The sequence below is a fragment of the Urtica dioica genome, chromosome 9 (genome assembly GCF_054948205.1).
Source record: "Urtica dioica subsp. dioica isolate 48M chromosome 9, U.dioica_male_clone48M_v1_H2, whole genome shotgun sequence".
NCBI lineage: Eukaryota > Viridiplantae > Streptophyta > Magnoliopsida > Rosales > Urticaceae > Urtica > Urtica dioica.
In genome coordinates, this window is record NC_142764.1 from 8,152,581 (window position 1) to 8,296,759 (window position 144,179).

At 37.3% G+C, this 144,179-nt stretch overlaps 6 protein-coding genes, 1 long non-coding RNA gene, 2 other non-coding genes and 2 pseudogenes across 11 annotated transcripts; 9 read left to right on the forward strand and 2 right to left on the reverse strand.

Moving 5' to 3' along the window:
- Positions 1 to 22,524: 22,524 nt before the first annotated feature.
- Positions 22,525 to 22,606, forward strand: TRNAS-CGA (transfer RNA serine (anticodon CGA)). Its single transcript has one exon. It is a non-coding gene; the product is annotated as a tRNA-Ser (tRNA).
- Positions 22,607 to 22,681: 75 nt separating this feature from the next.
- On the forward strand, positions 22,682 to 22,763 carry TRNAS-CGA (transfer RNA serine (anticodon CGA)). Its single transcript has one exon. It is a non-coding gene; the product is annotated as a tRNA-Ser (tRNA).
- Positions 22,764 to 22,831: 68 nt separating this feature from the next.
- Positions 22,832 to 23,715, forward strand: EMB3123 (PPR containing protein). The gene has a single exon (XM_089625115.1). The coding sequence runs from the start codon at positions 22,888 to 22,890 to the stop codon at positions 23,557 to 23,559; it is 672 nt and encodes a 223-aa protein (XP_089481241.1). The 5' UTR covers positions 22,832 to 22,887; the 3' UTR covers positions 23,560 to 23,715.
- A 13,803-nt stretch (positions 23,716 to 37,518) lies between these two features.
- TED3 (Pex2/Pex12 N-terminal domain-containing protein / zinc finger (C3HC4-type RING finger) family protein) lies at positions 37,519 to 41,049 on the forward strand. The gene is made up of 8 exons (XM_089624987.1): positions 37,519 to 37,854; positions 37,964 to 38,077; positions 38,185 to 38,338; positions 38,420 to 38,556; positions 38,674 to 38,774; positions 39,269 to 39,386; positions 39,836 to 40,002; positions 40,562 to 41,049. Exons 1-8 carry the CDS (start codon positions 37,729 to 37,731, stop codon positions 40,671 to 40,673), a joined length of 1,029 nt encoding a protein of 342 aa, XP_089481113.1. The 5' UTR covers positions 37,519 to 37,728; the 3' UTR covers positions 40,674 to 41,049.
- Positions 41,050 to 48,602: 7,553 nt separating this feature from the next.
- On the forward strand, positions 48,603 to 56,596 carry ATCS (Citrate synthase family protein). Of its 3 annotated transcripts, none has more exons than XM_089624981.1 (20): positions 48,603 to 48,722; positions 50,064 to 50,137; positions 50,216 to 50,278; positions 50,583 to 50,624; positions 51,583 to 51,648; positions 51,799 to 51,864; positions 52,023 to 52,136; positions 52,369 to 52,432; positions 52,929 to 53,011; positions 53,381 to 53,430; positions 53,511 to 53,588; positions 53,953 to 54,081; positions 54,203 to 54,245; positions 54,380 to 54,466; positions 55,125 to 55,226; positions 55,579 to 55,686; positions 55,766 to 55,816; positions 55,962 to 56,035; positions 56,118 to 56,169; positions 56,253 to 56,596. In XM_089624981.1, the coding sequence occupies exons 2-20, from the start codon at positions 50,087 to 50,089 to the stop codon at positions 56,349 to 56,351; spliced, it is 1,422 nt and encodes a 473-aa protein (XP_089481107.1). In that variant the 5' UTR covers positions 48,603 to 48,722; positions 50,064 to 50,086; the 3' UTR covers positions 56,352 to 56,596. The 3 variants fall into 3 exon arrangements, with proteins under 3 accessions (XP_089481107.1, XP_089481106.1, XP_089481108.1); XM_089624980.1 differs by lacking the exon at positions 48,603 to 48,722 and adding an exon at positions 49,440 to 49,575; XM_089624982.1 differs by lacking the exon at positions 48,603 to 48,722 and having other exon boundaries at positions 50,061 to 50,137.
- A 13,297-nt stretch (positions 56,597 to 69,893) lies between these two features.
- Positions 69,894 to 72,874, forward strand: LOC149384806 (dihydroceramide fatty acyl 2-hydroxylase FAH1-like). The gene is made up of 7 exons (XM_089627254.1): positions 69,894 to 70,082; positions 70,796 to 70,864; positions 71,477 to 71,569; positions 71,695 to 71,891; positions 71,980 to 72,085; positions 72,200 to 72,346; positions 72,432 to 72,874. The coding sequence occupies exons 2-7, from the start codon at positions 70,814 to 70,816 to the stop codon at positions 72,549 to 72,551; spliced, it is 714 nt and encodes a 237-aa protein (XP_089483380.1). The 5' UTR covers positions 69,894 to 70,082; positions 70,796 to 70,813; the 3' UTR covers positions 72,552 to 72,874.
- A 590-nt stretch (positions 72,875 to 73,464) lies between these two features.
- MEE22 (maternal effect embryo arrest 22) lies at positions 73,465 to 79,918 on the forward strand. The gene is made up of 8 exons (XM_089625400.1): positions 73,465 to 73,901; positions 74,016 to 74,121; positions 74,421 to 75,532; positions 76,121 to 77,583; positions 77,804 to 77,934; positions 78,047 to 78,750; positions 78,922 to 79,034; positions 79,444 to 79,918. Exons 1-8 carry the CDS (start codon positions 73,848 to 73,850, stop codon positions 79,724 to 79,726), a joined length of 3,966 nt encoding a protein of 1,321 aa, XP_089481526.1. The 5' UTR covers positions 73,465 to 73,847; the 3' UTR covers positions 79,727 to 79,918.
- A 951-nt stretch (positions 79,919 to 80,869) lies between these two features.
- Positions 80,870 to 81,259, reverse strand: LOC149384808 (uncharacterized). The gene is made up of 2 exons (XR_016301203.1): positions 81,124 to 81,259; positions 80,870 to 81,015 (listed from the first exon to the last, which is right to left on the reverse strand). It is a non-coding gene; the product is annotated as an uncharacterized LOC149384808 (long non-coding RNA).
- A 4,970-nt stretch (positions 81,260 to 86,229) lies between these two features.
- On the forward strand, positions 86,230 to 87,567 carry LOC149384809 (uncharacterized). Its single transcript, XM_089626164.1, has one exon. The coding sequence runs from the start codon at positions 86,230 to 86,232 to the stop codon at positions 87,565 to 87,567; it is 1,338 nt and encodes a 445-aa protein (XP_089482290.1).
- A 3,421-nt stretch (positions 87,568 to 90,988) lies between these two features.
- On the reverse strand, positions 90,989 to 92,894 carry LOC149384810 (monolignol oxidoreductase AtBBE-like 15 pseudogene; annotated as a pseudogene).
- A 960-nt stretch (positions 92,895 to 93,854) lies between these two features.
- Positions 93,855 to 94,917, forward strand: LOC149384811 (uncharacterized; annotated as a pseudogene).
- Positions 94,918 to 144,179: the final 49,262 nt, after the last annotated feature.

Below are 144,179 nucleotides of genomic sequence, written 5' to 3' on the forward strand. Positions count from 1 at the left end.
TTTACTATTTAGTACTACTGTTCTAGTACCAAACTTCAAGAAATTAATAATAAAGGAAAATTTTAAAGACAGCTCTATAAGTACCTAACTTGTTGAACAATGAACACTGTAAAATGTCGTATTACATTTTCAGTGTCGTGGGTATTGCATAATAGGGGCACTATAATTGTTTCTGATATTTGTTTCAAGATATTGTCTGGAATGTGATTCCACCACCAACAACGCAATAAGACGTAACGAAATTACAAATTGTTATTCAACAAAAAAAAAAAAAAAAAAGAGGTTAATATAGCTAAATAGCCTACTATATTTAGACAGTTTTGGATTTAGCCAATATTTGGTTAATTTCGTGTTAATAGCCAGCCCAATTTATTTACATAGATAAAAATACCAAAATAACCTCACAACCGTTCCCGCCCATTAACATGCTGAAAATAAAACATTAAATACAAAATATACTGATATAACCGACCATTAATGTCATTAAGATCATTAATTAAGATCATTAAGAAAGAAGAAAGAAAAAAGAAGAATGAAAACACTGTTGTGGCAGGTCGTGCTTTTTGGTTTCTTATCCTCGCTCGCGACAACCTGTGTGCAGTTCCATGGCCGACCTTGTCTGGCTTCTTCGTGCGGAAGCATCGCCAACATATCTCATCCTCTCCGACTCAAAAGCGACCCCAAACCCTGTGGCGATCCACGCTACGAGCTTTCTTGTGACAATAACTCAACTGTGTTGTACTTTGGAAGTATTATAACACTATGTGCAGGCAATTAATTACAACAATTATACGATCAGAATTGTGGACGCTAATTATCAGAAATATAGCAATTGTTTCTCTTTTCCTCAAAACGAACCTCTTTTTCGATGAGCTTAGTGAAGAACCGCTCGGCCTGAACCGCCGTGACATCGCCGCGATAATCGCGCCAGATCAGGACTCGGCCTTTGATGTCGAGAAGGAACAGCCGCAGGCCTTGACGAGGTTCAGGTCGGGATCGACCTCGTCGGCGTCGTCGATGGCGAGGTCGAGGCGGGGATGGTCGTCGAGGACGGAGAGCGGGAGCGCAGGCTAAGGCGGAGCGACGGCGGCGAGAGGAGTGAGATTGAACTGGACGCCATTTTCCCTGTTTTGTGTCCCTGTGAGGAGGAGTTGAGTTTTTTTTTTTTAATACAGTATGTCGTGTAAATTGATAGCCTATTTACAGTATGTTCGTGTAAATAGAAATCATATTTACAGTATATTCGTGTAAATACGAAGCTTATTTACAGTATATTCACTGTAAATAAAAAGCCTATTTACAGTGTATTCGTGTAAATAAACTGAAAAATTCTGGAAATATTTTGAGCACGAAAATTCTGGAAATTATGAATATATGGAAGACAAAATAATATCAATGAATGAAGAATTAATTCGAAATTCGTTACCTAATGAATTGCAACGAAAATAGAAACTAATTACCTAAAGTCAACGTTGAAAATTTCCAAATACATAACAATTAATGGCTAATATCTTTCAAAATCTACTCAAAATTCAAATTTCAAATTTGAAAACTTCCCTATTCGGTTTCAATATTTAATTCGATTTTTTTTTTAAAAATGCCTAATTAAAATAGCGTAAGGACAAAAAGGTAAAACTAAATCAATTAATAAGCTGTCACGTAAGCAAGATGGCTATTTACGGAAAATTAACGAAAGGTTAGCTAAAACCAAATAGTGTTTCAGATGGCTAAATAGCTAATTATTTGAAAAAAAAACTATTTATCAAATTAAACTGATTTTATTTAGTCATCTTATCACTACTAATGTTTATTGATAAAATTCAATATAATTTAACCTAAATTTATGAAATTTAATTATTTCTTTTCTATAAAAATTGATTATATTAATTTACTAACTAATTTAAATAAGTTAAAAGCATAAGAGAATGTTTGCAGCGAGTCAATGACTACCTCACTTAAGATTATAACTCAAATATTATAAATATGGTCGAGTCATGTGACATACCCATTTCTTCAAGATAAACGAGACGTATTCGATCATACCTCGTTCCTGCCAAGAAAAAAAAAAAGCACAGTGCCAATAAATCCATGAAAAATTATTTATAAAATGACTTCGGTGAGTCCGGTATCGCTTATCAAACCAAGTCCTATAATTATGAAACCCATGTGAGATACAGAGGAATAAGCGATTCTTTTTTTAAAAAAAAATCATTGACCGGGAGATGTTGAAGCTGCATAGATGATTTGAATTGTGCCGACTAGCATCAACCAAGGAGAAATTAGAGAATGGACGCGGGGCAATAATTCCTTGTTTATCCAAACTAATACATATGCGCCCATTTTAGCATTGTCTTAGTTGAGCTATTTTCTTAATCATTTGATAGTTAAACAATAATTTTAGTATAGAGGTCTAAATGAACCATTTGTCTAGCTCTCGTTTAAAACTAAACATATTAAGTTTTAAATTATATTCAAACAAACATAATAAAATAAAAATAATTCAATTAATTTCGATTAACCTAATAAAATACTTCAGCTGTTAACCTAATAAAAAAAAAACTTCGTTTACGGTTAACCTTTAACCTAAATTATCGAGTTGAAGGTTAACCGAAGTTAGTTGAAAGTTAATCTTTATTTGTCGCATGTTTATAAGTGGAAGTAAACATGGTCCGAAGTATCCAAGTTAGGATTCTTCGGCCCCAAGAGCATGACCGCCTTATTAATCCCCACCGTGAAGAGATCGTCGCGCATATTGCAATACTCCTCGGAAGCTTTGTCTTCCTCCATAACACAGGCACGAGCAGATAGGATGTCGGCCTGATACTTCGCCTCAAGATCCGAGCGAACCCTTCGCCACCTTAGCCCGAGAAGCATTACGCTCCTTGAGGTAGCGATCGTTCCTGCTCCTCAGCGAGTTGAACTCGGAAACCACTACAAGAAATATGACATTTAGCTACGAAACTATTAGCGACGACTTTAACGTCGCTAATATATCGTCGATAATCATGCTTTTAGCGACGAAATTATCGTCGCTAATTATTTGGTGCCAAAACTTTTAAAGTTTGGCGGCAAAGATAATTAGCGACGATAATATCGTCGCTAATTCTTTCTTGTCATCTCTAAGTTCACGGGAAAATATTTAGCGACGATATTATCGTCGCTAAATTGTTTTGAATTTATTTAGCGACGATAATATTGTCGCTAATAATTTCGAATTAATTTCGAATTTTAAAGAGGAAAAAATACCTCCAATTTAATTAAAACGAAATCATTTAGCGACGATATTATCATCACTAATTATTTTGTGTCGTCGCTATAGCGACGATATTATCGTCGCTAAATTATTTCGAATTAATTTCGAATTTTAACGAATTTTAAAGAGGGAAAAATCCCTCCAATTTAATTAAAACGAAATGATTTAGCGATAAAATCGTCGCTAAATGTATGGGAAAACTATTAGCGACGATAATATCGTCGCTAAATGCCTGGTTATGAACTGAAAAGCTAAGTTCATTTAGCTACGAAAGTTAAACATTTAGCGATGAGAAAATCGTTGGTAAATGTCTTTAAATACCAGATCGCGCGTTCAGTTTCCCCCATTTCAGTTCGACCTAAAATCCCCAAAAACCGATTTTATCCCCTCCGATCCTCGCCGCTGTCCTCCGCCGTCCCGAAGCTCCGTCGTCTTCCGCCGTCCCGAAGCTCCGTCGTCACGTCTCTCTGTCTCTCTCTCCTCACGACTTTCTCTCTCCGGTCGTCTGAAGCTTCGTCGTCTTCCGCCGTCCTCCGCCGCTCCTCCGCCATTTTCTGTAAGTTCCTCTCCCTATCCCTCTCTCTCTCACTGATCTCTTTCTCTCCCTTTCACTGCTCTCTCTCCTCCTCACGTCTCTCTCTCCCCATTTGCAGGTCAGCCGAGTCACGCCGCCGTCCTCCGTCGTTCCGCCGACGACGCCGAAGTCTGCCGCTGCTGCCACCTCGTCCTCCGCCGCTGCTGTAGGTCACGGTATGTATATATGTATATATATATATATAAATATTTATATTTACATAAATATTTAAATTATGTATAAATATTTACATATATTAAATATTAGAGGTATAATTATTTATATATATATATATATAAATTAGGATTATATAGAGATATAAATATAAATTAGGATTAGAGATATAAATATCTATATTATGAAATGAAATTTTGTTTGGATTAGTAAATTAGAGATTACTAAATTAAGAAATGTAATTTTGTTAGGATTAATTGAAATTGTATTTAATTTATGTTACAAATGAATAAATTAATTAGTTGGTTATGGATTTAAAAATGAATAAAAATGTGAAATTAATTAGTTGGTTATGGATTTAAAAATGAATAAAAATGTGAAATTAATTAGTTGGTTACGGATTTAAAAATGAATAAAAATGTGAAATTAATTAGTTGGTTATGGATTATGTATTTTAATAATCGAACCACTGAGGTTCGATTTATTGTTAGTTTTAGGATGTTTCTATGCAGGTTTTAAAGTTAAAGGCTTGATACCGGGTTGTTAAGTTTATAGGGGAGGTTCTGCCGAAATTTCGGTAGGATCGTTAAATTATAAAATAAAATCCGAAAACTACTAAATTTTGAAATGTTTAATCTATAGGTAAAATGAGTTATCCAAATAAAAATTGGATAATCGAGGACCAACCTTTAAGCGTTGAGTTTGCGGCTGGCATGACAGAGTTCATGGCAATGGCCCGACAACACGTAAACATCGAAGGACGAGTTAAGTGCCCATGCAAGAGGTGTAACAACATGTTGATGCAAAAAATTTCTGATATAGAGAATCATCTCTTTATCAGAGGATTTAAGAGGAATTACACGAGGTGGATCTTACACGGGGAGGAAGAAGATGACGTAATGCAGTATCAGACGGATTACAGAAGAGGAGGTGGGATGTTTGATGCTGTACACGATATCTTACAGGCGCTTTCGAGAGTTTGTTTGCGAACTGCAAGCGCCAACATCAGTCCGACAAGTCCGAATGGCTGACTCCTGAAGCCTCTGCACGTTATGAAAGTTTACATTTATTTTGTCTTATATTTCGATTAATATATACTAACTAGTTAATTATATCAGGATCGACTGGTCGATAGGTTCAACACGTTGCGAGCGGAGGCTGAGCAACAAGGAGCGAACGTTGATATTTCCATCCTAGAGCAGCAGGCGATCCGCGATATTATGGGTTCGCGGACTGATCACTTGACCGGCGTCGGACGTTTGGTGCAACAGGGAACACGGATGGCGGCTGAAATCGCCGAAGTCTACGGTTCAGAGGCTGGGACGTCGCAACCAGGATATATCTCGCAGGAGGTGTTCACGTCGACCCTCGCCTCGTTCGCCGAGGCAATACAGAATCAGGTGCTCGGCCTCAACCTGAGCTTGTTTGTGCCCCAATTTCCGCAGAGTTCGCAGCAGGCTCCGTCGACCCACAGTCAGCAGGCTCCGACGGCCGGCGACCACACTCCGACAGGCGGCCAGCAGAGGACTCCCGACACTAGCCAGCAGACGACGCCCGGCAGTCCAAGTCAGTCTACTGATGAGCACATTGTTCCGCCGCAGCTTGCAGAGTTTCAGCGCCAGCAGAAGAGCGTTTCACGTCGAGGAGGGGGAAAACGAGCGGCGGGACGACGAAGCAAAGGTCGCGACTAGTGTTTTATTAGATATTTTGTATATAATAGATTATTATTTACATATTTCTCGATAATCGAAATCGTAACCGAATTTTATATATAAGTTGATTTCGATAATATAATTTGGTTTTTATTTGATTTTTCATTTTAGAATTTCATAAACGAAAAAAAAAAAATTAAAAAATTAATAATTCATGACGAAAAAAATTAATAATTTCAAAAACGAAAAAAAAATTATTAATTAGCGACGACAACGTCTTCGCTAATTATTAAACAAAGTGAGGTTATTAGCGACGACTTTATCGTCGCTAATTCGCCCGCGAATCGTCGCTAATTCGCCGCGAAATTTTCCCACGCGAATTAGCGACGATAAAATCGTCCATAAATATATTTCGCAAAATTAAAAAAAAAACTCTTCGTTTAAACATTTAGGGACGACATTATCGTCGCTAATCTCGTCGGTAAATATTTAGCGACGACTATTTCGTCGATAAATATATTTAGGCACGGACATTTAGCAACGATAATAATCGTCGCTAAATAGAATTAGCGACGATTATGGGGTTATTACCGACGACAAAAATCGTCGGTAATGGTTCTATTTGTTGTGGTGAACAAGGGTACTAGTCAAGCTCACTAAGTAGGCCAAAACCTATAAACTAAAATCAGGTCAGAGACAATAAGATAAAAGCGAAATACAATGAAAATGAGAAACAAGAATTACCAAAGCCAAAGTCTCGGCAGCAACGACCAGGCGATCGACGAGCGCCTTCGAATGAATCACATCAATTTCTTCTGCGGATAGGTTATCATTCAGAAACGCCCAGGTCGGCACCAAGTGCTCCTTGACCCCGAAGGCTTGGAAACCTCTTTTCTGCGAGAAGACTTGGAAGGCTCTGCCATTTTGGTCGGAGTCTGAGCCACGGACTTAGACGGGTAGTGGCGCTTGGGATTTGCTCAAAACCACAGCAAGAGCGGATCTATTCTTCGTCATCTCTGCAAAAGTCAAGGAAAACCACATTAGGGCTAAAGATCAACAAGCATAAGTGAAAAATTACGATAGTATAACACTCACTTGAGTAATGGTATCGGTAATACTCATCGAGGAAGTCAAGGTCTGACAATGTAAAGGTAGAACGCTCTTCTTCAGACAAATCAAGGATCTAAGAGAGATCTGGGATGTCTTGCGTGACGTAGTGAGGCAGATGACCTGAAATAAAAAAAGACTAAGTATAAGTAAGTACCGAGAATAAAAAAATCCAAGACAAAAGAAAGCCCCGGACCGCACCAAGTTCGGAAAAATCAGAGGCAATTGGGCGTTGGTCGAAACCATAAGCCCGCTCAACCCAGAAGAAATAATCCTTCCAATTCTTCTAACTACTTGGAAGGCGACCCACAATCTTCTCGGACTCGTGATGAGCACGAGCATAGTACCAGCCGTGCTGATCAAGACTTGACTTCAGACTATAGAAAATAGATAAATCTTCAAATCTCGGAGGCGTATCATAAAACTTCGCCCACAAAGCCGTCATCCCGAAAAAGATCTTATAGACACTAGGCACGAGCTGGGTTGGAGCACATTCAAGCTCACCCAGGAACTTAGAAATCAGCGGATGCACAGGCAGCCCGCCCCATCACCTTTAAAATTTCCTTGTTAAAAGCAACCTTGCTTGGAGGAGTATTGCATGCCCTCTCATGCTCCTCAAGGATCGACAAAATAATATCGCCAGGAATATCGAATTATCGGCAGATACATTTGATGTATTTCTCATTGACCCTCGAAGTCTAGGTCGTGGCTGACCACTGGCCTTTTTTTCGTTCTATATACTCTTCTTTCTAGCTAGCAGCGAGGGTGTCTACGCCAAAAGTAAGAGCACTAGTCTTGACTTGATCCATTTCCGGACATGTTTCCAGAGTATGTTCCGCCCCAGTGATCAAAACAATTTCATTCCTTAGCTCGGAACGTGGAGGACTCTCAGATCTCGTCGCGGCAGCAGAAGCACTGGATTTGGCAAACATTTCTTCCCTGCAATACAACGAGGAAGGATCAAAACTCATGTCTTGGAGCTCTTTATTCATGAGCTCAGGATGAACCTCGAGTTCGATGATATACTTCAGGCATGGCAACCGCATAGACAGGTTGGTCCTAGCCAACTCTAGGAACGTGATTCCACTCGAAATCTTGAATAAAAGGAATCACACTCCCTGAGGGGAGAATAACGTCCTCGAGATCAGGTTCCCCCGAACTACTCAAGGATAAAATTTTAGGTCCGAGCGTGAAAACCCTTCATTCCCTAACAAATACCAATCAAAATTACGACACCTAAGAATTCGGAAACACATAGGATCCGAGAATCAAATTTGAAACATTTTGATCCACACAAATTCCCTAAGAAAATCCAAGCAAAAAACTAACATCTGATAGATATAACAATCAACCACGAGAGATACGACCTTACCCATGCCAAATGCAGGAAAAACAAGATCGCATAATCGAGGATTCGCCATAAAATTGTGACCGAGAAGTTCAAAAGACGAGCACACACTCAAAAACTTGGAAAAAATGAGAAATGTTTTCAAAATCCGAAAATAGCTTTATATATATTCGAGATAAACGGCCAAGATAAAACATGTCTAAGAAGCTTCGTTGATCCAACGGTATGGAGGAAAGGTCGCGGCGATTTGAAAGCGAAGATGAATAACACTATGCCGTGCCATTCTCTCGACCTTAATAAGTCTGATCAAACCATTCTCAGAATATACCAGGAAGAAAATAGTAAAAGTGTTCGAGGTATAATTGAATTGAAGATGTTACCATATAGTTCCTTACCATTTTTACTAAAACACTAAGAAACTGGAAAGCTGTTGTTACTCATATAAATTGCATGAATCCAAGCAAGGTTCGCCTTACCATTACCGTTACCATACTGGGACTTCAATTTTGGGGGTAAATCACTTACCGGAGGGGAAACCGAGGAGTATTCAAACAGAAAAAAGGAAATCGGTACCGGCAAAAAATCGCTTACCGTAGAGGAAACCGACAAAAAATGTAGGAAACCGAGGGATATTCAGACAAATACTTTGCAAAAATAAACATAATTTTCATGGTTCAAACTTTATAGTTCATACAACGAATACATGATATCAATTCATCATCACAAATCATCATATTCATCATCAAATCATCATATTCAACTCAAGAACATCATTCATCAGCATTAAACATCATAAGTATCATATTCATCTCAAGAACATCCACTCAAGAACATCATAATCGTCATATTCATCATCATCTACAACATAAAAAAAACTCGGATTCGTATTTAAAATCAACATTTTAATTCGGATTAAACCTAAAAATACATAGAAAACCATACAAATTTCACTACCAGAAATTTGGCCTCTAAATACTGCAGAATGCCGTAGTCATTTTAAGTCGACTACAGTTTACCGACTGTCATCTATTGCACTGGAGTCTTATCTATTTGATTATGACTCCAGTTTTTGGCCATAGTGTATCTGTTTTATAAGACTGTAGTTAAAATATATTACTACATTTTATAGATGTATTGTTACTAGTCTCATCTACAAATACTACAGTGTTATGGTGTAGTTATATAGAACTCAATTGCATAAGAAAAAAACACTACAGTTTTAACAAGTAATCTTAATTGATTCAATTTGACAGACTGTGGTGTTTTTGTGGCATCTATTGCACTGGAGTCTTATCTTTTTGTTTATGACTTCAGTCTTTTCTGTCGAAGACTACATCTTTTAAGTGTAGTTTGTATTCATGAAATTTTATTTTAACAGTACAGACTACTTCTTATTTATGTAGAGTAATTTTTTAAATAAAAAATATATATTTATATAAATATAAAATAAAATACATTTATAATAAATGAATATCTAAAAAACACATAATAATAATATCCAAAATATCTCATATTTCATTAAATCAATAATAAATATCATTGTGGCATACACACACATACTCACTTATAACATAATCCTGCAAATCACTTGGCACATTCACTAACTAAAACAGACACATTCACACACACACAGACCACACATAAATGTAGCCAACGAGTAAATCTAACAAGCCTTTATTTATATAACCACAGCTGAACATATTTCTCATGACCAAAACATAGAAAAGTTTATGAAAGTTCATATTTCACTACTTGATTTAGATCTGCAACAAAATAAACTACTCGTCACTTGTGAATTTCTTTTTCACGAAAAGACTTAAGTTGGTCATTTTATTTGCAAAGCTTCTTGTTCCCCTTGCTTGTATCTAACTTGGATTAAGCTCCCGAGAGTTTTCTGCGATTGGAAATATGTTATTCGGGAACAAAACGCACCAAGACAACACTCCATCCACAATTTCTTTTTCATAAAAATAAATACACTCCAGCCACAATGATCAAACACAGCAAATGGGTACACAATACACTGCTACTTATACACACACTCACCCCTACATACACACACATACACTAATTCATTTACACACAGACAGACACTCAAATACACTGCACACATACACACAAACAATCACAGACCACATTTGGAGAGATTACTTACACAGGGCTGAGAAAAATCTCGGGGACGAGGTGGAACTCCATTAATGCTTGCACTGAAACCCAATTTTCATATCAATAATGCTCATACAAAAACGAATAAAATTAATGGCTCTTATATTATACCTTTATAGTTGACTCTTTTGGGAGAGAGTATTCCACTTGCACAATCACAAAACAAGGTAAAATCTAAGAAGCTAAGAAGAACAAAGTGGTCATAGTGACACATCGAGGCCTCGCAACTCGCGCTCGCACCGTTGCTGCGCCTCTCGCAGCGTTAAAGTTCCTTGACGCGTCACGAAACAGGACGCCAAAACTTGGGCAGCCTTTTTTGCCGCGTCGCTGAACCTGAGCAAATCCTCGATGCTCGTCTGCGACTCGCCGGAATCTTCTTTGATGTCTCCTCGCACCTATGGTACACAATGCAAATGGTTTACACTTACTGTGACATCATAAATCCAGTCGTAGTCATTCAACCAAGGCTCTCTAAACACATTATTGAAGACAAAAACATTATATTACTTTTGAGTACTCGGAACATGTTGATGCAGTCTGTTTGAAACCTCATTCTCACGTGATGCACTGACTTAAAAAAAATTGTTTTCAGCAATTTAAGGGTGTGAGGTAGAGGGTGGTGAAGAGTCATAGAAAAATTACCGATGGGCTCGTGCAGCGTTAGACAGTGGTCGTAGCTCTCTAGTAGCAGACAACGGCTCGGGACAACTAGGAAAGCCTGAAACCTTTAATAGAGCACGAGAAGGAAAAACTCAACAATCAATACATCGTATATAATTCCAAAATCAGAGACTACGACATCATAGAAGAGATATATCAATTCAGCTCCAACAAACAATAGTCGTCACAAAATAAGGAAGACAAGTTTTATATCTTCAGATTTCAAATCCCAATTTCCAACTCTGAAATTCGAGACAGAAAAAAGAAATCAGAGGTCCTTGCCTTGCTGTGAGATCCGGCGAGCTGCCTTAATGCCTCGGGTCACCTTCTCTTCTTCTTCAACTCTGATTCACGACGCCAAACTCTTCGAGTACGAACCCGCACCAAATCACCGTGAGATCTCTTGGAGAGGCATCTAAATTCTGAACATTACATAAGCAAAAAAACAGATTTTGACAATGCAATACATCACTACTATCAATTCAACAACTACACGAAATTGCAATACAACGAATCATTAATTGCGAGTTATTCCAAAACCTTAGGATTGAATGGTTCAGCTCCCCCAGATCCACAACGCACCCTTTTATCCTCTCCATCATGTCTTGGCTTCTCAGCAAAAATATTTCAAGAATCAAACCATATCTGCAAAAAAGAAATAAAAATAACATCTTATGGCTTTCACTTCGCATATCTCAGTTTCAGTCAATTGGATCCACAAAACCCCCAATTTAAACATTAAAATTCGAATCAAAATTTTCTCAACTACAAAACAAAGTCATAAATAAAACCCCAAATCTTACAAAAGCATTTTATCAAACACCTACTGAGCAATATGCATTAAATCATATTAATAAGAAAAACCTGGACTCATTCCACCAAATTTATCAATTGATTCCTTGCCTATCTCTTCACTATGCAAAACAGTCACAATAAAAATAAAAAAATAAAAAAGAGAAATGTAGACCAAGATTGAGCGCTCAGAGACACTTACGGTAATTGGTATTCCAGTTTTGTGGAGGAGCAGAGAAGAGGATGCATAACTGAGCTCAGTTTGTGATTCGAAGCCCTAAATCAAAGATTTTGATTCATGGTACGAAACCATCAACAAAAACTGATTTAGGTCAAATGGGCTTTTTTTAGAGAGCTTACAAAGATAAAGAGAATGTTGAAATGAGATATATATATATATATATATATATATATATATATATATATATATATAGAGTAATGAGAACGAGGGACTTACCTTCGTGGCGCCAAACTAAGACGAAGAGTCGACGACCGGAGACAAGGAGCGCCGAGAAAAAACAGATCTGAAGAGAAGTTAGTTTGGTGGTGGTAGCGGCAAGGGACGAATAGATTTCAGAGAGAGATACAATGTCGATGATGAAGAAAATAACAGAGGGTTGCAAAAAAGCGCGGAGATGTTGAAAATGATTTGGTGTTGTAAGGCATTTGTTGCGAAATTGGAGGCTTTTGGTTTAACGATGGCGGTGTTGCGTGGTGGTTTACGTGGTGGTTGTTGCAATTTAAGAGCAAGGCACATATAGAGAAATGGAGAGATGGAATCTGAGATAGAAAGAAAAGATACACGAAGATGAAAGAAAGAGTCTATTTTCAATACTTGGTAGATTTTAGTTTATTTTCATCTACCGCCCAAATCAATTTGTCAGTGGGAAATTTCCCTCCAATATGAAATGTTGGAAATTTTTAATTTTTGGAATCTTTTTTTTAGTGTTATTACTACTTCTTTAGATTAGACTGTAGTGAATATATGTCATATTTTAGTGGGAAATTTCCCTCCATTCTAAAATGGTGAAATTTTGGTAATTTTTAATTTTTTGAGTATTACCACTACTTCATTATATTGGCTGTAGTGTAAATTACTCCATTAACTACAGCTTTATATTCGACTAGAGTCTAATAACGGCAAAAAAAGGGTGACCGTAGTCTATCTTAAAAGACTCCATTAAAACGATAAACTAGAGTTAAAAAAATTAAAAAACGTAGTTGTATCCCATATTTCTGGTAGTGAAAACAACCAATAAACTCATAGTCATTGTTCAAACCTTTGAAATCATGGATTAAAGTAAAAAATTTATCAAAAAAAATGAAAAAACCTCAAAAATTGAGAACCCCCAAAATTTACCTACCGAAAATCAAGGAAAGTTGACAAAAAAAGGCTGCGATGAATAATGAAAACCACCGGAAAGCTCCGGAAACCATCGGAAACTACCGGAAACTACCAGAAACTACCGGTAAATTGTAACGAAAATGGTAAGTAGCGAAATGCTACCGGTCCTCTCTGGTAAGGCGGTTTCTGGCCGGTTTCCGCGGTAAGTCAATCCTTGAATCCGAGCACCTTCTCGGAGGTATCGAGAACAAAAGGAATCCAGCACCGAGCTCGAGTGAAATAGGCCAGAGAGCTCATGAAGGTTAAGGAACGACCCGTTCATAAGGCAAGAACGAACCCTACCGAGGAGAATTTCGAAGAGAAGAGAGCATGTAGGTCAAAGACTAGTCAAAACAAAACAAACACATATGAACAATGAAAACCAAAACAAAACGCACACCTCGACAGTTACATGCCGAGAAAAAGAAGAATAACCGTCAATTACGCACGTCATGAGAACGGTTAGTCAAGAAACCATCAAGAACGAGAGACTGATCACCCCACGTATTCTACCCAAAAGTCCTATAAATAGAGAAGGAGCCCGCTGAAAAAGAGATGACACTTTTTTACACACACAAGCACTCGCCTCATACTTCACCTGTGATTCAACAACCTCATCAATTTCTCTATTTTACTAGATTCGTCTGTATTTAAAGATAATATAACTTAGACACTTGTAGTTCTCAGGACTGCGCTCTCAAAACCAAATGTTGTTCGTGAGATATTTGTTGTACTAATTTTATCTGTCAATAGATTATATCCTTCAGCTCTACATATATATATATATATATATATATATATATATATTACATATATAGCAAATTCTTCTTTTTATCTTACTTCTCGTATATTGTTGGCAACACATGAGGAGGTAGTCGTTTTGAATGCGCGTACTCTAGCTCCTCCTCTATCATGTCATCTAGCTTATTAAACGATAGTTAGAGGTGGATGTAGTTAGTAGGAGGGCTGATTGTCTCTGGCCCACCTTTTTCTGTTTTTTATAAATTAATCACCTTTCAATTTGCCTTATTTTATTTATTTATTTTCAAATTTTTGTTTACTAATTATTACAATAAATTTATTCATTGATGACGGTCATCTTAAATTTCTCTATATCCGTATATTTTGGTATAGTTTTTAAACAAATTAAGTTATTCTCTTCTCAAATTGAAAATTTACCATCGTGACTTTATTTCACGATACTTTAATCTTTATTAAACTCTGTTTAGAGATTTAACCCTTTCCTAAATTTGATATATAACTTTGTCCTTGACTGAAGCACAGCACAACCACACACTCGTGTAACTACGAGTAAGGATATCGTGTGCCGGTGTCAGAGCTTGGACCGGTTTCGCGTTAGACATCACCGATTTTCGGGAAGTATGGACAAACACCATTGTAGGGTTCTTTACCTTTTACAAATTAAATACTCGTCTTTTTGAATTTCGATATATGCTCACCAATATATATCGTAGTGCTCTAAAGTCTTAGCAGGCACGTGAACTAAAAACCTATATGGATTGGCCATCCGTAAAACACATATATATGGTATTCACCCAAAAATGACTAGTTATGAGTGTGATCATTTTATACAATGGATTGGAATTAGGTCGATATATCCCGATCAAATAATAGAATGTCTTGTAGAAAAAATTCTTACAAATTATGCATAAATCACTACGGAATTGGAACAATAAGAGTTTTTATGGGAGTTTTCCAAAACTATGAGTAAAAAATGCAAATGACTTTTTTGGACTTTTTTTTAAAAGGTCACAAATAAGACCTCTGACACTTTTTTCATTTATGTAATTACAATTATATCCTTATTTATTTACCTTTTGTGAATATCAATGTCTCATTGACCCCACTCTCACATACCCCCTCTCTCTCTATTATTTGTTCTTATATGTTATAATAAAGTACACATAAATAATTAATAAAATAAACACATTTTTTATCACGAAATTCTGAGAATTCTGAGAATTCGTGACGTATTTATCACGAAAAATGGGAATTCGTGACCTTTATATCACGAAAAAATTAGAATTTCGTGACACTTTGATGAAATTTAATGATAAAACTCTTATTTATTTCATTAAATACGGCGTAGAGGACCAATAGTTATTATAAATATAAAAATAAAAATTTGAAAATAATAAAGTACACACATAAATAATTAATAAAATAGATACATTTTTTTTTATATAAAATTAGTTTTTAATAAATAATTAATAAAATAGACACATTTTTTATTTTTAAAATAATTTTGTGTTAATATTCATGAAAATAATAAAGTACACACATAAATAATTAATAAAATAGACACATTTTTTATTTTTATGAAATTAGTTAGATTTAATTTCAATGAAAATAATAAAGTGCACATATAAATGATTAATAAAACAGACAAATTTTTTTATTTTTATGAAATTAGTTCGATTTAATTTCCATGAAAATAATAAAGTGCACAAATAAATGATTAATAAAACAGACAAATTTTTTTATTTATTTATATGAAATAATAACACGAAACAATAAGATTTCGTGACTTTCATGTAACGAAACACATGGATTCGTGACTTTTCTGTCACGGAAAATGGGGATTTCGTGACTTTTCTATCACGAAAAATTGGGATTTCATGACTTTCCTCTCATGAAACATTGAGATTTCGTGACGTAGATGTCACGAAAAAAACTATTCAAGACACAAAACAGTACGTTTTCGTGACATACCAGTCACGAAATGGGATACTTTGATGGAATTTAATGACAAATCTCTCTTTTATTTTATTAAATACGTCTTAGGTGACCAATATTTGTTATAAATATAAAAATAAAAAATTTGAAAAAATACATAGTTAGTCAAGCTCTACTTACCTAGAAGATATTGAGGAACTAATGTGTCTTGTATTGTGAAGTGTGGTTGACATACATTTATTTGTCCCATTTCATCATTTCAAATTAATGGGACAAAGTGTCAAGTAGTCTAAAACAAATGAACATAGGTAAATGAGATTTACTGTCATGTCGTCTGACATGTTGTTTTCCCCTCCAACTTCTCCTTAATGTGGGGATTTATTGATAATATATGTATTAGCGTTGTTAGTCATCCAAATCAACTCATTTAACAGTCTAGAAGCAAGTTTATGAGGAACAAACGAGATCAAAAGAGCAAAAGAGAGCATGTTTCACGTAATTGACTGAGAATTCGTGACGTCTTTGTCACGAAAAAAAGGAAATTATGTCACGAAAAATAGGAATTTTGTGACTTCTACGTCACAAAATATTGGGATTTCGTGACTTATTTGTCATGAAAAATAAGGATTTCGTGACTTATCTGTCACGAAACAAAGCTCTTTAAGTCACGAAACAGTACGTTTTCGTGACATACCAGTCACGAAATGGGATATTTCGATGGAATTTAATGACAAATCTCTCTTTTATTTTATTAAATACGTCTTAGGTGACCAATATTTGTTATAAATATAAAAATAAAAAATTTGAAAAAAATACATAGTTAGTCAAGTTCTACTTACCTAGAAGATATTGAGGAACTAATGTGTCTTGTATTGTGAAGTGTGGTTGACATACATTTATTTTTCCCATTTCATCATTTCAAATTAATGGGACAAAGACGTCACGAATTCTCGGAATTTTGTGACAAAGAAGTCACGAATTCCCGGAATTTCGTGACAAAGACGTCACAAATTTCCGGAATTTTGTGACAAATAAATCACGAAGTCCGAGCCAATTACGTAAAACATGCTCTCTTTCACTCATTTTATGTCGTTTGGTCCTCATAAACTTGCTTCTAGAATGTTAAAAGAGTAGATTTGGGAGGACTAGCAACTTAATACATGAGTTATCAATAAATTCCCACATTAAGGAGAAGTTAGAAGGGAAAACGACATGCCGGACGACATGACATTAAATCTCATTCACATATGTTCATTTGTTTTAGACTACGTGACACTTTTTCTCATTAAATTAAAATGATGAAATGAGACAAATGAGTATGTTAACAACACTTCATAATACAAGACACATTAGTTCCTCAAGATCCTAGATAAGTAGAGCTTGACTTACCATGTATTTTTTCAAACAATTTTTTTTTTATATTTATAATAATCATTGATCCCCCTACGGCGTATTTAATGAAATAAACAAGATATTTATCGTTAAATTCCATCAAAGATCCGTTTCGTGATTGGTATGTCACGAAAACGTACTGTTTCGTGACTTGAAGAGTTTTGTTTCGTGATAGATAAGTCACAAATCCCCATTTTTCGTGACAGAAAAATCACGAAAGCCCCATTTTTCGTGACATAGAAGTCACGAAATCCCCATTTTTCGTAACAACGAAGTCACGAAATCCCCATTTTTCGTGACAGAAAAATCACGAAATCTCCATAGAAGTAACATAGAAGTCACGAATTCATAGATATCCGTGTCAATTACATGAAACATGCTCTCTTTCGTTCTTTTGATCTCGTTTGGTCCTCATAAACTTGCTTCTAGACTCTTAAATGAGTTGTTTTGGAAGATTAACAACGCTACTACATGAGTTATCAATAAATTTCCACATTAAGTACAAGTTAGAGGGGTAAACGACCTACTGGACGACATGACGTTAAACCTCATTAACCTATGTTCATATGTTTAGACTACTTAACATTCTTTTTCCATTTGAAATGATGAAATTGTACAAATTAATGTATATCAACAACACTTCAATATACAAAAACACATTCTTTCCTTGTGATCTTCCAAGTAAGTAGAAATTGACTTACCATGTATTTTTTCAATTTTTTTATTTTTATATTTATAATAACCATTGGTCTCCTACGACGTATTTGATGAAATAAACAAGAGATTTATCATTAAATTCCATAAAAGTATCCAATTTCGTGACTAAAATGTCATGAAAACGTATGGTTTCGTGACTTGAAGAGTTTTTTTTTTCGTGACAGTTACGTCACGAAATCCCAATTTTTCGTGACAGGAAAGTCACGAAATCCCTATTTTTCGTGACAGAAAAGTCACGAAATCCTCATTTTTCGAGACAGGAAAGTCACGAATCCATTTGTTTCGTGACAGGAAAGTCACGAAATCTTATTGTTTCGTTTATTATTTATTAAAAACTAATTTCATAAAAATAAAAAAATGTGTCTATTTTATTAATTATTTATGTATGTACTTTATTATTTTCATGGAAATTAAATCAAATGAATTTCATAAAAATAAAAAATGTGCCTATTTTTATTAATTGCTTAAGCGTTTACTTTATAATTTTCATGGAAATTAAATCAAACTAATTTCATAAAAATAAAAAAATGTGTCTATTTATTAATTATATATTTGTGTACTTTATTATTTCCACGGAAATTAAATCAAACTAATTTCATAAAATTAAAAATAAAAATGTGTCCATTTTATTAATTATTTGTGTGCGTACTTCATTATTTTCATGGAAATTAAATCAAACTAATTTCATAAAAATAAAAAATGTTTCAATTTTATTAATTATTTATGTGTATACTTTATTAATTTCATGGAAATTAAGTCAAACTAATTTCATAAAAATAAAAAAAAACTTGTCTATTTCATTAATTATTCATGTGTGTACTTTATGATTTTCATGGAAATTAAATCAAACTAATTTCATAAAAAAAATGTGTCTATTTTATTAATTATTTATTTGTGTAGTTTATTATGTAATAAAAAAAACATATGTCATATATTTATGTATATGTAAATATAATATTTATAATAGCTACAATATAAACTACCAGCCTATATATATATATATATATATATATATATATATATATATTATATATAACTAATATAAGCTACAATGTACGTAAGAGAGAAATGACAAAGAATAAAGAGAGAGAGAGAGAGAGAGAGAGAGAGAGAGAGAGAGAAGTGTACTTAGTGGGGTAATGAGTCACATGAGAGAGGTGTACAAGACATTGATATTTAAAATAAATAAATAAATAAGGATATAATTATAAATACATAAATGAAAAAAGTGTCAGAGGTCCTATTTGTGACCTTTTGAAAAAAAAAGGTAAAAAAAAGTCAAAACATTTTTTTTTACTCCTATTTAGAGCAATTTCCCGAGTTTTTAATCATTTTTCTTTCTTTCTAGAGTACTATGACGGAAACCTAATAACTAAAGAGCATTATGGCAATATCTATCGTAGAACAGACTAACTGAGCCCACTAAACAATTTATTGTTTAGTTGGTTGTTGTTTTCAACTCCTTGTGTCGCATTAAAATGTTTAGACATGCAACGAATATTTTAATGACCAGTGAATATTAGGTAGATTTGAATAATTTTTTTGAATAAGAGCACCATCAATTGTTTATAATACACGCAAAAGTTTTTTTCTTCTTGAATGAAAAAGAAAAGGAATACAGGGCGTTGATTAGAAAAGTGTTTACACCCCCAATTGTTTAATAAAAGATTCATAAAGCTAAACTACATAGTTAATCTTTGAAGATTGTCGACCATGCATTCTCCAATGTAGATGCTGATGTGAGAATTCTAACAAGTTTTATGAAGATAAGATTGTCCCATCATGTGTGGAATTTTTTCCTTTATAATCTAATTTTTACTTCATTCTGAGTTGATTAATTCCACGTTTTGTCAGTTATTTTGGTGATTGTTAGCAATATTACGGAAAATATTGTGCGGGAATATAAAGATAATTTGTGAAAATTATAAAAAAAATATGTGAATAAGAAAACTAGTAATAGTATGAAAACACAATACAAGAAGAAATAAAATTAATGAAAACCGGTGTAAACACCAACCGGTAAAAACAAGCAAGGAGAGAAACAAAAGTATGCGTCGAGGCCCATTGTACGTTTTTCCTAAAGCTTGTTATCGCCCTCCACAAGTGCTGGATTACTTTAGCGAAAGCCTCCCAAAATACAAAAAACTAAACGAGCTTAGGACCTCTCGACTCGGTCACGGCGAACTAGAACCATGGTCTGAATATCACCACCAGACTATAAAAAGAAAACAAACTACAATTTCTAGAGGAGGAGATGAGAGTAAGAACACTTGATTTCGGATTGTGTGTGGTGTGTGAAATGAGAAGCGAAAGGTCTCCTTTTATAGAAGAATGAAGCATCGATTACAACCTCTGCCATTGATGCTCGAATATAGCATTAGGTGCACGTTAAAGGCTATGGTTACAAACGTTCAAAGGAACGTTTAATACCCATTAAACCACATTAATGATTGGTTACCAAAATTTAAACGGAAGCACTAAGTGTACGATTATAAACCATAAAATCGTAGCCTCTATAACACCAAATAAAATATATATATTTTTTTAACAAAATAAAATAAAATCTAGAATGAAAAATATGAGGGAAGGCCCAAGCGCAACTCAACCCAACTAGACGGACGGACGGTGGCGCGCACGTGGTGGATTTTGATCTTGCTTAAGCCTTTGGCCCTCTACAAAACTGGGTCACCCTTGAGAACCCAAATCCTCGAGCACAAATTGCATATATATGCAAAATGAAGTCTACATATTGTTGGAATTGATCTAGGGTTTATGAAAAAGTTTAACGCTTCGGGTAAGCGACGGAATTTTAAAATTTTTCTTTTGACAAGTAAAACGATTTTACTAACCTAGACAAAGAGCAAGTACACGTAAATAAAAGGGTAAACTAGCAACGTAGCCATTTTCAAACATGGTTTTTGGAATCTAGCCAACGTTTGGTAAATTTTGCAATCTAGCCATTTACAGATATAAAATACCTAATTTACCAGTTTTTCTTATACTTACTTGATCAAAGCACTAGCCCACGTTTGACCGGTTTGAATTGTATACAGCTAATTAATTTCAGATTTTATCGCAATTTAATTGGATATTTAGCTAATTTAATAGGAGATTCGGTGATGTAATTAAAAGAGAAAGCTAATATTTATTTATTGAATAAGTCAAAGTCAAGCACATCAATGAATACACGAGATTAGTCATGAATCGTTCAAAGTTTGAAAATAAATTTGGGGAAAAAAAAGAAGAAATTTGTTTATTTGATATTATGCGTGTGAATCCAGTAATGCAATAAATGCACAAAAAATTTACCATTATTAACAGAAATTAACAAATCAGCGGAGATTAACAAAAATTTACAAACATTTACACTGTATTTGCTTACACGGCTATAATGTTCATTAAAGAAATAAACGCTCAATAACCAACTTTGCCAAATATAGATTTTTTTTTAAAATTCGAAATATATACACGTATTTATATTGTATACATCAATTTAATTTCAAGTTTTTGAATTCATAATAGGAGATTCGGTGATGTAATTAAAAGGGAAATGAAATATTTATTGATTGAATAAGTCAAACAAGATAATGAATACACGTAATGACTCATGACCTGTTCAAAATTAGAAAATAAATTTGGAAAACAAAAATACCGTATTAAATGCGTATTAAAGGAAATGAAAGAAATCGGCTCTACCTACACATATGTAAATTTACCATAATTAACATAAATTAACAAAGCAATGGAGATTAACAAAAAATTACAAACATTTACACTGTATTTGCTTACACGGCTATAATGTTCATTAAAGAAATAAACGCTCAATAACCAACTTTGCCAAATATAGAATTTTTTTTAAAATTCGAAATATAAAACGAATATAACAAATTCGGCTACAAACCCAAGTTTCAAAACGTGGGCTAGTATTTTTGAAACCAAACCAATGCTAATATAGTAAATACCATCTTACATAAATATGACATGTCATCAAGTTTGGCTAGATTCGGAAATTAAACGAAACGTTGGCTAGATTACAATTGCAACGTTTGATGTGGCTTAAATCGACTAATTTTTCTAAATAAAACTATTATGAGCATTATAAATTTACTAACCTTTTTAGAAGCTTGAACGTTGAGAAACTTATGGAAAGTTGCCACGTCCGCATTAACATATATGTTTAATAATTCGTTTCAATTCCTTGGGGCAGCTTCGCGGGATAATGAAGTGTCCATAGAGTTGAATCACAAATTATTTAGGTGAGCGATCATTACATGGGGAATCATAATCTTGATTTTCAGAGATAAAATAAAATTATTTTCAAATACATTGTGTTTTTTATTAATTTTATGTCATACAGACGTAAGTGATGATAAATGTATCTTTTAAGCCAATTTTCCTGTTTCTATACAATTTTGTGACAATGTTGTTATAAAAGTGATGATAAATGTATCTTTTTAAGCCAAATTTACTCATAGATATGTCTGCTGAAAATCTCAATTTTGAGGTCCAATTCCATTGTGATAACTTGTTAAAAACAAATAACTTGTCGGCCCAATATGATACTTTAATTAGAAAAATAACTAATAAATTAAAGTCAAAATTATATAAGTCGATATGTCCGAGTGGTTAAGGAGATAGACTCGAAATCTATTGGGCTTTGCCTGCGCAGGTTCGAATCCTGCTGTCGACGATTTCCGTCGTCACCTTTTTTCTTGATAATTATGAAAAAATATATTTTAACGTTATTTCTTCAAGAAGCATGCAAGTCGATATGTCCGAGTGGTTAAGGAGATAGACTCGAAATCTATTGGGCTTTGCCTGCGCAGGTTCGAATCCTGCTGTCGACGCTCTTGCGTCATCCCCTTTTTTGCTTCCCGAATCAAAAGGGCAAAATCGTCACAAAAATATCCTCAAAACGTCTTTTGTATTTGAACCACAGTAACATGGTCTTGAGAAGAAAAAAAAGACTCAATGGCTCTCTCTCTATACCCGAACCAATCACCTCTCCTCAAACCCCAGCCTCCAAACCCCAAACCTATACCCACCTCCGCTCTCATACGGTGCGGTCCACGGGACAACCGTGGACCCCTCGTCAAAGGCCGTGTCCTGAGCATCGAGGCAATCCAGGCCGTCCAAGCCCTCAAGCGTGGGACCCACCGCTCCGACCCGGATTCGGAGTCCCGGACCCTCTCTCGGCTGCTAAAAGCCGACCTCGTCGCCGTCCTGAGAGAGCTCCTCCGTCAGGACCGCTGTGACGTGGCGCTCCGAGTCCTCTCCGCCGTCCGATCCGAGCACCCACCGGACGTCGCTCTGTACGCCGACGTGGTCGCCTCTCTCGCGCGCAACGGCATGGCGGAGGATATCGACCGTCTGATCTCCGATCTGGCCGCGGCGGAGGGAAGGGTCGGATGGGACGACAAAGGTACGAAGAGGCTGGTGAGGGCGGTGATCGCCTCGGGAAGCAGGGATTCGACGGTCAGGATTTATCGGATGTTGAAGGAGAGTGGGTCCAAGGGTGATGATTATCTGGCTGGGGCTTTGAGCAGAGGACTCAGGAGGCTCGGTGAGCCTGATTTGGCTGACGAGGTTGTTTCGTTATTTGGGAGCTCTCCCAAGGGCACCATCGACAGATCACGTGTATAAATATCACAGCCTCGCTCACATTCACAAAGATGGATGTGCTGTGTTTTGCTGAATTTCTTTTTCTTGTACTAGACGACTATCCAATTCTTAGGAACCAATAGAAGATTATGGGACTTTCTTATAAAAGAAATGGATGCTCACAAACATTGCTCAACACACATGTTTGTTGTCCCTCAATCTTTTTTTTTTTTTTTTTTTAAATCAAATCACTTGCGTTCAACATAAAAGCTACTACCGAGCAACTTACAAAGAAATGGAAGACAATAGAAACTAAACTGACTACAGCAACCGAACAACGTGCCACTTGAGAACCATCGAAACATAAGCGTACAATTGAATCTGCTCAGAGTTTGTCGAAGCGTGTCCTTATCTTGCAAACGGAGATAAACTCCCAACAAACCCAGAGACACAACCAATTCATTCACCCTAGCATCCCATCAATAAAATACTTTGACCCTCTATATGGAGGACTACCTCTCCAAGTCCAACACTCTTTGATTAAGTAGTAAATCGTGGTGGGCGTCGAGGACATGAAGTTGGCAAACTACCCATTATCTCATTCTCGGAAGTTGCGCGCCTGAAATTCGAAAACAATTTCGGTGGAAGAGCGCACACCATTGAAAGGAAACTTAACTCACTAACTATAATCATAATACACAAATCTGAACTACGACAAATAAGTATTTCTAAGAAACACAACATATAAAGAGACTACAACTTCTTTCAACCACTAAGCTCTCTCCAACGTTGTCCCTTACTTCTCTCGCTAAACCGATCAAAACTAATTTTCCAAATATGAGAGTCGATCTGAGAGAAAGAAACTCAATCACAATTGCAAATAACTCATTGGAACGAATCATGGATCCGAGATCGCCCGGGGGACATCGATTTGAAATAATATCAATCAGCGAGGGACATAACCACGACTGAGAAAAGTAGCCGTTAAAGCATCCCACCCTGAAAAAAAATGAGGGCACAACATATTTCGGAGTCAAAACACAACAAAGAAGCAGATTCCCGTAGTTCATCCTAAAGAAAGTGTCTGGTAGAAACTTTAGTGAAAGAATGGTGGGCCTAAGACAAAAAAATTATAATGAAAGAAGAAATAAAAAAAATATAAAGGACCATACCTGGGGGATAATGGATGACAGATTTGAGTTTCGAAACCCTGAATCTGAATGGAAGTAGGAGAAGAGGTTTTTGAGAGAGAAAATTCTTTATTGATTTTTTTCCCTTAATCTTAAATTAGAATTACGTCAATCTCTAAAAATGTGATATAACTCAGATGGAACGTTACAGATCCTGATAATTTTTATCTAGCACAACTTGCATTTCGGATTAATCGACCACCTTTTCCTAACTCAAACCCTTTAAAGTATGATCTTTCATGAGGTGATGGCTACTAAGCCATAGCCATGAGAGTCTTGATGACCTCTTTTTGACATAATCGATTTGTTTGATTTCTCACATTGATAACTTGTGTTGTTGGTCGTTTTTTAAAATATTAAATTCCTTATGACTCGCAAAGAATTTCATGTCAAATCCCAAATAAGGCCCACTAGAAGTCCAATCCAAGCCCACGAAGGCTAAAGAGTCCATCAATGACATGCCCACAAAGAAAGGCGAGAAAAAACGAATAAAGAAGCGAAAAGCACCATGGCTCGCTGCGCCAAAGCAAAAATGAGACGCGCGCGTCTTTAATTGCCAAGAGCGCGCCCAACATTCCGCGCGCACCCTGCCTTAGCCCAATCTGACTATTACTAAAATACATTCCTAGGCTAGAGATAGCTAGGTTGTTTTAGATTTGTGTGTGTACTCTTGTTGTGAATGCTTGCCATGCTTTTTAGGAGTTGAGATCGAGAGATAAAACTCCGGCATTGGGTTTAGGTTGCTAGATGCTCGAGAGAGATTTAGTGATACGATTAGCGTGAGTACGAGTAGTAATATATGAACAACAATAATCGTGCGTAATTTCCGTGAATCCGAACCGTAGATTGAACTCGTGAAACCATAGTCCTCCGTCTTCATAATCGTAAAACCGTTCTTTAGTTTTGTTATTTATTTTATTTACTTGTTAGATAATTTTGTGACAAACATTCTATCATTATTTTTGGGTTCTCATTCAAACTTGTGAATCTTGAATCTTCAATTTAGCTAGTCCTCGTGGGATCGACTCGCACTTGCGAATTATTACTATTGCGACCACGTGTACTTGCGTGTGCGAGAAAATTTGCAACACCTTGCGATACCAATTGTTGGGAAATAAGGTGCTATTAGACATGAACAATCGCTCTGACACCAATTGTTTGGAAGTCACAAGTTGGTGTTGGACACGAACGATCGCTCATCTACCAATTGTTGAGAAAAATAAAGTTTGTTAGTATCGGATACGAACGATCGCTACGTTGCCATGTGATAGGTAAATAACTACCCTAGGGTTAACTTCGATTCCCTATTGAACACGAACAATCGTTTCTATACTTCTTATTGGGTAACCAATCTCTTAACCCTTACAATATGTTTTTTTAGTGCGGAATAGAATAATACACGAACAATCGCTAATCTTTAACGTAAACAATAATTATCAGGATACTCAAAATTGTTCGATAATAATAGATCTAATATTTAAGACAAGCACAAGCAACATACACCATAAGAGGATTTAGTAATACATATCATTCGGCTCAGCTACAGATCTTCCACGCTCCTAGCTTCTCAGATTCCTCAGCGGTTCTTCGTTGTTTGGATCTTCAGATCTCCAAGCTCTCGGACTCCTCGACGGTTCTTTGCTCTTTGGATCGTCAGATCTCCAAGCTCTTGGACTCCTCGGTGACTTCTTGCTCTTTGGATCTTCGAATCTCCAAGCTATCGGACTCATCGGTTGCTTCTCGGTTGATCGATACCACAATCTTCCAAGGTGTAATCTCCGGAAGGAAAAAGGCCAAAGTGTGGGCCAACTCTTTTCTCACTAATTACTCCAACAAGGTGTTTGAATAATTCGTTCTTTCTTTGGAAGATGGTTTGAACGAACTTTCCAACTCCGGGAGAGAGGAAAAAACATCCAAGAACAGAGGGAGGGAGATGCACGAATTCGAAGAGTGGACTTAAAATATAATATACACTTACTTGATTTCCTTTGATATTATTCTAATTAATGTGAGATATTTATTTTATGAATAGAACAAATCAAATATCTTCAAGATGTTGTCAATGGTGCCCACAAGAAGAGTTGTAGTCTTTATTTTGTACATTTGATGTAATAAAGTCTCATGAAGACTCTTGCTTGTAATTGCTTATTCACTAATAAAAAAGTTGAAACGTTCATTCATTCCTCCTTGTCTGTTTGAAGCTTTATGATAGAACATTAGTCTTTAGTCCATAAACAAACCTAACAACTTACGAAGAGACAAATGTAGATTTACATGAACAAACTCTTCGTAGTTTGCTTAAAACGATATATTCGCAATCTAAAGGTCAAAGGACTATTGACCTCAGTATGATTGTTAGGAGAATCTATGATGTCTGGTTATGGGGCATTGAGAGTTGGAGACTCTATAGTTCTTCTAGGTATCTTCCGAATGTACTGAATTGACCAGTGCACTTCTAGAGACAAAATAAGAACAAACCATTTAACCTCTTATGTCTCGAAGTCACTATGTATGAATTGCATCGTGCTTACCTTAATCCTGAAATGAGACATGCCATTTCACAGCTTACGTATTCTCATTTGAGAAAGTCAGAGTTCGGACTCACTATGTGATTCTGAACATGGCCTATTGTTGAAGTACTAAGTTGTGAGAATGTCATGAGTAACTTTGTGAAGTTCTCATAGATATCGAATTCATGTACAAGATTGTTGAAATGCAATGTATATCACATCATGCTTTGTTCCTTAGAATGTGAATAAATGAACTGGCCAGTGTCCAAATTGAGTCTTGACTCTTTTGGATGAAACAATGTGACTTGTTAGCTCCTCTTCAATACATTGTTTCTAACTTATTCACAAGCAACAAATGAGTTGAGGAAATAACAGCTAGAAGGGTAAAATGGTGATTTTGTAAATCTCGACTAGCTGATGATATTCATGAAGGGTAAACACTGATAATATTCTGTGGATCCACTCATTACAATTAGGTTGAATTCTTGAGTAGAAAATAAATTCATTTGAATTGAGAGATTTTCAGTGTCAACTCTTTAGTGGAGTCAGGTGACATTAAGCTAAACTTGGAAAAGGTTTGTGAACTTTTGAGTCCAAGTATTTAGTGTTGTCAATGGTGCCCACAAGAAGAGTTGTAGTGTGTATTTATGTACATATGATGTCATATAGTCTTATGAAGACTCTTGCTTGTAATTGCTTATTCATTAATAAAAAGTTGAAACGTTCATTCATTCTTTCTTTGTTTGAAGCTTTATGATAAAACCTTAGTCTTTTAGTCCATAAACAAACTTAACAACTTACGAAGAGACAAATGTAGATTTGCATGAACAAACTCTTCGTAGTTTGCTTAAACGATATATTCGCAATCTAAGGGTCAAAGGACTATTGACCTCAGTATGATTGTTAGAAGAATCTATGATGTCTGGTTATAAGACATTGAGAGTTGGAGACTCTATAGTTCTTCTAGCTATCTTCCGAAGGTACTGAATTGACCAGTGCACTTCTAGAGACAAGATAAGAATAAACCATTTAACCTCTTATGTCTCGAAGTCACTATGTATGAATTGCATCATGCTTACCTTAATCCTGAAATGAGACATGCCATTTCACAGCTTACGTATTCTCATTTGAGAAAGTCAGAGTTCGGACTCACTATGTGATTCCGAACAGGGCCTATTGGTGAAGTACTAAGTTGTGAGAATGTCATGAGTAACTTTGTGAAGTTCTCATAGATATGGAATTCATGTACAAGATTGCTGAAATGCAATGTTTGTCACCTCATGCTTTGTTCCTTGGAGTGTGAATAAATGAACTGGCCAGTGTCCAAATTGAGTCCTGACTCTTTTGGATGAAACAATGTGACTTGTTAGCTCCTCGTCAATACATTGTTTCTAACTTATTCACAAGCGACAAAGGAGTTGAGAAAATAACAGCTAGAAGGGTAAAATGGTAATTTAGTAAATCCCGACTAGCTGATGACATTCATGAAGGGTAAACATAGATAATATTCAGTGGATCCGCTCATCATAATTAGGTTGAATTCTTGAGTAGAAAATAAATTCATTTGAACCGAGAGATTTTCAGTGTCAACTCTTTAGTGGAGTCAGTTGGCATTAAGCTAAACTTGGAAAAGGTTTGTGAACTTTTGAGTCCAAGTGTTTAGCTCAAGCTTTGTTCATTTGGGTCCATGAGGTCACTGTTACGAATCACATCGAGTAGGAATAGTTAAACTGGAAGATAAGTCAAAACAAGAACGAAAATTGTCAAAAGGGTATTTTTGTCTTTTGAGACATATGATGAAATTAATGTCAATAAATTTTTTGACAAGGTCATTTGATGGCAAGTAACACTCGGCCATAATATGATTAATTGGGCCTTGTGGATTAATTTCATTTCATAAGAATTTTATTGAAAATTCTTAATGGGCCTTTTCCATGTTGTCATGAACAAATGGAAAAGCTTCTAGAAGCCCATTCTAGAAGGTGATAGGCGCCCACACCCAAAGAGAAAGAGAGATTATTTTGTGCATAAATGTATGTAGATACTTGCAAAAAGAAAAAGAGGAAACAAATTTCCTCTATGAGGAAAGTAGAATTTCGGCCAAGAGAGAGTCAAAGGCAAGGCATGGAATAAAAGAGGAAACTAATCCCTTGGGGATGTGTTTGATGTAGGCGCCCATTTAGGAGATTTGGGCAATAAAAGATTGCTAAAAAAGGCTTGGAAAATAAGAGGAAACTACTTCTTTCCAAGGCCAACCCTTCTCCTATAAATAGGACCCTCATCCTCTCATTCTATTCATCCCAAAGTTTTAGAGATTGAGAGCTTCTCTCTCTAGACTTGGCCGATCCTCTCTCTCCCTCTCTCTTCAATTTCGTTTTATTGTTTTGGCACCTAGGTCCTCATTTGACCTAGTGTTTAGCTCTGCGACTTCAAGACTCGTTCTTAAGTCGTAGTGTTTAAAAGTGCCCACTCACTAATTCCTTTTCTCTCGAGTGATTTAGTGATAGAAACTTTCGTGGTTGCTCGAGGTGCCGAGGAAAGAAAGAGGGACGTGCTGCGAGGGGAGACGAGCGTTGCAACTTTCTAAGAGCTTCTCAAAGATCAAGCTTCAAGAAAGGTTAGTAAACTTTTTAGCTCATAATAGTTTTTTATTACGTGTACTTGCTCTTTTGTCTAGGTTAGTAAAAAACCGTTTTTACTTGTAAAAGAAAATTTTTAAAATTCCGCCGCTTACCGAAGCGTTAATTATTTTCTTAAACCCTAGATCGATTCCAACATTTAGCTCAAGCTTTGTTCATTTGGATCCATGAGGTCACTGTCACAAATCACATCGAGTAGGAATAGTTAAACTAGAAGCTAAGTCAAAACAAGAACGAGACAAGTTTTACGAAAATTGTCAAAAGGGTATTTTTGTCTTTTGAGACATAGGATGAAATGAATGTCAATAAATTTTGACATGGTCATTTAATGACATGCATCACTCGGCCAATATTAGTTTTATTGAGCCTTGTGGATTAATTTCATTTCATAAGAATTTTATTGAAAATTCTTAATAGGCATTTTTCATGTTGTCATGAACAAATGAAGGAGCTTCTAGAAGCCCCTTCTAGAGAGCATATGGGCGCCTACTACCCAAGGGAAAAGAGAGAATATTTTGTGCATAAATGTATCAAAATACTTGCCAAAAGAAAAAGAGGAAACAAATTTCCCATGCATGCATAAGGGAATTCGGCCAAGTGAGTCAAAGGCAAGGCAAGGAACAAAAAAAAGAAACAAATCCAAGCCTTCTAGAAGGCTGCCTTGGCCGTGTGACATAAGTGGGAAGGAGGTAATATTTGCTCATGAATATGTGATATTCTATAGAAGAGGAAACTACCTTATTGAAGGTGAGACCTCTCCTATAAATAGGAGCCTCATTCTTCACATTTCATTCATCCAAGTTTTAGAGATTTGAGAGCTTCTCTCTCTAGCTTGGCCGACTCCTCTCTCTCTCTCTCTAGTCAATTTTGTTTTTGGTTTTGACACTTAGGTCCTCATTTGACCTAGTGTTTTAGCTCTTCGACTTCAAGACTTGTTCTTAAGTCGTAGTGTTTAAAAGTGCCCACACACTAATTCCTTTTTCTCTCGAGTGATTTAGTGATGGAAACGTTCGTGGTTGCTCGAGTTAGCGAGGAAAGAAAGAGAGACGTGCTTCGAGGGAGACAAACGTTGCAACTTTCCAAAAGCTTCTCAACGTTCAAGCTTCTAAAAAGGTTAGTAATCTTTAATGCTCATATTAGTTTTTATTTACATGTGATTGCTCTTTGTCTAGGTTAGTAAAAACGTTTTACTTGTCAAAAGAAATTTTTTAAAATTCCGGCCCTTACCGAAGCGTTAAACTTTTTCTTAAACCCTAGATCAATTCCAATACAAGATACTTTAATAAATAAAATATCCAATTCATATCTTATATTTATTTACTTTTCAATTTGGAATATATTAATCATGTAACTGATTAATGTGGAATATCTCCATGATATTCTCAATAAATAACATCATTAATATATTATTTATTTCTCACAATAAGAGATACTAATTATAAATAAGATAGTAAAGAATATCTCCATGATACTCTCAATAAATAACATAATTAATATATTATTTGTTTATCACAATATGATATATTATTCCGTAAAAGGAAAAGCAGAGAATATCTCCATGATACTCTCCTAAATAATTACTACATATATACTCCCCAAATCGGATCATATTTAATACATAATATTTATTTTCGATTTGAGAAAAACTCCATTCCTATTGGGCTTTGATCAAACAAGTACAAGACCCATGTACCTCTATGTACACGCATACCACAAACCTTATTGGGCTTTGTGGGCTGATTTATATTGCTCTTTCACAAGCTCATTTAGATCTAAGTAATATTCGTAAAATACTTTTTACGAATGCGAAAGAAATTGCAACCAAGTTGCAGTAGTGAGAATGTAATCAATTATCTAATTATTACTAGCATTTCTATCCATCTTATCAGAGCCACCTTGGGACTATGGATCTAGTAACTGAAGCTCCAACGAAACCGAACAAAATAGACGAAATCTATGTTTTCTCTTATTCATTCGATTTGTCAATCTCGCCGCCAATCCACAAGATGAACCGAGACTGCACTCTTTTTGTTACTAGAATTATATTTTACTCGATGTATATGAGCGTCCATTGATATAGTCAGTACATAAAGCTATATCCTCCAGGTTCAACTCATATCGAGAAATGTCAATTATTTTGTTTTACCTTTCTTGATACATATGAGCCCTAAGCATCGTTACTTCCCCAACAAAAAATTCTTTCTACGCACTTACTACGAAAGTGCGCGCAATCAATCGGACCTTCCACACTTGCTTTCACTCTGATCGAGCTCGATTATCTCAAATATTCTCAAAGAATAATGGCCCCTCCACATTACTCATAGAAAATCATAATAATGTTGAGCGTCGGAGCGCGTGCCAGAGGCACTGCCTCTGTGCCCTTCTAAGCTTATTTTCTTTTTCATCTTCTTACTCTCAGGTCTCCGTGACGAACGAAAAACGTTCTTAAACTAGGGGAGGGTGTTGTCAATGGTGCCCACAAGAAGAGTTGTAATCTTTATTTTGTACATTTGATGAAATAAAGTCTCATGAAGACTCTTGCTTGTAATTGCCTATTCATTTAATAATAAAGTTGAAACGTTCATTCATTCTTTCTTTGTTTGAAGCTTTATGATAAAACCTTAGTCTTTTAGTCCATAAACAAACTTAACAACTTACGAAGAGACAAATGTAGATTTGCATTAACAAACTCTTCGTAGTTTGCTTAAAACGATATATTCGCAATCTAAGGGTCAAAGGACTATTGACCTCAGTATGATTGTTAGGAGAATCTATGATGTCTGGTTATGGGGCATTGAGAGTTGGAGACTCTATAGTTCTTCTAGGTATCTTCCGAAGGTACTGAATTGACCAGTGCACTTCTAGAGACAAGATAAGAACAAACCATTTAACCTCTTATGTCTCGAAGTCACTATGTATGAATTGCATCATGCTTACCTTAATCCTGAAATGAGACATGTCATTTCACACCTTAGTATTCTCATTTAAGAAAGTCAGAGTTCGGACTCACTATGTGATTCCGAACAGGGCCTATTGGTGAAGTACTAAGTTGTGAGAATGTCATGAGTAACTTTGTGAAGTTCTCATAGATATGGAATTCATGAACAAGATTGCTGAAATGCAATGTATGTCACCTCATGCTTTGTTCCTTGGAGTGTGAATAAATGAACTGGCCAGTGTCCAAATTGAGTCCTGACTCTTTTGGATGAAACAATGTGACTTGTTAGCTCCTCGTCAATACATTGTTTCTAACTTATTCACAAGCGACAAAGGAGTTGAGGAAATAACAGCTAGAAGGGTAAAATGGTAATTCAGTAAATCCCGACTAGCTGATGACATTCATGAAGGGTAAACATAGATAATATTCAGTGGATCCGCTCATCATAATTAGGTCGAATTCTTGAGTAGAAAATAAATTCATTTGAACCGAGAGATTTTCAGTGTCAACTCTTTAGTGGAGTCAGTTGGCATTAAGCTAAACTTGGAAAAGGTTTGTGAACTTTTGAGTCCAAGTGTTTAGCTCAAGCTTTGTTCATTTGGGTCCATGAGGTCACTGTCACGAATCACATCGATGAGAATAGTTAAACTGGAAGCTAAGTCAAAACAAGAACGAAAATAGTCAAAAGGGTATTTTTGTCTTTTGAGACAAAAGGTGAAGTGAATGTCAATAAATTTTTTTGACAAGTTCATTTGATGACTTAATGTCACTCGGCCATGACTTGATCATTGGGCCTGGTGAATTAATTTCATTTCATAAGAATTTTATTGAAAATTCTAAATGGGCATTTTCTATGTTGTCATGAACAAGTGAAGAAAATTCTAGAAGCCTTTTCTAGACAAATATGGGCGCCTACCCTATAGAGAAATAGGAGAGATTATTTTGTGCATAAATGTATCAAGATACTTGCCAAAAGAAAAAGAGGAAACAAAAACAAATTTCCCACACATGCTTGTAGGGAATCGGCCAAGTAGACAAAAGGCAAGGCAAGGAACAAAAATGGAAACAAATCCAAGCCTTCTAGAAGGCATCCTTGGCCGAGCATCTCACGTGGGAAAAGAGGTAATTGGCTCATGAATATGTGATATTCTATAGAAGAGGAAACTACCTTATAGAAGGTGAGACCTCCCCTATAAATAGGAGCCCCTTTTCTTCACATTTCATTCATCCAAGTTTAAGAGATTTGAGAGACTCTCTCTCTAGAACTTGGCCGAACTCCTCTCTCTCTCTCTCTTTCTAGTTTATTTTCGATTTTTCTTGTTTTGGCATCTAGGTCCTCACTCGACCTAGTGTTTAGCTCTGCGACTTCAAGACTCGTTCTTAAGTCGTAGTGTTTAAAAGTGCCCACTCACTAATTCCTTTATTTCGAGTGATTTAGTGATAGAAACTTTCGTGGTTGCTCGAGGTGCCGAGGAAAGAAAGAGGGACGTGCTGCGAGGGGAGATGAGCGTTGCAACTTTCCAAAAGCTTCTCAAAGTTCAAGCTTCAAGAAAGGTTAGTAAACTTCTTAGCTCATATTAGTTTTTAATTACATGTACTTGCACTTGTCTAGGTTAGTAAAAACCGTTTTTACTTGTAAAAGAAAATTTTTAAAATTTCGCCGCTTCCCGAAGCGTTAATTATTTTCTTAAACCCTAGATCGATTCCAACAGATGGAACTCTTGACTTTTGATTTTCTACATATCCGGCTCGAGCGCGACCACTTGGTATGGCCTTGGGTCCAACTACCCGAAGTCTTCGACGTTGTCCGATTTTCAGTGACAATAACTCGCATTTCAACAAAAACCCTATGACATATATTATATAGACCAACTCGACAAGCAATTACATTACATACCGGTCATATCTAAATATTTATTTTCATTATAAATGAAACCGTAAAATGTAGCAATAAACAAAGATAAATATAGTCAAAACCGATATAAAAAAAGTTAAGAACATGTAAAGATATTAAAAATGACTACTTAAGTTGAAAGACACTATTTTCATTATAAAACTTTAGACATGTTATTCATGAGATCAATTTTGGAAAAGCACTAACACAAGCAAATTCCATTAGGATTGTACAAAATCGATAACCGAACCGATACAAAATCGAAAATTTGTGCTCGTCAGATAACCAATCCAGTTAAAAACTAGACCGGATATCGGTTTTGAATTTTGGAAAAATCAAATATCGGATAAATAGCATAGTAAAATAAAAATTAATTATGATTATATGACTCATTTTTACTCGGATTTTGATCATTGAAATAATTTTATAACCGGGTATGGATTTAAAAACTAGTTTAAAAAAATTATGGATTTAAAAAACTGGAGAACGGGTCTCTTTAAACCAGTTTTAAAACTGGATCCGGATTTTGAAGAACCGAATAACCAAATTTTAAAAATCGGATATAAAAACTGGATATTGGATTTAAGAAATCGGATAACCGAATTTCGGTTTTGGACAAAACTGGACCGGTTATTGGAAGAAATTTTTTTAAAACCGAGAATGCGGATTCGGATATGAGAAATGGCCAAACCGAACCGAACCGGTCTAGTTTCAGCCCTAAATTCCACTATATAAAATACCCTAATGTTCTTACGAATATTTTTTATGCTAGGTTACAGTGGCGGTGATTGTGACAAGTCCCCGTTTGATGACTTTTTAAACAAACACCAAAAATAAGATTTTCTTTGTTAAACCTGGGGCCATGTTTGGTATTCATCTAAAAAACAGTTTTTGAGTGGAAAAAATTGAAAACAAAAATTGAAAGTTATGTTTGGTTTAAGTTTTTGGAAAAAAATTTCAAAATTTTTTGAAGTTGTTTTGTAAAATAGTAAAGAAAACTGAAAACAAATAAAATGTGTTTTTGGAAAAAAAAAATTATTCTCTTCTCTCCTCCTCATCCTCATCTTCTCTTTTCATTTTTTCAAAAACAAAAATGAAAACTGTACCAAACACTTTTTTTCAGTTTTTTCAATTTCTCAAAAACAAAAATGAAAACTGTACCAAACAGCTTTTTGAAAACAACTGCAAAATAATTTTTCAGTACAACTACAAAAATTAGAAAATAGAAAACAAAAACTTTTTACTACCTTACTCCCCAAAAACCTTGGTCTACTTTTCATTTTGTTTTTGAAAATATTTTATTGTCAAAGTGAAATCATTAATGAGAACGCTAAACCTAACATTGGTTTTATATTTTAAAAGGCAGTATCAAATTTTGACATTCATCTTTTATTAGAAAATTTGTCTCTCCGCGGAAGGCCTAATGTTCGGCTAGACGGTCAGCCTCGATGTTGATGTCGTGGAAGCTTTATGTGGAGGCGGCCTTCCTCGACCATGGTAGTGTTTATTGGCTCGATAGTGTCTTCACAACGCTAGTGGGGATTTAACAACAGCTTTTATCCAAGTAACAACTCGTGTGGGTTATGTTTTTGCAACTGAACTGTCGGTCAAAGAAAGTTCAATAACAAGATAAAATTCCAAATTTTTAAACTCTAAATCTAACCCTAAATACTAATAGAAATCATATTCTAATCTAAATTATTTCAATATAAATATACGAAAAAAAATTACCCATACCCTCCAACTTTAGTCAACTAAATTCAAATTCTTAGAGAAAAAAAAAATGGCGTTAGAGAGAGAGAGAGAGGTGGAAAAATGGTAGAATTGAGAGAATACGAGGTTTTAAAAGATTTCAAGGGCATATTTGTGGAAAAAAAAATGTGACAAAAGTTCCTTTTGAAGTATTTAAATAAAAATTTAATTTACAATTTTTAATAGTTTTTGTCAATATAAACGCATTCTTAATTCTATGAATCTTTTTTTTTTATTTCCGCACATCAAAGAACTTTTATTTCATTTTGGGATTTCTTACACAAATATCATTACATTCATGTCACTTTACCAAAACTAATCAAAACTTGAAATTTGGTAGTTCTATTGCTATAATTAGGAGAGAATTATTTTGTACATAAATATTCTTTCGTAAGCAATCTCTCTCGAAATTTTTTTAAATTGTTTACAAAATACAAAATTTCGGTCTAAGTCACGAAATTTTATATCTCATCTTCGATATGTCACAAAATTGTGAACAGTATTACAATTTTTGAATAACTTATTTAATAATATAATATTTAAATTTTAAATTTTGGTTGATTTTGATAAAATAATATGAGTTTAATAATATTTGAGTAAAAATCTATTGAGAAATTACCTCAACTACCATCATTTGATAAGTTTTTTTCAATTTTCTACAAAAAAACTTAATTTGACCAAAAATACTAGTAAGTCACTTATACAAATACAATTTTACCCTCGACATGACGTCAACAGTTGACATCTATTGTTGACATAGATGTCAACAATTGATATCTATCGTTGACATATGTGAGCTTTGAGTTCTCTATTTGTTGACATAAATGTCAACAATCGATATTTATTATTGATATTTATGCCAATAATTGACATAAATTATTGATATCAATTGTTGAGGATAAAATTGTATTTGTACAAGTGTTTTAGTAGTATTTTTGATTAAATTAAACTTTTGGTAAAAAATTAGAAAAAAAAAAAAAAAAAAAAAACTTATATAGTTCAAGCAATTTCTCAAATCTATTTCATTTTTGTGTTTGTTTAGAAGAAAAAAAAACAAATGCAAATAAATCATAACCAAGCGTGAGGAAATGGAGGCAGAATAAATGAGGTCTCACACATGACACATTTTATGAAGGCAATGAAATTACACCGAGGCCACTAAGTACAGAAAACCTCCTCTCAAGGCAGGCACTGAGCCCGGAGCGTTTTCCATTTCATCCAAATCCACGACGAACCGAGAACCCCTTTCAACAAACCCAAATCGAGCTCAAAGTCAAAACTCAAAACCATGATCGTCGACGGCGAGAGCAATCCCATCTCGACAGCCCCACCGGAAGACGCGTGGGTTCGCTCTCACCAGAATTCCCTTCCTCAATGGCAATCCGATTCCTCTTCTCTTCATCGCTCTCACCAGGTTCCACTTCACTTTAACCCTAAATGGCTTTTGTCTATTATCACCGTTTGGTATATGGAAAATTGTGTTATCATCCCTTGCCTTTATTTTTTGGATTCAACTTTTACAGTCAATAATACCAATCACAATATCGAGAGTGAACCAAGTTGACGCGGCAAGACTGGACGTTGAAATGTCTGCTATGTTGAAAGAACAAATGGTTAAGGTTTTCTCTCTCATGAAGGTATGACTGAATTCAACAGACCAATTGACTAAGTGTCTAAGTGTAAGCTTCAAATATCCGAGCTCGATGTTTCCTTAAGGGTGTTTTTTCTTCTTCTTGGGGATTAGCCGGGAATGCTGTTTCACTACGAAGCGGAGCTCGATGCCTTCCTCGAGTTTCTTATTTGGAGGTTTTCGATCTGGGTCGATAAGCCCACACCGGGGATTGCTTTGATGAATCTGAGGTACAGAGACGAACGGGCAGCGGAAACTGCTGGGAAAGGTGTGAAGCTTGTTTGATTTAGCTTTAAACTTTATCTGAGAATTTGTGATGTGTTCTTCGTAATTATGGTATGTTCAACAGTTAGAACTGGGCTTGAAGGACCCGGACTTACAGTCGCGCAGAAGGTTTGGTATTGTTTAGCAACTGTTGGTGGTCAGTATATATGGGCTCGCTTGCAAACTTTCTCTGCTTTCCGTCGATGGGGTGATTCCGAGCAGGTAATTTTTTTTATGATTTTCCATTCTTGTTTTCATTCTCCACGCACCGATCGTGGATATTTTAATAAACCAGAGATTAGTTTGAAGCTGATCCAAGCTTGGTCTTTTTTCCATCAGCGGCCATTGGCGCGCCGGGCGTGGATTTTGATACAGCGGATAGAAGGATTTTATAAAGCGGCCTCGTTTGGAAACTTGCTCATATTTCTATACACGGGAAAGTATGTCATCGAATGCTTTTAACATGGATTCTTAATATGACCTGTAATAAATCAGAGGGCTGTTTGGAAGGGGTTACAAGTGATTGATGAATATTCATGCACTACGATTTTGGATGCTCGAAGTACTTATAAATTTGTGTGTCTTATATTTTGTTACTGATTTTGTGTTTTATGATCTCATTTGTTTTCATTAGACCATTTTAGAGTGTATTAAAAGTTAGTTATTTATTTTTAAGAGATAAACTATGAACATATGTAGGTGAAAAACTTTGAAATTGCCAAGACCTGGGATTACAAGCTAGTTTGCTGCAAATAACAAAATCTCAAGTTGATTTTAGCTGTCTCATTCACCTAAAAGGGGCTAAGATATCTTCATGTTTTGATTCTGTTCTGCATTATAAGATCCATTAATGATAAGGGGGCAAAGATATCTTCTTATTTAGTTGACGAGGTTACAAATTTAATAAGTATTTTAAATCATGCTCTTGTTGCAGGTTTAGGAATCTTATTGAACGAGCTTTAAGAGCTAGGCTTGTATATGGAAGCCCAAATATGAATAGAGCTGTGAGCTTTGAGTACATGAACCGCCAGTTGGTGTGGAATGAGTTCTCGGTACTCCTTCGCTATTCCATTTCCTTTTCTTAACTATGGAAAACTGCCTAGGACGAGTTCCTTGATTACGTACCTAATTTGCCAAAAACTTGGGGCATCAAATTAATTTAAAAGCACTTTCTAAGAGTTGTTTATGAAGCTCTGTCTTGTCCACTGCCAGTAAATATTTGTATTTTATGATGTCTGAAGCACGAAGATTCTAATGCTTTTATCTTTCTTTCCTTGCTTTGCTTAATGATTTCCTTTATATATCATTATGTTTTCACTGGCAGTCCCGTAATATGTTTTACAGGCTTTGATCTTTGTATTAAAACAGAAACTAATAAAACAAAACCCTGTACTTTCGATCTCTTTGCTTGGTGGAAGCAATACTTTGCAAAAGAACCCTCATTTCAATGTAGAGAAACTTCGTATGTAAATTAAATACCAAATGCCATTCTCGATTGCAGGAAATGTTGCTGCTGCTTCTTCCTCTTCTTAACTCGGCATCGGTGAAAAACTTTCTTCGCCCATTCTCCAAAGATAAATCATCAAGTTCTGCAAAAGATGATTCTGCTTGTCCAATTTGCCAGGCTAATCCAACCACACCATTTCTAGCCCTCCCCTGTGAGCACAGGTAAACCGAATCACTTCTACCACACACTCAAACACATACCATAATTTGTTTTCTTTTCCTTATATCGGCTAAAACATTGATTTGGTAAACCAATTACATTCAATATAAATGTTGGAACATGTCATTCGAATGATATTTAAATATGCCATTCGAATAGAGTATGTCAATGGGTGTAGTTTAAGAGGGGCATGACTTTCAATAACCTTATATTGTGAGGATTAGCCTTTAGTGACCTTTTAATTTAATAGAGGGTTTTGATGCATATTGGAATTTCTACATTAATTTTGATAATATTTTAAGGAATAGTGATGTAAATTCAGATACGAAAGTCTAATGAAAATAGATTTATTCCAGAATAAATGTTTTAGGAATGATAATGCCCTTCAAATAATTTAAAAGTGGTTTCACATTGTAAAGATATATATATTGAAATGAAAATAAGGTCTAGGATTTAAGAACAAAAAGAAAATACTGCATCATCACTTGTATTGATCAAATGAATATTCTCTGCGAAAAAAAAACACAAAAAACTGGAGTTTAAAGCAGTTGGATTTGGCAGATACTGTTACTACTGCCTTAGAACAAGGTGCGCGGCGGTTCCTTCGTTCCGATGCTCGAGATGCAACGAGCCAGTTGTCGCTATGCAGCGCCACGGTGGGTCCACCGAGTAGCGGTAGATACATAGTGCTGAGAGAGGGTCAACGATTCTACTGAGAAGCCATATATACAAAGGTAGCACAGAAACTTAGAAAAAAAGTAATGATTGGACACAGTTCTGTTTCCTTCATATTGTAAACACTACAGCTTTTATTTATTCAATACAGTAGTGGTATTTGAGTCGATCAATTAAATACCTTGTAATATCATATGGTCATTGAGGGTTCATTCTTTGTCAAATTTAAAGTGCTTTCAACTCTCTGCATGTAGGTTATTTCTCTTTGGCATTTTACTGCAAAATATAGACCCTGCAATGACATTTTTGTCCTAAACCTAATGTAAGGAATGTAGCAGTTTAGTCTTACTATAACAATGTTAACGTTTTTCTTTATTTTTATTTTTATTTTTATTTTTATTTTTTATGAATCCAACACCTAAAAACGGATTTTTGAAAATATTACAAACTGAAATGACCTTTTTATAATGTTCAAATGTGTGGTTAAACATGAAATCTTACAATAGAGATTAACAAAATTATTGCAATTGTTTTAAGTTTCTTTGATGATGGATTTCGACTATTTTGTTAGTCTTGCATGCCTGGCCTGGAGTTTCAGACAGAACTTTTAGTCTAATGCTCAAACCATGACCACCAATTTTAAGTAACAAGATTTAAGTTTGTATAACATGAAATCTATGCTTGTTTATATACGAGTCATGGATACTAAACTACAGGGGCTTGGCCGGATTTGGCTTCCGCAATAATGTAGATATCGAAACGGCCTTTTAGCTGAAACTTAAATGGAACTTTATGGCAGAAAAGCAATTCGCTTGTTATCATATTATGAAGAAATACCCATAGTCATAGACTTTACGGATGGAAAATCATATAATTAGCAAAGTGCATATATGTTCTCGATCTTGAGTATCTGTAAACCATATCCTCGTTCAGTGCAAATTCGCAAAAGAAATTTGGAGGAGCCCCAGTTTACTCTTCGATCTTAGTTTCGCTAATATCTTACAATCAGTTTACTCTTCATTCCAGAAAGATGATTTCTCTTTGTATAAAAATAGAGAAACGATTTTGAACTGGTGTGTTTATTTGTATTGAATTTGTGCCATGTATATAGGCAATAACATTATATATATATATATATATATATATATATATATATATATATATATATATATATAATTACATTCCTAATATGAGCCCAATAACTACATTAATTTCAATCAAATCTAAATGGGTACAGAATAAAATACAAACTACATTGTTGTCAATAAAATATAAATGAGTAGTGATATCAGAAGAGAATAAAAATATTAATATGAAATAATATCTAAATATCAACGCATCTGTCAAATTGGAGCAGGGCTTGAAATGTCAATAATACCCAACTTGCAAAGAAATCTTTGATATGCATCACCTCCAAAGGGTTTGGTAAACATGTTTGCCAATTGTTCACAAGATTGGATGTAAGATGGATTAAGAACAAGGTTTGAAATGCCGTTTTTGATACCGTTTCGAGCCTCCTGATTTACGAAAAATCGACACATCGACGGAAAACCGAATGGAAAAAATGTGGAAAAAGGAAAATGAAATTCCGTTTTCAAATGCCGTTTTCGATGGAAAACCGAACGTAAATAATGTTGTAAAATAAACGAATACATATATATTTGTAAATATAGTCCAAATTTAAAACAAATATATTTGCACAATTTGATTTTCTATTGTTTCCCATAAATTTGCTTCGGTGCGGAAACCTTCCGCTTCTTCATCACCACCATTTTCTTCGTTGGTCGCTCAACATTATTGACTAGTGCATAGGCATCAGAACCCACACGTGGACTCCGGCTCAGGGATGCATGCGTCACTGGCAGATTTTTTGTGGGTGTTTGAGGATGAGTCCTCTTTCTAGGATTAGGGTTTGGCTTTGGATGACGTTTGGACAGTGAACTAGAGCTAGTCTTCATCTAGAATCGGCGAAGAAAGGAGAGTAAAGAAGATGAAACAGAACAGTGGGTCAACGAAGCCAAATGGATCGGCGGATAAGGGAAGTTGTTAAGGAAGTTGATGGTTTTTTTTAGTTTGGGTTTCTCTCTTTTGCCGAATGAAGAAGAAAGGTCGGGGCAAAAGAAGAAATGAAAGAGGAATACATAAATGACGTGGCGGATGGAGGGATAATGGAAAAGAGAGTGGAGGAAATGGGTTCAATAAGATTTTGTGGGCCAGACTAACAAATTCTAAACTAATTCTTTTATTTTCTTTTATATTTAAATTTAAATGTTATCAAGGTTAAATTGGTAATTGCATAAATCAACTTTAATTCAGAAGTCATATTACTGACTTTTTAGGAAAAATGTCCAAAAAGTTTAAATTTTTTTATTTTTGCTCTTATCAAGAGCGATTTTCCAATCCATTTCATTGGCCATGATACCATATATTAAACAGAAAATTAGGAAAATAGCAAACTTAAACATTTGACATTGCTAAATAACCAACGTTTGGCTAAACGTAAATAAACAGCCGTAAATAATGACGTGATCTAATATATGAAGTTAGCTATTTATCTAAGATTTACATATGTAAATACATGAAAATTGCTATTTATCTAAAATTTACGAAACGTTAGCTATTTAGTAATATCAAGCGTTTAAATTTGTTATTTTCCTAATGGACACTATATTAAAATAGAGAAATGATTTTGATCTAGTATGTTTGTTTGTATTGAATTGATGCCATACATATAGGCAATAAAATTACATACATATGTTCAGAATAAAAAGTAATAAACTACAATAATTATCAATGAGTGATATCAGTACACTATGTGTAGAATAAAATGCAGTAGATACATTAATATCCATCAAATATAAATGAGTAGTGATATTAGGAGAGGATAAAAACATTGATATATATATATATATATATATATATATATATATATATATATTTTAGACAGATAAAAACATTGATATATGAAAGGGAATAATAGCTAAATATCAACACCTTGTCCCTTTGCATTTACGGGCTTGGAATGATAAAAATAAAAGTATAATTTTTTTTTTTTTGAATAAACGGATTTTCTATTAAAATTGGGTAAAAAACCCATCAATACAGGAGAAAAACACCTTAATACAAGGAACACCAAGACCTAAGTCGAAGTGAATCTAACACTAAGAACCGGTATAAGTACGTTATGTGCAAACTTCCGACAACGAGAAGAATTACAGGCACCAATAGAGCACGCAATAGGCTCGTTCAAAAACCCAAAGATTGGCGGTGGAAAAATCCAACCAACCTCGGTCCGATGACCACGAAGAAGGTGACTCTTCCACCTGCATAGATCAAAACCTAACAGAAAATCCACTACGGATAAGGAGACTACGGCTAATCCGGCTCCTAAACAAGTCAAAAAAACCAAAGCACAACAACAAAGATAACGATTCACTACAGAACCAGCAAGAGCTAAAACCAAGAAATCAAAACACAAAACTAAATTAAAATTGTCTTCCAAGAAAAAGCTCTCAAACCCCACAAGGACCGCGACGAGGCCGGCGCCGAACTGAGCCATGGACCCCCGGTGGACCGCGACTGCCTTCGCCGGTGAAGCACGGAGAAGAACTGCTGCAAGAACCACCGGCGGCAGCGCTGCACCAGCCCCGGTCGGAGAAGAAGGCAGAGCCGACCACTCGCGAGGTAAATAGCCGTTTGTTTTTTTCTTCTCCGAAAGACCAGGCTCACCACCACGACGAGACAGCCCCAGCCGGAAGCCCGAAACCAGCGGCGGGGCGGAGCTTCCGTCGTCGGAGAACGACGAACGGCCACCCGAAACCCACATCCCGGGAAGAGCAGCGGAGGGGGGCTGCGAAACAGCGAGGAGCGGGCCCAGACGATGAAGAACGGCGGAGATGCGCACCATGGAGAGGCCGCCGGACGTCAAGGCTGGATCTGAAGAAAACACCAGATCTGGGAAAAAACAAAGAAAAGGAAAAGAAACAAAGCTTGCAAGGAGAGAGGGCTCGAAGGGCTCCCCCCCAGGTCGGAACTTGCCGCTGCAGCGGCGTCCGGGCCCCGGAGGGGACGGCGGCGGCGCAACCTCGCCTGAGAGCTTTCTGAGGGAGAGGGTTCTGAGAGAGGGTTCTCGGGAGAGAGAGAGGGTTTTGCTTATTTCCGAAATATAAGTTAGATGTCACAGAAGAGCCTTATTTACGTGCGGAATTATCCGAGCACAACCATGCAAAAAAAGAGATTTTAGAACGTAATAAAAGTATAATTGATAAAGTAATAAGGAGACTTGCCAAAACACTTTGTGTGCTTTGAATTATTCAAATATAAAAAATTTCCCCTATGCTCAAATCAAATGGATATCTACTTTTAATTCAGCGGAGCTACTGGCCCGTGACCATTCCCAAAGAAAGATAAAATTTAAGTTGCGATCTCTTCAAGCTAAACATCGATGCATTAAAAGCATAATCTTCCAACTGCATAGGTGTTGGAATCATCGTTCGCAACTCAAACCAATTTGATCACTGTTGTTTCAGTTTAAAATCTACCAAACAAGCTCACAATAAAAAAAAAAAAAAAAAAAAAAAAGCTGGAACTTTTACTCTTCGCCATCAACTTTGTGGAATGATCTAAGTTCTAGAGAAATATTTTTTTTTAAAATGAGTTGGTTTTATTTTATCATATTTATCTAATTTATTGTCTATTTTCTTATGAATAAAAAGAAACGATTACCACGACTTAGGGTTTAGTAATTTATACTATTTTCACATGGGTGCGTTTGGTTGGAGGTGATGGAATGTAATCACATTATTGAGAATCTCGTAATCACATTTCCAAAAATATAAGATTACATTGTTTGGTTGTAAAATAAAAGATTTAAATAAATTTATGAAAATGTTACGTTTATATAATTAGATAAAAAAAAATAAACAAACATAAATACAAAAAAATTAAGAAAATCATTTGGATTGAAATATATAAATGAAATTTAAACAAAAAATAAAAATATGTGAAAAACACAGTTTAAAACAAGGAATTTAACCCCACCATATTTTTCTACTTTATCACATGATAACTTGAAAGACATAATTGATAAAAAAAAAAAAAAAAGAGCAAAGATTTATAAATTTAATTTATAGTTTTAATATAAAGTTTATATTTTCTATTTATTTATTGACATATAAAACTTAAAAGTATAAAGATATATGCATAATGGGGGAGGATTAACTTCCTAAATTAAGATTGGGATTCGAACGGCCCAATTATGTTTTCACAAAAGGCCCATTCGGGATGGGCCAGCAAGTAGAGGAAGCCCGCGAAGAAAAAAAGATAGAGACACATCCAAATGATAAGAAAGAATAAAAATGCTAGACATGTAAAGTCAAGTGAGTGATGACTCAACCCATGAGAAGAGAAAGACGCAGGAGACGAGTGGATGAGCTGAAGAAATAACGGTTATCTATACGTCATCTATATTTTTGTGAAATTTGTTGTAACTAGCCAAGTTTGTCATTCTTATTGGGAGAATAGCCCAAGTTTCATTTTATTAAGCAAATAACCCATATTTTCGGCTCAGACCATAATGTCTTTGGTAAATTCGCGAATAGATTAATTTAATTAACCTACTGGAGTGAGTTAGGTTAATTAATTAACTTATTGGTTGAATATTAGTTTGGGTTCTGATTTTTTTGTGGGTAAAGTTAATTTACTAAATGATTGAATTCATAATTAGGTTAATTAATTGAATGCTTTGAATATCAATTGACTTAAGTTATGATTTTTGTAAATTTTTTGTGAATTCCAAATCCTTCACGAATCAGTTAATTAATTAACCTAACTCACTCCAGTATTAATTAACCGATTCGCGAATTTACAAAGTGCCTCTCTTCAATCCCCTCCATCGCCGCCGATTTCCTCTCCGTCGCCGATTCCTCTCCCCCCGTCGATTTTGGAGTCAATCTGAGCCGTCGATTCTCCGAGCATCGCCGCCGCCGGAGCTCGACAGAATCGACGCCGTCTATGGCAGATCTTGATGGCGTCTATGCCGGATCTCGCCGGCAACGTGAGGGATCAACAACGAGGATGGACAACGATTGGCGACGACGCGGCGGCGTGAAATGGATCGGCGACGATCAGCGGCGTGAAGTGGATCGGCGGCGATCAGCGACGTGAAGTGGATCGGTGGCGTGAAATGGACGAAGATGAGAACGAGTTTAGGTTTAGGTTTTGAGAAAATTGAGTTTTGCTCTTATATATGAGGGTAATTTAGGTAGTGAAATATTAATTGGGCTATTCACTTAATTTATTCAAACTTGGGCTATTCTCCTAATATTGGTGGGTTGATTGGGCTAGTATGTTCACTCTCCCCAAAATAATTATTAGATATATACGTGTTACAAAATAAGTAAAAATATATTGATAATAAATATATGTAAAGAAATTATTTACATTTTTTTTGTTAATTATAACATGGTTAATATAAGGAAGTTTGAATAAAATATAATTATCATTGGCTATTTTTCTAAATATTTATAAATATTAGTTAAATCTCAATTTTATAGTTTAGTTTTGTCTGTAAATTATAATGCCCTTATTTATTTTATTATACTTGTACTTTTTATTTTACGTACATGTTGTTTTTAAAGCCATATATAATATTATTTATATAAGCATATATGCATGCGTATATGTATTAAAATTACTAAATATATATCTAATAATTTTTTTACTGTATTTATATCTTTTACTTATTAATTTTACTTAGTATAATGATATTATCAATATTTCCTTATTTATATATATATATTATAATATATATAAATATATATGACAAATAACGTATTATATATATAATATCTATACTATTAGAATAAATAATTAAATATATAATACTATTCTTTTTTATTATTTTAAAGAATATTTGTAATGTTGTAGAAAAATATTACAATTTTTTTGAAAAAATTATTTTATTACATTTATTCTTTTTAATATTGAGAAAGTAATGTAAATATTAATAATGTATATATATAAGAAAAAAGTTATAAGTATATTTTAAATTTGATTGTTTTATTAGAAATTTAAAAATATAAATTGTGGTACATATTTTATTATATTTTGTTATAAGATTTTTGTTGATATATCCATCGGTAGTCGATATATCATCGATATATAACCGATATAATTGATAGTCGGTATTAAAATTATTATAAAATATCCGTTGATATTTGATATATTCGTAAAATCAGAACTTCGATATGAATATCGGTATCGATCTTTCGAATTCCCAAGTGTGTAACTGAACTTGAAATGCCCCCGACTACTAATAGATTTTTATTTCAGAAAAAATAAAATTGAGATACGATTAATTCTGCTCGTGAAAATAAATAAATTCGAGATATGAAATCATATTTATGTGTTATTTATTTATGGCCGGCTAAGAACTAGCTAAAATGACACTTCTATTTTAAAATTATAACCAAACTATTAACATATTTAAGAAAATAACAAATTTATCATGACAACATTCCAATATTCCAATTATACCCTTAAGTTAATATTATTAACTATCATAGTAAATAATATCATCCATAACAAAAAAATTTAGTAAATCTAATTAACAATAACAAAAGCTACAATAAATCTTATTTGTCGTAACAAGAATAAAAGTAAATCTTATTTACCGTAACAAGAACAATAATAAATCTTATTTACCGTAACAAGAAAAACAATAAATCTTATTTACCGTAATAAGAACAGTAATAAATCTTATTTATCGTAACAAGAACAAAAATAAATTTTATTTATAGTAATATTTTGTAGTTAATCTAACAGTAAATACGATTTACCAAATATTTCATATTAACAATTAAGTAAATCATTAACCCCCAAAACTAAAAAAAATCCAGAACACAATAAAAAAACAAGGATATATAAAATAAACTGACTTCAATTTTACATTAAACCACGTGCCATCGTCGATCTTCATCTACCTTGGTTCGCCCCAGTTGGCTGGCTTCACCCCCGGCGCGCGTTAGCCCACCCGGCGTCGCTTCTGGTAACCTCTGCTGACTCTTCTTCTTCACTCTTGTCTGTTTTCCCCTTCATCATCTCTCTCCGCCGCCGATTCCGATCCCCTCCTCGCGCCGCCACCGCCGCAGACGGCCGACGGATCGTACCTCGACCCTCCGTCGTACGCCGACGTAGTCTTCTCCCCCTTCGATTCCTCCTCCGCCGCAGATATCAACGGCTCCGAAAGCCCCGGCCGAGTCTCTTCCGGGAGATCGATCACCTCGGCGGAGAGCTTCTCGAGATCCAGAGACTCGTCTCTCGCGGAGGCCTCCATCGCCGCCGCTTCGTCCACGATCGAGTTCCACAGCGCAGCCTCCTCGGCCTCCAGATCCGTCGCCTCCGACGACGTCATCCGCGACGCGCCGTCGTGAGACGCCGCGCCGTCGCCGTCGGTCCTGCTGGCGACCAGCGGAGAGCCTCCGCCGCCAATCGACGTCGTCTTTTTCCCGCCGGAGCTCGAAGAAAGCGAGAAGGTCTTCACCGCGGAGGAGTCGAAGCTGGTCTCCTCCCAGGAATCGGCGACGATCGCGGTCGGCGTCGCGGCGGCGGCGAAGTCTGGGCTGTGACAAAATATTGAAGAAGTAATCAGTTCCTTTTTCCAAAAGGGCAAACTAGGAACAAGATATATTTATTGGCTATTAAGAATCGATAGTTTGGTCAAAGTTTAATTTTCCTCTTATTAAAATGGTTAATTCGTTACAATTCTCTTTATTTATTTATATACGCACAACCCACTATTTCTGACTGGTCTTCACCTACTTCTCTCTGACTTCCCTCTCTAGCCGACTCTCCCCCGTCTCCTCCGTTTTTCCTCTCGTCGCTTCGTTTCCCGCCCACAGGTCAACTCTCTCTCTCTCGGTATGGTTTCACTTTTCATCGGACAGCTATCAATTTCTTGATCGCTCCCCAATCGCCATCTCAGACGATCGCCTCGCTCGTTGCTTCGTTTTTGTTAAAATTTGATATTTATAGCTTTTAATTCAGGCGAAACCATTGAAGTTTTAGGTCTTTGAAAAGTAGTGAGTACTCATCCATTTCTGGCTGATTTTTCTCCAAAAAGAAAAAATATAGTATTTCTTTCTCTCAGACAAGTCAATAGTAAAGCGTGCTAATATTTAGGATCCGGCTTTGGAATAGTTTGTTTGATTCTATTCTTGTTTGTGCGCTTCGTGTGGATTTATTCTTCTTCTCTACCTTTATTATATATATTTCCGAAAATTCAGGTCTTCAAAAGAGCCCTAGATTTTTTTGCTTAAATCTTATAATACTGTTTTGGATTATTCTTATGTGTCTAATATTCGATTTTATATTTTCGGTGTTGAAGCAGAGTTGTAGTTGTACTTCGCATCGATGGGACTCTTCAGGAGCGTATCTGCGCTTTCCAAGCTTCGATCCCGTGTTGTAAGTGTTATTAATATTATGACCATAATGCAATCGCTATAGTTATGTGTATTGAGAGAGTTTGATGTACTTTTTCAGTGTGAGCAGTCTCATTTCAAGAACTCAGTAAGATGGCTTCAAATTCAGACTTCCTCAGATCTTGTAAGTTCTTCACTTTTCAAGTATACTTATCAGTTTTTTTGTTGGACTGAAGGATGCAATTACACTCTTTCACAGTGTAAGTATATTAGTATGTTGTTGCTGTAATAATACATCAGTATGTTAACTATATTGAACTGATCGATCTGTACCATTTTGAGTATTATTTATTTTTCTTAGCTAACAAATAGTTTTATTACATGATAAACGATAGCCTGTAAATTTTTTAATCATCAGCACACAAAAATTACCCAGGCAAGGTCATAAGAAAAATGATTCTCATCTCCATGATTGGTTTTCCATGCAGGATCTTCATTCTCAGCTTAAGGAATTAATTCCTGAACAACAGGTTTGAGCACTGAATTTGGCTTCATTCTTACTGACCAACACACATATTTTTCTTTCTTGAAAAGAGACTATTTTTTTTTTTAAACGAGAACATCATTCTATTAAAAACATGCGAAAACCGATTACATGAGTGGCTACGGGAACTTGAAAAGAGACTATTATGGACCCAGGGTTTAAAAATGCGTTGTATGAGGTGCGCAATATTGCACAGTTGACAAGTTACGGCCTTAAACAGCCTCATAATATATGCATTTGGGAAAATCAAAACTACTAAGCAATTATAATTGACTGAATTGGGGAATGAAATTATTTTTTTCTCTTCTGATGACCCCACCCCATTACTATCTTTTTAATGGGACCTTCAACCTGAGGTATAAGATAACGGATCGAAGATACTCTAAACCGTAGGTATTGAGGTATCGAACGGTGTGAGATGAATGTGAGATAATCTCGAAAGATACTCCCCAGGCGGAGTGTTTCACGCGTTAGCTGGGCCCCTGATTAATATCAACTTTCTCTATTTCAACTAAACATCTTGATGGTTAAGATTTACTAATATTCATCATCCGCTTTTGAATTATATGCATATGTTTAACTTGTTTTGGAGTATTTATAAGTTTATTTGACGATTCCTGTATGCTATTGTTAGTGGGTATCATGTATTGTATTTTTTGAAAAATGTTTATTATGGTTATGGATTGAGGCTTATGCCTCTTTACCACAATGATACTTGCATCTCAAAACGAAATGGGAAAATGTAATGATGTTCAATTGTGCAGTTTTAAATCTTGAATTGACCAACTGCATTTTATTACTGTGAATTATTTTATTTTTATTTTTTTTATATCTGAGCTGTCTGAGCTAATGTACAATCAAGTACTGATAGTTATTTTGAGAAACTTCAGTTAAGTTTTGTTATACATAACTTCAGTATATTTTATGTCACTATTTAATTGCAGGAGCGTTTGAAGAAATTGAAGTCAGAACATGGGAAGGTTCAACTGGGCAATATTACTGTCGATATGGTAACTACAATCTTCTTTTTCCATTGTTAATATATTCAGTTCTGCAAATAAAACTAGTGCCGCTACATATCCTTTGAAGAAGGTAATTACTGTAGGTTTATCTAGTTATAGCCTTGAGCTAACGTGTGGTACGCTATTTGCATTTGCAAGGTAATTGGTGGAATGAGAGGAATGACTGGGCTGTTATGGGAAACCTCATTGCTCGACCCAGATGAGGTATACATACGATACTGCTTCTCTGTAAATTAGTGTTTAGATGGAAGTTTTAAAAATCATAATTATTTCTTCAACAGAACGAAGGCTTAATCTGTTTTCTTTTCCGAATCTTATTATTTTTTTTGTTTCTTTTTGTTTCTTTTTGTTTATTTCCTCAGGGAATCCGATTTAGGGGAATGTCCATTCCTGAATGCCAAAAAGTATTACCAGCTGCTATGCCTGGTGGAGAGCCTTTGCCCGAGGGTCTTCTTTGGCTCCTTCTAACTGGAAAGGTGCGTCTCTTTCTCCATAGGTTCCGAGTGAACTAGTTTTGTGAAATTGAGATATTATATATTGGTTGTCGTTGCATCCTGTGTATAGCAAGTGGACATTGTTAATTCTTCTAAACTAAACTAAAAATAGGATTCTATTGCATGTCAACCTCAAAAAGAATATTGTTATGCTGTCATATATATCAGATTGACCCTAATTTTTTGTTATTTGAATTTGTCTTCTGAACTTCAGGTACCAAGCAAAGAGCAGGTAGATGCATTATCCAGTGATCTGCGCGCTCGTGCAGTAGTACCAGGTTACTACTTTCTTTCAACTGTTAATTTCTTTCCGCTTGGCTGGTTTACATATAGTAGAAGTTATTAAGGAAAAGAATCTAAAATCATTGATTTGAGAGACAAGTATCCGATTTATTAAATTCATTCTTTTTCAATAATGAATATATGTAAGATGCTACAGTTTATCAGTCGGGTGAAGACTGGATAATTTCGGTTAATATATATAGATATATGTGTCTGTGTTGAGAATTGCTTAAATGATATAGATTTATGTGGAATTCAGCATATGCTAAATCGTTAGAATTGAATAAGTGGTTACTAAACATTTTTATACAACACTGTAGAACAGTAACTTAATAGATGTGTTGTAACGTCCCGTTGTTTCTTAAAAAAAAAAACGTCTAATACACTGCCTTTCTACATTTTGTATTTAGACAAAGTTGTAAATGAATTCCACTTCGGTTGGTCACTACTTTACTCGGATTTTATTCCTTACACATTTAATCATATTTGCAGATTATGTCTACAAGGCTATTGATGCTTTACCCGTGACATCCCATCCAATGACTCAATTTGCATCGGGTGTCATGGCTCTTCAGGTTTGCAGATCTCATTCATACTTTGATACTTATGTTTCTTGATCTTATATATATATCCCTTTCTCTGCTGTTCTTACTCAGGAAGTATCTAGATAGATATAAGATGAGAAGTATTTGTCAAATCTGATTTGTCAGAAGTATGATTTGCAGTAGTATTAGTCCACTGAATTTTACGTGCAAAATTATGTTTCTCACTAGCTCTGTAATGTTTCAAAGACTTTTGCCTCATCCATAAAATCGGTCATATTTTCCCAATATTTTTTTATATTACTCCAAAAATATATAGTTGATAACTTGTTATCATGTCACAAGGAGAGTTGTACGGCAGGCATATAGCTTTGCATAACTTTGGTTACATTGGTTATTTAGGTCCAGAGTGAATTCCAGAAAGCATATGAGAAGGGCATTCACAAATCAAAGTGAGATCCTTTCACTTTTCATTCCCCTTTCCAATTATAATTTATATAAAAGTACATGTATCGTAACATTTTGTGTTTAGGTATTGGGAACCTACATACGAGGACTCGCTCAATTTGATTGCCCGCGCGCCAATAGTAGCAGCATATGTCTATCGAAGGTTGGTAATCATACCTTGTGATATTCAAGATTAATTTTTAGCCTCATAGGTGTAAATTTGTTGCATCCTTGCCATGAGAGAAATACATTTTCTTTAATAGAATAGATCAGCATTATTCTTAATGAAATAATTGTACTAAATCAAAAAGACAAACATTGGTGTACTTATTGCTATATCAAGAAAAAAAAATGTTTGTACAATATGGTTTCTTTTCTTCTCTTGAAATGGTTCACCTCATGTCATGATTTAGTGTCTCAACCATAAATACGATGCCTAAGACTGAATTTTATTTTATTTTATTTTATTTATTTATTTTTTTTTTGTAATGTATTGCTTTTCATTTGGATGGAATGTTTTTCCTCAGGATTTACAAGGATGGGAAAATTATTCCCGTAGATGACTCTCTCGACTATGGTGGCAATTTTTCTCAGATGTTGGGTTTTGATGATCCTAAGATGCTAGAGCTTATGAGGCTTTATATAACCATTCACAGGTTTGTATGAACCCTATTTTAATTGATGGATTCTTTATGTTACAAACCTCCTGCGTGAATGCTTGTATTGTGAGTTACGATTGCTTAAAATCCTGTTTTGTTTACCTATGCTGTGTTGCAGTGATCATGAAGGTGGAAATGTCAGTGCGCACACTGGCCACTTAGTAAGTTATCCTCCCGTCTGATCATTATCTTGTTTCAAGTCTGTCCTTTTGAGTTAGTCTTATTTCCAATTGTTTGACTGCTGGTATGTTCAGTATCAATGCTTTCCTGTTCTGATGCCTTTTAAAAAATCCAGGTCGCCAGTGCACTTTCAGATCCTTACCTTTCATTTGCAGCGGCGTTAAATGGTTTAGCCGGGCCGCTCCACGGATTGGCTAATCAGGTACTGCTTCTTTCTTCTATCTTTTTTAGTGAAAAGGAATATAAAACGCAGTTTTGAGCACTATGAAAATTTTGTTATATGATGGGAGGTGTGCCTTGAAGAATAATGGAGCACACTATTCCCTTTTTAAAATTTTGAAGGGTAAAACGTGTTTGAGCGTATATAAATACATAGCCCCAAATAACGACATACATGCTCAAACTAAAGTCGTGTAAAAAATTGTTACAATTATCGAGGCTTAAAAAGCACCAAGGGCTACGAGTCTATTTGCCGAGGCGTAAGACGAATGAGTAAAATTAACTAAGTCACTTAAGTTTCCTGTGTGGTTTAATGCTCTGCTGTTCTTTGTCGAGAATTTAGTTGTTTCCAACATACAAGCAGTAATGCAGATTTTGTTTTGACTGGGGTTCTCCCTAGTGGTTTTTTGTAATTCTTGTCCTGGATTTTCCGGCTTTGCCGCGGTTTTAATAAAGTCAGCTGTTTCTTTAAAAAAAAAAAAAAAACAAGCAGTAATGCAGATTTTACTGAATGAATAGGCAATGGGTTTTTTGTATCTTATGATTTTTGCATTTTACTTCATAGGTGGATTAGTAAGAGACATCCTTACCCACTTACAATTTTAATGTGCTTTTAACATGGACTCTGCGTATTTTTGTAGGAGGTTTTGCTTTGGATCAAGTCGGTGGTTGATGAATGTGGAGAAACTATAACCAAAGATCAGTTGAAAGAATATGTATGGAAGACATTGAATAGTGGGAAGGTAGGTCACCATTTCCATTTTCCTGCATAATGCCTAAAGCATTTCAAGTTTTTCATGCATATGTCATTTTATCTTCTCCATTGTATCGCTTGCATTATGTTTTATGCTTTTCATGGCTTTGGACACAAGTTGTCGCTTTTTTCCAATTAGTAATTGTTTAATATATAAAAAAAAGTTTAGCTTGTTTCAAAAGTCCTGTCATATAGAGAGTATAGACTGATTTTAGTGTTGAAGGGTTAATTTTTCTTCTCAGTTTTCTGTAATTATGTTAAAATTCAAATGCCATTGATATATTCACTTTGTACTGGAATGTGTTAGTTATTTGAATAACGGTTTTTTGAAATGTTTTCAGGTTGTTCCTGGATTTGGACATGGTGTACTACGCAAAACAGATCCAAGATACACATGCCAGAGGGAATTTGCGTTGAAGCACTTGCCTGATGACCCGTTGTTCCAACTGGTAATATCAAGAACATCAACAAAATCAAGCCTTGCTTTAACTTTATTTTTAATTTATTTTCATCACATTATACATACAGGTCTCCAAGCTTTATGATGTTGTTCCTCCCATCCTCACTGAATTAGGCAAGGTAAAGAGTTGATTCGACTTACTTGAACATGAGTTTTGTTATTCTATGCAACCACTTTAGTAATGTATGAATAAGAATATCTGTTGTTACGTTTGGTTATTAAGTTGAGCTCCGTTCTTAACCAATGATATCGCTACAATTGTAGGTTAAGAACCCATGGCCCAATGTTGATGCACACAGTGGCGTCTTGTTGAACTATTTTGGGTTGACTGAAGCAAGGTATGGGATTTTATTCAAGGTGATTTATTGACCATTTGTTGTTTATTCTTGAGTTATAACCCCCGAGTTTAATTTGGGTCAGGTATTTCACTGTTCTTTTTGGTGTGTCGAGGAGTATTGGTATTTCTTCTCAGGTATTTATTTCACTGTTCTTTCATACGTGTATCTTTTATATTCCAGAATAAAGTTTGAACCCTCTTTTTTGTATCATCTACAGTTGATATGGGACCGAGCACTTGGTCTGGCACTAGAGAGGCCGAAGAGTGTAACCATGGATTGGCTCGAGAATTACTGCAAGAAAGCAGCTTTGTCTTGAGAATCATCGGCTTTAGTGACATTTGCTTATCAGAGCATGTTTTTTGGATAGTTCATATCAAGGTTGGGCAAGAGAATTGCAAAAAGGTTATTGTTGATTATTTGAATTAGTTAGGCATTGTGTTCAATTGGTTATACTGCTTAAGCTTGGATCGAATAATAAGGCCCACCTGCTAATGTACATGCTCGTTAAAAATAAGAATACAAGTTCAACTGAAAGAAATGAGACCAGTTTTTTACTTTTAATTTCTTTTTGGGTATTTTTTTTAACATAACATGTATCTTATGAGATCTATAGTTCCATTATTGACAGGGTGCGTATAACTGTACAATCCCTGGTCGTAAAAAGGTTTACCAGCAATAGTAAACTCGTCACTGACACTGATTAAGGCCGGCATAGTTTACACCGTTTTTTTTTGTTGCATTACAATTTCTTTCCGAAAATTGTTTGGATGCATCGGACTCTATACGTTCTTTGTCTCTGAATAATTGTGCGTTTTGGTATCTAAATCTAGACCTTCAAATTGTTGACTTTACAACATAGGAATCTTTTTTTCATAAAACATTACTTTTTAGTCAAGCACAACATCTGGGGAAAAAATGTATATTCAAACCAAAAGAGTTTCTATTTATCTTTTTTTTTTCAGACCCTTTTGTCAGTGCTCCCGACCTACTTCATGTCGATCTTCAAAAGCTGATTGGATCTTCAAATGCTGATTGGTGTTGCTGATGATATCGATAAAATTATGAGAAATTTTTTTGTGGGAAGGCTTCGATAGGAACAAAGGGTGGCCTGAGATATGCAGCCTAGTCCGGAAAAACTGGGCACGCCTTGTCAAGTGGCTTTGGCGGTGTCCCTTAGAACCCGAGGCTGTGTGGCATAAGATTATTGCTGTCATATATGGCCTTCATGCTAATGGTTGGGATCCAGGCCTGGCCTCTGGCCGTACTCTGCATAGTCCTTGGAAATCAGTATCTTCAGTCCATAAGGAATTTTTCAAGCATTGCAGTTGGGTGGTTTGAGATGGTTCCATAACTCGGTTTTGGGAAGACAAGTGATGTGGGAATGAATGTCTCGAGATGAGATTTCCAGGACTCTTTTCGGTAATGCCCTTTAAGACTGCTGGCCATATCAAACTTCTGGTTATTAGCACGGAGAATCGGATTCGATGGGTTGTGACTTACGCTTCATGAGGAACTTATTGGACAGAGAGGCATCAACATATGCTATTCTTTTGGAAGCACTATCAGTTATTCTTTGCGAAGGTGGCGGACCGTAGAGCTTGGCTCGACGACTTAGAATAATTTTAAGCTAAATCAATGATTGCTGCACTCGAACCCACAGTTCAGTCCCCACCACTGCGTTTTTCAAAGCAATTTGGAAGTTTGTAGCCTCGAAAAAAGTCCAAATTTTTGGGTGGAGATTGACTCTCAAAAGAATCAACACCGTAGATCTTATTAAAAAACAGAATCCTCAAATCGTATCATGTCTGAGCTGTTACGGTCTTTGTCGAAGCACAAACGAGGATATTCCTCATTTGTTTTTCGACTGCCCTGCTGCATCATGTCTTTAGAGTTTGTTTTTCATCGGTTTTCCTTTTCGCAGATATTTTTGGTCTTCATTTGCTTCCAGGGAATATCGAGTGATAGGAGGAGTTAGTCAAGACATGCATGTTCGCAGGACTATGGACGATTTGGCTACGAAGAAACAAGTGCATCTTCAAGGATGATGGCTGGAATTCATAAGGATTTTGAGAGGCTTTCAACCTCAATATCGCTCTATGGCTTCACGTCACAAGCAAGGAATTCCAGTTTCACCCTTTAGTGGTTCTCTAGCGGGATTGGGAAAGCGTGCTTTATTGAAAAAGTTTCCCGTGCTCGGGGGTCTTCTATTTATAGACAAGGAATTTTGTACTCCCTGCTTTTTAGGTTTTTGGTGGCTGTTCAGAGCCTTTTTCGGGTTGTAATTTCGTTTTGTAGGGGCGTGTAAATTTTTTCCCATTTGTAAAGCTTGTGACATTTTTGGTTGGTATCTTGTTTTGTTTTTTTTTCTTTTTTGTTTTTTTTTTTGTTTTTTTTGTCTTGCTCTAGGTCCGCGTGCTGGAATGTGTTGGATCTGGAGGCTTGACTCTATCGTTTCACCTTTTTGTGTAATCCGGCTCACGCCTTCATTAATACAATTATCTTTTATTAAAAAAAATATTGATGATGCCGATGGTATCTCGCTGAGATATTGCTTATCGACAGGTATACAGACTAAAATCTTATAACAAAATATAATTATAAATATGTTGTATATTTATTTTTTTTATAATTTATTTAATATATATCAACATGTCTAATAAATATGCATAGATATATGTATTTGTATGTATTTTTGTATATATAAACAGATAGATATATACATAAATATATATATATATATATACATAAATATATATATATATATATATATATATATATATATATATATTAAAGCAAAACAAAAAATCGTATCCACAATAAAAATCGTACATACACATACCCAAAGAATTTCAAGCACTTATGTACACGAGCAAAAAAAAAAAGATCGTATATACAAGTGAAGGCTTCGATGCAATTGTGTTTGTAGTAATAATTTTAAATATATCACCGACCATGGTAAAAGTGTAATTTATTTTAGTTAAAAAAAACACTGACAATATATCGATATTTAATGGGTTATAAAGGTTTTTATACCGAGCTTTCCCATTTTTTGATATACGACTGTATACCGAGAATGGGCTGGTCCATCCCTTCTAAGAATACAACAAAAACAAATTTGTATCATTTTTTCAATTAATCATGATAACCATAGCAGCAAATAATCGTATAAACAATACTAAATAAGCAATCCAACGATGAACTTATAAAACATAACACAGATTTCATTACCCAAAGCCAGTGATCGAAATACCGTTACCGTTCTGAGACTCAGATTTTACTGGTATATGAAGGCAAGCCAGATGAATACCGTGAAATTCAGAAAAGGAAAAGTAAAACTGTATCGTTGAGAATACCGTTACCGTCGAGGAATACCGTCAAATACCGTACTTACCGAAAGAATGTAGTGAATAGATATTTTAAAAAAATTCATATATAACATAAGATAAAAATGGAAAAAGTCTACAATAATAGTTCAACAAAAATCCTACACAAACTTAATTACATAGTTCAATACAAAGTACAAAATCAAAATAATGGTAATATTCAGGTTAAAAATCAACTAATTATACATAAAATTTCATATTCTACAACTAATTTAACAAAAAAAGCAAAAAAAAAAAAAAAAAAACACACACACATAATCTAAACCCTATTTTCTGATGTAACAAAAATTGGATACAAACTCCAATCAAACACAATAATGAAGTTAGAAACTAAGAATTTGGATTAAATCATAAAAAACTAACATTAATATAATTGGCATCGTTTGGCATAACTTTGTTTTAAAAAAAAAAGCTTTTAGATTCACTTTTTTGAAAAAACTGTTTTTTTTTTAAAAACTGATAGTTGTTTGGTAAGCTGTTTATAAAACAGTTGTTGCTGGTAACAAAAGCTAATTTTGCGTTTGGTAAAATAAATATATTATAGTAAAAAGACTAAAATAGACATAAAATAAATATTTAACAGTGATATGGATAATCACGTGAGGATATTAAAGTAATTTTATATCAAATACAAATACGCTTTTTCTAAAAGCTAAGATTCGTAGCTTTTGTGACTCATGTACAGTTTTTAAAATCGTTTTTGAATTTTTTTTTTTCTAAAAACTGTTTTACCAAACAGTAAGATTGCAGTTTGGTTTTTGCCAACAGCAAAAACAGGCTTAAAAAAGCTGTGCCAAACACGCCCAATAAGTGTAAATCCGAAATCACTGTTCATAAGGTTTTACCCAATTAAAATATGCCACGTAAGCCAACTCTTTATACAAACCGTTTTAATTTTTTTTTTAATTCGTAACCGCTTGTTTGTGGGTTTGCTGTTAACGCTCTTTTTCTCTCAAGTCTCTTTCTTTCTCTTCTCTTTCTTCTATCATTCTTTCTTCTTCCCTCGCCGCCAGCGAAACACTCACCTAAGGCCTCGCGCGTCATCACCGGTGTTCATCGTCTCCGCTACTCTTCACAGTACGCTCTCTTTGTTTCATCATCTCGAGTCCCCGTTTATGTCTCGTCGTCGTCGTCTTCTTCTATCTTGTTTGATTTAGGATTTGTTGTTGGGATTGTTAGGAATTCTTGTTGGAATTGAGTGATTGGTACGAAGTGGTATATAACTTCGCCTATTCTGATTTTATATAGGTTTTGCTCGAATTTACTTTTAAATTGGGGCTTTCATTCTTGCTCATTCTTGTTACGGTTCCGGTTTCAAATATGAAATTATTTTTTTTTTGGCCTCGGAGAAAAGCTTAACCCTCTACTCAGGTTTTACTCGATCCCTTTTTGTATTTCGGCTATGCCGTGGTGAATGAATAAAGTCCCGATGTTTCTTAAAAAAAAAAAAAATAAATAAACACATTCAGGCTTGAATATATAATCAACACTCTCAAGGATATAATCTGTGAAATCTTGACTACTCACCTAAAAAGTTTGTCCAACGCAATTATTTTACCATATTTTTGATGTTGTTGGTTAAGGTTGTTGCTGGTGCGGTATTAGGGTGCCTCGTAGTATATTTGACGCAAGATTCGAAGTAGATTTACGAGGTGACGTTACAGCTTCTTTGAGCTTTCGAGTGTTGTATTTTGAATAAATATGTCTATTGCCTTGCTATGTCAAAGCATAGATAGATAGTACGTTCATTCTATAATTATACACGTCCTTGCGAGAAATTTACCCGACATGTGCAGGGTAATCATTTCATTCCTAACACTGTTTTTGTTGACTGCACAGCCGACACTGCTGTGGCTGGCTATTACCAAGATTGGTTGCGTAAAGGCATTCATGTGGTCACTCCGAACAAGAAGGCTAAATCTGGACCGCTCGATCAGGTACTGTAAAGCTTCATATCCAACCATAATATAAACTTAGAAAATCGGTTATTAATTTTATACAGGTTTTGCTCGAATTTTCTTTTAATTTGGGGATTTCATTCTTGTTCATTCGTGTTTAGTTGCTGTTGTTTTTTTTTTTTTTTTTTTTAAATAAACAAACTTTATACTGGGTTTGGAACTAAATAAATAGAGCTGTATGCCTGTCACGAAGGTCAATCAATTACAAACTCAAAGGACCCGAGTTTCTTCATGCAATTAATTGTTGGGCTTGAGCTTAAAGCTTTCTACTTCCACTTACAAGGCTTATGGGTTCTTTAGGCAAGGTGTAAGCCTCAAAATAGAGCCATAAGTAAACTTCGAAAAAACTATGGAATATAACACACCTATGAATAAAGAGCTGCTAAAGATGCCTTGGCTTTGTGAAATTTCATGTTATCCTTGAAACAAAAAAGTCTTGACCTAATGTACTCTGATTACATAATGTGTAACTTAAAAATTAAAGTATATGGGTCTATCTCATGAAATTGACGCAAGAAATAAACTCGGTAATATTTCCAACTTTATATAAATAAAATGGTCAGAGTACAAGGAATAGCACCATCAATATTACTGAAGCATTCATATGAATCTCATCTTCATAAGAAAAATGATGTGAGGCTAAATGTCTGTTGTGAAGCACAAGCCTTATATCCTAGGTTAAAATAGTGTATTGGTATTCAATCTTTCCAGTGCAAGCTAATTGAGATAGGTGGTTTGTGTTTGGACTGTAGGAAAATAAATAATCATTTAATTGTTAAGGGGAAGAATTAGTATTACTAAGAGTTGTTTGTTAAGGGTCAGAAATAATCATTAATGGAAGTTTGTCCAAGTCTTAGCCTTTTTGGGAGAGTTCCAAAACTCTCGAAACGTTTATGGTGTACTTCAATCGTTAAATTACTGGAGCTCAGTGGATCTTATCAGTTGGTTCATGCAAGCAGGATTTGGGAATACTTTGTTAGTTCAAAAGGTGGAAATATGTTAACTTTTAGCGCATAGAAGATTATCAAGTTGTGATACTTCATGAGATGAAAGAACACAAAAAAAAGAGTGAAAGAAAAAGTATGTTATGGCCTCGATTGCATAACTACAAAAGTTTGGCTAGCTGTTAAAAGAATAAGACTGCCCTGTTTCTAAAGTGTCCGTTGTCATTGTGACATGTTATCAGTCATTAAGTCACAGCGAAGTCAAAGGCTTGAGGGTGGTCAAAATTTTGAACACTGCAAAGAGCCCTAGATTTCCGAAAATTCAGGTTTCAAAATTTCTGATGTAACAAAATAGAAAAAAATTGGATACAAACTCCAATCAATCATAATAATGAAGTTAGAAACTAAGAATTTGGATTAAATCATCAAAAACTAACATTAAATTTTGCGAAAAACACTAAATATCATCAGATTTTAAGAATTGTCGATATTTGATCACTTGTCGGTAAGTTTCCGTCAGAATGCATGAGAATTTGTTTAAAGATAAATGAATAGTGGAAGGATTCCCCGGAAAACACTGAAAATCGGAACAGTTTTTTCAGAATCCAAGAAAGTTTCAGTTTTGTACATATCAGTACCGGGACTAAAAACACGGTTTCCGGACCGGAATCCGCGGAATTTCAATTACTTTCTTTTGATGGGAAAATTAAGGTTACAATTAATGTTTCTTTCTTTTGATGGGAAAATTAAGGTTTACTTTTGTTTATCCAAATAATAATTAGAATAAATTATCTATTTGCCCCTTGTACTTTGGCACATAATTGAATACAGTCGTTATACTTTTATTTATGCAAATTTGCCCTTTGGACTCAGGCTTTGGGCCTTTGATATCCTTCTGTCAACTTATGAGTCACGGTTTCGGTTAGTGGTGCACATGTATTGCACGTGATAACGTAAAAAATAGTAAATAACGTTATTACCCTTAACGTTATTGGATCTATTCCTTATTCAATTTATATTCGTCGATTATTAGATTGAATAAGGAATTGAGTTTACAAAATCCCAAATTTGTAAGCCCTAGCACACTAATCGATAGAAATCCCAAATCTAAAACCAAGGTCTTCTTCTCAATTTGTTGTTCTAATCGATCTAGGGTTTCTTCTTCTCAATCCCGTCTTGCTATGGATTCGAGTTTCTCTAGTTCGTCAAGTCGACATAAGTCGCGATTGACAAGAAGCGACAATGGAGCAGAACGCCGACGAGTTCCGACTTGTACCTGCGGTTTGAGCGTCGTCGAGAGAACTGCGTGGACCTCAGATAACCCTGGAAGGCGATTTCAATCATGTCGAGCGTATAAGGTGATTCTTTTCAAATTAATCGATTAGTTGTACTGTAAAATATGGCTTCTGATGATTTTATGTATTTGTTTTGTTAAGCTTTTATTTTTTTTTGGTGATTTCTGTATTGTTGTTGATTGGGTCAGAGTAAGGAGTCACCGGGATGTGATTTCTTTATGTGGCTGGACCCGCCTAAGTGCCCAACAGCCGCTCAAGACATTCCGATGTTGCTGAAGAAAATGAAGTGGTACGAATCAAGAATGTCAAGTATTGTTGATGAAGAACTTGAAGACGAAGAACGAGCTATGGACGTCAAAGAGGACTTTAGTGAGGGAATTGAACTGAAGAAGCTTATTGTTTCTGAATTGACGAAGATTAAAATGCTAGTTATTGTTTTGGTTGTTTTTGTTGTTGTGTTGTATTTCAAATAAGAAGAGTCTTCAAATAACTGGCTATATATATCGACATTGTACTAGTATTTGCATATTTGAAGTATTTGCATATTTGAAGTATTTGCCTATTTATACTATAAAGAAGTTGAAAGAATCAGTATAATGTCTCAGTTGCATGAGTTATAAATAATTGCATATTCAAGTTATTAATAGGAATAAATAGAGTAAACACAAAACAATGATTCATTCGTGAATATTCTTCATTCACAAAATAACTTTAGTTTGTGACACAGCCTTTTAACTTCTAGTAGTTAGACCAAAACAAGCTTTACAAGCTTTTTACACGTGACATGTTTGTAGGTTTATAAACACCTAATACAGATTACATTTACACAAAATATTAACAAAACAAGGGACAACAGACAGGCTGAATTATCTTTGTCCTTGATCAACCCCTTTCGATCACTCTCGGAATAATTCTCGACGACGCATAGGACGGAGATTTCTGGTGTTACGAGTCCTGAATCTTGGGCTTGTCTGCAATTGAAATAGATAATGTTACAGAATATATATATATATCCACCACAATAATCTAAAGACTGAATATAGTAATTAGTAATGTTATGAACTTACCCTAATCTGAGATGGTTGTGACGCTGGAACTGGCTGAGACTGCGACTGACACTGTGTTGCTGCCGGTGCATCATGGTCAGTGGCTTGTTGTGTTGATGAACCACGTCGCTGTGGATTTGACCTATTCTCTCTCCGAATCACAACAACATGCATTAATATATGAATTCTCAACCAAGTTAACAACTTTTAAGAATAATGAAAACCAGTATTACCTCGGTTTGTTGTTTTCTTCTAAAGCATGTTTTGATGTTATGTCCCTTCTCTCCGCACTGTGAGCATTTTACCTGGACATACTTCCTTGTCATTCTTGTTCTATTCCTTGGAACCACCTCATCATGTTGTAGTCTTCTTAGCTTCTTCGGTCTACCTGGCTTTGCTCTATCTGGAGGCATAGCCATGGGTTCCAATCCAGTCTTTGGCCACTGCTCAATTGGATTGATTGGTTTGATTTTGTGGACGTAAATGTTTGTGTACGTCTCCTTCTTATAGCAGTCAGCCACGTAGTTCAATGGATCCTCATGCTTTTGCCATATGCAACTTATGGCATGAGAGCATGAAATACCTGGTACATTGATAGAACATCAATAACAGTTCCAGGAAATTTTAATGATAATGTACCAGAGTATTACCTGATAGGTCCCATCTTTTACAAGAGCAAGTTCGTGTCATCAGATTCACAGCTCACATTGTACCGTACATATTTGACACTTGGTAATCAGAGTCCCCAGCCCAGTAGGGTATGTTCTCTGCACTTAGTTCTTTGTTCTTTTCTAATATCTTGTAAATCAGTGGGCCTAAGTCATAGTCCCATTTTTCACCTGCTATTCTTTGTTTAGTAAATCGTTGAAGAAGGTAAAGTCTGAGACGCTCCAACAATGATAGTATTGGTTTATGTCTGTTATTCAAAAGATTAACTTAAGTTCAGTTGAAGCTAACTTAAACATAAGGTTTACTTGAACACACACTGAAATTACATAACTGGCCATTAAAATTGCTCTAGTTCTGTTGAAACTTTCACAAAGATTATTCAGTAGAATATCGCACGTTGGTGTCGTTCGGAAATGGCTCCTAGCCCAATGTTGAGGGTGCTTCTCTATTAACCACTCATATGCTTCTGGCATTTCAGTCTTAATGATATTCATTTCGGACTCATATTTTGGAATTGAGTAAGCCATAGCTGCAGCCATCATCATGTCCTTCAGAAATTGACCCCTGAAAACCTGTACATATAAGCATACATGCATGAGCATTTTAAACCATCTGAAATAATAGGGCTGAATAAATAAATACGTAAATGAGATTTACGTTACCTTTGTAAAGTTACCCTGTAGATGTCTCGCGCAATGCCTATGTTCAGCTTCAACAGAACCCTCATCCCATAATCAACTTAATGCTTCTTTTAGGCCTTTTTGTTTGTCTGTAATAAAAGTCCAATGGTGGCCATTTCTGATGCTCAAATCTTCTCTCAAGAACTCTAAGAACCATGTCCAAGAGTCTTTACATTCTGATTCAACTACAGCATATGCAATAGGGAAAATCCCATTGTTGGCATCAATTCCAATTGCTGCTAAAAGTTGACCAGTATGGTGCCCTTTTATGTGGCAACCATTAAGACCAATAACAGGACGATAATGAGAAAAACCCGCCTTGCAACCTTGGAAACAGATATATATATATATATCCGTTTAAATACAGGTTTGCCATCACTCCCAAACTCAGTTTGGATCTCAACTGTAGACCCTGGATTAGAACGTCGTAGTTCTGCAGCGTAGTCCCATAATGCAGCATACTGCTCTTTGTAAGAGCCTTCAATGATTTTGGTTGCATACTTTTTGGCTCGATACGCCTTCTGTCTGCTCACTTCGAGAATGTGATCCTTTAGCACACGGTTCATGAAGTTTGCAGCTGTCAATGACTCACAGTCTTTGAAATCCTGGAGATACTTTTTAGCTAACCACATTGGCGTTGCAAACCTGTTCCGAGGGACTCTAGGACAAGTATGGCGAGAGTTATATGTCTTGATAATGAACGTACCAGTATCTCCAAGCAGTGATGCATAGCAAACCCATTTGCATTTCGGATCCTTGCACGTTGCTCTGACACGGTCGCGATCATTTTTCTTGAACCATATATTCTTCCCAACTCGAATTGAGTACTCTCTTATCACATTCTTGAAAATACTTGCACTTGCGAAAGTTAACCCCAACTTCAGTGTTACATTCCTGAAATCTGTTCCATTCCTGAACTCTTGGAACTTCGGCAATTTCTTCTTGACACTTCAATTCCTGACGTTATCAGCTGCTTCTTCTTCTGATGAAGACTCATTCAATGGAAAGTCAGCATCAATGTCGTCTTCATTGCCCTCGTGAGTAAAGTCTTCATCTTCACGCATAGGTTTTTTGCCTTTATCTTTTAACCATGCCAAACCATTGTCTACAGCTTCACCGTCCACAATAACTTCGTCTTCACTCAACTCAAACCCAAAATCCTGTTGAATTGGTACCGCCGTGTCTGTTGCCGCTTCTTCATCGTCGTCGTCATCCTCATCTGCATCGTATTGTGGCTGTGGTTGTGGTGCCTCAGTCTCATCGGCTTCTGGCTGTGGTGTGGTGCCTCAGTCTCATCAGCTTCTGGCTGTGGTTGTGGTGCCTCAGTCTCATCAGCTTCTGGCTGTGGTTGTGGTGCATCAGTCTCATCAGCTTCTGGCTGTGGTTGTGGTGCATCAGTTTCATCAGCTTCTTGCGGTGGCTCAGTCTCAACAACCTCATTTTCTTCTTGTTGCACTATCTCATCTTGGTCCTGCTGTACAAGTTCACCGTCACAACCTCATTCTGTAACACTATCTATTTCAATTGCAGACAAGCCCAAGATTCAGGACTCATAACACCAGAAATCTCCGTCCTATGCGTCGTCGAGAATTATTCCGAGAGTGATCGAAAGGGGTTGATCAAGGACAAAGATAATTCAGCCTGTCTGTTGTCCCTTGTTTTGTTAATATTTTGTGTAAATGTAATCTGTATTAGGGGTTTATAAACCTACAAACATGTCACGTATAAAAAGCTTGTAAAACTTGTTTTGGTCTAACTACTAGAAGTTAAAAGGCTGTGTCACAAACTAAAGTTATTTTGTGAATGAAGAATATTCACGAATGAATCATTGTTTTGTGTTTACTCTATTTATTCCTATTAATAACTTGAATATGCAATTATTTATAACTCATGCAACTGAGACATTATACTGATTCTTTCAACTTCTTTATAGTATAAATAGGCAAATACTTCAAATATGCAAATACTAGTACAATGTCGGTATATATAGCCAGTTATTTGAAGACTCTTCTTATTTGAAATACAACACAACAACAAAAACAACCAAAACAATAACTAGCATTTTAATCTTCGTCAATTCAGAAACAATAAGCTTCTTTAGTTCAATTCCCTCACTAAAGTCCTCTTTGACGTCCATAGCTCGTTCTTCGTCTTCAAGTTCTTCATCAACAATACTTGACATTCTTGATTCGTACCACTTCATTTTCTTCAGCAACATCGGAATGTCTTGAGCGGCTGTTGGGCGCTTAGGCGGGTCCAGCCACATAAAGAAATCACATCCCGGTGACTCCTTACTCTGACCCAATCAACAACAATACAGAAATCATCAAAAAAAAAAAAATTAAAAGCTTAACAAAACAAATACATAAAATCATCAGAAGCCATATTTTACAGTACAACTAATCGATTAATTTGAAAAGAATCACCTTATACGCTCGACATGATTGAAATCGCCTTCTAGTGTTATCTGAGGTCCACGCAGTTCTCTCGACGACGCTCAAACCGCAGGTACAAGTCGGAACTCGTCGGCGTTCTGCTCCATTGTCGCTTCTTGTCAATCGCGACTTCTGTCGACTTGACGAACTAGAGAAACTCGAATCCATAGCAAGACAGGATTGAGAAGAAGAAACCCTAGATCGATTAGAACAACAAATTGAGAAGAAGACCTTGGTTTTAGATTTGGGATTTCTGTCGATTAGTGTGCTAGGGCTTACAAATTTGGGATTTTGTAAACTCAATTCCTTATTCAATCTAATAATCGACGAATATAAATTGAATAAGGAATAGATCCAATAACGTTAAGGGTAATAACGTTATTTACTATTTTTTAAGTTATCACGTGCAATACATGTGCACCACTAATCGAAACCGTGACTCATAAGTTAACAGAAGGATATCAAAGGTCCAAAGCCCGAGTCCAAAGGGCAAATTTGCAGAAATAAAAGTATAACGACTGTATTCAATTATGTGCCAAAGTACAAGGGGCAAATAGATAATTTATTCTAATAATTATTATTATTGTTATTTTTTTTTTTGAGGGAGTTTCTCTCCAAATAATTAAGGTTACTTAACTGCAAAGACATTACGCTTGAACCTGTCCACGTGAAAGTGACGTGATATTTTTTTTGCCAACAAGTTGAAAGGACCTATGAGATTGTTTATTAAGTTTCGAAACCAGATTTTAATATATTTTTTGAGGCAAGATGATATAAGCTCAACAATTCAAGTTTAAGATATTGACCACCGGGATTTTGAATGAAATCATTCCCAATCCAGAATTTTCTAATTATTTGCTATTGCTATGAGTTGTCTCGTTATAATAGAGTGGCCCACCTCTTCCCCCTATAGCTGGTGGTATTTGCATCTTATGTCACAAATTGGCAATCCAATTGCAAATAAGTCACACGCAAAAATTTTAGAAAGTTTTAGAGAAAAATGAAGTGATTTTTAATGAGAGATTGTAAAAATTCAGAAGACATGGAGTGACTAATAAAAAGATTAAATGATGAGAGAGAGTAATTTGAAATTTGCACATGTGACACGAATGTAAATACGTGACACAAATGCAATTTTGACAACTTTGTGACACAAATGCAAAAACCCGACGAATTTGTGACATTGACGCAAATCTCCCCTATAACTGTGAATTGTGAAAAAAGAGGTGCACAGATCGGTTTTTATTTTTATTTTTTATTTTTATATTTTTATATTTTTATTTATTATTTTATCTTTTCAAATTAAAAAATAACAAGATTGATTTATAATTGGATAAAATAAATAAATGCCAGTCTGGCAAGTCGCATATAGTTAGAATCCAACGTGAGAATCTTGCTGGCTGATTATATTCTGAGAGGCCTATAAACCAAAATCAACGGCCCAGATTTGACCATAAAAATATATTGGCCCTTAGAAAAAAAAGAAAAAGGGAGACTGTTCTTCTTCAGAGACAGAGCGAGGCTATCTCTCTCCTTCAGGATTTGATTGCATCGAATCGCATTGTCTCTGATTAGTCATTATATGGCCTCTATTCTCTCACCTGAATGCGATTTTCACAGATCTGGTTCCTTCAGCGGTACTTAATATCATTTTTTCTTCCGAATTTCGTCACCAGAGAATCTAGGGTTGCGTTTGATCTGTGTTTTGATTTTTCTTGTGGATTGGTTTTTGCATTGCGCGATTTGGCCTATGCCACTCGCTCGTTTGTTTTGATTCTGTTTCTGGTGAAATAGAGGAGAAAATATATACTACTAAAGAGACTGGTATATTTTTAAAAATTTTATCACGAAAGTTACTGCGATTTAATCCCTATATATATATATATATATATATATATATATATATATATATATTTTTTTTTTTTTTTTTTTTTTAAGTTTAACTGGTATGGTTGGTGGGGCTACGATTTGCATTTTTTTTTCGGGCAACAATTTTGATTCGATCCTTCATTGTTCCTTTGCATGTGGGGTCAAGTAAACAGTTTTGGTTTTCTTCTCTCAGAAGCAACAACAATCGTGAATTATGTAACCAGTCTCTTATTGGCTTGTTATTTTTATCACTTCGTGTATGAAACTGCCAAAATCATCTTAGATTTTGTTTATTGTTGTGAATGGTTTGTAATATTAAGTCTTGGCATTTGCCACGCTTATTCATCTATATGTATTTAGTGTCTCTAAAAAAAAGTTGAAAGATGTACAAATGGTTCATTATTTTTCTTTCTGAATTCATGTTGCTACAAAGTTGTTACAATATTGATATCTTCTCCCATTTTATTTCCCTGCTTAATAGATTTCCATAGAGAACAAGATGGTTGCCCAGGGGTTCACTGTTGATTTGAATAAACCACTCGTGTTTCAGGTAATGTGAATGGACATTCATTTTTTCAAGTTTATTTAGCTTAATCATTTTTTTTTCATTATCATTTGATCGACTCTCTTAGTAGTTTTGTTTTTCCTTAATTTATTCTTTCTTTATCTTCCCAAATTTTGTTGTCGGAAGCGATTACCCTCCTTTACTTTACTTGGGGATGAAACTGATCACTACACATCTGGTTTTAATCGTTGTATCTATTGTTGTTATTTAAATGAGCATCTGCATGTCCAAAAAAGAAGAAGCTGTTTTCCTTACTGATATGCAATTTGCGTGTGCTAAAATTAATTATCACAGTTTTTTTAAATTAAATAAATGTTTATTCTCTCTCCTCGTAAAGTCTAAAAAATGCATAACTTGTGATCTAGATTTTTTATTTTTATTTTTTATTTTTATCAAATTTGGTACCAATCTCGATGGGACGATTATTTTTACCCACATTTTTATGTATTTATTTTGTAAGACATTTTTCCCCAGCAAAACATTTTGTATACCCCCCCCAAAAAAAAATTGGTCTTCAACTTTATCCGAAACACGTTTCAGTTCTCGGCCGCAAATAAATATTTGAATAAAGTTTTCTGAAATTAAGCTATATTACAGGTTGGTCATCTTGGAGAAAATTATCAGGAGTGGGTGCACCAGCCCATCCCGAGCAAGGACAGCCCTCGGTTTTTCCAAAGTGACTTTTGGGAGGTATTGCCTAAACATGATTATCATTTATATAAGTTCACTGCGTAAATTATTACAGCATCTCAGAAGTCAATGAATGGAAATGTGCCCTAACTTGTGGCGTGTATCTCTTATCTATCGGAATGCAGTTCCTCACGAAAACGGCATGGTGGGTAATTCCCCTGATTTGGGTGCCAGTGGTCTGCTATTCCGTGTCTGTGTCGGTACGGATGGGACGTACTCCTATTGAGATTGCTGTGTTGGTCGGCTTGGGTATATTCCTCTGGACATTGATCGAATATACATTGCATCGCTTCCTTTTCCATATTGAAACAAAGAGCTACTGGTTAGTCATCTATTCTTCTTAAGTTTCTGAGGTTTTTATTTTTTTTGTCCTCTCTGTTGTGGTCCCAATCCTCTGATAATGTTTTCAGGGGAAACACTTTACATTATCTTCTCCATGGATGCCACCATAAACACCCAATGGATGGCTTGCGTCTCGTTTTCCCTCCCGCTGCGACAGCTATCCTTTTATACCCGGTAAGCATTTATCCATGTTTCTTCATGGATTGCCATTTGATCTCTCTCTCTCTCTCTCTCGTGGTTATGGGTGAATTCGAATCATGATCGGAATTTATGCTTCATCAATGGCAGTTCTATAATTTTGTCAAGACTTTCTCCACCCCAACTACGACCCCAGCTCTGTTTGGCGGTGGATTGTTGGGTTATGTGATGTACGATGTCACCCACTATTACCTTCACCATGGTCAGCCATCCAAAGATTCACTTCGAAGTCTTAAGGTGAGATACTGAATCAAGTTACTTTGCTCACCTGGCTTTTTTCCTGACAACTTGTAACGTGCTCTGTTTCCCCCCCCCCCCCCAGAAATACCATTTGAATCATCACTTCCGTATTCAGAACAAAGGCTTTGGCATAACTTCGTCGCTGTGGGACAAGGTGTTTGGGACGCTTCCTCGTACAAAAGCAGCTGAGAAGAGTAGATAGGCCGTTTTCCTGTTTGGCCGGTTTGAGTGTGATTCCTCTCAGAAACCTATTTATTCTATTCTTGGGGTCTATCTATTGTCATGACATGGACCAACTGCATATCAATTTTGTGGCAACAGCCTCTGTGTAAATGAAAATCATGTTCGTAATTTTTTATCCTTGTTAACAAGTAAAGTCATCGTTCTCATCTTTAACTCCCAATATGATCATTCTCTTTCGTTAGAATGGTCGTACTTGAAGGGCTTCTTCGTAGGCTAATGGAATGTATCCGTACAACTTGCACAGGAACAAATCTAGTTCACTAACCATACATGCCTTGTGACTGTGACTTTGTCTCTGTGTATGAGGTTTTTCTTCTTAATGTGAGTCCTAATTTGATTGGAATCACAAACGCCGGGATTGTTAACATCAAATTTTTGGATATTCAAAAGCGATAACCGATCTAATTATATAAATACAATTCGTTTCACAAAACTAAGTTTAGGTTTGATGATGTGACACCGAAATTCAATTTCGAATTAGTTTGATTATCGATTGAACAATTGGTTAATTATGCATGCCCACCCTCTAAACATGGATGTGCTTCGTCAACGTCATACAAAATGAGAAACTAATAGTCATTAAATTATACGAGGAGAGATATTTTTGTTTCTTTTGAAAATTGTATTATAATTATAACAATATGATTAATATTTAACTAATTTAAAAAATATATTAATTATTTTTATTAAATATGAGAATGTCACGTGTTTGTTCATCTAATTTAATGGTTTAGGTATCTATGCAATTAACATGTAACATTATGTATTTTTATCACCGAAAAAATTAAATATATAAGTATGATTTTTAAAAAATATTAAGTATTTTTACCGCTATTAACTTTTTTTAAAAAAAGGCCAGTTTAAACTTTCAAGTCATCCTTTGACAAAAACGACTTACTGAATAAGTAAACCAAACGACAAATTGGTAACATGAAAGGGCCGGATCGGGTTGGGTAAACCCAACGAAGAACCACCGGTCTAGCTCGTATCCGTAGGGTTTATCTCCTGCAGATTTCAGAGCTGACGGTCCATTTCTTTCTGTGTGAAAATCAGATTCTCATGTTCAAATCAAAACACAGTCAACAAACAATGCTCATGTGATTGCTGTGTGTTCCATGTAGCATGCGAATCTCTTCGCTTCATATCATTGAACAGGCGAAAGCCAAGTTCTGCCATAACCCATTCCGTCTCTCACTGTTTATCTCTGCAAAACCCTAAATCTCTCTGCCGATTTTCGGTTTGTTGAACCGTAGGAATGGCCGGTGATGTGCAAGTGAAGCTCGAGATTCCGGGTTCATGCTGTGCATTGGTACTTCACTCTTCGTGTCTAGATTATTCATTTTTTTTTCTTTCCCTTTTCGAAGGATTTGAATTGATTTAAAATTTTCAAAATAAATTGTAAAGAGTTTTGTTGTCGTTTCAGTGGAAGAACAAGTACTCGAAGTTAGAAGAGAAACGGAATGCTCTTCGTCAGGCAGTGAAGCTTCTTGAGCAGCAGATTGATAAAATTCAAGCCGCGAATAAGAAAGGTAATCATCGATTCTCTTTTCCATTAAATAGTTCAGGATTCATTTTGGTATGTGTATCAAAATGTGATTTGTCAAGTTAGAAACGCATGGAAGCTCGTGTCAATGCTTGTAATTTTAGTTTTCTTAGTCAAGAATGATTGTTGACAAGAGAGTAGCTCAGGGAGAGTTTTCATTTTTTCAAATCTGTTTTTATTTTAATTTTTATATATTGTTCAGTTGTGCTTTTTTAAATGCCCTGATACAGAGGAACTCACTGGTCTGGTTTTTGTTTGTTTTTATTGTAACTTGCGGAATTGCAGAGTGTGAGGAAGAGCGGGCACGTGTGGGTTTTGAGAAAGAAAGCAAAGAGAGAGAATCTTCTGCGAGAGTAGCCCTTGAGAAGGAAGTATCTGAATTGAAGTCCGAGATCCTCTCTCTGAAGGAGAAACGAGGTAGCGATAACCAAGATGTAAATGGTGAGGTGAAGATTCTTAAAGGTCGAGTTGCTGAAGGGGAAAGAGAAATCAAGCGCTTGAAAGAGGCCGTTCTAAGCGAAAGGAAAAGAGCTGAAGTAGAAAGGAAAAATGCTGAAGTAGAGAAGAGGAAAGCAGTGGAAGGATTAAAAGTTGTGGAAGCTGTGAAATCGGAAAAGGAGATAGCAGAGAGGTATAGGCTCCAAATGGATGTACTTAAGAAAGAAGCCGACGAAGTCAGGTCTAAGCTCGCAGCTGAGATGAGAAAACTTAACGACGCAAATAAAAAGCTTGAAGCAGAGAAAAAGAGGGTTGCCAAGGAGGCCAAACGGGCAGATCTTGAGCAGTCTAAGGCAGAGCAGCATAGGAAGCTTGCAGAAGATTTCAAGCAGAGAATCCTGGAAGAAAAAAATTATGCTGAAACATTGTCTCGGCAATTGGTAGATAGCAAAATCCGGACTGATGAAGTGCGTAACTCTAAGTCAGTGTTGGAGTTATCTTTAAAACTCGAGGAGGCAAACAAAAAGCTTCAGTTGGAGAAACATAAAACCTTCAGGGAGAAAGAAAGAGCGGATGGTGAGAGTGCAAAAGTAGAATCACATAAAAGGATTGCTGAAGGAAATTTGACGAAAGCCATGGAAGAAAAATCTCGGGCTGACAACTTACGTAGGCAGTTAGAAGAAGGCAAAAAGAAGATTAGTGAATTAGAAAAGCAATCAAAGAAACTTTTGTCCTCCAAAGCTGCTATCGAGGAGGTGAAATTTTTGAAGAAACAGCTTAAGTTTGAGAAGACGAAAAGAAAGCATTCAAAACAAGTTGTTGAGTTGGAAAGAAGTCGTAATTGTCTTTTACAGCAGGAAGTAGCTCGTTTAAAGCTTGAGTTTGATCAGTTTTCATGTCGCTTTGATTTGATTAACAAATCTTTCTCCCCTTCAGGGGTTAGAGATGGCTCGAAAAAGGTTGGTGATTACTTGCTCTATTTATTGAATAATTTTAGTTCCAATGCATTTACTTGAAATATTTGGCTAGTTTGATACCTTTTTTGTCTTGTATTTAGAAATATTTCTAAGTTGTCCGGCGATTGTTTTTCCTTTGTTTCATTAGTTTTAGGAACGTGTTAGTGTTTCATATTTTTGTGTAGAATATATTTGGAGAGGAAGTCTCTCATAAGTTCTTGTGCATTTTTGAGGTCTTTAGTATACGATTTGTTTGATGGGCTTTCAGAAATTAACCGGGAAAACTTATCTCGATCCATAACTGTTGTAGTCTAGCATGATTACATTTTTGTTCATATAATGAAAACTCCACCATTTTCTTTATAAAACATCTATAGAGATAATTTATGGCTATCAGTTTGCTATGAGATTTTAATCATAATTCGCGTTTCTTAGTTTGCGCTGCATTTAATTTCTGATTATGCAATAACTATAATTTCTTTACTTCTTGCTTGAGAATATATTGCTTATAGTGTTAAATTCAAGGATATTTTAATCATATGCTCATGTAAATTCCTTTTTTATTAACTGGGTGTTCCATTGATTACACAGAATGGAAATGTCATAGATATGCCAAGGTCTGCCTTACACCATAGTCTCAGAGATATGGATACCTCTGGTACTTTCAGGCAAACTGTACAAATTAGACGCTTGAGTCCGGTACCTGGAGGGACTTGTGTAGAGCCTATCACAGGTACTAATTCTAAATTGGAGTCTCTGCTTGGAGGCTCTACCAGAAAGAGTCCTGCAATAAATTCCAGTACGACATCTTTTTCTAATGGACAATTGGTCGGCTCACAGGATAAGGGTGCCTTTTCTGTTACAACTTCAGAGAAATTGGTTGCGGAGTACGCACAGCCTTCGGGCTCAGAAATGTCTGATGAGGTCACTGCAATGAGGTCTGGTGAAAACCTTGCTGTCGTGGCTGAGAACAATGTAAGAGGTTCTGTTAGCAGTGCTGAGGCTGGAAAGATCAACATGAATACGAAGAAGAGGAAGAGGATACTTGATACAGTCGAAACCATTGAAAGCTTGTACACCAAGGATAAGAAGCTGCATCTACAGATAGAAGAGAAGCTAGCTCTTTTGCATGGCTTCGTGGATAAGGACTTGGACAAGGGCGTCAAGGAAGGGAAGTTCTTGCCTCCTACTATCCTCGGAAGTTCAGATGCAAATCATAATAAATCCACCAAGAAGAGAAAAACATCGTTTCAGCAGAGAGTGGTAACTCATCATGCTCGGCACAGCAGTGAGCTAAAAAAGACAGATGAAGTTGACATTCATGTTCGCGGACAAGCTTCTCCAACGACTGTTGACCTGATATCAAGGGGGTCACAGGGGGAAGGAACACAAGGTTTAAATAGTATAAACGATTTCGAGAAACGAGCCGACAGTGATTACATGAATTTGCTGAACTTGGACGATGCTGCTTTCGAGGAATGTTATAGAGTTGCTATGGAAATACCCCTATCACCTACACTTCCTGAGATTGAGATTCCGTGTGCTGATACTTGTGATATGGGTATTGCTGTACCCTTAGAAGCTTTCCGCGAAAATTTTTCAAACAAAGAAGGTGTGGTCTTGCTATCGCATGGATGTGAAATTAGTTCCAATATGTCAAACTCTCGTGGGATTGCTTCCTTAACTAGCTCATTTATACATGAGGAGCAAACACCCGTCAATACAATAGGCGCTAGAGTGGAAAATTGGCATACCAGTCATGTGGAAAATGCTTCAGTTTGTCTTAGTCACTCTCATGCGGGGTTTCAAAACTCTGGTGTTACTGTTACAAGAGATGTGAAGTCCCAGTTTCCATCCACACGGGAGCTTGGTTTAAGCGACAAAAATCTGCAGTATGCTGTAGTATTTTCTAATATAACGAATGGAAGCAGCATTTCTAGTATATATATTTCTATCAGAGCCTGTATGACACAGTTCTCATTGGCTACTCAGAGTCGGTGGATGGTCCGTGAAATTCTGCTTGCTATTAAAATGGAGGAAAAACTTGCAGCCAAGTAAGTGAGATGATTGATGAATTTCTTAGCATCGTAGACTTCACACTTTGTTCATTTCTCCCACTCACTTATCCACTTGATCCCCTTTATAATTTTTTTCTTAAAAAAAGTGATTAGGTTTCTGACATCGAATAATAATTTCTTTCTTGTTCATGTGATTTGTGTTGCTCAGTAGTTGAGGATTTTCGATGACTAATTTATCTTTGATATACTTTTTCAGGGAGAAGATCTGCGCTATCTTTTCGTTGCTGATGATTAATTTTTCTGTGGTTGCATTGGGCAAGTTTGGGGACTACTCAAATTGGGCCTCTAGATCCTGTCTGGATTCTTTTGCTGGCCATGTACTTCCAGGTAAACTATTTTCAACACACATTGTTTGTGCTGTATGGCTATGCCTCATGCTTCATATATGCTTGGGGCTCTTTTTAACTGTTTGTTTGCTGACGATTCGTTCTGTTTGCAGTAATGTCTGATGTGGAAATAGCGAACATGTTTATTGAACTAGGGGGGTTGGTTGAACTTCTTAGTCTCATTGAGAGCTTCCTGGTGGACGAAAGATTTAAGGTGGCGAGAGATGTTTCATTTGGCTCATCAGTAGACTGTGATTCAGGAGGAGATACAATCCAGATTGATGGCTCAAACGTGGCATTGTCCTTTATACCGGCATCAGCTGAACAATTGGTTGCTGGGAGCATCATACTAGCATCAATCAGTTCAGCTCTCGACCACATTGGTTTCATGTGTGAAACATCTTACAATATTTTACGGTCTCAGAGACTTGGAAACTCGTTAATTCTACCAGTTCTTCATATTTTTGCTTATTTGGGTGGAGACAAGTTTTTCAGCGCAACGGATCACAGTTTGTTGATGACTGTATTGAGACCAATAGTTAGGAGCATCGAGCGACTGAGTCCAGGTTCTTTCTGTTGCACTTCGCTTGTGAGGGGAGATAAAACTGTACATTGTGAACGCGCGACATGCCCTTTTTGGGATGATAACGGCGATGCTATTTCTGTGGATACTGTTACATCTTTGCTTTTGGAAAAGATCAAGGCTGATGATAAATTGGAGCAACTGCACAAACATGATACCAAACAAGTTTATTGTGTTACTTCATCCAAGCTAACCGATCTTCTAGCACTGTTGGAGTTGGTTGCATGCCACATGGTATGTTTTTATATATTTATTAGTAATAAATGATCGAATATAACATGTCAAGGGGGAAATAGCCTCCAGATTGGATAGGTTTAGGCTTTGAGTGAGTACTTCTTTAAGGGCCTATTTTATCTGTTTTTGAGACTTGAATTTTGACTCAAATGCATTACTCTTAAAATGTAGGGCTGGGAGTGGACTTCCGACAAGATTGTTCCTAAGCTGTCAAACATATTGGAGTCAAGTGTCTTCAGCAACTTGTCTTCAGGAATAGTCATTCTTATCGGTCAACTTGGGAGGTACGCTTTACTTATTCTTCTTTTCCTCTTAAGTTACTTTCATGCTCTGAAGCAGAATTTTAGTATTAATAATTAAATCCAGGACTTATATTGCACAGCCTTCATTGCATTTTTTAACTGCTCTGTGAGCTTCATTTTCGTCTCTGTTAGCAGTAGATTTATGCAATATTGAAGAATGCATTAATGGGTTTGTGTTTTTAATAGTCATCCGATTGTTTCAAAATGTTTGATTTTTATGATATCAGATGTGAAATGTGGGTTAGGTATCAGTCTGATCCAGTGGACTTGAACAAACTGTGCTCATATTTGGAGATTTGTTTAAAAAATAAATCGAAGTTTTATGATCTCACCTTCTTAAGCTACCTTTGAAAACATGTTTCATTCTAAAAACGAAATGGTTTGAACGCAGGCTGGGAATCCAGGCATTTGGATATGAAGACAAGAAAGTAGAACAACTAAGGTCCGATTTGTCAGCATTTCTTCAGCGCGCCATTAGAGTGGAAACCGGTCTACCGTTTCAACTTGCCACTGTTGCTGCTTTGGTTGGGCTTTTCTCTGTCGACTTTGCAACGATACTGCAGACTAATGGAAATAGCAACTCTGGTTCGGCTGATGCAATACGGAAATGGTTTTCTTCCCTGAATAAGAACCACCAGGACTTATCACTGAAGGTCTTACAGTCTGTGAAGTGAGACCATTTCACAAGTTTATTTCTGAAAGAATCACATGGATGTTCCAAAATCGCTTGTGTGGATACTTTGAAATTTCGGTTAGCTCTTTTTATCGGTGAACTGAAGAACTTTTGAGAGATATGGTCTATTACTGAGGTTAGAATTGTTTTGCTGGAGACTAGAGTATAAAGTTATCAACATTTTCTTTGGTAATTTAGTTGAGGATCTAGAACTTAGGGCATCTTCTAAATCCGAAGAAACTGGATTGTTGTGCCTATTTGGTCTGTTTTCTCATTACCTGGTCTCCCGTAAGTGTTCAAAAGAGCACTAGTTTTGAGATTTTGCTTCTGAAGGACCTATAAAATGTTCCTGCGAGATCTTTTTCATGGTTGTAAATTTGATGTGATAGGTTATTTTCCTACTTTGAGCTGGGTAAAGTTAGAATGTTCAAATCGGCTGTTTTACAATAGTCATGGCATGAAACATAGTCGAAATGTGGATATGATTTGTAAATATTTCGTGTGGTCTTGGAGTTAAAAATAGATAATCTGTTCTATACTGATGTTCATGTTTATGAATAGTTTGTCATGTTTGGCAGCATTGAAAGGTAGATTCGATGAATAGAAAGCATACAAAGGAAGGAAAAAAAATGAATTATGAATAAATTTTCTTGTAGGTTGTTTGGCACGTAGTTAAATAGAAAAAGAAAACAGAGAGATATCACTTATATCTAGGGGTGGCAATTTGGTCCGGACACGAAACACGAAATGGTTACGACACGATTTAAAGCGGATTTGGATCTCAATAAATGGGTCGGTTCTTAATTGGGTCGAACATGTTAACACGATTAAATAATGAGTCAAAACGACACGATTACGGTAACACGATTAAAATCCGATTACACGATTATTAAATGGTCGACACGAAACACGATTATGACCTGCACGAATATGACCTAGTTAATACGATTACGAGTAATAACACGATTACGACCCAGTTAAACACGATTGAAACTATAGATTTTGTTTTTAGCCTATGTTTCATAACTTTTAGGGAAATAGCCAACGTGCTTAGGTGTCAATAATTAATAGACTAATTTGCCCTTTTACTCAATCAAATGGAAATAATGAATATAATTATATTAAATAATAGGCAATAACGATATAAAATAACAGACAATTTCAAAATTGTTATACGTAGCCTTTAACCTCTAACAAATCTCAACAAAATATTTTATCAAAGATATCATTAATCACGCGGCGCGCTAATCTAGAACGGCTTCACCAAGACTGACGTTACTGTGTAAGAACCTGTCAACACAGATAATAAACGTAAATTACTGGAAATTATCTCATTCTCCACATTTAAGTAATTTGAATGGAAATAAATGGAAATAACTGTAAATAAATAATCTGTACCTCTACATTTTTCCAAAAACTGACATTCGAAAATCTTCACTGTTAAAAAAAAAAAATTAACAGTGAGAGTCGGGCCACCTCTAACCAAGCTCCGATCGTCTCTCCCGCCAACCACCACCGTGAGGCTCATCGCGACCCCGTCTCCAAGCTCTCCCTCCCCTACGCTCTCGTCAACCGGCTCCTGTGGGCGTTGATCTGGCTCCGACGAGCCTTCGCCGACCTCCTTCGCCGCCTCCGGCCGATCTACGTCATCGGCGACAACTTCTTCGGCTGGACTGCCCCCTTGGCCCGCGACCTCGGCGTCTTCCTCGTCATCTTGGCATGTTGAAGCTTTAAAAAAAACCCAGATATGATTTTGTGGAGAGAGAGAGAGAGAGAGAGAGAGAGAGAGAGAGAGAGAGAGAGAGAGAGAGAGAGAGAGAACATGGTTAAAAAAAGCCCAGATCTGATTTTGTGGAGAGAGAAAGAGAGAGAGAGATAGAGAGATAGAGAACGTGGAAGATAGAGAGAGAACGTAGATTCTAATATCTGGTAACTACTTTCTACAAAATAGGAATTTAACATGCACAAAAAAAGGAAAAAAAATAAGTGATTTTAAAAAACTGCTTTAATTATTGAAGGACAAAAAAGTAAAAAATATTTTGCCACCTAATACGTTTGGCTAATTCCCTAACAAACTTCAAACATAGGCTAAATCCCAAACTTAATGTTATAGGTGGCCTAGTTACTTAGAAAACTCTTAATATTATACATGTAAAATTATTAATTTATAACTATAAACATAAAATCAATATTCAATTAGTTGTTTTCAATTACTGATTTAACTAGTATGTCTAATGGGTGTTCTCGTAATCACAATTTATAATCACAATAACAATAATCTCGTAATAACATATCGTATTCCATTTTATTTGATTTCAATTAAATTCAATTTATATCGAACAATTACAATTCACATACACAATAACAATAATCTCATAATAACGTTTTGTATTCAATTTTATTTTATTTCAATTCAATTCAATTCATATCGAACAATCACAATTCATAATAACAATAATCTCGTAATAACATATCATATTCAATTTTATTTTATTTCAATTCAATTCAATTCATATCGAATAATCACAATTCATAATCACAATAACAATAGTCTATAAAAGTATCGAATATGTCATTTTATTCTTTGTTGAACTTCTGTTTTTGGTGTTTTTTTTATAGGCTATAAAAGTATAAATGGATTGTGATTCTTATCGAACTTATATTTTCCATCTATATGGCACTCGTGATTGGCTTTATGGTAATTGTGTTTTTTATTTTATTTTATCATTTTAGTTTTATTAGTCTTGAATTTATTTTTGTGTTGATATATTTAACTAATTATAAAACTTATGTAGGATCAAATGGAGAAGCCGATGGTTTCATAAAAGACGTTTTGAAATTTAAGTTACATGATGAGGATGTAGAATCCGAAGGTTCAAGTATTCGCGTCAACTAAAACTAATCGTATATCTTTTTTATTTGTTTTTGTGAAAAAATGATTGTATTTTGGAGTTTTATTTTCCTATGACTATTATGTTTGCGATAATTTTATTTTGTTAAGAGTATTTTTTTTTCGTATGACTATTATGTTTTTTTTATAATTTAATCGTAATTAATTGAGTCCGAATGTCTAAACACGATTAAAACACGATTAAATAATCCATTTAACACGACTATTAAATGGTTTAATTTAAACGGTTATGGATCTGTAAAAAAAAATAAACGGTCCGATCTGAATCTAAACTTCAAACACGATTAATAAATGGTCGGATTTGGTTCTAGCAATTTTTTATGCAAACACGATTAATACGACACGAACACGAAATTGCCATCCCCTGCTTATATCCCTCAGTCTTACATCTCCCCTTCTGTTTTTAGTTAATTGTTGAATTACCGTTCTGTTTGATAAATTGGTACCAATTTATCCCCTAATTGATTATTTAGTTGACTATTGCATTGAACTTTACCAAATCGACAAAAAAAATCCTCAAGGGGAAAACTTCACTCACTTTCTTCTTCTACATCGGAAGACCCATCACAACTCTCCTATTGTCGAATGAAACCATGGCCGAGTTTCGCAGACCTCTTTGACCACTTGCTTTCATCCTCAGCGAGACCCATGTTCATCACCGCTTGCAATGAGTGGGACCAGCCACTGGTTGGGGAGCTGCCCGTTGCTCACTCTTGAGCGGTAAAGACAGATGACAGCAAACAAAAGATAAAGAGTCACCTTTCCTAGCATTATATCAAAATCACAGAAGTGTTAATCGGATGAGTTTGTGTAGTCTTCAAGCAAGTGTAAATCCATTCTCACCAAACTACCATTTTCTCTTTTGACCAACAAAATTTGTTCATCAATTTTATTTTATTTTATTTTGTTTCCGGACATTATGGAATCATAATGAATATTGTTGATGCCGAAACCGGTCTGGCAACCAGAAACAAATCTAGTTTACATATGTCATTTTATATTATTATTGGAAGATTGTTGTTACCCACAAAATATGTAAATGTCGACCATTGAATCGGCACATGTCGAGGATATCAAATACAACTAGAGATGTCCGAGTAGAATAGACTCGAGGATCATGGAATAGAGGAAGCAGTTTAGTTATTCTTATAGGAAATCAAGACCTGCGAGCCTACAACTTATAAAGTAAGAGCCAAGCCTCTTGAGCAAATTTTCGAGGAGAAGAAAAATTAGCTACTAGAAGACATGTCAAATTAAGAAAACGTGGTAACATCATAAAAAGAAGTGGTAATCAATAGACCACTCATACTCCGCATTTACCCCGCTTCTAAAACTCAATGAAATTACTAAAACAAGCAAGCGTTCAAATGAAACCGGTTATCAAATAACTATCAAGTCATGTTCCTGATCATCCCATCATCTCCAACGTAATCGCTATTAAAAGGAAACGAAGCAACTGTTGAATGAGTCAGTGACACAATATTATCTTCTTGATCATACAACATAATCGCAATACTTTTCTATCTTTTTTTTTTACTAGATTTGTCCATAATTAGCGATACTTGAACAGTCTTAGTGCTCAACGACTATTGTGCTTAGAGCAACTCCAACCGAGCGCTAAAAGTAAGATTTGGTGTTCTCATTCACTCCAACCGACCGCTATATACAACACCAATATAGCGTGAACTCATTTTCATAATTGTTTTGCGCTATATATGGTGCTATACTATTCATCACGCTAAAAACACTTTTCACTTGTTATTTAGTCCTTATAAATTTTGTTATTTACTCAATTATCATTGTTTTATAAAATTATTTCATATTTATCTAAAAAATTATTTATATATATTAAATATTTTAAAAGACCACAATATTTTAAAATACAACATTGACATTTGAAGTTTGGGAAAAACAAAAATGACATTAATATTAATACCGAAACAAAATAACATTACAACGACATCGAAATGCAAAACTAAAAAAAGACATAAAAAAAACACAATACAACAAAATAAAATTGAAAATAAAATTGCAATACATAAACTAATACTCGGGGAGATTAGCGTCGGATCCTCCAAGACCGGTGAAATATTGCGAATATGAATCGGAATTAGGAAGTGGTGTTTGAGATTGTTGTTGTTCGGCTCTCTTTTGTAAAACCTTGGCTTGTTCAGCCTCCCAAAATGCACGAACATGAGGATCTGATACTCTATTTAAATCCATTTTCATTATTTTATTTTATTCTCTTATTGTTTTCAAATTATTAGCCTTATCTATACTTTCCAAGAGGCGTTCCCTCATATCACTTGTCTTCTTCAGCTGCTCAAGAAGTAGTTTATTTCCCTCATCAAGCTTGCTGATGGAAGACGCTACTTTGTCATCCGTTTTCATTTTTAGTTTGGCTTTTTTCACTCCAATCGGTCGCTCAGAAGGAGATGGTTGTCTAACAGATTCAGGAGTTTGTTGTTCGGACTCCGAAAAAGAACACGAACCTCGAGATGTTTGTCTGGCACTTTAGGCTCCGTCTTGAAATTTTTCAAAATTCTTAATTATGTTCCACACATGATCAAACTTCCAACCTTTCTTGAATTTTTCATCATCTGCCAGCAACACTTTAGCTTGATCCATCTGCAAGTCGATATAACCAATTACAATTACGTAAATTTAAAAAAGAAGATAAAAATAGCTAAAATACTCACAATATCTTCAGCTGAAGCACCGCTTGGGTGTCTATTCTCAATTTGCCGAATGCATGCATGCATTTTCCTTGTAGCTTTCTCAATTAATTGGATTCGGGACTGGATTGATCGCTTTGAACGCATCTCCGAAGTTGGTTTTCTTGTATTGTTGTAGTTCTCTTCAACACGACTCCAAAAATTATCAGATGATTGGTATATACCAATGATAGGGTCTTGAGAAATCTCCATGTAAACTCGACAAAGAAGTCGGTCTTCTTCATGAGAGTATCCAGAAGCTCGGCTAGTCATTTTCGTGTAATGTATCTTACTCGGAAATTTGTTGGATGAAAACACAACTTATGGAAGATACTATTTATAGCAAATTTTCTCACTACAAAACTCATACAGATTCTCACGCTTCCCGACCCGGCTCTGACGTGATGTGACCACTCAATGCCATCACTCTTACAAGATTCTCACGCTTCCCGACCCGGCTCTGACGTGATGTGACCACTCAATGCCATCACTCATCAAGGCTCTCACGCTTCTCGATCCGGGTTTACCGTGATGTGACCACTCAATGCCATCACTCTTACAAGATTCTCACGCTTCCCGAACCGGGTCTACGTGATGTGACCACTCAATGCCATCACTCATCAAGGCTCTCACGCTTCTCGATCCGGGTTTACCGTGATGTGACCACTCAATTCCATCACTCATCAAGATTCTCACGCTTCCCGAACCGGGTCTACGTGATGTGACCACTCAATGCCATCACTCATCAAGGCTCTCACGCTTCTCGAACCGCCTCCAACACTCAATACCCCATAAATAGTAGTTCAAATGAGCTTTAATTCACATTCTTCATCTTCTCATCTCTCAACACACTTAATCTCTCATCACTCATCTCTCAAAATGAATTTTAATTCATCTTCTTCATCTTCTTCCTCTGATGATGATATTCTACTTCAAATGGCTCAAATTGATGAGCAAGATGATGCTATATGTAATCAAATTATCCAAAATAATCTCGCGATCATGCAAATTCTTAATCAACATGCTGCCAACCAAATCACCGAGCGCAACATAGGAGGCTCGATTCCAGGACATGCTTTCATCAATCGGGATCGACAGAGTGCAGACCGAAGATTGTTCAACGATTACTTCTCAGAGGCCCCGTTGTACAATGAGACCATGTTCCGTCGGAGGTATCGAATGTCTCGCTCTTTATTCATACGAATAGTGGATGCCGTTAAAAGTCACGACAACTATTTTGTACAACGGGTGGATCGCACTGGCAGACTTGGGTTGTCACCACTTCAAAAAATAACTACTGTATTTCGGATGCTGGCCTATGGTCTTCCAGCAGATGCCACAGACGAGTACTGCAAAATAGCAGAGTCGACGACAATTGAAAGCTTGAAGAGGTTTTGCCGAGCAATGTTGGAGGTATTTTCTGAGCAATATTTAAGATCACCAACTCCTAATGACGTTGCTAGACTTCTCCATATAGGTCAACAACGTGGCTTTCCAGGAATGTTGGGAAGTTTGGATTGTATGCATTGGAAATGGAAAAATTGTCCTACCGCGTGGGCCGGACAATATACGGGTCGTAGCGGAAAACCTACAATTATTTTAGAAGCTGTGGCTGATTATGATCTTTGGATATGGCACGCTTATTTTGGCATGCCGGGAAGCAACAATGACATCAACGTGTTAGAGTCTTCTCACCTATTTTCCAATCTCACTCAAGGTATTGCTCCTCCCGCTCATTATGTCATACATGGAAATGAGTATAATATGGGTTATTATTTGGCTGATAATATATATCCAAAATGGTCTACTATTGTTCAAACTATTCGAGAACCCCGTGGCCCCAAAAAACAGTATTTTGCAATGAGGCAAGAATCCTGTAGAAAAGACGTAGAACGTGCATTCGGAGTTCTCCAAGAACGGTTTGCAATTGTGGCGGGACCATCAAGATTTTGGAGAAAAGATGTCTTAAAAGATATAATGACTACGTGCATAATTATGCATAACATGATAATAGAGGATGAGCGTGATCTTAGCGTGCCCATTGAAGTTAACAGAGAAACGCCACAATTGGGGGTTGAATTAGAGGAGAATGATGATACACGATTTCAAGAGTTTTTCACTCGCTACAGAAAAATAAGAGACAGAGATGCACATATCGCGCTTCGAAATTCATTGATCGACCATTTGTGGGAGGGATATTCTAATTCGAATGTGTAATTGTACTTTTTATTTTATTTTATTTTATGTTATTTGTTTTGTATTGTATTTTGTGTTTAATAAATATTAAGTTTACTTTGTGTTAATTTGTATTTTGAATAATTTTATGGAGTAATACTTTATTATTAAATAATGAATAAGTGGTATAATTGAAAGATATTAAATAAATATAAGGGTATAGAAATAAATAAGAGAAAGTTGAATATAAAATTAATATTTCAATTTGGTGTAAAAAATAGAGTTCGGTTGGAGATGAGGTAGTGTTTGATGTGACATGTACTGTAAAATAGAGTAGAAAATGGTGTTATCGGGTGGAGTTGGTCTTAGAACCTATTGTTTAATCGCGAGACAGCTGTTGTAATATTATTGGTTATAAAAAAAGATAGTGTAATCAAAAGTATAATTTTTTAAGTAAAGGCATATCTAAAAAAATCAAATCTCTTACCTTGGCTCTTGGTATATATAATATATATTCCACGGAGGTGGTACCTACTTTCATTTAAATCATTTATACTATCACATGTCATTTTTTTTTTCTTTTTTGAAAATCTATCACATATCAAAACGTGATGTAACATATTAACAATCAAACTTTATTAATTTCAGTCCCATATTTCCTATTTACTAATGGTTTGCGTTACAAATGAAAGATCTACAAACATTACTTATTCTTCTTCTTAAAAATACTTATTTGTGTTTCTAGCAGTACAATTATGCAAATTTAAAATTTGTAACATTAAATAAGAGGTAAAATACAATTAAAATTTCAACTAAAATAGATCATAGAACTTGACCATAGACTAATCCATGAATAACATTCTTTTTATTTTTTTATATTTTTTTATTTATTTAAAAAAACTTCATCCGCTTAGAAGGTCATCACTCGAAGTTCCATTTGAAAAGAAATTGCAGTGAGATGGTAAGAAATATGACATTCTTAGCATAGTCCCCAAGATAGTGATTATATACAAGAAACGACTAATCATTTTAGAGTTATATGTTGGGCTCTAAAACCATGTCTCATGTTATTCTATCTCAATATTAATAGGTAATGAGTATATTCGAAGCGAGAACTCGAAGAAAGGTAGTAGATATAGAAGACTAAGATTTGGTTCAGAGGAAACAAAATGAATTGATTAAGCAATAAGACAAAGGAAAATCCTTTTTTAGTATAACGGTCACAAAGCTTATACAAATAACGATAGTGAGAACAAAACGACTCGTCGTTATTTGTCTAACTAATAAGTAAAAAACGACAATAAACTTAATTGTACTAAAACATAACCAAACGACACAAAAGACTCTTTCCGTACAATCCAAGTTAAATACCCAACACTTAGCTCCTAAACTCCCCCTCAAGATGACCTGTAGATGTTCTTCAAGTTCATCTTGGACATCAGGTGGTGCAACGCTGGAGATGCTATTGATTTCGTGAACAGATCGGCGATCTGGTGGTGCTGAGTGTGGATCAACCAAACCATGTTGCAAATGATCTCGGACAAAATGAAGATCAATTTCAATGTGTTTGGTCCTCTCGTGATATGTTGGATTCAAGGCTATATGTAGAGCAGCCTGACTGTCACAATATATCATCGATGAAAACTCCGATTTGATATGAAAATTCTTTGATAGCTGCTGCGACCAAATCACTTTGATAGCTACTGCCAACGACCCATACCCAACTTCCACAAAACTTCTCGAGATTGTGGATTTATTTTTCAATTTCTAAGACACCAAAGCATCACCTACAAAAACACAATAGCCAGTTACTAATCTCTGTCTATCCGGGCACGTGGCCTAATCAGCTTCAGAGAATGCTCTTACCTGAGTAGAAACCGGGGAAGAGTGAAGTAAGCCTAATCCTAGATTAGACTTGAGATAATGTAAGAGATGGTGAACAAATTGTAGGTGAGATGTTCTAGGAGTTTGAACAAACTGACTCAAAGTGTTAACAACGTATGTTATATCAGGATGTGTTATAGTGAGGTATAACAACCGCCCAATTGACTTTTGTAATGAGTTGAATCTGCCAATAGATCACCATCAGTCAAAGACACAAAATATGACTAGCTATAAAGTCGCCGTTCAAAAAAAGGGGTTAAAATAACATGAATGACTTTTGGATTCATTGGAGTTTTAACAGGTTCAGAGTCATGAAAACCATCATCTTCCAAGCTTTGCAAGGTGTATTGTTGAGAAAGAGAAAATATGAATTGATGAAGATTTGAGGTTCTCAAAAGGTGCGAATAAGATAGGATACCATATTGGAATTGAGAACTCAAAGAAAGACTGTAGAGCGAGAAGATCTGACAAAGAATTGATTCAGAGGAAACAAAATGAATGGAATAAACGATAAGAAAAAGGAAAATCCTTTTTAAGTAGAATGGTCACAAAGCTAATGCAAATCACGATAATAGAACAAAACAAATCGTCGTTATTTGTCTAACTAATAAGTAAAAAAAGGAGAATAAACCTCGTTGTACTGAAACAGAGCCAAACAACACACAAGACTCTTTTCGTACAATCCAAGCTAACTACACACCATTATGCTCCAAAAGAGTAGAATAGCAAATGATTGTATCAATTCTTGATATATTCCAATTATAGTTTATACGTAGATTCTTCGCACAAATCTAGATCCTCTGTCCCTTTTTGGTGTCCCTCCAATCAAAATAAGCCAATTTAATCATTTTAATTTATTTTTGAATAAAAATAAATTAATAATGAAATAAAAGGATGACATGATTTATTTTGATTGGAGGGACACCAAAAGAAATACCAAAAAATGACAGAGGATCCGAGTTCTCCTCGCACTAACTAAGTTTGGAAAAAAGGTATGGGCGATGAAAGAACTTAAAGTATCTAGTTTTCATAGACAAAACTACTTGACATATATGCTTTTCAAGACTTAATTAACAATTATTGATCTTAATCTCATAAAATAATGACTAGCTCCAATTTTTTTCTTCTTTTTTATATTTACAAGTTATTTTTGGAGTATTTACATGAATGCCGCTTGAACTCCTGCACATGCAATCTGATAATGTACGATGCTATACGATAAAATTCATATTTTTTGGACATTTTAAGCGGAAAAAGTCAAATTCACGTGAAATTTTGTCATTCTATGTTATCATAGCTCGTCGGATTCCTTCATATCTCATTGAATTTAGTTATATCTCGTCGGAATCGAGCGTGAAAGATCGAATGAAGGATTGAGAAATGAGTGTATTTGTTCAAAAGGGTATTTATGTCCGAAATTGGGACAAAAGTCAATTTTTAGATATTTTTAAAGTGTGAGGTCTAATCCCGATATTTTGTTAACTTGTAGGTTTATAAAATGAAATTTCTTAAGTACAAAGTCTGAGGCCCAGTTTATCAGGTCTACCTAAAACAGGACATCAAACTAAAAACAGAATGGTTCTTGCTCATCTTAAAAAAAAATTAAAACCAAATATATCACTAGTTGAGAGTTGAGAGCACTAAGTGGGAAAGTCCCCGCGTGCTCAACACAAAGAAAGCAGAGAGAATCTTCAAAACCATTAAAACTCGCTTCAATAATTTAAACTATTATTTTATTTTTCTATCTGACTTCACTTACTGAACAAAGGCATGACAAGTTCGTCTCAATCTGCTAATTATATATCGAATATTTTATTGTCTGTAAATCGACATGGAAAGTCTGACTTCATCATCACATGGATCATCATCATCATTTAGCAGAGGTTGTAACAAGAGGAATACTCTGTTCATGCCTGAAGAAGTTATCTGGGTCGACTTCTCTCTTCACTCTGACCAACCTCTCAAAGTTGGACTTGAAATACCTGTATCCCCAGTGACCTGGCCCAATATCAGTGTCGTTGTCGTTTATTCCGAGATCAAGGTCTCGATAATTCACATACGCTTCCCTCGGATTGTTGGACACGTAAGGCGCCATGTAGTCGTACAGCTCCCGAATCCACTTCACGTGTCTCTCCAGGCTCTCGTCTCCGTCGCTCCACAGAGACAGCCACTGGATCATGAACACCGTGCCGTTCCGGTGCGGAAACGGCGTATCCCCCTCCGCCACGTGTCCCACCGCCCCTCCGTACGGCGTCCAGATCGTCAGCGGCGAGTCCTCCTTCAGAAGCCTCTCCCAAAGTCCTTCCAGCGCGCTCTCCGGGACCGGAACGCGGACGAAATCCGACTTCGCTTTGAAGTAGTTTTTAAAAGGCGATTTACCCTGGAGCAGAATCTCCGGCGCGGTTCCGGCCGGGAAACCTCCGATGTAGACCACGGATTGGATCCAGCTCATCTCTGTGCAGTCCTTCCTTGTCAGCCCTAGCTCGGGAAAGCTCTTCTCCATCACCCGAACTAGCCGATCCGCGTCCCCGAGGAACGTGGCTTGGTATGCCGTGACTATCGTCTTATTCGCCGGCTGGATTATGGCCCTGATGAAGAGGTCTTCGTCGAGCTTGTCCACCACTCGCTGCCACGCGGCCAGAATCTTGGTCCCGCCTTGTTCGAGGCTCTTCGAGACCGTGAAAACCGTGACCTTCTCCGGTACACGGACTAGCTTGAGCTTCCACCGGAGGATCACGGCGAAGCTCGCGCCGCCTCCACCACGGATTGCCCAGAAGAGATCCTCGCCCATGGAGTCACGGTCGAGGATCTTCCCGTCAGCGGTGACGATCTCGGCGTCGAGGACGTTGTCGACTCCGAGGCCGTGCCTCCTCATCAGCGACCCGTAGGCCCCGCCGGTGACGTGGCCTCCGAACCCAAGGCTGGGGCAGAGTCCGGCCGGGAAGGCTAGGACCGGGCTCAGCTCAGCTACTCTGTAGTAAAGCTCGCCGACGGTCACACCGGCCTGGACCCATGCGGTCTCGGCCGCCGCGTCCACGTGGACTTCCCGGAGTTTGCAGAGATCGACGACCGCAAAGGGAAGCTCGGTCTGGGAGACGTACGAGAGGCCCTCGTAGTCGTGGCCTCCGCTTCTGAAACGGAGGTGGATCTGAAGGGATTTTGCGCACGCCACGGAGGCTCGCACGTGCGAGTGCGTGAGTGGAGTGAAGATGAACTCCGGCTTCGGAGCCGAGGGGACCAAGTACCGGAGGTTCTGGGCCGAGGATTGTAGGAACGGAGTGAACGAGGGCGTGTTTGGTGAGAAGAAAGCTGTATCGGGGATCGGAGTTTCGGTAGGATCAGAGTTTTGAGAGACGCATTTTGTGAAGCTCTCTAAAGCTGGAGCCGAAGCTGAGGCTGAGAAAATGGAAACAAAGACTAGCGTGGGAAATAGTAATGATGTCGTTTGATATGGTTTTGGAAGTGCCATTGTACTTTACGATGTGTGCGTCAAAATGAATATGTGAATATATGTACTTATATAGAAACATGCAAACAAGATAGAGAGTGGCTTTCCCAACGTGGGGTTGTGCTAATGCAGACGTCACATGTGTGTGAAAGGTTTATAATGGGGGAATATTTTTGATTACTGAACTAACTAAATTTTTTTATGGCCACTGAAGCAATATAACCAAATTAAGTTTGGTTGATCTCAAAATAGCCAAAGATTGTAAAGGGTTAAAGGAATAGCCACGCAGCAATAAATGTAAGTGTGCGGTGTCCTTTATACCTTGCAAAATCTGAAAGTAAAATTGAGTATAAATAATGACTTAATTAGTTTTGAGTGATTTCTGAGATTATTATAATTGAGTGGCCAATTAAATAGGAAAGGGCAACAAACTAGACACTAGAAATATAATTCAATAAATTCGTCCAAGCTTTTACTTCACTCTCGTATCCCTCATATATTTTGTATGTAATTATCAAAATCAGATATCAAATTCTTGAATTTGTGATTAATTGGGTTTTTGTTTGTCAGTGTATAAACAATGTTTTGTTTTTAGGCGATGTATTGAAAGAATATTTCACAATTTGTTTGTTTGTGTATACACTATACTAGCCAATGTGAATTATCTTGGCAATTTTTCTTAACCTAATTATTTTTTTGTCCTTATATTTTTTCAGTTTTTATTTTAATTTTTTACTTAAAATAATAGTTGACTTTTTGTTTTTATAAGCTATACGTGCAGATTTTATAAGTAACCATTAATATTGTGCTGATTTTATTTTTAACATAAAATAATACACGGATGGAAAGCTTCAATAAATCAAATTCTTCGTGTTTTAGAGGTAACAGTTTCGATTTTATTAGGTCTGATTTAATGTGTGTCGAACATGTAAAAAATCTATAACAAACTCGTTTACAAACAAATAAACAATATATAAACATCTAGTCGTATAGAAAAATGAAACATGTAAAAAAAAAAAATTACGATATAATATGTGTATACACAAAAAAAAAAAAAATTACAATATAATTTGTGTATACTATTGGAGGTCAACGAAAACCACGTTCCCTTTTATATTTAGCAGCATAAGGACAAACAGAACTGCATATGTTAGACAGGTTGCAAGACAACTATGAATATAGGACAACGAAGAATGAAGCTAAAATATTCAACCCCGCAATATATTCCGATCATATACAACATATATTCGTTATAATCTTATATCTGTTAAACCATGTTACTTTGGTGATCAGATTTGACATCAAATTATTTAATTTGCCACACATAAATTTTTAATGTGTTATCACTTTGGTGATTAACAATATAGATAACCACGTCCATTAATTTGGCAGAATTTATGATTTTTTTTTTGTAGTTTTTTTTTCCTGTTTCTCTTCATTCGCAAGTCATGTCTGTTATTAAGTTCAATGGTCTTAATTTCTCTAAATGGTCTGAACAAGTTTAGTTTCACCTCGGTGTTCTGGATCTTGATTCGGCACTCTTAAGTGAGAAACCTGCTACTCTAACTGATGCTAGCAGCGCTGACCAACGATCATTCCATAAAGTGTGGGAAAGATCTAACAGACTGAGCCTAATGTTTATGCGAATGACTGTAGAAGACAACATCAAGTCCACATTTAAGAAAACTGAAAATGCTAAGGAATTTATGAAGTTTGTGGAAGAAAGCTCTCTGTCCGACTCGACTGATAAGTCACGGGCTGGGGCACTAATGGGTAGGTTAACCACCATGAAGTTTGATGGTTCTCGTACCATGCATGAGCATGTTGTCGAAATGAAGAACATTGCAGCAAGACTGAAGACCATGGGAATGGAAGTGAATGAAAATTTCCTAGTAACGTTCATCCTCAATTCCTTACCTCCTGAGTATGGCACATTTCATGTGCATTACAACACTCTGAAGGATAAATGGAATATGCATGAATTACAAAGTATGCTCATTCAAGAGGAAGCGAGGCTTAAGAAACCGGAAAAATCATTCTGCCAATCTCGTTGGTCATAAAGGAGCTAGCAAGAAACCATGGAAGACCGGAAAGGGCAAGCAAGGACTATCAAAGCTTAATGAGTCATCTATCCAAATCCACAAGAAGGAATTAACCAATGATGCGTGCCGGTTCTGTAAAAAGATTGGACATTGGCAGAAAGATTGCCTGAAACGCAAGGCATGCTTCGAAAGAAAGGCGTATTAAGGGAAAGTACATAGGACAAGCGCTTAAGAAAGCAGCCACAAGAAGCTCACAGCTCCTTGAAATTATACATACCGATATATGTGGGCCATTTGACGTTCCATCACTTGGTGGAGAAAGGTATTTCATCACTTTTATCGACGACTTTTCACGTTATGGATATGTCTATTTGTTGCATGAAAAATCTCAATCGGTAGATACCCTAGAGGTGTTTGTCAATGAAGTTGAAAGACAATTAGATAGAAAGGTGAAAATTGTCAGGTATGGGTGGTGAATACTATGGAAGATATGATGAAAGTGGACAGTGCCCTGGTCCATTTGCTAAGTTCCTAGAAAGCCGTGGTATTTGTGCTCAATACACTATGCCAGAAACACCACAACAAAATGGTGTAGCAGAAAGGCGTAATCGTACTTTAATGGATATGGTTAGGAGTATGTTAAGCAATTCTTCTTTACCCAAATCTTTGTGGATGCATGCTTTAAAGACCGCTGTATATTTATTGAACAGGGTTCCCAGTAAGGCAGTTCCTAAGACACCTTTTGAACTGTGGACGGGAAGAAAACCTAGTTTAAGGCACCTTCATGTTTTTGGTTGCCCAGCGGAAGTAAGAATTTATAATCCACATGAAAGGAAACTGGACTCAAGAACAATCAGTGGTTTCTTCATTGGTTATCCAGAAAAATCTAAAGGGTATCGATTCTATTGTCCTAACCATAGTACGAGAATTGTTGAAACTGGTAATGCTAGGTTCATCGAAAATGGTGAAGTCAGTGGGAGTTTGGAACCACGTAATGTGGAAATCCAAGAAGTTAGAGTGCAAGTACCTTTGCCTCTATCTTCTTCTCAAGTTGTTGTTCCTGTTCATGTTGACCATGATAATGATTTGCAAGAACAACAAATTAACGACCAAGCACCATTGAATGATGTCGTACCAAATGAACCTATCATAGATGAACCACAAGAAGTCGCATTAAGAAGATCTGTAAGAGAACGAAGATCCGCTATTTCTGATGATTATGTGGTTTATCTACAAGAGTCGGAATACGACTTAGGAATTGATAATGATCCAGTTTCGTTTTCACAAGCCATAGAAAGTGAGAATTCTATTATGTGGTTAGACGCCATGAAAGAAGAGCTAAAATCAATGGATCACAACGAAGTTTGGGACCTTGTTGAATTGCCTGAAGGTTGTAAAAGAGTCGGGTGCAAGTGGGTCTTCAAGACCAAACTCGACTCAAATGGCAATATCGAAAGACACAAGGCTCGACTCGTCGCCAAAGGTTTTACTCAGAAAGATGGTGTTGATTACAAAGAGACTTTTTCACCCGTCTCTAAAAAGGACTCTCTGAGGATTGTTATGGCTATGGTAGCTCATTATGATTTAGAGCTCCGTCAAATGGATGTGAAAACTACCTTTCTGAATGGGAATTTAGATGAAGAAGTGTTCATGGATCAGCCTGAAGGTTTTGTGGTTGACGGAAAGGAACATATGGTATGTAAATTGAAGAAGTCAATATACGGACTTAAACAAGCTTCCCGACAATGGTATCTCAAGTTCAACGATACTGTCACATCTTTTGGATTTAAAGAGAACATCGTTGACCGATGTATATATCTGAAGATCAGTGGGAGTAAGTTTATAATTTTGGTTTTGTATGTTGACGATATCTTGTTTGCAACTAATGATCTTGGTTTATTACGTCAAACCAAGGAGTTTCTCTCTAAGAACTTTGAAATGAAAGATATGGGTGAGGCATCCTATGTGATCGGAATAGAGATATCTCGTGATAGATCACAAGGATGGTTGGGATTGTCTCAGAAAGCATACATTAATAAAGTTCTTGAGAGATTCAAAATGGACAAATGCTCTGCAGGTGCTGTTCCAATTCAGAAGGGAGATAAATTTAGTCTCAATCAATGTCCAAAAAAAAAAATGAATTGGAACGTAAACAAATGGAACAAATTCCTTATGCGTCTATTGTTGGAAGCTTGATGTACGCACAGACTTGTACCAGACCAGACATCAGTTTTGCTGTCGGAATGCTGGGCAGGTATCAAAGTAATCCAGGAATAGATCATTGGAAAGCTGCAAAGAAAGTACTGAGGTATCTGCAAGGAACGAAGGATCGTATGCTCACTTATAAAAGATTCGATCACCTCGAGGTGATAGGATATTCAGATTCATATTATGCCGGATGCGTGGATTCCAGAAAGTCCTTTTTTTTGGCTATATGTTCCTTTTAACCAAATTAGTGATTTCATGTAAGTGTGAAGCAGTTTGTCATTGCTGCATCCACTATTGAAGCTGAATTCGTAGTATGCTTTGAGGCTACGACTTATGGTTTATGGCTGCGGAACTTTATTTCAGGACTTGGAATTGTCGACATTATCGCCAAGCCGCTGAAAATTTATTGTGATAATTCCGCAACAGTCTTCTTTTCTAAGAAAGACAAGTATTCGAAAGGTGCTAAGCTTATAGAATTGGAATACTCTGTCGTTAAAGAAGAAATTCGGAAACAAAAAAAAATGTGTCAATCAATCACATTAGCACAAAGCTTATGGTTGCAGATCCATTAACGAAAGGATTACCCCCTAAGGTATTTACTGATCATGCTGAAAGAATGGGGATCCTTGGATGTCATCATTGACGTAATGTATGTTTTGTGTGATTGACACTTTGAGCTCGTTTATTTTGTTTCTGATATGAAGTAATGAATCTTGTTTTCTATTATGATTAGTATGTACATGAATGCATTATATGATCAAGATTCGGACCATTATGAATACCTTATTACGTGTCATGTTAGGTGTGAAGCTAGTATTGTGATACATGGAAGGGACTATGTCGATAAATTGACGTACAACCGCTATGATCCGTATTAGTTTTCATACTTAATAGAGACTTTATGATGTAACCAATTTTATGACGAATTTATCTTATTCTATGCGCACTTATGTTTATTATTAAACTATTAGGTACATTATGACACATGGGCCAAGTTGGAGAATGTTAGACCGTATATTTCTTAAAGCCCATTAGTGGGCTTTGTATGTGGAAAATAATGTGGCCCAAGTGTATTACCTATTAGGGTTTAATAATAAATAAGATAAATTCTATTGGTTAATTAATTAAAAGGTAAATTCCTATTGTACCCTGATGGTGGGTCTATATAAAGAGAAACCCTAGGGATTGGTCCTCTCTCAACCTATTACGTAGTTTTCCTCTGCCATCAAAAGAAAACTCTAAAGTCTAAAGAGGTCAAGAGAGAGAAACCAATTCCGGTGATTATCCGCTGCCGTCACCGTCGCTCTCGTCATGGATCGAGGTAGGTTTTCTCAATCCCTAATGTTCTGTGAGAATCATCTAGTTCTAAGATCTTGGCTGATTAGGATCGTTTAAATTATGCTTACAATATCGGATCAACCCCGCAATATATTCCGATCATATACAAATTATATTATTATTATTATTATTAATAATTTTATGGGGTGTCGTTTATTCGTACGAGAAAAATGACAATCCAAATGCAAAAATGACGTTAAACTAGAAGATCTTTTTTCACCAAGGGACCTAAAACCGGAGGACCCCTCCGTCAGAATGTTCAAAACCAAAGGATCCCTCCGAAGAACTCACAAAAACCGGAGGACTCCTCCGGTAAAATCCCCAAGACCGGAGGATACCTCTGGTAAAACTCACAAAACCAGAGGATCCCTCCGACCAAGTGTCCATGACTTTACACACTCAAAATCCTATAAATACCCTCTCATTTTTCACCAAAACGGGGAGGACGATTTTCAAGTGAACAAAAACTCACAAAAGCTCTCAAAACTCACAAAAGCTCTCAAAGCACTCAAAAGATCAGAAAAAACCAAGAAAAATAAAAAGTCAAAGGCGGAGAGAAGAGAAGAAGGAATCAAGACCAAGAGAAGAGAACGAAGAGAAGACGAAGAATCCGACGAGAAGACAAAGAATTCGACGAGGCGTCGAGCCATGAGATAGCGTCCCCAAGGAACCACTCGGCGAGACGACGAGCCGCGAGATAGCATCCTCGACGAACCACTCGGCGAGGCGACAAGCCGCGAGATAGAGTCTCCGACGGACCACTCGGCAAGGCGACGAGATAACGTACCCGACGAACCGCTTGGCGAGGCGGCGTGCTACGGGATAACGTCCCCGACGGACCACTAGGCGAGGCGACGAGCCACGAGATAGCGTCCCCGAGGGACCACTCGGCGAGGCAACGAGCCACAAGACGGACGAGTCTCCGACGGACTATTCGGCGAGGCGACGAGCCACGAGACAGAGGAGTCTTCGATGGACCACTCGGTGAGGTGACGAGCCACGAGAAGAGCAAGAGAGACATACTCGGCGAGGTGACGAGCCACGACGGGGGTGTCTCCGACGGACCACTCGGCGAGGCCACGAGCCACGAGATGGCATCTCCGACGGATCTCTCGGTGAGATTGATAAGCCCAACACATAAAATATAAATATGAGAGACGTACTCGGCGACGAGCTACTAGACGGGGGAGTCTCGGACGGACTACTCGGTGAAGCGACGACGAGTCATTGTCCAACTAGCCACCTCGAAGCCACGTGTCACAATGAGACAAGGCCGGAGAGCCAGCGCGATCCTAAGGCCAACGGGCCTCTACGCGCTCTAGGCCGTTGAGAGTCCGTGAAACACGAGACCGGCAGGTTACCTCGATCCTAAGGCTGGCGAGCCATCATGATTCCAAGGCCACCACGATCAAAACTAGGCCAAATCTCTAGTTATTTTCTCTCACAGAAACACATTTGAGACCAAACAAAGAGAACCAAAACAAGGCTACCAAATGCATACATTATCACTCAAAAAAGAGAAAATGATAAAGCCAAACACAAAAGAGGAATAATCTACTTTCATTCTCTGTAGGATAGGAGAAGAAATATTCACTCTCTCAGACACCTTCTCTAAAAAACCAAGGCTAACCAAGCCAAATTAAATATATCTCTCTAAAAGTGTCAAATAGCTTGATAAATTGATTCTCATGTCCTTCACGTAATAAGATGAATATTTCACCACCACACTAAAATCCTAGTTGAGTTCTCATCCCAAATAACGATTCAAAAAGATTCCTCTGAAGCTCTCGGACGCTTTGGGCCTTTTCCTAAACTTCTTTGGGCCATTTGGAATCTCGGAGAGTGATTTCGGGCCTATCCAATACTAAGTACGTGACTATTTCAGGTACACCACGTGTCCTCAAATGTTAAATCCAAAAAACGGCTTAGCATTTATTATTATTATTATTATAAAAATAGAGCCTGGAATTCAGTCTGCAATGTTGGCATCGCTTTCTCCGGAGTCTCAAAGACATTCTTACAAACACATGGCGCTCAGACTGGTGCTGGGAGAGGCAATGCTCCATACGCGTACTATCACGACTCCTGGCGACACCGTGGTCACATCGTCCATGCCTCAGACGTATCTCACTACACCGGAGATGGTCTATGATCCAATATGGTACTGTGACCCTAGTGCCACCGCGCATATCACATCTAATGCATCCAATCTCAGCAACCACACCACCTATAGATGCTTAGAGAAAGTGATTGGTTGTAATGGAACCGCTCTTCCTATATCTATTACCGCCAACTCTGTATTACAATCATTATGTTCAGATACAATGCTGAAATTAGAAGATATCTTACATGTGCCTCTAATAAAAAAAAAGAACCTACTAAGTCTGTCTCGATTCACGAATGACAAATCTATGTTCTTTGAATTTCATCTAATTGTATGCTACGTTAAGGATCAAGCAACCAAGGAGGTTCTTCTTGAAGACACGCTTAATAATGGACTCTACACACTCCATATTTGTGCTGCTAAATCTCTACAAGTTCAGTCATCTATCTTCTATATATATTTTGCCAACCTGAGTCAGCTACACCAACTTCTTCCATTGAAGGTCAACGATATATAACTGAGAATACTACTCTATCTTTGTGGCACAACCGTGTTGGCCACCCTGCTACCTCTATTAAAAAATCGTTTTGGCTAGTTGTAAAAAACTCACTCAGATGATCAATAAAGATGACTCTATGTTTTGTGAAGTATGTTCTCAAAGAAAATTCCATAGCTTTCCCAATCATATTATATCCACAACTCAACATAATAACCTTCTAGAGCTCATCCATTATGATCTATGGGGACCAGTCCCATTGCATCAATGAATGGCTATCACTATTATGTCCACTTTGTTGACCATTGTTCCAGGTTCACTTGGATATACCTGTTACACAACAAGTCAGAGGCGTTTCAAACCTATTAAGTTCAAAACTATAGTTGAGTTGCAGACTGGACACAAGGTCAAAACAATTCAAACGGATTGGGTGGTGAGTTCAGAGCCTTCACATCCTATCTGACTACACATAGAATTGAGCATAGAGTCATGTCTTCATGCTCACCAATAATATGGCCTTGTAGAGCACAAGCATAGGCACATAGTGAAGACCGGGCTTACTCTACTTGCACGTGCCTTGATGCAATTGATTTGTAGGATGAAGCGTTTAGAACAACTATCTATCTCATCAATAGTTTGCATACAACTGTTCTAAATGGCAAGTGTCCACTGCAGGCTCTACAAAGCTCCAGACTATGCAACTTTGAGATGCTTTGGTTATGCTCACTTCCCAAATATGAGACCATTCAACATGTACAAACTTGACTTCCGGTCCAAGTTATGTATTTTTCTTGGCTATAACATCAACCATAAAGGCTACAAATGTCTTGGCTTAGATGGAAAAATCATTATCTCTAGAAATGTGTTGTTTGATGAGAGTTCTTTTCCATATAAAACTCTGATTATGTCAAACACAGACATCATCTCTACTCACACAAACACCACAACTGCCATGATCCCACAATCTCAGCTAGTACACCACAAACAAAACCAACCTTAGTCTTCTCCTCCAACACCAATCCTTTCACAAGTCACAAGTCCTACCGCATCCTCTATTCAATCAGTACCATGCCTAAACCTGCAGTTTGTCCTATCACTTCCTCCACCCTTCCAACAAACATTTTTCCCACTAAAAAACCCTCTCCCACTCAGTCTCAACCTCAACTCACCATCACAGATGATCATCATATGCGCACCAGGTCTGAGGCTGGTGTTCACAAACCAAAAGCCTTCCTTGTGACCATGGAAGAACCATAATCAGTCACTGATGCACTAGCAGATCCTGATTGGACTAAGGCTATGCAAGCTGAGTATGGAGCACTGATGAGCAATCATACATGGTCTCTAGTTGTTCTTCCTTCTGACAGAGGTGCTATATGTTGCACGTGGGTTTTTTGAGTGAAAGAAAATGCAGATAGTACTCTAAACAAGCTCAAGGCCAAGCTAGTGGCAAAAGGGTTTCATCAAAATCCAGGCTTTGACTTTTCAGAAATATTTAGTCATGTCATAAAACCTGTTACAGTTCGAGTCATTCTCACTCTTGCTCTTTCACAAGGATGGCATATTGCTAAACTAGATGTCAACAATGCTTTTTCTAAATGATGAGCTCACTAAAAAAGTCTATATGGTTCAACGTTAGGGTTTTAATATCACTGGTACAGAAATCAGAGTCTGCAAATTTCATAAAGCGTTATATGGGCTCAAGCAAGCTCCTAGAGTCTGGCTTGATACTCTTCATGCAACTCTGCGTTCTCTTAGCTTTGAGAGGTAGACAAATATCTATTTATCTGGCAATCCAGCTCAGACACCATGTACATTCTAGTATAAGTGGATGATATTCTAATTATTGGAATTCAACACACTCAAGGTAAATCTATCACCACCAAGATCAACAACTTGTTTTCCTTGAAGGATCTGGGTAAACTTGACTTCCCTCTTGGCATCCAAATTACTACCACCACTGAAGGTCTTCGACTCACTCAAACCAAATACATCCATGATTTTCTCAAGAAGACTAATCTACTCACAGTTAAGAGTATGCATACACCAATGATGAGTAGTCAAAAATTGTCTAAGCATGGATGCCATCTACTTGAGGATCCACATCTCTATAGAAGTATTGTTGGAGCATTGCAATACATGACCATCACTAGACCAGAGCTAGCCTACTCAGTGAACAAAGTTTGCTAGTTCATGCAAGCACCAACTGACCATCATTGGAAGGCAGTCAAGAGAATCCTTAGATATCTCAAGGGCATTCCAAAAGTTGGGCTCCATCTTCGTTGCATGACTGATCTCAATCTGACTGCTTTTTGTGATGATGATTAGGCGTCTGATCTTGAAGACAGAAAGTCTACCTCGGGCATGTGTGTTTACTTAGGCACTAGTCTTATCACTTGGCAGTTGAAGAAGCAGTAGACAGTCTTACGATCCAGGCTGAGTACCAAAGCCTTGCTTGTGTTGTTACTGAGTTGTCTCGGCTCAAGTCACTCTTATCTGAACTCCATGTCAAGCAAACTCAAGCCCTAATTTTCTGGTGTGACAAGCTCAGCATTGTCATACTCTCTACTAACCTCGTTATGCATGCCAAAACAAAACACATTGAGCTTGATCTCTTCTTTGTGCATGAGAAGGTTGTTCGCAAGGAGATAGAGGTTCGTCATCCCTACCACATCTCAAGTTGCTGACGTACTCACGAAGCCAGTCCCAAGTAGCCAATTCCTCTCCTGGCATGAAAAACTTTCTGTCGAACACGTCACCGTGCTCAAATTCAGGGAAAATGTAAGAGTATCTCAGATACGTGCGCATGAAGGCAATCGTTAGAGTACATTGATTACGTGCGCATAAAAACAAACCTTGTGCACATTGTAATCAAGCTCAACTAGTTTGCTAGTGATCTTAACTTATCCTATCAGTACAACAGTCATGTAATGCCATGTGGCATAGACGGTGAAGACTTAGAACCATGTGGTACAAGTTGTTATGAGTTAGTTTAGCACAGACAAACTAACTATATAATCCGCAATTGTAAATTGATTCAGTAATGAGAAAATTCTTTTCTTCTCTAATTCAATTCTTTGTTTTTATATCTCATACCGAGATTCTAATAATACTGTTTTATGGTACAACCAAACATTAAAAATATATATACTGACCCAAGCCGAAATATCACAAGTACCGCCTCGTCCCAGATATCGCAAGGAAAGCTATAACCAAAATCTTTTTTTATCTGGCATTAACTAGGATGTGCTTCAAGAGAATGATTCCTTGGGCTTCGGGACCCCATAGTAACAACAAAGAGTGTGATAAACTCTTAGCAGGAGTAGAAACTACGGCAGTTAAGAAGTTGCACCCTTGTTGATCCGAGTGAATCTTCCTTTCCACGGAGGTAAATCTTTGCCCGCTAGGCAACAGTAATATCAATACTATCATTTATTTTCTTGGGGTCATCAAATAATGGCATATATTAAATAATTATTTAAAATATTGATATCGATATATATCAACCATGAGTTTAGAAGATATTGATTACCGAAATACTTTTTTGCTCCTTTTTCGGCTATTTCCATTTATACAAAGGATAGACAAACTCATCAATGAATAAAATCCAAAATTTTGGAAGAGTTTCGTTATACTTTCTATAGTTACAAATTTTATGTAGTGATCTCTCACAAGTTATTGCAACTAAAAGACTTGTAAAAATAAACTATTTGCTTTTATTTCGAGAATGGTAAATGTTGTCGGTCGTTGTAAGAAAACCCGAAACATCGAGAAGACACACCGCTCAAGGGGTCGATGGTCAGGCCAGAGGTACTAAAGAGTGGCAAGCCTTCTTCCACGAGTCGATTGACAAGTCCTAGTGTCGAAACTTTCAGCTCCTCGATTCGAGTCTTTCTCTCCGAGTCGAGTCTTTTTCCTCGAAGCGAGTTTGCTCCTTTAGTCGAATTTCGTGTCCACGAGTCGATTGACGAGTCCTCGTGTCGACCCTAATTCCTCGAGTAGAGTCTCTTGTATTTTGCGCAACTTGCGTGAAATCCCGAGCTCCGAAAGCAAAATGGGCCGGATCGCCAAAAACCACTAAGACCCACAATGGCTAAGGCCTATACAAACGGCCCAAAAAGTCCAAGACCATGCTCCTTGTCAAGGAGCGCACACTCGAAGTTCGCTCATTGTCAAGGAACACGCGCTGCGGTTCCCGAGGCCACGAGCGCCTCCTTGTCAAGGAGCGCGCGCCCCTCAAAAGGAGAGCACGAGCGCGCTCTTGGAAACAGGGCGTGCGCGGCGCGCAGATCACACGGCCCGTCGTGCCGGACAGGCAGCGCGCCGCGCACCCACGCTACGCTCCTTGACAAGGAGCGCGCGCCCGAAACCTGCTCCCCGCTCCTTGAGATGTGACCCTATGGCCTTCTAGGCCTCCCCGTTCACTATAAATACCCCCTCCTAGTGAGGGGAAACCATCCCATTTCATCTTATTCCATCTGATGCGATCTTTGGCCAGAAATTCATTCCTCTAAAAGATTACTCGCTATTAGAGTTCTGAAACGCTGCCAGAGACTTTATGAGATTTTCTACTGAAAATCGCCTACGTGTCTAATACAAGACGCGTCCATGATTTTTCACTTAAAATCGCCTACGCGTCCAATGCACCAGCCACGTCCACGATTTTCTACTGACAATCCCCTACGTGTCCAACGTGCCCGAAATTCTCCACAGAGAATCTCCTACGTCTCCAATAGAGAGAAACCACAGATTCTCTCTTAGGTCACTCGATCCTAGAGTTCTGAGACGTCGCCGAGGACTCCTCCGCGCTACGTCTCCTTTGTCGAGCACGCCCTCTAGGCTGCGTGCCTCATACAACGTTACATACACCTTGAACTACGTTCTGACCTTATCCCTCACACGGGTACGTAGGCAGCTTATACAAAAAGCACGGTCACTCCCCCTATTCACCTATTCTCTCCTCAGAGAACACCTCCGACATGAGTAAACCTCAACTCGAGACTTTTGAGTTCACACCTTGGCTCGGGTGCAACCACTTGTTCCGGCCTTGGGTCGAACCGTCTGAAGCTTTAAATCGTTGTTCATTTTTGTGCGACAATATTTCGGCGCTAGAAGGAGCGGACTTCCCGAGTTGCACATCCCGAAATCCCTCATATTCATCTTCTTCTTTTCTTCTGAAAACTCCGCTTTCTTGGACTTGAGAAAAGATGAGTAACCAACCAGCCACGCGTTCTGAGTACGTTAACAATCCCGATAACACTACTGGGACCAAAAAATATTTCTTGCGCTCCCGAGCTCATGGTGACGCAGAGTCGCTCCCTGAAGAGAGCTCGACCCGTTCACCATCTCCATCTCCAGATAGCTGGGACGACCGCATCATGGAGTTGGAGGAGAATATCCGCCGACTAAAGACAAAGAATGCGAGGTACCACAACTGGGTGGTTGCAAAATGACCTACGCATAACACGGTAATCCCCAATGGGGATCCTGAGAACCTCAATGAGGGAAGTCGCGACCGCGACCTAATTACGAGGGCACTGATAATTCTGAGGATATCGAGACTTCTCTCACAAAGGACGGGAAACTCCCCGCCGTGAATGAAGCCGGTCCTTCGGATCCATCATCTAAGACAAGGGATGCACCTGCAGTCTCCCAAGAGGGAAACTCCTGGTGTTCGGCCCATGACCGACTTGGTCAAAGGGAGAATGTTGCGGAAAGTCAGGGCACGCGAAGAGCGCACCGTCTTGGACGAAGCTTGCGCCTCCGTGCGGCAAGCTCGGATCTTGGGATCATCTTACTGCCTAACGCAACGAGCGTGGCGATGACCTAAGAGAGCGACTAAGCTCTTGGCCGTACAGCCCCCCGGCAGCCCTAACTAACGGGAACCGCAGCACGGGTCAATGGTCCAATGAAAGGCAACATGTGACTCCTCCTGAACAAGGAGTTACTCCGACTACAAGCCTCGATGTGGTCAGCACGATCCACATTCTTCAAAACGAAGTACGAGATCTCCGAGAATACGGAGTTGGCGGAAGTGCCTATGGGGTCGTCGAGGAGAATTCCTCGCCTTTTACGGCCTAGATATTGGCCGAAGTATACACGGAAAATTTCAAAATCCCGAACCTCGCTCCCTACAATGGGAAAGCGGATCTTGCTTACCATGTCTAGCACTATGAAACCTGGATGATGATGCAAGGTGTCGCTCCCGGCGCCGTGTTGTAGGGAATATTGCCCACTTGAAGATAATGAATAAATGATTACTAAATTTGATAATAATATTACTTTATTAGCATTATATGACTAGTGGGTTTATTTCTAAACAATTAGAATCAATAACAACTATCTTCCATAGCCTCCATATTAAACTGAATCACGTGCTGGGCACCTGAGTTCGGACGGTGAGCTAAAACGAGGTCGATGACTGATATACGCCTGAAAAAGCTATATCTAAAGTCATATATGTGGAACACATATGTGAAGGCTGATCACTATGTGGGAGCATTCTACACTTGTGGTAAGTGTACGACTTGGACATGTCTTGGTTGTAGATGTGTCGTTTAAGGACCATTACGACACACTAACCGATGCCGCTATGATGGTCACAATGAGACTTGATCTGAATCCTGAAGTGATCATGGACACTGAGTCATGTTACTGAGCTCTTTGACTCATTCGCTAAAAGGCTATTCATGCTAATCACAGCTTATGTCTTGGGAGTCTCTCAGAGCATGATTCGAATGGGAAGTGATTTATAGATACAGAATCCAGCCTTCCTGAAAGAAGGTTAATGTCCACTCACCTAAGGGGTTGATTCCAGAACCGATAGATTGCTAGCGCTTTCAAAGTAAGTAACGTTCGAAAGAATCTTTCGCTGGGGAAGCAACAATGCTAAATTGACTTCTCTTGACACGGGTTGAACATGGAGGATCTTGATCACGAACTGACTATATCAGTGGATACTCGTCACAATGAGTAAATATAATTCTAGTATTAAAGGAGAGTTCAGTCTTGGCTTACAAAGTGAAGTATTTGACCAAGATTAGACGCATCGATGGAAAAAAGAGAGAGGACTATTTTGTCTTTTTCATCGGATTTGTTAAGCTTCTATTACTAGGTCCATAGTCCCCGATTCGGCTCTGATAAAGGCGGATAAGAACTTTCGTATAATAATGTTTATCATTATTAATCTCACTTGCTGTAATTGTGATTGACAGCATTAATTCTGGAAAACGGGTATTCGCAGAATTGAATAAATATTTATGGTAGAATTGTTTATTTATTGTTTGATCAAGTAATAAACAATTATTAATTATTTGTTTATTGTTGGACCAAGTACATAAATGATTAATTGGGTTTTAAGCAATTGGGTCTTGCACACATGGAAAAGTCGAATTAGGTTTTTTGGCACTAGGGATTGCGCAAATCACCTTGGCCGTGTGCCATCAAGTTCGAAAATTTCAAATTGGTATTTACCAATATTTTCTCTTTAGTTGTTTAAATAAAGGAGAGAGAATAATATAAGATATTGTCTTTTATTCTCTCCTTATTTAAAGGAAAGTATTTAGGACAATATATGAGAATATATTTAAAGGGAAATAATATATTCTCATTTATTATCTCACTAAATAAAATATTGTCTAGTTAAATAGAGAATAATATCCCATAGATCTTGATCTGATGGATGAGAGAAAAAGTAGGATTTACTTGTTGAGATCCGATGGCATAGATTTAATCCACTAGTGTGAACATAATAAAATGAAATAAAATATTCTGGAAGGTTCCATGAATATATCATTTTACTACTATAAATAGGAGTTCATGAGAAGGTAAAAATAAGCAATTTATTTATTTATTTATTTTTTGTGAAAAAATTCGTGCATTCTAGCCTCCCATGGCCGTGCATTTCTGCATCTCCATCCCATCGGAAATTCGTTTCCATTCTTAGTAAAATAAGAGCAAGATCTCAAAACACCTAGTCTCGTGATCTAGTGAGATAAAAACTGTGCCCACTCATCTTTCTTATTCGTCTCGGAGATTATGTTTCGGAAGACTAAGGTGTCATCCTCGAGTCCTTCATCAAGACGACGAAAGGAGTATGCGATTGGTTTAGGAGCGTTCTGTAGCTGAACCGAAACTCAATGTAAGTATTTGTTTTTTTCTTCAAATCGGTTGCTTGATAAATATGCTCTCGTAAATTAAATTAATTAAACATAACTAGATCTTGTTAATTATAACCATAATTTAATTAGCTTATGATCAGCGTAATTAATTATTTTTCCGCATTAATATGGTTATATGGTAGAATCATCTCAAACGAGTGGTATCAGAACGATTGTTCGTGTCTGATACGCGCTTGATTCACCGACACGTGTGCCAAGCTTTTAGTCTTACCCTTGCCGGACCTGACTTCGAGTGGTTTAAGAACTTAAGTCCGGGAAGCATCCCATCGTTCAAAGAATTGAAGGATATGTACCTGGCACGCTTCGCTACGTCTATGGTCCAAAAGAAGACCAAGATGTATTTGTGGTCAATCAAGCAAGAGAGTGATTCACTGAAGAAACGAATAAGGTGGACCGCTTCGACGACGGTGATGCAATTGCCGCCATCATTGAAGGCTTGTGCACATATGACTTCCTCAAGTCTGTCGTCGACGGTGTCCCTTCTACCATGGATGAGTTAATGACTCGAGCCAAGATCTTCATGGGAGTCGAAGATTACCTCGACGGCCGCAAGAGCAACAATCAAAGCTCTCATCGTCGAGACAAACTTAGCCGCGAGCAAGGCGACTCCCGCAAAAGGCGAAATAAGGGGAGTCATGCTTTCAATAGCCAACCCCTGTGCCCCAAAAGCCGCGACTCGCGGAAGACTTTAAGGGTTACTCGTCGTTCACACCGTTGAATACAATGCCAGATCAAATCCTGGCTTTGACGCGTGACAAGTTTACCGCCCCGACTCCAATGAAAAAAGACCATGCGACTCGCGACCGGTCTAGATATTTCGAGTTTCATTAGGAATACGGTCACCTGACCTTCGAATCTTACAGTCTCAAAAGGCAAATCGAGGCTCTGATCCAACAAGGTGAGCTAAAAGAGTTCATGTTGCGCATGATTAGCGCTGCGGGCCTCACCTCAAGAAGACCACAGTCTAGCAAAGGAGGAGGAGTAACGGCTACTGCCTACCTAGCCACAGCTACTGCTGCAGCAAATCCACAGCTCCACGTTGTAACCACCATACTGGGTGGTCCACAGGTGGAGATTCAGCCCGACAACAGAAGAAATTCCTAAGGGCCGCGTCCCAAGAAGACGTCGCTATGCACATCAACCTCACCTATGAGGAACCTCCGTCCGTGCCTTACGAGACGATGTACTTCACCAACCAAGAGGCCAAGCAAGTTATGCATCCGCACAATGACGCGATAGTTCTCAAAGCCCAGGTGGCTAATAACCTGGTGAAGAGGGTTCTCATCGACAATGATAGTACTCCCGATATAATCTTCAAGACCACCCTAGAGCACATGAAGCTCAGGGGGCTACGCCCAACTCCGACCCAAACACCCTTATTTGGGTTCACTGGAGAGAGAGTCATGATCGAAGGCATCATCGATCTACTGGTCACCTTCGGAACTCCCAGAGGCATTGAAGTCATTCACATGGTCTCATTCCTAGTGGTTGATCAGGAGTCGCCCTACAATGTCATCATTGGGCGACCCACGCTGAACCGACTGAGGGCTACTACTTCTACATACCACCTACTGGTGAAGTTCCTTACCGAAAAGGGAATCGACATCATGGCTGGAGATCAATCCAAAGCTAGAATATGCTACATCCAAGGAATTGATGGGAAACCCGTTGGAAAGACGGAACACGATCTCCCAACTTAGAGATAGCGTCGAGTTGACCAAGTTCCTCCCCGAAATCCACGAAGATATCTGCATGATACCCTAGTGCAAGGCGCTGGCATCCTCATCCCAAACTGGGAATGACCCTACAGAGTCTGCCAAGTCATACATGACGGGACTTACTACATCGAATACACGGATAGGACCCCGATCCGTCACCCATGGAATGTGGAACACTTGAGGCTGTACTACTAATAGCCAGCGCTTCCCTCCATTTTATTGCTTTTCTTTCTTACATTCAATAAGGCCTACGAGCCAATGTTTTAGGGTTTCAAATTTTTGCAATATTAATAAAGTTTGAGGTTTTTCTTTCAAAATCCGCTTTATCAAAGTTTTTCGGTCATCAACATAACACTTGTAAACCCATAAACTTGGGGGGCTAATGAAATAGGCAACGGTAAGAAAATCCTCAAGAAAGCAAGCTCTACCAAAACAAAAACTTGAGTCTCAACCCGAACACAAACGGGAATAAAGGCTTAAGTTGCCATACACCGCGTACCCTAAGACGCCTCTGCGGCATGTCATAAGACATCTAAGATATGCATGCTAAAGACACCTCCGCGGTGCGCCATAAGACGTCCAAGAGATGCAGGCTAAAGATGCCTCCGCGGTGCGCCATAAGATGTCCAAGAGATTCAGGCTAAAGATGCCCATACGGCGCACCCTAAGCCGTCTCTCACGACGCACTTAAGCCGTCCACGCTAGCGTAACTAAGCTGCCCACGTTGGCGCACCTCTTTTTTCGGCACTATAGAAGAGCCACAACAATACCATGCAGCTACATTCCAAGACCTACAGCGGAATAATGATGGGCATGTAGCTGGTATCTGTTATCTTGTTATGGCAGACCATGCACTTTCCTTTCAAGAATTCAATCCGTATCTGCACTTGCCCTAACCGTAGGAGTAATCGTGACAAGTATAGTTCATGTGCTGTTTAGATAAAAAGAATAACTCCATACTTCCAACCTGACATGCGCGTTGAAATAACAACCAAGACATAAGCAAGACCACCATGAATTCATGAACTGTTGATAATAGTTCTATAGATAATCTAACTCAAATACTGCAGCAGTTATTCCATAATAGTTGTTGTGCATCTTGTTTCTTCATAGTGCATCTTCTAACTGCAAGAAACATCATTAATACCCCGTACTAAGGCAGATGAATGCTAGTTCTTCTATAACGACCGGTTCATAGCTATAATAGCAACAATAACTAGAAACGCATATAGCTCTTCACTGTCTGTTGTTCCGGTTCATATGTTTCATAGTGCATCTTCTAACTGCTTGTTTGTGCATGACATGAACTAGCATTCCAAGACCACCTAAGTCGCCTACATGGCGCACATTAAGCCGCCTACATGGCGCACCTTAAGCCGCCCACACTGGCGCACCTTAAGCCGCCTACATGGCGCACCTTAAGACGTCTATCACGACGCACTTAAGCCGCCTACATGGTGCACCTTAAGCCGTCCATGCTAGCTCACCTTAAGCCGTATACATGGCGCATATTAAGCCGTCTGTCACGACGCACTTAAGCCGCTGACATGGTGCACCTTAAGCTGCCTACATGGCGCACATAAACCGCCCACGGTGGTACACCTTAAGTCGCCTACATGGCGAACCTTAAGTCGCCCACGCTGGAGCACCTAAGCCACCCACGGTGCACCCTAAGCCGCCCACGTTGGCGCACCTAAGCCGTCTATCCACGATGCACTCTAAGCCGCCGCAAGGCATGCGTAAGATGTCAAATCACAACGCACTCGAAGCCGCCATAAGGAGCACCTAAGTTGCCATACTAGGCGCAGTTCAACCCGTCTCACATGACACGCCGAATCGCCAAGCGCGACATGGTCAAAGACGCCAAACACGACGCGTCCTCATCATCGCGACTGCGACAGACTAGTCTCAACCCAAAGAAGCTACATATTCTCTCGAGAATGAGGGCGCAAACCATACAATGATTTGCATATCTTAGGCCGAACCCCCGCAAAGGGAAACACGCCAAACTGCTATGGGAAGGAAAGCCAAATCCTACCAAGGTAGAAGACTTGTCGAAATAATCGACAAGGACGCGTATCTACCAAGAAACGCCACAACTAATCAGAATGAGAACACACGATCAAAATGAGTTGACTTGTTCAAAAGATCAAAATTATATTCCATAAAATGGGGCAACTGCCCCAAAATTCCTACAAAGAATAAGCGCTAAGACAAGTGCGCTGAAAATGGGAAAATCCTAAAAAGCAAGCGCTAAGACAACTGTGCTGAAAAGAAACTCCTAACGAAAGCAATGCACTAAACACTTGCGTGAAAAACTACTTGAACACAATGTGTTTGTCACTAGGAGGCATCCCGTCAAGCGGCGAGAATAGAGAGTCAAAGAAGTCGAAAGTGATCCCTCGAGACACATTCTCGGCAGCGGTAGCTTCCCGACACTTTACCGCCGCAGCGCGCCTCGGCTCTTCAACTCGACATCGAAGTCATCTTGCAAGTCAGATGCAAGCTGTTCCGCTGTTGCCTTTTCAGCACTAAGCCGAGCTACTTCCCCCGCCAAAGAGTCGCGTTTGCACTCCGCCCGGACGCAGGCAGCCTCGCTTGACGAAAGCTAGCCTTGTAGGATGACCACCTCATCCGTCCGCGTGTCCAACTGATGTCAAAGGTCACACACCTCGTTCCGGAAAACTTTCATCGACCGAGTCGCCACCTCTAGAGCTTGACGCTCCATAGTCAACTCTCCAGCCATCTTCGCTATTGCGGACTGGGCATGATCGCACTTACCTTGGGAGACTCCCAATTCCATGCGAGTTACTTGAAGCTGCTCGCGAAGACTCACGAACTCCTCCCTTGAGTGAGAACCTCGCTCGGCCCGAGCTAGCGGAGACTTTGCTTGAGCAAGCTCCTCCTGGATGAGTCCCATGCACCGAATAAAATTGCGTAGAATCTTCTCGCATCGAGCCGCACGTGCGAGCACCTGAAGTGATTCGAAGAGCAAGTCAACAAAAGTGAGGTTGGCGCAAGACAGAGTGATATGGCAAGTAGAGGGAAACTTACCCTCTAGGCAACAAAAACGCAATACGGAAGAACTCCACATCACCACTTGCTACGATGCCCTTCCACATCTTCAACGGAGATTGCTAGAGCCCTTGAGAATACTCTTCTCTGACCTCCACAGCCTCCGCCTCGATCATCGAGTTTGCGTGCTTCTAGTCCGAAGGCGCATCCGGTAGTGCCACAGAAAATGGTCACTTCAAAGAAGTGTGGGGACTGCTCTCCGCCGAGTAATCGGCATCGGACTTCTTCTTGCCGTTTCGCGCTGCGATCCGAGAAAGAGTCGCTACCAATGACTTAGAGTCTCAAGAAGATCTCGCCAAACGCGCGCGAGCCCTCGCCCTAACTGTGGAAGCTGCAAAAACAACAAAGGTCAGGACTATGACTAAGAAAAGACTGAAGCTACAAGACCAAAGGCGAAAGTACCTGGAGGACCAGCGCTCAAGGGAGACGACACGGCGCGAGGGACTACCTGTTGGAATCGATCTAGGGTTTAAGAAAAAGTTTAACGCTTCGTTAAGCGGCGGAATTTTAAAACTTTTCTTTTACAAGTAAAACAGTTTTTACTAACCTAGACAAAGAGCAAGCACATGTAAATAAAACTATTATGAGCATAGAAGTTTACTAACCTGTTTAGACGCTTGAACGTTGAGAAGCTTTTGGAAAAAGGTTGCAACGTTCGTCTCCCCTCGCAGCACGTCTCTCTTCCTTCCTCGGCAACTCGAGCAACCACGAAAGTTTCTATCACTAAATCACTCGAGAGAAAATGAATTAGTGTGTGGGCACTTTTAAACACTACGACTTAAGAACGAGTCTTGAAGTCGCAGGGCTAAACACTAGGTCAAATGAGGACCTAGGTGCCAAAATAATAAAACGAAATTGACTAGAGAGAGAGAGAGAGAGAGAGAGAGAGAGAGAGAAGTCGGCCACAAGGTCTAGAGAGAGAGGCTCTCAATCTCTAACTTATGTGGAATGAATGAAATGAGAGGAATGAGGCTCCTATTTATAGGAGAGGTCTCACCTTCAATAAGGTAGTTTCCTCTTCTATAGAATATCACATATTCATGAGCCAATTTCCCTTTTTCCTTCATAGAGTCACACGGCCAACAAGGCATTCTAGAAGCCTTGATTTGTTTCCTATTTTGTTCCATGCCTTGCCTTTGACTCTCTCTTGGCCGAATATCCTCATGCATGCATGGGAAATTTGTTTCCTCTTTTTCTTTTGGCAAGTATCTTGATACATTTATGCACAAAATATTCTCTCTTTCTCTTAGGTATTTGGGCGCCTATCATGCTCTCTAGAAGGAGCTTCTAGAAGCTTCTTCATTTGTTCATGACAACATGAGAAAGGCCCATTAAGAATTTTCAATAAAATTCTTATGAAATCAAATCAATTCACAAGGCCCAATTGATGTAATTTGGCCGAGTGACATTAAGTCATCAAATGACCTTGTCAACAAAATTTATTGACATTCATTTTCATCCTATGTCTCAAAAGACAAAAATACCCTTTTGACAATTTTCGTTCTTGTTTTGACTTAGCTTCCAGTTTAACTATTCCTACTCGATGTGATTCGTGACAGTGACCTCATGGATCCAAATGAACAAAGCTTGAGCTAAATACTTGGACTCAAAAGTTCACAAACCTTTTCCAAGTTTAGCTTAATGTCAACTGACTCCACTAAAGAGTTGACACTGAAAATCTCTCGGTTCAAATGAATTTATTTTCTACTCAAGAATTCAACCTAATTGTAATGAGTGGATCCACAGAATATTATCAGTGTTTACCCTTCATGAATATCATCAGCTAGTCGGGATTTACAAAATTACCATTTTACCCTTCTAGCTGTTATTTCCTCAACTCCTTTGTCGCTTGTGAATAAGTTAGAAACAATGTATTGACGAGGAGCTAACAAGTCACATTGTTTCATCCAAAAGAGTCAGGACTCAATTCGGACACTGGCCAGTTCATTTATTCACACTCCAAGGAACAAAGCATGAGGTGATATACATTGCATTTCAGCAATCTTGTACATGAATTCCATATCTATGAAAACTTCATAAAGTTACTCATGACATTCTCACAACTTAGTATTTCACCAATAGGCCTTGTTCGGAATCACATAGTGAGTCCGAACTCTGACTTCTCAAATGAGAATACGTAAGGTGTGAAATGACATGTCTCATTTCAGGATTAAGGTAAGCACGATGCAAGTCATACGTAGTGACTTCGAGACATAAGAGGTTAAATGGTTTGTTCTTATCTTGTCTCTAGAAGTGTACTGGTTAATTCAGTACCTTCGGAAGATACCTAGAAGAAATATAGAGTCTCCAACTCTCAATGCCTCATAACCAGACATCATAGATTCTTCTAACAATCATACTGAGGTCAATAGTCCTTTGACCCTTAGATTGCGAATATATCGTTTTAAGCAAACTACGAAGAGTTTGTTCATGCAAATCTACATTTGTCTCTTCGCAAGTTGTTAAGTTTGTTTATGGACTAAAGACTAATGTTTTATCATAAAGCTTTAAACAGACAAGGAAGAATCAACTTTTTATTAATGAATAAGCAATTTCAAGCAAGAGTCTTCATGAGACTTTATTACATCAAATGTACAATATAAGGATTACAGCTCTTCTTGTGGGCACCATTGACAACAAACTCCCACTTGACTCAAACAAGATGTGTGTAGTCCTTCATGCCTAATCCCTCTCGATGTTGGTCGAAGACCTTATTCGCTAGGGCCTTTGTGAATGGATCTACTAGGTTGTCCACGTCTCCGCGCTGCACGATCTCTCGAATCAAATGGTATTTCCTCTCAATACAGCCCCACTATTATCACAATAAATGGTCATGGGCTCGTCGACGTTTGGAACAACTTCCAAATACTTAAGGAATTTTCTAAGCCATACAGCCTCTTTGGATGCTTCACAAGCAGCCACATATTCTACTTCCATTGTGGAGTCAGCAATGCAAGATTGCTTAATACTCCTCCACACAACAGCTCCACCATTAAGGATGAACACTGATCCCGAAGTGGATTTCCTGGAATCCTTATCCACTTGAAAATCAGAGTCGGTATATCCCGTCATAGTCAGGTCAGTACCTGAGTATGTAAGCATCAAGTTCCTAGTTCTTCGAAGATACTTAAGAACATGCTTAACAACAATCCAGTGCTCGGGTCCAGGGTTGGATTGGAAACGGCTAACTACACCAACGGCGAAACATATATCAGGTCTAGTGCCAAGCATAGCATACATGAGGCTTCCTACGGCAGAGGCGTAAGGAATTTTCCTCATGTCTTCAATCTCTTGTGCAGTCTTGGGAGACTGGTCCTTAGAGAGTGAAACTCCATGCCTATAGGGTGTTTGGCCCTTCTTGGAGTCTTGCATCGAGAAGCGATCCATTACTTTATCAATATAAGATGCTTGAGAGAGCGACAGTGTCCGGTTTTTCCTATCTCGAAAGATTTGGATCCCCAGAATGTACGCGGCTTCTCCTAGATCCTTCATATCAAATTGCTTTGCCAGCCAGACCTTAACCTCAGATAACTTACCCACGTCATTACCAACGAGTAATATATCATCGACATATAGTACCAGAAACACAACTTTGCCTTCGTGTATTAACTTGTAAACACAAGGCTCATCCATTGATTGTTCAAAGCCAAAGCTCTTTACAGTTTCATCGAATCTAATATTCCATGACCTAGATGCTTGTTTGAGTCCATAAATAGACTTAAGTAACTCACAAACCTTGGTCTCGTGACCTTATTCCATGAAACCGTCTGGTTGAGCCATGTAAATGCGCTCGTCAAGATTGTCATTCAGGAAGGCTGTCTTGACATCCATTTGCCAGATCTCATAGTCAAGAGCTGCAGCTATGGATAGGAATATGCGGATGGATTTAAGCATCGCGACTGGCGAGAAGGTTTCTTCATAGTCAATTCCTTCTTGTTGGGTATAACCCTTCGCCATAAGTCGTGCTTTGAACGTCTCGACGTTCCCATCAAGACCCCTTTTCTTCTTGTATACCTACTTACACCCTACGGGTTTAATCCCTTCAGGAAGGTCTACAAGTTTCCAGACTTTGTTGACATACATCGAGTGCATCTCAACTTTCATGGCTTCAAGCCAAAGGTTTGATTCAGAACAAGCCATCGCTTGGCTATAGGAAACAGGATCATCCATGTCAGAGATGGCTACGAGAGAGTCTCCATAAGACATGTACCTGTCAGGCTTTTGAGTAGCCCTCTCACTACATCGAAGTACTACTTGACGAGATTCTGATGAGTTAGGTTGTGTTTCAGTTGGGGTAAGAACAGTTCTTAAAGATGAGGTAGAAGCTTCCTCACCCAACTTTTCTTCAAGCACAATTTTGCTTCTAGGTTTTGCATCGTTCATAAAGTCCTCCTCAAGGAAACGAGCATTCGTGCTAATGAAAGTCTTATCGTCCTCGGGACTATAGAAAGTAAAACCCTTGGTTTTCTTTGGATATCCAATGAATAGACACAATTCTTACCTACTAGCCAACTTGCTAGTCTTTTGCCTCAGCACGTGTGCGGGGCAACCCCAAATTTTGATGCGGCCAAGATTCACTTTACGGCCAGTCCATCGTTCATAAGGAGTACCAGGAACCGTCTTGGACGGAACTTGGTTCAGAATATAAGCGGCTATTTCGAGGGCATATCCCCAAAAGGAAAGAGGGAGTGATGAGTAACTCATCATTGATCTAACCATCTCCATAAGAGTTCGGTTCCTTCTCTATGACACTCCGTTTTGTTGAGGTGTGCCAGGTGCGGTAAGCTGAGAAGTGATTCCTTCTTCTTTAAGAAAGTCATCGAACTCTCCAGACATATACTCACCACCTCGATCAGATCGAAGGGTTTTGATCACTTTGCCAGTTTGCTTTTCCACTAAAGCCCTAAAGACCTTAAATACGTTAAAGGTCTCGGATTTGTGTTTGAGCAAATAGACAAAACCATATCACGAGTAATCATCGGTGAAGGTAACGAAGTATTCGTATCCCCCACGTGGCTGTTGGCTGAGCGGTCCACATACATGAGAATGTATTAGTTCCAGCAACTCAGTGGCTCTTCGACCCTTATCGGAGAAAGGTCGCTTAGTCATTTTTCCTTCTATGCATGATTCACAAGTAGGTAGTGAACCTATTGCAGAGGCTTGGAGTGGACCGTCCCTCACAAGTCTCTTAATCCTATCTAGACTGATATGATCAAGTCTTAAGTGCCATAGGTATGTTGATTTTGTTAGATCGGAGGATTCAGAGAGTTTGATCCTCTTTGTCTCCCTAATTAGATCATTATCTATTTCGGTGTCTAAAAGAGAAGGTTGAGTGGGATAGATGTAGAAAAGAGCATTCTTCATACATGCATCAGTGACAAAAGAATTATCAGAAAACGAAATACGAATTCCATTCTTAATGAACTTTAAACAATAATCTTGCTCAAGAAGACGAGCAACAGATATTAAGTTCTTCCCAAAGGTAGGAACAAAATAAACATTATTCAAGTTTAAAGTGCGGTCTTCAAAAGACAGCGTCACGGATCCCACAGCCTTCGCAGACACCAGGCTCCCATCACCCCATTTGAAATAGAACTCGCCTCCCTCTAAGCTTTTGGTTTTCTTGAAACCATTCAAGGAACAACAAATATGGTTAGTAGCAGCGGAGTCAAGAATCCACGTTGATACATTATCAGCTACTAAGCATGCTTCGGTAACTAGTACAATACTATGTTCTTTTGCTTTGAGATAGGCATGACAGTTCTTCTTATCGGCCTTATGAGGTCTCTTCTTAGTTCCAGAGGCGGAGGCTTTTTGCTCAGTAGCATGTGCCTCTCCTTGATTCCTCTTTCTCTTAGTGAGACCTACAGCAGTGTGAAGTTCCTTCATAAGCTTGGTAACTGTATACTCTAGCTTGTTTATGGAGTAGTTCATCTTGGAGGAAGATCATATCCATGACATTCTTCTCATCAATCTCAGATCCTAGGATTTCCATTTTATTCAGAAAACTAATGATCAGTATCATAAAGTCTCCAACATGAGTCCTAGCCTTCATATGACAGTTCATAAACTGTCGGACTGCTTGTAGCCTTGTTTGACGCGTTTGCCCTCCAAACATCTCGTTGAGATTGTTGAGCATGTCGACGGAAGTCTCGATGTCACGATGTTGTTGTTGCAACACATTGTTCATTGATGCTACGATATAGCACCTCACAATTGTCGGTGGATCGAGCTCGCATCGAACACGAACGATCGCTCCGACGCGCCTCGTTTGAGATGATTCCACCATATAACCAAATAATTAATTACGCTGATCATAAGCTAATTAAATTATGGTTATAATTAACAAGATCTAGTTATGTTTAATTAATTTAATTCACGAGAGCATATTTATCAAGCAACCGATTTGAACGAAAAACGAATACTTACAGTTTTTGGCTCACGAACTGAAAGCTTTCACAATCCGTCTTCGTCTTGAGTCGTCTTGATGAAGAACTCGAGGATGACACCTTAGCCTTCCGAAACGTAATCTCCGAGGCGAATAAGAAAGATGAGTGAGCACAGTCTTTATCTCATTAGATCACGAAACTAGGTGTTTCAAGATCTCTCTCTTATTTTACTAAGAATGGAAACGAATTTCCGAGAGGAGGGAGATGCTGTTTTACACGGCCAAGGTAGCCTAGAGTGCACGAATTTATTAGGTCAAAATCCTTAATTTTTGCCTTCTCATGAACCCCTATTTATAGTAGTAAAAAGGAGATATTCATGGAATCTTCCAGAATATTTTATTTCCTTTTATTGTGTTCACACTAGAGGATTTAATCTAGGCCATTGGATCTCAACAAGTAAATCCTACTTTTTCTCTCATCCATCACATCAATATCTATGGGATATTATTCTTTTATTTAAAAAGAGAATAATTTATTTAGTGAGATAATAAAGGAGAATATATTATTCTCCTAAATATTCTCCTAAATACTTTCCTTTAAATAAGGAGAAAATACAGGACAATATCTTATATTTTTTCCCTCTCCTTTATTTAAACAACTAAAGAGAAAATATTGGTAAATACCGATATTGAAATTTCGAACTTGATGGCACACGGCCAAGGAGATTTGCGCAAACCCTAGCGCCAAAAATCCTAATTCGAATTTTCCATGTGTGCAATGCCCAATTGCTTAAAACCCAATTAATCATTTATTTACTTGGTCCAACAATAAACAAATAATTAATAATTGTTTATTTACTTAATCAAACAATAAATAAACAATTCTACCATAAATATTTATTTAATTCTGCGAATACCCGTTTTCCAGAATTAATGCTGTCAATCACAATTACAACAAGTGAGATTAATAATGATAAACATTATTATACGAAAGTTCTTATACGCCTTTATCAGAGCCGAATCGGGGACTATGGACCTAGTAATAGGAGCTTAACAAATCCGATGAAAAAGACGAAATAGTCCTTTCTCTTTTGTCCATCGATTCGTCTAATCTTGGTCAAATACTCCACCTTGTAAGCCAAGACTGAACTCTCCTTTATACTAGAATTATATTTACTCATCCTGACGAGTGTCCACTGATATAGTCAGTTCGTGATCAAGATCCTCCAGGTTCAACCCGTGTCAAGAGAAGTCAATTTTTCCGTTATACTTTTCTTGATACATATCAGCCCTAAGCATTGTTGCTTCCCCAGCGAAAGATTCTTTCGAACGTTACTTACTTCGAAAGTGCTAGCAATCTATCGGTTCTGGAATCAACCCTTAGGTGAGTGAACATTAACCTTCTTTCAGGAAGGCTGGATTCCGTATCTGTAAATCACTTCCCACTCGAATCATGCTCTGAGAAAACTCCCAAGACATAAGCTGTGATTAGAATGAATAGCCTTTTAGCGAATGAGTCAAAGAGCCCAGTAACATAACCCAGTGTCCATGATCACTTCAGGATTTAGATCAAGTCTCACTGTGACGATCATAGTGACCTTGGTTAGTGTGTCGTAACGGTCCTTAAATGACACATCTACACCAAGACCTGTCCAGGTCGTACACTTACCACAAGTGTAGAATGCTCCCACATAGTGATCAGCCTTCACCTATGTGTTCCACATATATGACTTTAGATATAGCTTTCCAGGCGTATATCAGTCATCGACCATGTTTTAGCACACCGCCCGAACTCAGGTGCCCAGCACATGACTCATTTCGATACGGAGGCTATGGAAGATAGTTGTTATTGATTCTAATTGTTTAGAACTCAACCCACTAATCATATAATGCTAATAAAGTAATCTTATTATCGAATTTAGTAATCATTATCTTCAAGTTGGCAATATTCCCAACAATCTCTCACTTTGACCAGAGAAGATAAGTTTCCTTCAGCCAATTTAATTCTTTGCCATCATTATAGATAGTTTAGACTTTGACCCAGGATTGAGATTCCCATCATATGGATTCCCATTTTATCTATACTCTATCATTTATGTCGATCTGACATATGTCCCATTATTCTAGTTCATGCATTTTTGCAAGTGATCTTTGACTTACCATTTAAGGTCAAGTTAAATTGTCCACAGTAAATAAATTTACTTTAGAACAAATTAACACTTAGCATACCTTTAGATTATACACCAGACTTTATATCTAAAGATAACAAGTCTTTATATCAAGGTGTACATCCCTTTGGTGCCAAAACAGGTTGCACCATTGCATGGTTTGATCTCATCACCACTTACTATAGTGTGATTTATTGAACGTGTTTAAATAAGAACTTTATTGACCTATTTCCATTACTTGGTTATTTATAGTTCATCCTTGTTTGTCGTGTTCATATTCAATATATACACAGGACTTTAAGGATTTACTATATTTAAATAACTAAGTATCTCACTATTTCCAGAAATTACAGTGTTTACAACACATGTAGTTATTCTCGGAAATACGACATTGTCTAAGGTCTAATTATTAGTCCTTTTAAAGATAATGTCAATAGCCTCAACTTGAGCTCATACCTTATATCAATAAGTATGTTTGAGACATAATGGAACGAGCATATCGTTTCTAAATTTAATTTTAGAAACAGTTAGCTCAGTCAATTTAGTTGTGTCATAATGAGGTCTAGAACTATAATAGTAATGACTTTATTCATGACACTTGTTTAGGAGCTATACCTATCGATCATTTTCAAAATATCGATTATAACAAACATCCATGTACAATCATGATTAGTTTGTTAAGTACTTAGGATCTACCTTTCATATTTCAAAAGGTTTAGTAGTATAACTACTTCGATCCATGTCTTTATGTTATTGGAACTTCATCCTCAAAGGACAGTTCATCTTCAATTTTGAAGATCCCTAATGAAGTGGTTTGTGGTATCAGAAAGAAGAGTATCATTGATGATAATGTCTCTCCTTAAGGGCTCAATCCCTTACCTTATAGCTTATTAAAGCTTAAACCATTTCATTAATCCTTTTATAGATCTCTATATTCCTTTAAGCTAATAGCTTAACAGGTAGATCTATTAAATATGGGCTAATAACTTTCAGACAAGTTAGTATGATCGAGAGTGATATCTCAAGATCATGTCTTTCCATTTAAGGAAAGTTTATTGTTGATGAGAGTGACAAGGATCCATTCTAGGATGCTCCCACTAGGTTATTGATTTTAACGACAAGATAATTCAAAATTATCCTTCATTTCAATTCATTGATTTATGTGGCAAGGTAATCATTGATTACTCTTTCACTTTAATTATTGAATAATAGCATATACATTCCGGTTAAGGATGCCATCTTCAATGATGGGTTTAATCCTATGAAGGATGTTGCTATTTATTGAACAACAAGTGGCTAGATTTCATTAAAGAAAGCTCCCACTCTTTTATTGAACAATAGTGACTAGAATCCAATTAAGGATGCTCCCACTCAATAATATTGGTTATTTAGTGGCTAAGTTCCATTTATGGATGCTCCCACTATGTCAATGAATAAGAGTAGCTAGGTTCCAGCTAAGGATGCTCCTACTCGATTATTTGAATTTTAGACTGGCTAGGTTCCAATTAAGGATGCTCCCACTCAATCAATAAATCTAGAGTGACTAGGTTCCATTCAAGGATGCTCCCACTCAATCAATACGAATATTAGTGACTAGGTTCCAATTAAAGAAGCTCCCACTAATTTAATTCATCATCAACACTAACTTTTAGTTGTGTCTCCTTTATTACTTATTATTCGCACAAGTCATTGTCGAATAATGATAATATTTATTTAGACGCTTTCAAAGCTCTAAATAGTTCTTAAACAATAAAACATATTCAACATAAGAATTTAATGAAGCAATAAAAGCTAATTAAATTCTAACAGAGATAATAACTTAGAAAATATTTATATTTATTTATTGTGCTTCTATATAGCATATGAACGGAAAAACGTGACCTTCATATTCTATATCTTTTTCATAAGGACATAAGCATTCATGCATATTCAAATATCATAAAAGCAATCAAGGCATTCAATAGAAGGAAATATTTAAAGACACAACCATGTGTTCATAAATAATGTAATAAAACATAAAGAAAGAAAGATTCATCCTTTCTGGAATAGCCATAAAGGCTACAATCCAGAAAACCTCGGATTATTAAATGACACATCCCATGTTCAAAAAAATAAATCCAAAAATGAAAGTAATAAAACTAGCGGGAAATTAGATCTTCAAACGGAGCATGAGCTTCTCTACAATTCGGGCTTGAATCCGACATTGCTCAGCAAGCTCGTCTACACATGTGTGCTCCATCAGATATGCTCTGCAACAAGAAAAGAAGTATGCTCATGAATAATTATCCTCAAAACATTTTTAGGATATCTTTAATCATGAATTTTTTTGTACCATACCAACATTCTTCTTGTTTTTCTCAAGCTCAGCCAAGTATAAAGGACAATGCCTCTTCCAATGGCCTTCAGTGTTGCAGTGGTGACATTTACCAATGCTTTCTCGCTTCTTTTCTTTTCCTTTTCCACTTCTCTTGAAGTTCTTCCTTTCCTTCTTAGCGGGACCTTTCCCCTTTGAAGTATTCGGACGTGCCTTAGATGACTCAGCACCAGAAGTCAACATCTTCTTGGTTTTAGGCGAAGAACTCTTGTCAGCATAGAGAGCTGACCCTTTGTTCTTCCCATGTCGAGTGATAGACTCGAAAGTCTGTAGTTCATTCAACAGCTGAGACAGTCCATACGTCAACTTGTTCATGATGTAGTTGGACGTAAACTGTATGAAGTCACTCGAAAGGGAATTCATGATTATTCCCACCTGAGTAACCTCATCCATCTGTGCCCCATGGAGTTCAGCTTCGGTGAAGTAGTTAGTCATCTTCATGACATGATCCCTCACCGGAGTTCCCGCAGTCATCCTGGTGCTAGTGCACTTACGGGTGAGCTCAATGCGGGCTTGCTCGCTTTGCATCCCAAACATTTGTTGCAACGAGTCAAGGATCTCCACAGCGGTCTCCTTCCCTTCCATCTTAGTTCGCAACGCATCAGATATGCTTGCGAGTATGTAGGCCACCGCCTTGTTATTGGCAGTAGTCCACTTGTCATAGTCCTCCCTCAAGTTCTTGGAGGCACCATGAGCAGGAAGAGGAGGTCTGTCTTCAGTGAGGATAAAGCGAATGCTTTCACTCACAAGCACAATGTTGAGATTCGACTTCCACTTGGGGAAGTTATCTCCAGTCAGGACGTCTTTCGACAACAGGGCCATAATAGGGTTTGACATGATTACTAAAAACATAAAAGTACATTTATTAACAATATGAAAAGAAACAACTATCAATATAATTTAGGAAATAAAAACTATAATGCAAACATGCACGGGATAAAATACTAATCAAAAGAACCCAGTTTTTATATTCCAAGGTAATTCGACTAATAGCCACAGTCCGTTTCACTCTGGTGACGTAACGGAGTGCACCTAGTGAACATGAGAACCATCTCAGATTAGTGAGCAATCATAGTACATGTACCTTCATAACTATGCTCACTAACTATCAATTTTATAGGAATCTTTGGCCACATGAGCAACCATCGGTCGGTTCATGCATGAGTCAACCCAACATTTCAGTGAAAGAAATCTGGCTCATACGCACTAGCGTAACTAGTACACGCAGAGATCAACCCTCCCACCTATCGTCAGAGACACAACCTTGGTATTGGAATCAGAAAAGCCCTTCCGAATGGAACTGACCACCATGTTTAGAAAACCGCCGGTCACGAGGGGATCTTTCATCCTCACGGTGTTGTGTCAATGTTGGAGACCTACGACTCAATATACTTTCTGTATTTTAATTTTCCTAGCATTAACTTTAATCTAGGTGATCCACTCAAGTTAACTAAGTCATATTAAAAACTCGAGTGTTTCTAAGCTACCCTTAAAAACAGATGTTTCGATATAGCTTAGTGATTAGGAATTCGTGACATCTAGTCTTGATTATCCTAAAAGTATTCCATCACGGAAAAACTCCCAGTAGAGAAGGTGAGACGCTAGGTCTTCTTAAGTACCTCTCAGCTTAGCCTCTTATCGGCTTGGTGACAAAGCTCTCCGATCCGTTCAACTCATTCATTAATTAACTATCCTAATCCAATTAAACAATTTTAATGAATGAAAGCCCATGACAACTATTAACATACGATACATGATCTAAGTTATAGCATACAAGCATGGCATAGTAATTAAAGATGATCGTTAAGACTTTTATAAAATCCAAAGGTGTTATAAATCAAACGATAACTTACTCCCTCAAGAGAAGGCCGCAAAAAATCTCCATTTATAAGTAAATGACACATCATTAATGCTTAGCCAAGATGTCAATACACCAATTTTGATTAGCCACCTTTTAAATTGGTTTGATCACTCACATCCTTTCGCAGAGGCTCAAGGGAGGATTACTAGGGATTGAGCCTAAGTGTGCAACCAACCACTTAGTCCAAAAGGTCAACTTTGAAAAACAATCCCCCAATGGGAGGCCTTGTCATCATCGTCTCACTCTCGGACGTAGCTCATTGAGCAATGATCGAAGCAAAAACGCCTTGGAGTACTCCCATTTAAGAGAGGGTCGCAAGAGCGGCTCTTAGTCCCACATTAATTGCTTCTTTCATTAGTGTTGGGGATCGTGGGTTACAAACAACAAGTATAACCCTCCCACTTAGTTTTTGGAGTTGGTACATTGACTCTTATAAGTTCGGAAACTGTTTTCCTAGTTATAGAGCGATAGAGCAGACAACTAGAAAAGAATCCTAGATATACATGTTAAGAGTAGTGTTAGTGCATAAAGGCACAAGGGACATACTCGGATCTTTTCCTATTTTCTATTTCGGGAAAGTGCATGAGGGAAGTGTGAACTTCAACTCACTCGAACACTTGGAAGTTTGAGATTACACATCTTTTTATTTTTCGGTTTGTCTACGAGGAGACCTCCCACTCAAATTTTCAAGAGCATATAGATTTTGAACATATGTGATATAGATATAGTTTTGAAAACATTTTGAAAACTTATTTGATTTGGATGACAAAATATTTTCAAGTTTGAAAACGAAAACGGTTTTTCAAGATTCAAACTAGTTTTGTAAAATTCAATTTCAATTAAACTTTCAAAAATCAAAACATTTTAATCTTTCACATCATGTTTATAATCTTATAAAAAAACAATTTTGCTCATGAAAATTTTCTCATTAGAATTCTATAACTCATGGTAGTGGGGCTGAAAATCCGGATTTCTAAAAAACTGGACTTTTTGAATAGCCGCGTACCTCGGAGTAAAATCGCCATAACTGGCGGCTCCGATGTCCTTTTGACCTGAAACCGATTGCATTGGATAGAGGACAGACAGAGCTTTAATTTGATTAAAAAATCATTAAATTTCAATTTCTGAGCAGATATTTATGCCACTTTTACTGCGGGTTTTACTCCAGCTTGAAGAAAAAGAAATAATTAAAACTTGGTCCTTTTTAGGTGCGAAAAAGAATCGAGTGTAACGGAATGTTTTAGGATGTTGTTAAAGCTTTTATTTGTCTTTTATTAGCAAGGTAATAACATGGTATAAAAGAAATAACAACATGCATAAAATGATTCAAGTAAATAAAAGAAACTAGTAAGACAAGAAAACTAGTCAAAAAAATTACTCAAAATTTCTCAAACCTTTAAAACACGTTTTTCAATATAAAAATTAAAAACATTTAGAACTGATTCTAATGTGTTTTAATAACATCCCAAACTCATAGAAAAACAACATGATTTTAATTTAAAGGCAAGAGCAATAAATAAAAAAATAATCTAAGAAAACAATTCTAACTTGTCACAAAATTAGTAAACTTTCGAAAACGATTTTCAAGCTCATAATTTTATATACATGTACATGCATATATTTGACCATAGCTTTGATACCATTTGTTGGAATCGATCTAGGGTTTAAGAAAAAGTTTAACGCTTCGTTAAGCGGCGGAATTTTAAAACTATTATGAGCATAGAAGTTTACTAACCTTTTTAGACCCTTGAACGTTGAGAAGCTTTTGGAAAAAGGTTGCAACGTTCGTCTCCCTTCGCAGCACGTGTCTCTTCCTTCCTCGGCAACTCGAGCAACTACGAAAGTTTCTATCACTAAATCACTCGAGAGAAAAGGAATTAGTGTGTGGGCACTTTTAAACACTACGACTTAAGAACGAGTCTTGAAGTCGCAGAGCTAAACACTAGGTCAAATGAGGACCTAGGTGCCAAAATAATAAAACGAAATTGACTAGAGAGAGAGAGAGATAGAAGTCGGCCACAAGGTCTAGAGAGATAGGCTCTCAATCTCTAACTTATGTGGAATGAATGAAATGAGAGGAATGAGGCTACTATTTATAGGAGAGGTCTCACCTTCAATAAGGTAGTTTCCTCTTCTATAGAATATCACATATTCATGAGCCAATTTCCCTTTTTCCTTCATAGAGTCACACGGCCAACAAGGCATTCTAGAAGCCTTGATTTGTTTCCTATTTTGTTCCATGCCTTGCCTTTGACTCTCTCTTGGCCGAATATCCTCATGCATGCATGGGAAATTTGTTTCATCTTTTTCTTTTGACAAGTATCTTGATACATTTATGCACAAAATATTCTCTCTTTCTCTTAGGTATTTGGGCACCTATCATGCTCTCTAGAAGGAGCTTCTAGAAGCTTCTTCATTTGTTCATGACAACATGAGAAAGACCCATTAAGAATTTTCAATAAAATTCTTATGAAATCAAATCAATTCACAAGGCCCAATTGATGTAATTTGGCCGAGTGACATTAAGTCATCAAATGACCTTGTCAACAAAATTTATTGACATTCATTTTCATCCTATGTCTCAAAAGACAAAAATACCCTTTTGACAATTTTCGTTCTTGTTTTGACTTAGCTTCCAGTTTAACTATTCCTACTCGATGTGATTCGTGACAGTGACCTCATGGATCCAAATGAACAAAGCTTGAGCTAAATACTTGGACTCAAAAGTTCACAAACCTTTTCCAAGTTTAGCTTAATGTCAACTGACTCCACTAAAGAGTTGACACTGAAAATCTCTCGGTTCAAATGAATTTATTTTCTACTCAAGAATTCAACCTAATTGTAATGAGTGGATCCACAGAATATTATCAGTGTTTACCCTTCATGAATATCATCAGCTAGTCGGGATTTACAAAATTACCATTTTACCCTTCTAGCTGTTATTTCCTCAACTCCTTTGTCGCTTGTGAATAAGTTAGAAACAATGTATTGACGAGGAGCTAACAAGTCACATTGTTTCATCCAAAAGAGTCAAGACTCAATTTGGACACTGGCCAGTTCATTTATTCACACTCCAAGGAACAAAGCATGAGGTGATATACATTGCATTTCAGCAATCTTGTACATGAATTCCATATCTATGAGAACTTCATAAAGTTACTCATGACATTCTCACAACTTAGTACTTCATCAATAGGCCTTGTTTGGAATCACATAATGAGTCCGAACTCTGACTTCTCAAATGAGAATACGTAAGGTGTGAAATGACATGTCTCATTTCAGGATTAAGGTAAGCACGACGCAAGTCATACGTAGTGACTTCGAGACATAAGAGGTTAAATGGTTTGTTCTTATCTTGTCTCTAGAAGTGCACTGGTCAATTCAGTACCTTCGGAAGATACCTAGAAGAACTATAGAGTCTCCAACTCTCAATGCCTCATAACCAGACATCATAGATTCTTCTAACAATCATACTGAGGTCAATAGTCCATTGACCCTTAGATTGCGAATATATCGCTTTAAGCAAACTACGAAGAGTTTGTTCATGCAAATCTACATTTGTCTCTTCGCAAGTTGTTAAGTTTGTTTATGGACTAAAGACTAATGTTTTATCATAAAGCTTCAAACAGACAAGGAAGAATGAATGAACGTTTCAACTTTTTATTAATGAATAAGCAATTTCAAGCAAGAGTCTTCATGAGACTTTATTACATCAAATGTACAATATAAGGATTACAACTCTTCTTGTGGGCACCATTGACAACACTTCCTCCGCTTGTTGAATATCCTCATGACTAGGAGGGAAAGATGAGAACCACCCAATTACCACCATCAACTCGGATGAGCGAAATCGCTTTCCAGCTTACCGAGCCTCCGACATGCTTTGGATCTCCTTCACAAACTCAAGATTATCTGCCCCCGCATCGGCATAAAAGTTAGCCAAATGACCGAATCGGAGTGGCGCTGCTCCAAATGCCTCGACTGAGACCCACACCCACGCCTTCCTGCTGGGCGTCTTGGAGTCCGTGATCAACTTGGTGTTATGGAGATCACGGGCCATGTTAAAGCCGGACTGCTCCGATGCTGGGAAGACCGCGACAAGATTGCGGAAGTCTCCCACGGTCATTACCCGCTCGGTTTGGCATGCCCTCCGTGTAACACATCGCCACCAAACGGTAGAACGTTGGGCTCATCTGACAGGCATGCACCCCCAATCGCGCGAGGAGCTGCTGGACAATTGGCTGAAAAGGCAGTCGCAGCCCGCATTGGAGACTCGCCACGGTCACCACGGTAAACCCATTTCGCAGAAAGAACAGACGATCATCCGCCAAAGGAAGGAGAAGCGCCATGGATGTCGGAATGACATATGCCTCCCTGAGACCGACGTATATTCGGTAGGTGATCGAGTTGGAAGCAACGACCCCCGAACAGTCAAAGCCCTCGGGAGCAGTGAAGCCTTCCACGGGATACCACTCCAACCTCTCAATGGATTTCGCCGACACATTTGACTCTACGTCAGAGACCTCAAACCTGGCGCACCTTGACCCTGAAGGAGAACCTTCACTATTTAAAACGGCTAAGGCAGTCGCCATTGCCTTTCCCAAACGCTCCGCGGCAGAACTCCTGCCGCCCAGACAAGTCTCTGAGTCACTGCCAGGATCGTCTGATTCCGGCCCAAAGACATCCCCGCAGTCGATCTCTTCGAGAACCGACTCCGGCAAAGCAGCATTAACACTTTCTTTTGAGCATCCAAGCCGGACTCACGACACAGCACGCCAGACCTTGGCGCGTCGCGCGCCCCCCGTCAACTAAATTGATCACGAGGGGAGGCGCAGCCCCCACCGGCACACCACGCCGACCGGCTCCTTCGTCCGCGTCACGCCTAGTCGGCGCGCGCACCTCTTTCTGCTCCATAGGCTGAGTGACGGGCGCAGTCGCGCCCTCCTCGCCCAGGCTCAAGTCACTGCTCAACTTCACTTGGGTCCTCCTCCACATGCACGGGAATCATCCCCAATCCAAAAAAAAGATCGTTCTTTGCGTGCTCAGAGTCCTGAAGCAAGAGAGAAAAATCCACCTTGGGATCCTCGGTTGAGAAGGGGAATGAAATTTCCATTATGCACTAGTGTAGAGAGAGAGAGAGAGAAAAATAAAAGTGAGAGAAAAATAGAAGTGAACGCATACTGGGGGTGGAAACGTTGGATTCCCAAAAGTAGGATTCCTAATCCTACTCCAACAAGAAGAAAAAGAGGAAAAAGTGCCGCAACTGCTATGCGGGGAGCAACTGTCGCGCGGGCCGTACGTGTGCTTGGCGCGCCGCGTCCAACAAAAAAAATTTCACAACAATGAAACTCTTGGGAATAAATTTTCCTCAAACACCCGACTAAAACAACTTATGTTGTCGGTCGTTTTCAGAAAACTTATATCATCGAGAAGACATGCTGCTCAAGGGGCCGATGGTCAGGCCGAAGGTCCTAAAGAGTGGCAAGCCTTCTTCCATGAGTGGACTAACAAGTCCTCGTGTCAAAACTTTTAGCTCCTCGAGTCGAGTCTTTCTCATCGAGTCGAGTCTTTTTCTTCGAATCGAGTTTTTCTCCTCGAATCGAGTTTGCTCCTTGAGTCAAATTTCGTGTCCACGAGTCGATTGACGAGTCCTCGTGTCGACCCTAATTCCTCGAGTAGAGTCTCTCCTATTTTGCGTGACTGGCGCGAAATCTTGAGCTCCGAAAGCCCAACCAGTCGGATTGCCAAAAACCACTAAGGCCCGCAATGGCTAAGGCCCCATACAAACGGCCCAAAGAGTCCAAGACCATGCTCCTTGTCAAGGAGCGCGCACTCGAAGTCCACTCTTTGTCAAGGAACATGCTCTGCGCTTCCCGAGGCCGCCAGCGCGCTCCTTGTCAAGGAGCGTGCGCCCCTCAAAAGAAGTGGACGAGCGTGCTCCTGGAAATAGGGCGCGCGTGGCGTGCAGAGCACATGGCGCGCCACGCCGGACAGACAATGCACCGCGCGCCTGTGCTGCGCTCCTTGGAGCAAGGAGCGCGCTCCTTGACAAGGAGCGCACGCCCGAAACCTACTCCCCACTCATTGAGGTGCAACCCTAGGGCCTCCTAGGCCTCCTCATTCAGTATAAATACCCCCCCTCCCAGTGAGGGGAAACCATCCCATTTCATCTCATTTCATCTGATGCCATCTCTGGCCGGAAATTCATTCCTCTCAAAGATTACTCGCTCTCAGAGTTCTGAAACACTGACAGCTTTCTGAGCGCAATTTCCTCTGATTTAGCGCTTGATCTAGAGCGCAAGCCGCTCCTACGACTTTCTACTAAAAATCCCCTACGCGTCTAATACACAAGACGCGTCCACGATTTTCCACTGAAAATCGCCTACGCGTCCAACGCACCAGCCACGTCCACGATTTTCTACTGAAAATCCTCTACGCGTCCAACGCGCCCGGAATTCTCCATAGATAATTTCCTACATCTCCAAAAGAGAGAAAACACACATTCTCTCTCGGGTCACTCGATCCTAGAGTTCTAAGACGTCGCCGAGGAATCCTCCGCTCTCTGTCTCCTCTGTCGAGCACGCCCTCTAGACTCCGCGCCTCATACAGCGTTACATACGCCTTGAACTACGTTCTGACCTGATCCCGCCTACGGGTACGTAGGCAACTTATACAAAAATCACGGTCACTCCCCCTATTCAACTCTTCTCTCCTCAGAGAACACCTCCGACAGTAGAAAACCTCAACTCGAGACTTTCGAGTTCACACATTGGCTCGGGTGCGACCACTTGGTCCGACCTTAGGTTGAACCGCCCGAAGCTTTAAATCGTTGTTCATTTTCGTGCGACAACAGTAAGTTTTTATACCCATTTCATGTTTTTCTCATATGTACATATAAATACTTAAAAAGTGCAATTATTTTAAAAAACTTGGAATAGTATATAGATATCTATAGCTAAAAAAATGGGAACTCGTGTTCATCTTTTACTAAGCTTATGATGGTTTTAATTTAACTGCACTTGGTAAGAGAAAATAAAAAATCGGTATCATTTGCCAATAAATATAACTCATTATTTATAAAGTTTAATTTTTATTTTTGCTCAAAATAAATTATTTTTGTAATTGCAATAATAATTGTGATACAACTTCCCTCTCTATGTGATACAGTTTCTAGTTGTAATTGAATTGTGGAATACAAGGTGCTAGAATATTCTATACACGAGGTGATTTGTTTTTTTTTATCAATGCGAACGTGCTCCATTTCCCTTCACACGCATACGAAAAGGCCTTTTGCACCAGGATACGCATGGCTTGCTTTCATAAGGCATGTCTAAAGACGTTCCACATTCGGCTGCAAAATAAACAGGTCAAATATGTTTCAAAGGCTAGTTTTACTCTTAGGTAAATTTCTAACCCCGGATAGCTGGTCTACGAGCTTTCTTGTGTTTTTAGAGGAATTACTCATTATTTTTATCGGAGATCTAGAAACAGAGAATTGATGAGAAAAGAAAAGAATTTTCTCAAAACTGAATCAATTTACAATTGCAGAGATATAGTTATTTTGTATGTGCTAAACTAACTCATAACAACTTGTGCCACATGGCTCTAACTCCTAATCGTCTGTGACACATGGCATTACATGACTGGTGTAATAATAGGATATGTCTTTGTTTCTAGATCTCACACTGAGATTCTAATAAGTATAAACATGAAAATAGAGAACATTTTATCATGATAACTCTTAGTTTTACAATGTAAACTAATAAACATGGAAATAGAGAGGTTATAATAATCATTACTCTTAGTTGTAGGATGTAAAATAATGAACATGAAAATGGAGAACTTCTTTGATACACAATAGTGAGCATGAATATGCAAAATAGTAATGATAATAACTCTCAGTATTGTCAATTCTCCGATGTTTTGGAACGCAACCTTCATTAATTAATAAAGAGTAGTAATTATGTATCTTAGTCAAATAATTAATTAGAACATGACATGGCATGATCTTATAATTGCGGGGTGAATATTTTACCTTCACTCTTCGTTGTCCTATATTCATAATTGTCTTGCAACCTGTCAAACATATGCAGTTATGTTTGTCCTTATGCTACTAAATATATAAGGGAACGTGGTTTTCGTTGACCTCCAATGACTGTCCAAATGGGCTAATGTTAATTAGACTGAAAATAAGAACAAGTGTTATAGAAATACCTAATTAGATTAATAGTTCTTCTTGAATCAGATATAGTTTTTAATAGCCGTTTTTCGTAATTTTTGTCAATATTAGCAGTTAATTTTTTATTTATTTATTTATTTTTTTTATAAATAACTGTTTTGATTTTTGAAGTCTATTTTGCCTTTAATAGTTGTTAACTAAATTTTAATAGTTGTTAACCAAATTTCAATAAATGTAATCAGACTTTAATATACCAATATTTTGAACTAGATTTAAAAAACAGTTAACCAGATTTCAATAACTGTTAATCAGATTAAAAATTGTTAACCAGATTTCAAAAGTTATTAACCATATTTCAATAATTGTTGATCAAATTGAGACATAAGGGTATTTATGTCCAGAGAAAAAGAAATCGGTTATTGTTGAAATATTTTGAAAACATGAGTGAGATATGAAAAGTGACGAATGTATTAGGCTAGTTTTGTAATTTTCCCAATTTAGTACGCACGTAATTAATTTGCGAATATAGTAAGCCTGTTTGACATACCATTAATGAGCCATTATTATTTAAATTAGGGACAATTAGACCAATAGACTAATAGCCCACAATCCTTTTATAAAATTGTCAAAATTTTGTTCATTAAAAAAATAGCCCACACGGTCGAAGTAAATTAAATAAACTATTTTAGTTAATTTGATGTACTTCGGCATCGTGGGCTATTTTCTTAATAAAATCAAACTATAATCTTAAAAAAAGTTAGAGGATTAGCTACTTGCAGCAAATTCTTCTTTTAAATTAATAGATTAAATAATTTTATGTGTTATTTTTAGCAAAAAATATAAACTATTTAACTCATTTAAATGGGTATTTGGTCATTATTTCAAGTCTACTAAGTATGCGAATAACAATAATTAAGAATGTCCACCATTTAAGATATATTAGTTATAATGTATTAAATATTTTCAAACATATTATTGGTCCAATTTTGACAAAACTTTGTGCGATTCGTAGCAGCCGATCATCCTTGTGAGAAGGCTCTCATACATTGACGAAAGAAGCCATGAGAGTAGCAATTGATCTTTACTGTTTGTGATCCGGATATTTAGCGTTCACAACTTCGTTCTTCCAATCAACATAAAAAAGAAATTCAGGTGCTTTTGAAGAACTCTTGATGAAGTGGAGAAGATTGTGTCCTCTAATGGCAGTGAGAACTTGATGGCTTCATAGTGGAAAGTTGTTTTTATTGATCTTGATTGAGAGCGAGTTCGAAAACGTAACTGGTCCTGATCATGTTGATTAGGATCCGATCGTGCTGACGAGGAGTTGTCCATTGCCTGAAAAGAAAACTCTGATACCATATTAGAATCCCAGTGTGAGATCTAAAAATAGAGAATTGATGAGAGAAGAAAATAATTTTCTCAAAACTGAATCAATTTATAATTGCAAAGTATATAGTTAGTTTTTCATGCTAAACTAACTCGTAACAACTTGTGCCACATGGCTCTAACTCCTAACCGTCTGTGGCACATGTCATTACATGATTGGTGTAGTGATAGGATAAGTCTTTGTTTCTAATAAGTATAAACATGAAAATAGTGAACCTTTTATCGTAATAACTCTTAGTTGTACCATGTAAAATAATAAACATGGAAATGGAGAGGTTAAGATAATTATTACTCTTAGTTGTAGCTTGTAAAATAATAAGCATGAAAGTGGAGAACTTTTTTTGATACAAAATAGTGAGCATGAATATGCAAAATATTAATGATAATAACTTTCAGTATTATCAAATAAATTATAAGACCTTTGCGATGTGTAACATAGATTCTCCGATGATGTGTTATTATCATTAATATCAAATAAATTATAAGACCCTTGCGATGTGTAACACAGATTCTCCGATGATGTGTTATAGCATAACCTTCACTAATTAATAAAGAGTAGTAACTATGAATCTTAGTCAAATAATGAATTAGAACATGACATGACATGATCTTATAAATTACAAGCAGTATGTTTTGTGTGTTGCACATAATAATTATTGTATTTTAGACTAGATTAAGAAATATATGAGAACATGTCCATTAATATCTGAGTTTGAAAAAAATGAATCTAAAATTTTCTAGAGATATGTCTAGAAATATTTGATATTGTAGAATGTACAATATTCCAGGTCGGGAAAGTGGTTTGGTTTCGGCGAAATAGGACCTAGTTCACTCGCGTTTATGAGTCCACAACAATTTGGGTAAAGAGATGAAAATCGGGCCTACATTTAAAATTAGGTGGAGAAACTATTCTCCATGTCCAAGCAGCATTCATTGGTGAATCCTCATTGAATACTGGAGTTTCTCCCTGATTCCTGTCACTTTCTAGTGTCGCGACATTCAGAACTTCCTGAATTCACTTTAATAAACTTATAATAATATAATTATTTTTTGTTAATGTGTTAGATCCAAATTTACCCTAATTTTGATTTGATTTTTTCTTAGGGTTTTTGAATCTAATTATGATTTAGTGTTTGGATATGATATTGTGAGTTTAATTGTACAATTATGAACAGACGAAACTCTGCTGAGTTGTTTTTTTCTTCTGAAAATTGTGTGTTATGTTTCATTTGTTTCATGTTAATTTCCAAGTCCAAAGAATGTCCAACAAGCCAAATAGGAAGTATTATACCGCCATTCTAGGAAAGGTTAATGCGGATGTTTGCAATTTTCGTGGTCACGTGTTGGGAGGATGAGACATCACTAGAGTGAAAAATCACCTTGCAAATATGGATGCGAAGGGGAACGACGAAATATTTGATAAATTGCTTCCCAAGGTAAGGGAGGAGATGCGATTCTTACCTAAGGGTGAATTTTACAAGAATAAGTAGAAACAAAGTTTGGATGTAACTATTCGTTCGACTTTTAAAGAAAGATTTTGGCACAGATGATTTAGATGAATAGGAAGAATCAAGGCCAATCCACGTGCAATGATGAAGAGGTCAGGACAAGAAGCAGCCGTGGGAGAACAATAGAATCATCAAATGCTTACAGGTCCTGGTGGCATTTTGAGTCAACCTCAATTAAGTAATAACGTATCTCCGGCTCCTCTATCGTTATATAAGTCTAATTCCAGTACACGGGAAAAGAAAGTCAAGGTGATGGTCAACCCTATTGGAATTAGCAATTCGATTTTATAAAATGTTTGATATATCAGAATACAACAGAATTTATAAAGACCCCTTGTGAAAGTTTTCGGAAAAATCTTGCCGCAGGGAAATGCATATCTTGCCGCGGCGAAGACCCGATAAAAATTAGGGATCGATTATAAAAGGTACATTTTTTTTTCATTATTATTGAGACCCAAACCTTTCTCTCTCTCTCGATCGACTTTGTGGAGATCTCGCCACCCAATTTCTTCAACACGTCCTCGCCACCGCAACTACATCTCGCCACGACTCGCCGCCATCCTCTCTATCTCTCTCTCTCAGTCATGTCTTCAGTCTTTCTCTCTCACCGTCTCGCTCTTGATCTCTCTCCCACAAAACTTCAAGGTATGGTTTTTTATGTTTGCTATGGTTGTTATCTTTAATTTCATTGTGTTTTCCGAATTTGTATGAGTTTTTTGTATTACTTTTCATTAACAATATGTATTGATACATGAATTTATGGTTTTTTTTTACATTAGTTTGATTAATACACAAATGTATGATTTTGATACGTGTTTTTGTGTAGATTTGTGTTAGGATTAGACATTGTTTTGAATTTGAGGTTACATTGAGTTGTGGTTGAGATTTTCTTAAACTAGATGTTTAAATTGACTTGGAAATGAGATTGTCTTTAACTAGATGTATTTGATTTTCTTAAATGCTTTTGGTTTGATTTTAAAGAAGAAGTTAAAATTAGCGTGATAATATGTTTTGATTTTATTAGTTGAGTTTTGTTAGAATATGTGTTAGAATTTTGTTTTGAATGAGTTAAAAAGTATAATATTTTTGGTTGATTAACATGATAGTTTGTTATGTATTGAGTTTGCATTAATTAGAGTGTGTTAGAATGATTGTTTGATATGAATTTGTTCATTGAATTATTTATGAATTTGTTCAACTAGGTGAAAAATGGGTTGATCAAAAACACCTGCCCGTGCCGCAGTGATACCCAGCTCTTCTAGATAACCTTCCACAAAATCCAAGCGAGCTCGTCAACCGTCACTCGAACCCGAAGTGGATTATAATAGTCGGATCTTTACTAGCAAGGCCGCTAAGGAACACTATGACTTTATCGCGATACATAGTCCGATCCTTGAGCTGAGATTGAAGGTGAGCAGAAACACCACGATATGAGCGCAAATCAACAACACCATCGAATGTCATTATTGGAGGAAATTTTGTGCGACACCTGAGCACAAAACGAACATCACCCTCATGTACGAGCTCTACACAAACTTATCGGATAGCATGGGAGATGTGGTGGCAATCCAGGGTACAAAGGTGAACTGCAGTGTCTGAGCCATCAACGCATTGCTATCAACCATCGACGTGGATTATGACAATGAGGGTTACCAGAGCTGGTTAAGACTTCCTAACCACACTGAAATAGTTGTTGACAATCCCTAGAGAAGACTGGAGAATGGACAAAGGAGAGAGAGTTCTCCATCGTGATCAATTGAATAGGTTCGCAAAAACTTGGATTTATATTGTTTGCTCTCGTCTCTGTCCGATTAGTCACTTCACCCGTCTCGACGAGGATCATGTCCATGTCTTGTACTGTATCGTTCATGGTGAATCTATCATTGTCGATCGATTCATATACAATGGGATGAAAAGAAACGACTATACTAATAAACGACACAATATGTCGTATCCATCAATCATCTACAGCCTATGTCTATGATTTGGTGTAGGAGGCTAAAAAATGGACACAATCAAGAAGATTCCGAAGCCTATTGATGATTCGACGATTGAGTGGTACAAAATTAAAGAGGAAGAAGAGGAGGATAAACAACTCAATGAGACCGTATTCTGTCTACAAGCACCTCCGGTGGTCGAACCCGCCACCTTCGACTACGTTGCTCATGGCATCCACTATCTCGTCGGTGGGTTTCTACACACACAATAAAACATGCATCTTCAAGCGGAATATGGTGCCTCTCACACTAACCAATTGAACAACCTCTAAGCTCGATGGGACATCAATCAAGATAATCTATTGCTGTTTCCCCTATATCCTCAATACTACGATTATCCTCACCAACCCCAATAATGGCCATCGCATATGCCACCTCCTCAGCACCCGGCGCCACCACCACCAAAACCGTTTGCGAATGACGATGACACAAACAAGTGAACTTTGTTTCTCAAATCATATATATGATGTTTTAATCTTTATTTTAAATTGGTAACACTATTTTTTTAGACTATGCTTTAATATTGATTGTGTATGGTATAATATTTGGATTATGTTTGAGATTGCTTGGTTGAAACTGTTAGGAATATTGCCCACTAAAAATAATACAATAAAGATGAATGATTATTGAATTCGATAAGAAGTTTACTTTATTAGCATTTATGATTAGTCGGTTGTTTTCTTAAGAAAATTAATAACAACTATCATCCATAGCCTTTGTATTAAAGTGAATTACATGATGGGCATCTAAGTTCGGGCGGTGAGCTAAAATGTGGTCGATGATTGATACATACCTGGATAGTTGTATCTAAAATCATATATGTGGAACACAAGTGAAGGTTGATCACTTGGTGGAAGCATTCTACACTTTTGGTAATCGTATGCCCTGGACAGACTTTGATTGTTGATGTGTCGTTTAAGGACCGTTACAACACACTAACCAGGATCGCTATGATGGTCACAGTGAGACTTAATCCAAATCTTGAAGTGATCATGAACTTCTAGGTCATTTTACCAAATTCATTGAATTTTTCGTTAAAGGATACTATTATGCTGAGATACTTATATCTTGGGAGTTCAGGATATGATTTGAGCGGAATATGATTCACAGATACAGAATCCAGCATTCCTCAAAGAAGGTCAATGTTCACTCACCTAAGGGTTGATTCCAGAACCAATTTATCGTGCACACTTTCATAGTAAGTACGTACAAAAGAATCTTTTGCTAGGGAAGCAACGGTGCTTAATACTATTATGTATCAAGAAGGGTATAACAGAATAATTGATATTTCTCGATACGAGTTCCACATGGAGGATTGAGATCATGTAATGGCTAGATCAGTGGACGCTCTTACGATGAGTAAAATATAATTCTATTAATAAGAAGGGTGCAGTCTTGAATTATTTTGTGGAGTATCCCCAAGATTGACGTATCGATTAAGAAAGAAAAAGGACTGTTTCGTCTTTTTAATTGGATTTCTGTGAGCTTCTGTTACTAGGTCCATAATCCCCGATTCGGCTCTGATTAAAGATGGATAAGAACTCTATAGTAATAATGAAGATTATACATTGTTACAATCTCACAGTTGTAAATTATTTAGCAGCATTCATTCGGAAATTTGTCTATTTGCCGAATTAAATATTTATTGTGAAATTAATTATTTATTGTTCGATCAAGTAAATAATTAATTGAATTTTATGTTGGGCCTTATGAACACTGTAAAATTCGAAAATTCCTTGGCCCATGACCCTATGGTAGGCGCCTACATTAGGTATTAATTACCCAATATTTTCTCTTTGATTTGCTGCTAGAATAAATGATGTTTGAATGAAGATAGAATTTAATATTGTGTTGAAATTAGAAAGAAATTGTGTTGCATATTAGGTTGAATTGAGTTTTTGTTTGAAATTGAGTTATTTATTGGAATTGAGATTGAATTTGAGAGTGTTTTAACTTTGGGTAAGTGGTTGAATGTTTTGTATGTGTATTCTTCTATAGAATTTAGCTTGAAAATGTTGATATTTTATTTTAATTAAGTTTTCATTGGATTTAGAATGTAACTATGTTGAGATTGAGTTTGGATATGATATTGTATGGAATTTAGAATGAAATAATTTAGAATTGTGTTGGAAATAACTTTCTTTGAATTGTGTTTTGTGTTTTTTCGTCTACTACTACTACCGACAATGGTAATAAAAAGAATACTAGAAGATCACTCAATACCGAAGATGTAGAAAAAAGAAGAAATACTCTTATCCTAAGATTAACATATAAAACGTTTGGTATGAAAATAAAGAATTTGATGATAAAGGGCAACCAATAGGGAAAGAGGGTGATGAGTTGTCGAGCTATTTTGGTGTGTTAGCTAGATAACACATTCCAATCACGATACTCGATTGGAGATTAAAAGAGAATATGTAATTAAAGGAACGGATTTGGAATGAAATACGTGAAGGATATACGGTTGGTACCGATAAAAATGCAAATTGTCTTAAGAGGGTGAGAGAAGCGGAAAAATTGTACCGTCACGAGCTATGTAATAATAATCTCAAAGACACGGTCAACGAACTATGCGCCTTCTAGAGACCGGAGATTTTTTTTGAGCAATTGGGCCTTGCACATATTGAGGTGCACGGATTTTTGAGGATCCCGGCACAAGATTTGCGCAAATTCCTCCTTGGCAGTGTGCCAAAATTTGTCCATGCTATTATTGGTACTTACCAATATATTCTCTTTAGTTGTTTAAATAAAGGAGAGAGAAAAGTGATTAAAAGGAAATAAGATATTGTCATTTAAAGTCTCTCATGAATATTAAGAGAGAATAATATTTAAAAGGAAATAATGTATTGTCATTTATTCTCTCTCATGAATATTAGGAGAGAATAATATTTAAAAGGAAATAAGATATTGTACTTTATTCTCTCTCATGAACATTAGGAGAGAATGATATTTAAAAGGAAATAAGATATTTCATTTATTCTCTCATAATTAAATATTCTTTATTTAAACTAAAAATAAATTCTCATAGATATTGATCTGATGGCTAAGATAGAAAGTAGGATTCATGAGATGAAATCCAATGGCCAAACTTTGATTCACTAGTGTGAATACAATAAAAGGAAATAATATATTTTGGAAAGTACCAAAAATATATCATTTCCGATACTATAAATAGGGGTTCATGAGAAGGCAACAAAGAAACACACTTTTGTGCTTTAGAAAATTTGACCAAGAGCTCTCCCTCTCTCTCTTGGCCGACTTCTCTCTCCCCCTCTTGGAACTCCGTGATTTCAATCCCATAAACACGCTGCGATCTAAACACCTCGTTTTAAATCGTAGTGAGATAAAGATTATGCTTACTCATCTTTATTATTCGTCTCGGAGATTACGTCTCGGAAGATTACGTTGTCATCACTGACGAGTTCAGAGCGTCAGGAGCTAAAAGCATGAAGATAGTCTTTTAAGGCTGAAGACGGAGGAGTCAAAGCTTGAAGATTCAGTAGCTGATCCAAAATATGTAAGTATTACTGAATCTCTGAACCTTGCTCGTATTGGTTGTTTGACATTGCTTTCATGAATAATTAATAAGTAAATCTAGATCTTGTTAGATAATCATAATATTAATTAGCTCTTGTTAGTGTAATTAATCTTTTCCACACTTAGTATGATTATCAAGGTGCAATAATCACCAACATTTCTAATATGAATATTCAATATTTAATGTTTTGATCAATTTCAATACTTGTTTGGCATAGTTATCTACACTCATGACTATAAAAAGAGCTAAAGAGTTAAGACTATTGTTTTGTAGATCCGGGCCAATGACGACGATGATTATTTATCCAAACGAGCTTTAGAAAGATGGCACGATGTTCTTCGACTCGTTGAGAAAAAAAAATGTCATCCGATTGAACTCAATTGATAAAGAGGTATAGTTTTATTTTTTGAACTATTTTTTTTTATCATTGTAATGTTTATTTTCTTACGTTTTGCGTATTATAGGATTCTTGTGGATTTCAAGCTTGAGATCAAAGACGCCGAAAGTAATGGCTAATCAACCTACATAAAAGCATGCAATGTTCCTAAACAATATAGAAATATAGAATGCATGTACTTTTTTTTAGCTTATATGAGTGATATTATTGTTCGAAATGGTGTAGAAAAAATTTATATCTAAGAAATCATATGCATCGGCAGAAGATATAGAGAGAGTAAGAGAAGAATGAGTGACTTATGTACAAGCGTTTATTGAATCCGATTGTTAGTTAAGTTTTTGTGATGCTTGAAATGTTTTGTTGAT

What these genes read in the sequence shown, in the direction of transcription:
- EMB3123 (XM_089625115.1), top strand. Translation starts at nt 22,888, where the DNA reads ATGGCTCTCTCTCTATACCCGAACCAATCACCTCTCCTCAAACCCCAG.
- ATCS (XM_089624981.1), top strand. Translation starts at nt 50,087, where the DNA reads ATGGGACTCTTCAGGAGCGTATCTGCGCTTTCCAAGCTTCGATCCCGT. An exon ending in CCAAGCTTCGATCCCGTGTT is followed by an intron (nt 50,138 to 50,215) that starts GTAAGTGTTATT and finishes GTACTTTTTCAG; the next exon opens with TGTGAGCAGTCTCATTTCAA. An exon ending in AGACATTGAATAGTGGGAAG is followed by an intron (nt 55,227 to 55,578) that starts GTAGGTCACCAT and finishes AAATGTTTTCAG; the next exon opens with GTTGTTCCTGGATTTGGACA.
- MEE22 (XM_089625400.1), top strand. Translation starts at nt 73,848, where the DNA reads ATGGCCGGTGATGTGCAAGTGAAGCTCGAGATTCCGGGTTCATGCTGT. An exon ending in CGGGTTCATGCTGTGCATTG is followed by an intron (nt 73,902 to 74,015) that starts GTACTTCACTCT and finishes TTGTCGTTTCAG; the next exon opens with TGGAAGAACAAGTACTCGAA. An exon ending in AGTTGGTTGCATGCCACATG is followed by an intron (nt 78,751 to 78,921) that starts GTATGTTTTTAT and finishes CTTAAAATGTAG; the next exon opens with GGCTGGGAGTGGACTTCCGA.
- LOC149384806 (XM_089627254.1), top strand. Translation starts at nt 70,814, where the DNA reads ATGGTTGCCCAGGGGTTCACTGTTGATTTGAATAAACCACTCGTGTTT. An exon ending in ATAAACCACTCGTGTTTCAG is followed by an intron (nt 70,865 to 71,476) that starts GTAATGTGAATG and finishes GCTATATTACAG; the next exon opens with GTTGGTCATCTTGGAGAAAA. An exon ending in TCCAAAGTGACTTTTGGGAG is followed by an intron (nt 71,570 to 71,694) that starts GTATTGCCTAAA and finishes ATCGGAATGCAG; the next exon opens with TTCCTCACGAAAACGGCATG.
- TED3 (XM_089624987.1), top strand. Translation starts at nt 37,729, where the DNA reads ATGATCGTCGACGGCGAGAGCAATCCCATCTCGACAGCCCCACCGGAA. An exon ending in ATATTTCTATACACGGGAAA is followed by an intron (nt 38,775 to 39,268) that starts GTATGTCATCGA and finishes CTCTTGTTGCAG; the next exon opens with GTTTAGGAATCTTATTGAAC. An exon ending in TGGTGTGGAATGAGTTCTCG is followed by an intron (nt 39,387 to 39,835) that starts GTACTCCTTCGC and finishes TCTCGATTGCAG; the next exon opens with GAAATGTTGCTGCTGCTTCT.
- LOC149384809 (XM_089626164.1), top strand. Translation starts at nt 86,230, where the DNA reads ATGAATTTTAATTCATCTTCTTCATCTTCTTCCTCTGATGATGATATT.